Source organism: Triturus cristatus, chromosome 12 (assembly GCF_964204655.1).
Source record: "Triturus cristatus chromosome 12, aTriCri1.1, whole genome shotgun sequence".
Taxonomy (NCBI): Eukaryota; Metazoa; Chordata; class Amphibia; order Caudata; family Salamandridae; genus Triturus; species Triturus cristatus.
In genome coordinates, this window is record NC_140595.1 from 211,642,945 (window position 1) to 211,787,123 (window position 144,179).

General features: G+C 45.5%; 1 protein-coding gene across 1 annotated transcript; it reads left to right on the forward strand.

Annotated features, from left to right (window-relative positions):
* Nucleotides 1-2,840: 2,840 nt before the first annotated feature.
* Nucleotides 2,841-95,628, forward strand: PSKH1 (protein serine kinase H1). The gene is made up of 3 exons (XM_085637312.1): nucleotides 2,841-3,003; nucleotides 17,989-19,011; nucleotides 94,536-95,628. The coding sequence occupies exons 2-3, from the start codon at nucleotides 18,073-18,075 to the stop codon at nucleotides 94,851-94,853; spliced, it is 1,257 nt and encodes a 418-aa protein (XP_085493438.1). The 5' UTR covers nucleotides 2,841-3,003; nucleotides 17,989-18,072; the 3' UTR covers nucleotides 94,854-95,628.
* The last annotated feature ends 48,551 nt before the right edge of the window (nucleotides 95,629-144,179 follow it).

Here is a 144,179-nt window from a genome sequence, read left to right on the forward strand (position 1 = left end):
ACACGAATTTTGTATGAAAATACGTTGTTTTATATAATGTAATCACATTATTTTAAATCCAGTGCATGGTGTCCCAAGTGATTGTGAAACCTATATTTCAAGGTTGTGACTTTTTGTGACATAAAAACGAGGTTTCATCAAAAATGTACAAAAGCGACCATTAAATCAATACATAATGTGTGCTCGCAGCCTACTAATACAATAATATTAGCTGACAAATGGTTTGCTTCACTTAGTCGACGACGTTTCGACCCACTTAACAATTTGGGGTCTCATCAGGACCCAGCAATGAAGGGGCACCTGGGGATGACTGTCAGATAATGTGGTGTGCACTGTGTGGGGGTGAAAAGGAAGAAGGGTACTCACATAGGGCCCAGCCCGGCAACTATAGTGGGGAGGGTACTGACAGTCAGTATGGCTCAAGGTAGAAAGCCTTAATAATTTCAAAAGGGTGATAAGCTGTTGTCCGGAATTTCCATGGTACGAGGAGAGACAGAAAGGTGCAGTCCTCTCCACGAGGCGAGCGTGATTAATGACCGCAGCTGACCTTGACGACCCAGTTCATTCTATTATCCTCTCAAAGACAGATTGTCGTCATTTTCTTTTGAGGTTAATTTAGATTTCAGCCTTTCTACCATGGAAATACCTGACAACAGCTTATCACCCTTTTTAAATTATTAAGTTGGTCAAAACGTCGTCCACAGGAACCGTTGTTTTCTGTTGAAGTGTAAAGTACCCGGGTTCCATGTAAGTAGGGTGTCCCTTGTTTTTTCATACACAAGTGTCTGTGTGGTAGCTCTGCGACAGCCCTTAACTTCTGAAAACAAATTTGTGAGGAGCCTCTCTGTTGATCTGGGCAGTGTGTGGGCTCTGCATTCACATCACGTTACGTTATGCAAGTTATTTCATAACATAGAGGCCTGCTTGGGACTTGATTAGTAGCTTGTTTCTGTGAAGTTTGGAAGGGGTGTAGGTTCCCGCTTTGGGGAGATTAAACAGTGCATCTTTATTTTTCTTGTTTGTCTTTATGTGCGCAGGCAACACCCCTGATAGTTCATTTTTAGGTCTCGCCTGACCCAGCGCATGCGCTGGTCTGGCGAGACTTTTTGAAAGGGACCCAAAAAGTGCTACCAGGCCAGCCTAGAGCTACAGAGCATTTGCGCGGGCACCGCGCTTGACCGCGATTACTTTCGCGGCCGCATGGCATAGCCAATAGGTCACGCTTTTGGGACCTTGTAAGTATTTAGTTATGCAACTGTTGCATGGCTAAACACTTATAAGGTCCCAAAGGCGAGACCTATTGGCTATGCCAATGCTTGTTTTTCTTGTGCCACAGTCATGATCAGGCGCGCAACACCCATTGGACTCAAAGGGCTTCAGCCCCCCCCCCACCCCCCCCCCCCCGTCGTGTGTGGCAGCCCGGGATGTGACAGCTTCCCGGGCACCCACACAGCCGCACCATTTGCATGTTAATGAGGCCTTGCTGTTGTTTCACCCCTTCTAAGAGCCCCTGCAGCGCTCCACTCTGCCTATTGCTTAAAGATTCAGCCCCCCCACGCCCCCCCCCGAAATCAGCTCCACTCTGCCAATTGCTTAAAGATTCAGCGCCCCCACCCCCCGAAATTTTTTCTTAGGCCCCCCCCCCCCCCCGAAATTTGCCTCTAGTTGCGCCTCTGGTCATGATCATCTTCTGAGCTGCCGCCTGCCAGCCCTATTACAGCGAGAACTATGCATCACACAGCAGTCTTTCTGCTCACTGACAGTAAGATGTGTTAGTAGTCGCTTGTACTAACTCGTTTTGGATCGGGTGACTGTACGAGCCACTGTGATGCGAAACAACTTAATCTCTCGGAGCGCCGTGCGTCACTAAGTCAGCAGAGCCTGTTGTGTAGTGGCGTGCGACAGGCTGAGACTGGTGTGATGATGCCACCAGCAGGGCTGGGCAGGCATGGCCATGGCGGACTGCTTAGTCAACTAATGATTTTTATTCATGAGCTTATTTCTTTTTTTAAATAATACAGCTTGTGACCGATGATGCGACTCTTCTCAAGAGTTCTTCGTTGCTCAAATGGGTGTTATTTCTGATATTTATAGGTTTGTCTCGTCTTCATTGCTTGATTTTGGTCGCGTGAAAGTGTCACTCATAGTCGTTGAAATTTCACTCATAATTACTCTGAAAATATCACACATTGCAACATGAAACTGTCACCAGTCTTTACACAAATGTTTGACATGCAGCTGTCTCCCATTCGCTGGCAACGCTGCAGCAAGGTTAGAATCTAACCAGTGTCCCATAACAAACAGATAATCCAGCGTCAGAAAATTGAAGGAATGTCAGAAAAGTCTTGCAAAACCTCTACTCCATTTCCTACCGAACCAAGCACCATCCTTGGAAGTTGCCAGGAACCTTCTGAATCCAAGGAACTTAGGCGGTAGTAAAAAGGTCGCTCCTGGGTGCCAGTCGTGAACAGACCGTGACATGGGCAAACCAATATCCACTCTATTACCACCAGACACCCTACTCCGCCCTGCGCCCACTCTCCCTACATCTTTTCCTCCCGTCGAGAACAGCCAGCGCCAGCTACTTAGCCTAACATTTAAAACCCGGGACAGAAAGTGACCTACCGATCCCGGACCCTAACTGACCTCAAAAGTACCTCCGCCCAGGGCAAACTAGCCAGTAGTACCCGCCGGCGCCCACCAAAGGATGGCAGACGACTCGGACAAATGCGTGTGCGGAGTCTATAGCCAATCAGCATTTGGAAAATCTCTGAGGCACACTAGGATTGGCTGAGGTACTCCCACTGTTCCAATCGTAGCTGACCATCCACATTAGAAGCACCTCCCTCTCGCCGACGAATCACGGAATATGTTCAGCCGTGGTATTGGTGGTTATGCGACCCGGAAGAGCTAAAATTACGGACAAATGGACATCCGTTAAATGATCAACAGCGGACGATGGACATTATGCTGGACTCACGGGCTCCTTGTGTTACCAAAAGGGTAAAGTCACATAATTAATTACCCTATTGAAGTCAGTGAGATAAACCATTCTGTAGGGGTTAAGGACTGGGGTTTGTGGTGTTGCAAGAAAGTTTCAAGATGAGTGACCACTTTGAAGTAAAGTGCATATAAACGTTTTGGTTTGGAGATGAGGTACATATGATTTCGAGGGGGCACTTCTCAGAGTCGGGATGAGTTGAAAGATATCCGCACTAATATTATCTTATTTCTTCTAGTTTCATATCGTCTTTTCAGTCGGCTCTTTACATCCACACCGTCCTTTCATTTCAGTTGCTACAAGCTCTAATTTATTCTTAAAGAGCATTTTCTTTCGTACAGCTTCTCTTCTTCTCTCTCGTTTTTCCTCATATCTTCCCTTTCCTCCAAATATAGTATTAGTGGTACAAGCCGATGTTTAATGGTGGTTATATACTCTTCAATATTTCCTGCATTTTGAGACCCATGATGAGACATGTACTTTGACTTCCCTGCTTCTTTCGCTCTGTGAGACCGTCCACTCGCTCTCCCACTCATGTGAGACTCGCCCTTCTCGCTCTGAAAGTGGCGCCTCTCTTAGAGCGAGCGAGCGAGAGTGTGTGTGTGTATATATATATATATATATATATATATATATATATATATATACTCCCACGCTCTACGAGACTGGCCTATTTCTCACTCTTAGACAACAATCTCTCTATGGGAACGGCTCTCGATTTTTCACTCTGAGACTGCCCCCCTCCCTTTTTTGAGAAATCATATAATGTTGCCAGACCTAAAACTGGTTTCAAATTTTGTGATCCTATACAAATATTTAGTTTCACCAAGTCGCCTTTTTCTTCATTATTGACTATGACTGCACCTTCAAATTTGTGACTTCAGCATGCCAGTTGTACATAAACTATTTTGGTTGATTTAGTGGACTAAACATTTGCTCTTTGTATGACAAGAATCTACCCCACACGTTGGGTACTCATGACCCCTGACTTGCTTCTTTTGTTCACTAACAGCATTGTCGTCAGCCCGGGGCCAGGAATGTTTCACAGTTCATTTTTAAAATTGTCAGTTTTAATAAATATATTACTAAAGCATGGTGTCGTAGCGCACCTTCATTTACAGACAATACATTTTCCATTGAAATTGTAATTTCACACTGAGGTGCAATTTAAATAATAAGGCTATATATACAGCATGCAAACGATAATGTGTGAATTCAGCAAGTATTTATCCGTTGCACATCTCTAAGTAAACTGTTCTGAATTGTTTTGATCCTTTTATAAGTTTTGTTTCCATCCCACTGGAAAAGATGATCTTGCCATCAGTTTTCCTAATTGAACCTATTACGGTTATGTGATTGACATCTTGCTCCAATTAAATAAAGCAATTGGAAGCTTTTTTGAGTGCCGGTCTCTTTCTGGAAGTGGGCAGAGTGAATGTATTTATTTGAATGGGTGTGGCAGCCACGTTGTTTACCAAGCAATATAGTGGTTTGGTGCCCGCCAGCATACCGCCATATTTGTCTGTTCACAAGCTGTTTGAATGTTGTGTGTTAGAAAAAAAACTGTTCTCCTACAGCCTTTCGTTTCACAATCCCTGTACCCCAGTTCAGCTGTCAGACAGTCCACTTTACAAAATCCTGTAACTTTGCAACAGAGGAAGAAAAGTAAACACCAAGCTCTAGGATAAAATAAGCAACAATTTCTAAGAAGAAATAAGCTAACATTTGACCTCTGTCTTTGAAGGCACAACAAATGTGACCAGGTAAAAAGTAAAAACAAAGGTATCTTTATGGCTCATTCTATTACGCCTGGATATTCTCCCATTAACAACATTTACAGCTAGATGGTATGGCACAAATAACTCTAAATGCATATGTGATCTGTTTAAAGGTGGACAACAAGATTTGCATCATGTTTTATTGATTTGTCCTAACCAGAGATTGGTAGAGGCCCGACGACGATATATATTACCAATTCGCTTGGGACATAATGCTATTTTATTTCAAGATTTAATCATGTTGTGTATCTCTCCGGCTAATGAATTTGTTTGTCATAACTTGTATATGGTTTTAAAAAGTTTCTTGAAGTTATTTTAAAGGAAAAGCATACAATCTCAACATTTTTAATAAGTGTATGTTGTACATGTGGATCAGGTAAAATTACTACTTGTTCATCTTATAAAGCGTTTTAAAACTTTTATTATAATCTAACAATACTAATTTTATTCATCTGTATTTGTTGACCTCAGGCGACGTTTGAATGCAATAAATAGTTGTAATGAAATTATGGCTCATTCACTTTTTGGATGAGCATTACACTGGTCCTTTGCCAGCTCTAGCTCTCAACAGAACCGACTAGTAGTCCCTAAAAATAGCTCACATTAATAACATCTGACTCTCCATAGTGAGCAGGCGAGTAGATTTTTTTAGGTTTGTCTGTCTCTCTCTCTGTTTGAGAGACTGCCCTCTCTCCCTCTGTATTGTATTGCAGAATTTATAAAGCAATTGCCACTCCTTTGTGGAGCGCTAAATCGCATGTCTACATGAGTAGCATGCTACATAGTGTGTGGTTGGTATACTGTTGTCTTTATTTTTGTCCTATATGTGAAGTGTTCCAATGTCATGGGTGATTACCACGAGGTCCGGTTATCATTTTATGGGACGCAGCACGCGACAGTAGGTTGGATAATGAAGTTTGAGAGACAGACATACAGTTGTATGGTTTTCAGGGTACTGGTAGCCTTGCACAGCTCTGTGGGACTCCCTATGGTATTTCATATTATATAGCCTGCTTAGTTGATTACTGCACTAGGTTGTCCAATCTGAGATTTTGTGTATAGTTGTTGTTCTGAGATGACATGGTTGTAGGGAGAGAGAAGCTTAATAATTTGTTGGGATGAGCATTTGTATGATCATCCCATATCTGAATGTCTTTGTGAGATGTAAAGAAGAGGGCAGAAGGTATAGATATTTGGGGTCCATAGTGGTGGGCTAAATTCAGAGTACTTTAATAATCCAGCAATGTGCGACATCTCTCTTAAATTTTTCCATTCCTGTTCATTTGGTGATGACTTTTTTTTTTTTAGTTGTATAGTGCTAGTAAAGGACAACCCTTGTGGCAAATATATCTTATGTGAATTTAAGAGGTATAAGCTAAAATTTGTTGCTAACCACTGCATATTATGGTTTTAGTATTATTGTGGGCCATACGTGGTATATATGCAAGTACATAACTATATAATTCCAAGGCATGACATAGGCAAGCCCTTCTTTGCTTACTTGCCTACTGAAAGCAGTTTGCTAGTTGATTTGTTTGCACTTGTTTACTTATAAGGTTAGGGTTGCATTTGACAGTGCAACTGTTTCCTTGGCTCAGTTGCTGGTATGTGGGTGGTGCAGTTATCTAAGAAATGGCTATGCTTTCAACTGTTTTTGGAACAGCTCCTGGTTGCTTCTAATGCAGGCTAGAAGTGTGTTTCAGAGCTTAGTGGCTTGTACTGAAAAAGCAGTGCCTCCTACGTATTTCTTATGGTAAGGTGGTATAAAAGTTATTCAAGCCTGGAGCACAGTGTCCTGTTTGGTTTGTATTGTTTTAATTTAACTTGTAAGTATAGCGTTTCTTTTCCTTGGGAGTCTCTGTGGACAATGCTGTGTGTCTTGAACATTTCCTTTGTAGCTATAAGTAGCCAGTCCGGTCTCGAAAAATCATAACAATTTTACTAGACCTGCATGTCTAGTTACTTGAATAATCTACTCCAATAATGTGCTTGACCCGTGAACTGGTCTCAAATTGTGCTATCCTAGGCAAACATTTTGCTTTATGGAGCTGCCTTTCTCTTCATTATCACATAAGAGAGCACCTTCAAATAAGGAAGTTCACTATTTCTGCTGTACAAACTCTTTATTTACTAGACTAAATATTTGCTCCATTTATAAGAATTGAGCCCACATATAGGGTACACACGATCCCTGACTTGCCTCTTAGTTCACTAATAGTATTGTCATCTGGGCAGGAGCAGGAATATTTCCCAGTTTGTTTAAAAACTCACTTTTCATAAATATTTTACTAAAGCGTGATGTGGCAGTGCTCTGCCATTTACAGATAGCACATTTTCCATTGAAGTGGCCACACAACTTTCCCACTAACGTGGTTTTACTGTTAAAACTATATAGCCATAAACCATGTTTGGAAATTGGGTTCAGCAAAAATATTTAAAATTTGCACATCCCCAATTAGTGTTCGGACTTGTTTTGATCCTATAAGTCTTTTTTTCACCACAAAATTATAAAAATGTCTTCATAACTAGTGAAATATATTTGAAATGTTTGAACAGTTCACTTATTAGCTATTTCAGTGTTGTGTTAGAAAAAAGCCTGAAATCTTACAGCCTTTCATTTCACATGCTTTGCACAGCGTGCTTGTCACACAGTTCACTTTACAATAGCCTCTAACTTCAGTCACAGAAAAAAAGTACATGTAGGAATACAAACTGACTTTTGACCTCTAACTCTGAAGCCAAGCAAATGTGACAAGATAACATTTTAAAGCCATTTTTATGTCATTCACTCAGTGAGCAAGCAGAACACATGTCTGCTTGCCAGAACGGGCGAGTAGGCTCTAAAAATAGCTTGTCCTGATCAAATCTGGCTTGCCATTGCGAGTGGATTTTCCAAGCCTTCCAGTGGAGCGATTGAAGGACTGCAGTCATACCTTCTCTTGGGTGAAGTTGGAGGAAAAGCATTACAGCAGCTTTTTGGATGAGTTGTATTTTACTTACGATGAATGTGGGTGCCCCAAGGTATTGGCTGTTGGCATAGTCTAGCTTGGAGATTACGATGTAGGGGTTTTATTGTGTAGAAGGCACTCAGTGACGTTGTTAGCATGCGGTTTCAAGGATTGGTCTGAACTGCGGTTACGTCTAGGTTTCTAACTTCTCTTGTTGTTGGATAGGCTTGACGTTCCTTAGACCATATGGCAGTGGGCTGGTACTTTTGCCACTGTCCGTAGGCTATAATCTGTCTTTGTGGTATTGAGCTTTACATGGTAATTCAACATCCATGTGTTTATGGCACAAAGGCAGTTATAGATTGGGATCTCTCTCGTGCGCACTCCTCGGAGACTGGGCTCTCGCGCTCGCTCTCCTCGGAGACTGGGCTCTCGCGCTCGCTCTCCTCGGAGACTGGGCTCTCGCGCTCGCTCTCCTCGGAGACTGGGCTCTCGCGCTCGCTCTCCTCGGAGACTGGGCTCTCGCGCTCGCTCTCCTCGGAGACTGGGCTCTCGCGCTCGCTTTCCTCGGAGACTGGGCTCTCGCGCTCGCTCTCCTCGGAGACTGGGCTCTCGCGCTCGCTCTCCTCGGAGACTGGGCTCTCGCGCTCGCTCTCCTCGGAGACTGGGCTCTCGCGCTCGCTCTCCTCGGAGACTGGGCTCTCGCGCTCGCTCTCCTCGGAGACTGGGCTCTCGCGCTCGCTCTCCTCGGAGACTGGGCTCTCGCGCTCGCTCTCCTCGGAGACTGGGCTCTCGCGCTCGCTCTCCTCGGAGACTGGGCTCTCGCGCTCGCTCTCCTCGGAGACTGGGCTCTCGCGCTCGCTCTCCTCGGAGACTGGGCTCTCGCGCTCGCTCTCCTCGGAGACTGGGCTCTCGCGCTCGCTCTCCTCGGAGACTGGGCTCTCGCGCTCGCTCTCCTCGGAGACTGGGCTCTCGCGCTCGCTCTCCTCGGAGACTGGGCTCTCGCGCTCGCTCTCCTCGGAGACTGGGCTCTCGCGCTCGCTCTCCTCGGAGACTGGGCTCTCGCGCTCGCTCTCCTCGGAGACTGGGCTCTCGCGCTCGCTCTCCTCGGAGACTGGGCTCTCGCGCTCGCTCTCCTCGGAGACTGGGCTCTCGCGCTCGCTCTCCGCGGAGACTGGGCGCTTGCTCTCCGCGGAGACTGGGCGCTTGCTCTCCGCGGAGACTGGGCGCTCGCTCTCCGCGGAGACTGGGCGCTCGCGCTCGCTCTCCGCGGAGACTGGGCTCTGGCTCTCTCCCTCTTTCTCTCCCCCCCTCGGAGGGGAAGCAGCGTTTACATCGCATGCGGTACAACGCGGTCGCTACACGACCACGTTGTTACAACGCAAATCGTTTCTACGACTTGCTGTAGTGGGCACTCTAAACTAAGGAACAGTATAATTTACTATTCCAACACCTTCCCTACTGTTGCGCAGGCAGGAGTTGGAATAGTAAATTATACCATTCCGAAGTCCAGTGTGCCCCCTACAGCAAGTAGTAGAAACATGCGATGTAATGGTATGCGTTGTAATAACGAGGTCGTTGTAACGGGCATGTTGTACCATCGTATATTCTCCTCCTCTGAGACTGCTCTCCCTCTCCCTCTAGCTTGTTTCCGGTCCATGGAAGGCATGGCTTGGCAGTTCGGGCTGGACTGTTCCCATGAGGCACAGGGTCAGACTGATTTGCATATGGCCATGTCTGAACTGGGGTGGCAGAGTGGGCTAAAGAACGGTGATGGATCAAACCCAGATCTGTTGACTGGGTGTGAGTGTTTGATTGGTTCTGATGCTCCGTCCATCGCCACCCCCTTTTGTACCGATTTCTCACATCTGGCATAGAACTGCACCGATATTTGATATCTAGTGTGCTGTGATACCTATGCCGCTTTACAACCACCCACTTTCAGGCCTAAAAACATATGGCAACCCCTGGAATACTACTTATTGCTCTTTCTGCCTGAAGCTGGGGGGCCTGACCCTGATTGAGGTGCACTTCGTCCCAGTACAATTACCTGCAATCATGCAATGTAAGTACATGTTGTCATTACTGAATATACAGCTGGAGCCCCTATTATAAGTGTCCCCTGGACTAGGTGTGCTTCCTGGATATGTCTTTTCTTTTACTATCCTTCATGCTCTCCTTTCCAATTTTACCCATTGTTTGCTCACCTACTCTCACTCTCTCCTTACCGGCATCATTTATTTATTTTACATACTTATTATTGTGGTGTGTTTTTCAGGAATGCACAAGCAGATAGTAAATTATTATTATTAAGGCTTCTGGTTTTACGTTGTTAATGATTTTTACAGATAAATACAGACAGAAAACAATGTGTTTCCAGTCTGTATTTATTTTTAAAAGCGGAAAAAATCCTGAAAACTGTGCTGTTTGTGAGAAACACTCTATGCTGCCTTTCATGAATTCTAGTGTAACTGAAACAAAAGATGGACGGAATGCTGAATGATACAAACATTCTCCCCCATTTAAGAAATCTGGGTTGAATCCATCGTTCTTTTGCCCACTACGCCACCCCAGTTTGGACCCAGCAATATGCAAATCAGTCTTGACCGTGTGCCTCATGGGAACAGTCCAGACGGAACTGCCAAGCCAGGGCCTCCCGGGACCGGAAACAAGCATTCTGGGACCAGTTTGGGGGTAGATCACCCTTCATCAGCCAGGCTAGCTTGAAACCAGTGGCACAGTGAGCAAGGTACCCACGTCTGGGTTCTTTAGGTCTCGCCTACGCAGCACGCAAGCACTGCTTTGGAGTGACCTCTTGGAAAAACTCCGGACGTTTTCGGAAACTCGTGCATGTACTGCACTGTTTCCAGTGAGCACTCGTGCATGTACGGCGTTTACCTTGCGGGAGCGAGCAGCGGCGCCATATGTTTGCAATTATCGTGCCTGTGCTTTGGAAACGGATGGCGCCGCTGCTCGCTCCCGCAAGATAAATGCTGTACAGGAGCATAAAAAGCATCTGGAACCATGAATACGCCCATTAGACACTTTATTAGCTGCACCTTCAGCTTTCCCCATCCAGAACTAGGGATGTGCTGCCACCTTGTGGCCGTTAACAGCAACATGTCTGTGAAAACCAGCCTGAATGAACTAATTGGCTCTTCCTTGTTCCTCTCTCTGTCTTACGCTCTTTCGTTGTCACCCCTCAATCTCTCAACGTCTGTGTGTTTCTCTCTCTCTCTTTCCGCATCTTTCGCTCTCAACTCTCTCGCACACACACCATACTTAGCGCTCTTTTCCCTGTCCCCCTCGTTTCTTCTCCTGTGCCCTTTCTGTTTGTGCCTCTCCCTGTATCTTACTCTTTCTCTCTTCCGTTGTCACACACACTGTCTCTTAACCTCTCTCTATCTCTCCCATACCGCTCTCATTGACCTACTCACTCTAGTCTCTATTGCTCACACACCACCAATGTGACTGCTGAGCATCAGCGAGACATGTCGGATTCCCACCAACAATGTCAAGGTAACACACAAACTGAATTTACATCACATCATTATCAGAAGTTTTTCTTGGAATCATTTGAGTTGCGAGTGGGTGGTTGATCTCTGGGGACTGCAAGTTGAAACCTTTTGACTCAATCGTACACAAAGCGCTCATGATTCCCAGGTCCATGCGCGAGTAGCCCTTTCAGTCCAAGTTTCTGTTCTGCACTCTGGAGCTTGTAATCCTGATTTTATAAAGTGCTAATCAGGACTACAAGTCCCAGAATGCAAAGCCATAAAAATAGACTGGATGGCTTACTTGCGTATTAACTTAGGAAACGTGATATCTGGAGCTCCGCCTTCACTGTGTATTCCCGTTGCTTGCCATAGCGCCTAGGTTGGTTTGAAAAGCTACACAAACTGCTGTCACAAAATGAAAATCCCAATTGTCAAAATGTATCTCGGCGTCCATTTTACGATAGGCGCTCTCAAAACACAGACGGACCTCAAGTGTTAGTAAGTCCCCTTCTCTGGTGGAAAGGTCACGTTATGCAGATTGGCAGATACATGGCAAGTTTGAAAACTGAACTGTGTGGCATGCAATTAATCTCCATTCATGCCCTGCTGTGCCTGTCAGCAAACAAAGAGTCATCTTCAGAGAGATCTGCAGCCCTCCACTTAGGGCAGTCAGCTAACAAGACTATGATCTGAGCTAAAGGAAGATGGTAGGCTCAGAAATGAGCTGTCTATAGAGGAGTCCACGTCAACGATGTGGAGAAAGAGAGCTGCTCATCAGAAGGTACTAGGGCTGTTATTTGCAGTACCACGATGATGGGGGCAGGGTTCCAACACAGCTGGAATGCGTCAGAGGACTGATGCGAGGGGGTAGATATGCTACAGGGAGCTCGCCACGGGCATTGCCATCAACAGTGCAGCAGGTGCAGTGCCACCGGGGCCTAAGGGTGTGAGGGGCCACTACACTCGGTGGCGGCTAGCTTCTATGACAAGTATTGGCAAAGCCAATAGGTCTCTCCTTTGGGACCTTATAAGTGTTGTTACCCAGCACAATATCCTTGGTGCAACAACATCTACTGTTGCATGGCTAAACATTTATAAGGTTCCAAAGGCGAGACCTATTGGCTATACCAATGCTTGTTTTTCATTTGTCACCCCGAGTGTGACGGGTATGCCCAGATGTGGGTCCCCTGCTCTCCATGCCACTGGAGTCAAGCTATCCTGGCTGATGAGGGGTGAAACCCCGAAACCGGTCCTATGATGCTTGGTTCCAGTCCAGGGAGTACCTGGCCTCGCAGTTTGGGCTGGACTGTTCCAATTGGGCGCAGGGTCAGGACTTATTTGCATATGGCTAGGTTCAAACTGGAATGGCATGGTGAGCAAAGAAAGATAGATTTAGGCCCAGATCCCTGTACTGGGGTGAATGTATGACATTGTTCTGCATCCTGTCCATCAATTTTTGCATTTTTCATGAATGCTAGGCAACAGCTGAGCAGGCAGACAGACAGCATGGAGGGTTAAAATACAGGATGAGATTTCCTTAAATACAGGCATATGTTAACATATATTTGTTGTATGATGTTAATATGTACCTGTGAGTGTAGTCTTTTTTGTTATACGTGGCTGCTTAGTTTGCTAAAGCGTGGCAGGCATCCATGTTGAGTGCATGTTGAAGAGTTATATAAACGCAGAGATATACCATTTTACAGCTACATTTATTCTTGAAACACAAAATAAATATGGATAAATACCAATAAGATGACCAAAAAATAAATATGGATAAATACAAACGGAAATGTTAAAAAAAAAAATACATAAAACCGGGAGCCCTAATTATTATTAGCTCTAGATTCCCCCTATGCATTTATATTTGCTTAGGTTATTGATTTGTATTGTTTGTTCTTCCCAAAAAGTCAATAAAGAAATATTTTAAAAAAGAAAGAAGAAACAAATGTTTTTCATAATACTATCTAGTTTCTCAAAATCTTGTCTGAAAAAGAAGGATGTGTACTTTCTATCACTGAATAATAAGCTATTGCTGTGCCCTTCTGAATTCTTAACCTTTTCTTCTAGAATTGGAGCAAGGCTGACGACATTTCTGCAGAAGTGCTTTTTAGAAGTGTTTGTGTTTGAAGGCCATTAATAAACCTATGATTGTCTAGTTGCTAAGTGTCCATTGTGACTTCGGTGGAGGAGTCACCAACCTGCTTGGGTGGCAGAGGACCCGCCTTCACCAGGCCCGTGACATTATGTCCACTGTATCTGGAACTCCTTGCCACTCTGAGGCATTTTACCGAAAATGGTCCAGTTGATAATACAAATGTGATGCAGGCGGTCCTACACAGAATTATTTTTGTAGGAAAACCGTGTGGGCTTGTGTATAGTAAAGAGTATGTCACTGATGCAGAGGACGTTTTCTCCTTTCGCGTCGGTGTCATTTATCAATTTCTCTCAGCATTGCTATGCCTGTCTTAGCGTAAATAGGGGAAAACAAATCGGTGCCCAAAGGCACGCACTGAATACGGCAGGACTTCAGTCCCATAGAAGGCAGTGACTGTGGCAGATTGGCCACCACCTAAAAGTTACATTGACATGAGGATCTGCGATCAGAAACCAGCCCTTGTCAGGTGGGGGAACTTGGGTATGTATGGTAGAAAGGGTAACCAACCATCCGTAAATTTCACGGACCGCCAGTTATTTGGGCCTCATGTCCGTTGTCCATCAGGATTTCTTTCACGGACGCCTTTTGTCCGTAATTCTGCACATTGCAGTGAGCTGTCCCCCTGCAAGCAGCCTGAGTTCCGTAACTCTCACTGCAGGGCCCAGCTTGCGCTCCTGTTGTGCTCAATGACCTGCAGCAGCCCCTCCCCGACCTTGCGAAGACTATCGACCCATTATTATTCTGTATGTCGGCCTAATTATCACAATCAGAATGATAATGGGCCTCTATGCACTAACAGAATGACCTCTCTTTCACTAGTAAGTTTCACGTGATGCCATGTGCTAACTCCAGTATGCAGGAAGTATTTGGTGCTTGATTTTCTCCCCACAAAAAAAAAAACAAAAAAACAATCAGAATATTTTAAATGAGTCAATCTCTGACTGTGAGTCAGAGAGTGACCTCTCAAAACAATGTTCAATAATTACAGACAGTATTTGCCCTGCTTGGCTCTCGTTCCTTGAGATGGGACAGACAACCCAGTGCAGTAACCATATAAATAAATTATGATGAAGTGAAATACCACAAAAATACCTGCACAGTTGCTCAAGGATGTGCGTATACCAACAAAACGCGGTCAACGATTGTCACAACCTAATATAAACTTATTTTAATTTGTACCATATGTTGGTTGTCTATTTACATACTCGTATACTATTGTGTGACCGCCTCTGATGTGTCTGTAAAACATACTTTTTGTCCCTCATTTTTGTCCTGAAGTTTGACCTTCTGTCTTGTACTTTTGTCTTGAATTTTGACCCTTTGTCCTGCATTTTCACACTCCCCATCCTGAATTTGCACCCATGCCAGTTGGTCACCCTAATGGTAGAGCAAGATATCTGCTGTGCCCTGCTTCTGAAAAACCCTAAACAAGACCCTTTCCCCCCCCCCCAAAGATGCAAATTGCAGAATTAACAAACATTGGCACAACCAAAAGTGCTTCTTTTTTGCAAGTTCAAGTCATTTTCCATTGCTTGTCAAGTTAGTGTGGAAGGGTAAGAGATGAAATGTCAGACCAGCGGTGATTGTATGAGGGAGAACGAATTGGTGATTGAGTGTATGGATTCATGAATCACTCATGCACTCGGTCACTTATTCATCCAGCCACACAGCCGTTATTCCAAGCTTGTACCTTGTCCATACATGCATCTGTTTATGCAGTTATCTACCCATACACTCACACATTAATTAATTAGCCCACTCACTCATCCCTACACTCGCTCACACTTCAATGCACTCAGTTGTCTGTTGTATTCCTGCAACTTTACATTCATTCTCACTTCAACAACGCACACTTTAAAGCTTGGCCGTCTACGTAGAAGCTATAAACTTTTTATAAAAGTCACACCTACTGGCTTTGTTAGTGCTTACAGTTTGAGTTGTGTAGTGAATTATATTTTTTGATCATGCATTACAAGTATTTTCTGTTAAATGTCACTCAGATAATAGAAACTATAATCCGTACATTTGTGGTGCTTGAACATTATCCGGTGCACACCATTCCATAAAAACGCTTCAAAGAACTATTATGTTATTGAAGGTCCTACTTTCAGATTTCAGTGTTCTATAAATTGTTCATGTGGGGCCTCCATTGTAAAATCTTGGCATAATACCTCGTAGGCTAGATTATTTTTTAACAAGTACTGTGACTTTATAGAGTTTATCTGCTGTGAGCGATGGCACCTGGTTCAAATAAAAGGAGCGGACCAATAAATGCAAGGAAACCTGGACAATAAGTATCGTAATCATCATCATCAATGTTTCATTGAAGAACACTGTTATACGTTTTAATACAGATTGTAGGTAATGAGAAGTCACCACTGAAAGCAATTAAGACATCAGGCTGTACCAAATAAAGCTTGGCATATTATTAGTTATATCACTATTTGGACAGTAAATACAAGGTTAAAGTATGTCAAAGGGGCAGGGCTGTAGGGCAGCTCTACTTGGAGGTGAATGGGACACTTAACGCATGGTGCGCAAGAGAAGGCCTTAAAGGCAAAGTAACGTTGAATAAAAGCTGTACAAGCTATTGAAATGCATCTGCTTCACTTCTGCCTGTTCCAACAACAGACCACTAGTCACCATGTTTCCATGGCATCATACATTTTGAAACTCATGATTTAAGGAAATGTCTTCCTAATAGACCTCTTCTGCAACCGAGGTTTGGCAGGAACTCTACTTGCCAGTATGCTCCCTGGCGCCCCCTGCAGTACACGATGGGTGCCCCTGAGGGACTCTGTGAAATAGATTTGCAGACAAGGTCCTGACGTTTCAGAAGCTTTGGGTTTTTAAGTTTAATCTCCCGACAGTGGCGCCACTCACCCGGGAAGAAGTCGTACCAGTGGGCAAGGTTCAACGTAGTTGCTAGAACAGGCTTTACACATGCTGCGAATGTCAGTGTTCAAGGTAGCCGCAGACTCTTCACCTGTGGGTTCTTGGCCCTTCTGTGTATTATTTTTCTTCATTAGGTAAGTGGGGCAGGCAAGTAAAGCTGCCACCAGGCCAGAACGTTATATAGAAAGTTAAGGTCACTGCTTCTACTGTGATTAGCCTGACATCACTGTAAGCACAGCACGACACTTACATTTTCTGTTTCACCTTTCATTCATATTTAACTCTCAGTACCCGTGGAATACTACTGTAGTAGTTGTTCCAGACACAGCTTGAACTCGTATAGTTGCTATTGGATTTGAGGCCGTTGTTGACTGCCATGAAACATTTGCTTTCCTATTATTCCCCTCAGCTGCTTCCCAGAAAAGCATCAGTTAGCCTGGCATTACATTTGTTAAGTGGACTTGACCAAGCAGTTCAGGATCGAAGACTTGCTAAGCGGGCTGGCTAAAAATTATTTGAATTCTGTTGGTCTGTGTTTGCAGTGAGACAGACGAGCCAAAAAGTATGCAGTAGTATGGAAACTAGAGTATGTCCTAGTGATTTTCATTGATTACTTTTTTGCTATTTATGTGGGATGTGCGTTTTTTAACCCCTTCCATGCGGGGCGGATTCCCCCGCTGTGCTGACTGCTGCTTGCGCGGGCGTGGTCATGACGGAACGGTTCCGTCATGAGCACAGCTCAACCGACGCTCATGACGGAACCGTTCCGTCATGAGCGTCGAAGGGGTTAAGGCATATATTCCAGGCTGCAGTGATTGAGAAAAGAATAGTATATTGAAAACAGCTGGTTATCATGAAGCCATTTTGTTCAATATAATCAAGTAATATGCTGCATTTAATCTGACGCTTTAATGATAGACTGACAAAACCTTACATAAATGTTATCTGCCTACTCCTAGCGTGCTCCCAAGGAAAATTAGATTGTCTTTAATTAAGTTGGGTTTACTTGCGACTTTTATGACTTCTTACAGTTTTAGGATATACATTGTAAATAAATGATGAATTATGACTTCTTACAGTTTTAGGATATACATTGTAAATAAATGATGAATTATGTGACTTATTACATAAATCTAATTATTCCTCAATCATTATTTTTCTGCAGTGCTGCTAAATAAGCAAGCTATGCACAGTCTTGATGGCACGTCTATCTGAATTATCTATATTGTGTTATTTATTGACTGATGCTTTAATCATGTTCTTCTTTATTAGACCACTAAATTTATTACTGCTGTGGCCTAGATTTCCAAGCTTTGGAGAGTAAGGTGGTCGATACATGGCCATGTCCGTTTAGTCTGATGTACTTCTTGTTGTGAATGCTGTTGCACATGGCAGTGGTGTTTTTCTGGTTTTGAATGCACACATGCAATCTACAGTGATTTCGCTGCATCATTTAGCAACAATGCTGTTTCAGGTTACTTTTGTGCCTGCTACTTTGTACCTTTTATACCTAGTGAGCGCTTCCTGACCATTAACTCTTGCCAAAGTCTTCTGAGGTGTTCGCGTAGAGTTCTGTGGCTTTCTCCAACATGTTTCCTATATATTGTTGTATCTAAAGATCTTCATGTGGGATTAATTCATTCATCTCTTGCCCCGCATTAACTCTTTAGCATCTACCTCAAGTAATTCTAATTGTGTTTCTTTTTCATAGGTATCGAAGCAGCTTTCCCAGAACCAGTGTCATGTTGGTGTTGCCTGAGAGAAGGCTTTCATGGATGATTAGCATCCATCAGCGATGGGCTGTGGGACGAGCAAAATACTTCCTGAGTCACCGGAAGATGTTCAGCTGGATCTCGTCAAAAAGGTTGAGTCCCATAAAAATGACATATACAAACACTTCATCACAGATAAGGGCAGTACCCCCCTCAAAAGTGGGTCACCCTCGCCTCCCCATCACACCAGCCCTTACCACAGTGGGCATCCACCAAGCCAAATAGAACATGTTGATCCCCGCAGGAACAAGGTGGCTAAATATCGTGCCAAATTTGATCCTCGTGTGACTGCAAAGTATGACATTAAGGCCCTTATTGGCAGGGGCAGTTTCAGTCGGGTTGTGCGTGTGGAGCACAAAGCCTCTAAACAGCCATATGCCATTAAAATGATTGAGACTAAATACAGGGAAGGACGAGAAGTGTGTGAATCTGAGCTTAACGTCCTACGTCGGGTCCGTCACACCAACATTATCCAGCTCATTGAAGTGTTTGAAACGCAGGAGAGGGTGTACATGGTGATGGAACTGGCCACTGGTGGAGAGTTGTTTGACCGGATTATTGCCAAAGGATCATTCACCGAGAGAGATGCTACACGGGTGCTCCAGATGGTCTTGGAGGGTGTGAAGTACTTGCACACACTGGGAATCACGCACAGGGACTTAAAACCTGAGAACCTCTTGTATTATCATCCTGGGACGGATTCCAAAATCATGATCACAGATTTTGGTCTGGCGAGCGCTCGGAAGAAGGGCGATGACTGTTTGATGAAAACCACCTGTGGGACCCCAGAGTACATTGCCCCTGAGATCTTAGTCCGAAAACCTTACACCAACTCTGTGGACATGTGGGCTCTGGGAGTTATCTCTTACATTCTCCTCAGTGGAACTATGCCATTTGAGGATGATAACCGGACCAGGCTATACCGGCAAATCCTGAAAGGGAAGTACAGCTACTCTGGGGAGGTAAGTGTGTGGATTCAAAATAGAGGGAATAGCTGCTTGAGCGTGAACTTGCTCCATGTTGTTCTATTTTAAATAATGGATCATTATTATGTTAAGGTTGGTGTATTGGGACTGCTTCCCCAGTCATTTGCTAAGGGCAGTTAAGAAACTGTACATCATGGGCCACATGTAGGACCGTTTTTAGCTGTTGCTAACGGCCAATCGGGCCGTTTGCGACTGCTAAATAGGTCTGTGGCATGTACAAACACTATTTTGTGAGTGGGTAACCTATTACTAACTCGCAAAATATTGTTTGTGACTCGCTATTAGGAAGGGGCGGGCCACGGGCATCCCTTCCTAAAAGCGACTCTCTGTGTCATACGAATGTTTTGCGATCGAAATGCAGTCGGAAAACATTCTCATTTTACCGCCTATGAAAAGTTGGTGGTAGACCAATCGCAAATGGGAAGGGATCCCCAAGGACCCCTTCCCCATTGCGAATGTGGGCGCAAATATGTTTCCTCTTAACGAAAACTGAAACGTTTCATTTTTCTTTTTGAAACTCATCCTGTTTTCCTTTAAGGAAACTGGCTGCATTTAAAAAAAAAAAAAAAAAAACATTAGCATAGCCAATAGGTCTCGCCTTTGGGACCTTATAAGTATTTAGTTATGCAGCACAATATCCTTGGTGCAACAACATTAACTGTTGCATGGTTGAACACTTATAAGGTCCCAAAGGCGAGACCTATTGGCTATGCCAATGCTTGTTCAATCTGGTGAGCGCCATTACTTTGAACATTTATACTATGTCACTATCATAGACATAGAAAACAGATCTTGGTTCCAACTTTTTGAAAACAGATACACACGGATTAAAACTGAGAGAAAGTGCACGCAAAATACATACACGTGAAATACATTCGGTAAAATAAGTGGTCATAAACAAAAAATTATAAAAACACATAGTGCATTTAACATAAATCCATTAACTGCAAAGTGCATCATCGGACCACTGAAATATACATGCAATGTACAGAATTGACAATTGTAGTGGAAATGTATCTATTTCATTATATAAGAACATCTGCTGTCGTTGTCATATATCTTAAAAAATAGCGCAAACCCCTTTCGTATAACATTTAAAAATGAAGCGTGCTGCGTAAACATGAGGCCTCAGGGAGATAGGATTAAGTACAGCTGATCCCTCAATTAGCATAGAAACCGCTCCAAGGCTAAGCCCGTAAAACACACTAGTAATTGAAATAAAATGCATGGCTGCTCAATGCCGAGTTAAATATAAACAAGAAGGCGCGATTGAAGCTTAAGGTCAATAGAACATATGCCAGACTTTCGAAATGTGACACATAATGTGTGTTTATGATCTCAAGTGCCGATCCATGAATAGCATGTTGAAACAAGCAGGACTGCAAGTCCCATACTGCCTCATTGTAATCACATGCAAAATGTAGAACAGGCAAGGAAAAGTCCAAAGGCATCTATAGTATGAATAGCGTCCAGACTCAACAACCAAAGCGTAGCCTAAAAAGTTATGCTAGTGTTCAGAAAAGTCACGTGCCATGCAACACACTATAAGTGAATGCGCAGCTTCACCACTGAACTCCGGACACGGGCGCTGAGTGGATTCCAGATGGCAAGGAATGTAAATTAAAAAACATCCTAATAGGGTGAATGTCAAGTGTTCTCTGCTGTAGACGCAGCACGCAGTCTATGCAAATTCATTAAAGTGTAGGGTCGGGGGAGATCTTTGCGTAAAGATTTACGAGCCAAGCAAACCTCACCATTGCCATTTCTAGTCAGGGGGAACACAAAGACGTTCTCGTGTAAAACACACACACACACCACACCCCATCCCCGCGAGGGACCTCAGACGAAGAGCATTCAAAGTATTGGCAGCTACTCACTCGCTGGCATTGCTTGTGTTCACAGCAATGCTACACGTTTCTTTCTGCTCACTGAGGCATTTGCCTCTCCGTGCAGGATCCAACGTCTCTTCGGCATGCAGATGTAGCCGAGAGCCCTGGGTAAATTCCAGCGCTTCTGTGTAAAATGGCAGACTGTTGTGAGTTTACACCTCTGAAAGGTCTATTGTGCCTGCCACACACCACAACAAGCGGTTAAAGGTAAAACAAGCAAATGGTGCGCGCGAAAGTGATCGCGAGCAAGATGTGCGACCCGGAGTAGTGTGCGCGCAAAAAGGAAATTAAAAAAAAAAAACACGCAGGCTGGCGAGTGGTGTGCTCGCACCAAGACGAGAGAGGAAAGCCAACTGGCGCCTCTGCTCGTCATTTTGCGCGTAACCGCGTGCTCTATGCCAGCCAAAAGCATGTGGTAGGACTTTTAAAAGCCCACACACTAAATGTCTCGCAGAGGAGCGCATGCGTTGGCTCAGCGAGACCTAACAAAACTGCTTCATTGAAAAAGCAGTCACAGTCATGGTGGTCTGCTGACCTCAGCAGGCCACCATTCCTGTGAGTGCAGGCCATTCCCAAAGGGTTGGAAATTGCGACCTGCCTCATGACTATTAATGAGGCAGGTCCCTTGCGGCCCATTTGGTAATCGGAAAGTGTATCAGACACTGTTGTACATTACATTTTGCTAGTCGCAAATTGTGAGCTGCAAAAAATCGCAATGTACGACTGACAAAATGGAATGGTCGCACATCCTGGCTCGATATGCTTTTTTTCCCCTACGTTTTAAACATCAAGAACTGCTGCCACCACCTCAAGGCAGGATTTTACTTCTGAAAGTTGTTTGGTGTGTGAGGTGCATTTCAACCAATATTTATTGTGCATGTCCTTTCCACAGAACCATCTGTTGTCTACAAGTGTCTCTCTTGGTTCTATTTTCCAAAGACTGGTGTTGGCTGGAATCTACTTTGTGGGGTCATTGCCAGTTCCAGGCATAGAACCTGAACCATTGACTATTTCCCCCCCTGTTAAAAGTGGGCTTTGTCTTCAAGACCAACCTTGAGTTTGAAGAACAAAATAAATTTGCACATTTCAAATGGGTTCTCGAATCGACTGTGAAATGTTATTTTTGTTTTTCAATTTGACTGTGGAAATGCTTCGCTCCTCGAATGCACCCTGTCTAGTCTGAAGTTTGTGTTTCATTGCCAGTGATGCTCCTATCGGTGTCACTCCACTGTTATCACTGACCTGGTTGCCACTTGAAGCTCGAACAATCTCAAGATAGCTTGCATAGTAGATAAATCCTTACCTCAGTAGCATGGTTCTTCGGCAGAGAAGCAGGTGTTTTCTTGGCTCATTGGTGTAATTTAATATAAGTAGGCCGAACGATACAAAGACTCACTTAGTGTCCTCGTAGCTCATTGTTTTAATGAGAAAATTCTAATTATCTGATTACTCTCCACGGCCCAAAAAAGGACACACTAGAAAGGTAGAGATGTAGTAGCCCATGGTCTGTTACTTTAGCCCTCACTCTGTAGTGATGTTGTCCTCAGTTACAACCCTCACATTGCCCACAATAATCGCCCCACCTCAACTCGACACAAGCACACACATAACCAAAATATCCACGTGTCTAACAGTTTTAGTACAGCCCCAGTTATTTGACTCCCTTTACTATTACTAAGGTGATCGTGTGTATGTAGCTTTAGCTATTATACTCCTATCCACAGTGTCCAGCCCAGCTTCCCCGGGCACAGTTTTTTGCTGGAGTCCGTGGCCTCACAAAAGACTTATAAAAAACTGGGATAGGTGATCCAGGGCTTTGTATGTGAAGGAAGAGCGTAAGCGACACGTTCACCATTAATAATACTATTTAGGCACGTCACCAATGTATTGTAATTATTCCAGTGTAAGACATTGCCTCTGCCCTCTTTACCTAATGGCAGCGTCAGCTCTAGGCCCTTTGAAGACATGAAGGGCAGCATTAATACAGAAGCCCTTCACAATGTTGGAGCAGCATTAACCATTAGCTTCATTTTCAAAATGGTGCATTTTAATTTTCCCATGACCTGTTCATCAAACTCTGCTAATTTAATCAGTGCTATATTTAGCAAGTGCTTGGTCAGAAAGTGTGCGTGAAAGGTCCACCTGCTTAGTTATACTACAAACACTATTTATTTTTAGTTGCATTTGTTAAGGCATATTTGATTTTATGATCCGTCCCTGTATGCTGGACTCATCAAAGAGGACATATTAATCAATCTTTTGTCTAATATCATTAGGATGAGGTTTACATTTTCAAGGCATCATAAAATGGACTTTTTTGTTTTTTTTGTGCCAGTCTTTAAAGATGTGCTTCTGCTAGTGCAACGCTTACACTGTACAGATAAGAATTGGCTATTACCTTTTTTTTTAACACTGACTTGGATATGAGATTACTTCACCAACAGATGATAGGAAAATTCAATATTGTATATTTTTTCAAAACCATTTACTGGCAATCAAATATTGTAACATGGTGTATTGACTGCTCGTAGAAATGTCTAGCTCCTAATCTGCTTTTGGGCAACTTTGCTGGAATGAGCACAAAGTGGAGATGTGACACTTTCCCTTTTAACCTTTCTTTATTTATTTGACAGTGCATCTCTGGCATCTACTGAGGCAAAACATGCAGATAGTGTTCCTAAGACTGAGATGAACCTTTCAAGTCATTCTCTGCTCTATCCTTCATCAAAATCCTAATATCCACAGTCGGCCCCTGGCTTGCTGACGTCAGACGAGTGGAAGACAATTGCAGTCCTAGAGCTTGACAGAATGGTTCTTTCCGTTCTTTTTTTATTGTAGCTATTTTAGGTACAAGATAAAATGGCTGTCTCCTGACCTTGTGGTAAAAGCCACCAATAAATTAAAACGTAATCAAATGTCAAGCTCCTATAAATCATCTTGTTGGCACTACCAAGAAGCCAAATGACCACACTGAATTTGTAGACCTGTGCTGTGAAGGATCCGCTTTGTCTCAAGTCTGGTCCTTAAGTAGGATGTGCCCATTTGCACACAATGCCCCTACTCTCAACACCCGCATAACAAGTGGTTCAATCATCGCTGGTGGTCATTGGGTGACATTATCAGATTGTGCCCAAGTAAGCCCTCACTCAAGGGCTCACTGTTCATGTTCCGCGGTCGGGCCTAGCTTTGAGTGCTGGCCATTGAATGAACCCCAGTGCACAACAACCTCCACCACCCACCTCCAAAACCACAGCTTATTATGCTCTATCCCTTTTATCATAGTTAGTGTAGAAGTACCTTTTTAGGTGTTGCCAGCCGGTGGCTTTAGCTACATGTCATTGGAACTCCTATTGCATACAATAGCAGTTTTGGGTTAACTCATTACCTTACTGGTTGGCTTTCCTGCCAATCTCATTTGCTTGCTTGCTTGCTTATTCTTTTTTTTTTTAACTTTCCTCCTCTGGTCCTCCCTGTCCATTGCTGTTTGTGAGAGGAATGTACTTGCGCTATTTGTTCTGAGAGTTTTAGAAGTTTTCAGAAGTGAAAAACTATAGGCCCATTTGAAGCGTATCACTTCCGGCTAATATACTAGAGAAAGATGGAGCCTGCTTGCGCACTATTTTTATTTGTATTTTAGACATAGCCCATCTCAAAAGGTATCTCGTTCTTCAGCTGAACTGCACATCTGCACATTTTTAGCTAAATTCCTCTTTGGTGAGTCCATTTAATTTGTGAAACTGCCTTTTTAGGAACCAAGTACAAACCCGTATTTCAATCTCATCAGTATAACATATGGATGCGGGTGCTGATCTAGATGAGGACTCCACGGCTGGAGACCTGGCTGTTTTGCTCTTATGAATGTATGCTCGTAAGCTCAATGACTCATGGGAGTGCTTTTAAACAGGAACAGGGGTGGGAGCACACCGCTTCACCTCCCAGCAAGGTTCGCCCCTGGCATTATGGTAAATGCAGTCTCATGTTGCTTGCTTTGCTAAAATATTTACTCCTGTGAGTCATTGAGCTGACGAGCTCGTGGAAGAAGCACCCGCGCGCCAATGAGAGGTACCTGACTTGATGTGATGTTTGGCAGCCTACTCAGCAAACCCCAAATTTGAAGCCTGTAATCTCTACTGATGACGGTTAATGAACCAGAAACACGTGTCTAGAGATCAGCACCAACTGCGCCAACTCTGGCGAAACACTCGTAAATATTTTAGCAAAGCAAGCAACATGAGACTGCATTTACCATAATGCCAGGGGCGAACCTTGCTGGGAGGTGAAGCGGTGTGCTCCCACCCCTGTTCCTATATCTATTGCATCTTTGATTGCAATTCTCTTTGTTGCTGCAGAACTTCCTGGTATACACTGCATGATATCTGTATTGTGGACTGTTGAGCTACACCCTGATGTTCTCGTACAATTTAGCTCTGTGTGACACGCCGGGGAGGGGTAAGAGGGTGGGGGGGTTAGGTTTGTTTTCTTTTCTTACAGTGTGCGGCTCAGGTATCGCTCCTGTGTCCCTCATTGCTAACTGGCCGTTCTTATTCTGTTTATTTCTCAGCAATTTGGGTCCCACTTGGTGCTATTATCTTGTGGAACGGAATACAAAAACTGTTGGCTACGGATGTGTAATTTGTATTTCGGTGCGACCAGTGTATGTTGCTGACAGATGAGCACCTGTGAGACTTTGTATCCTGATTATGTCTGAATATGTTTGTTTTGGAACTAATAAGAATATATAAAAAAAAAAAAAATCAGTATAACATATGGTGATCTTGGGCAATTTACACAGTTTACGGCCCATTCATTGTCCAGCACAGGATATGATATTTTCAGAGGAATGAACCAGCCACCTTGTAACTCAATTTAACAATGTTAGGTTTCAACTTTGATGTATGAGACATGTGCTTTATTTATGACCTCTGTGGCAACTCGTTTTTGAGATTTAGATGAGTTTAAAGTTACTTCATGTAAGCTTTTGTGTTTGTTTAGCTACACAATCGTTATGTATTCCGTCTGCAACAATGCCTTCTTCAGAATATCTATTACTGGATATAAACTATTTCCTTATGTGCCCTTGCAGGCACTAGGGTTATTATTTCAGTGGTGCTGCAGGCCCAGTTGCACATGGGCCAGATGATTTAGCAAACCCTCTGAGCACTGATTATTGCGATATTTTACTACTAAAGAAGCAGTTACAAGTCCAATTACCTTGTGAGGCACCAGGGTCATGATTTGAATGGTGCAGCATGTGCAGTGGCACAGGGGCCGAAAGCTCTCGGCAACCCACTGAACACTGATTATTACTATATTTTGCTTCTAAACAAGCAGATCAACAAGTGCAGTTACCTTGCAGGAACTAGGCTCAGGATTTGAATGGTGCAGCAGGTGCAGTGGCACATGAGTCAAAAGGTCTAGGAAACTCACTAAACAAGCAGCCAGGAGTGCTTTTGTGATTCTTTTGTAACCATTGCACCCCAAGTAACACACAACCTAATGCATCACTTTAATAAAAGCTGTAACCTTTTGGACTTTTTTGTCTACCTACAACTTATGTTACATTCAGTGCATTTATATGGTACCTTTTCACAGTTTTTGTATGGTCCTAAAATGCTTACGAATCTGGGCACACTAACACCTTGGCAAGGACATTCTCCGTTCTATAATATTGGCACTTCAGCCATTGTAAACACTCTATAAATACTTATAATTTACCATATGGCATTCCATACCAAGCATTGGCAAAACCAATAGGTCTTGTCTATGCGAGATGTATTGGCTTTTTCAGTATTTTTTAGCCAAATTATACAGCAGCGCTAGCTTCAGCGCAGCATAACTGAAAATAAAAAACAACAAAGGTCTATAACGCAGACAACCCTGGCTGTGCATACAGCTGTTTACAATACTTTTAGCCATTTGCAAAAAAGCTAAAAACTATTCGCAAAGCCAATAAATCTCACATTGATAAATCCTATTCGCTTTGCTAATGCTTGTTTGAGTAGTAAACAAAGAGTAACTATTTATAGATTCCAAGCCTAAACAGAGGCGGGTGGGCGAAGGAACATGCATGTTATGCCATAAGGGCCCTTGGTATGCCAGCATTGGCACTATTAACGTGCCCCGTGCATACTTGGATAACTCACTCCATCTATTCCAAACTCCCTTGGGTATATATTTTACAAAAGTAAATGCACTTCATTGAATAGTCAATAGTGATTTGAGTTGATAAAGTATTGTCAGATCTAAAAGCTAAATGTAGTGGGGAATAGGTTGCTACCCTTGGTGAATGTGTTTCCCTTCCCATATATGCTATACGTTTTGTATTGATGTTTTGCACTATTTTAGTGTGTCTTTGCACAAACGTTATCAAACATCTGTCTTATCCATTCTAAAGACTTATATTAGCTTCTTATTGAAAAAGGACTTTTGTTTCACAGACCACCACTCCCCAGAATCAGCATTGTCATGACTAAGTCGCTGTCCCTCAGATTTGGCTTCCTTCCTCTCAAAATCTTATCTGCCAAATGGTTGCCAAGTCAAACAGCATACATTTTTTTACACATGATGCAAATCTGTCTATGAACCCATAGCCCATGTTATATTTGCCTGCTCTGCATATTCTGGTCCGCGTTCAAGGTGGATCAAGACAGTCTGCAGGCAACTGGGTATGCAAAATTATTTAACTGCATTTTGGATAGTTAAAACTGTTCCCAGACCAATATATGCATGCTCTTGTCACCAAATTTCTAGGGAGCATGTGGATTTTCAGAAAGAATGTCACTAGGAATTGAAACCTTAGCTCTAATTTTATCTGTAATTGTTTCAAACTAAATGTACATGTTGGCACCGCTTAGATCAATTCACTTGGAGCTTTTTTTTTTACCACTGTACTTTATGCCTTATGTATCCAGTTTTTTAATTTCTTTCTTAAATCCCCACACATACTTGGATAGGAAATATGGTGTTGGCCCAGGCTATCCTTTAAGGTATTCGCCAAGGTCAACACAGCTCGTTTTAGTCGATTACGAACGTAGTCTTGGTTGGGCTCGCTCAACTATGATAGGAACATACAAAGAATGCTTCAAGATGTCTGTGGGTGGTTGTGTAGCAAGCAGGCTCCTATATTTGAGTATGTATTCTGCTGTGTCTTACTTGTGCCCATCTTTTTTTATACTTGAGTGAACAAGAGAATGTACGGGTTTATTGTACACACTGGCTCACCTCAACAGGCATCTTTCCTGAAAATGGTGCTTTGATCCTTTTGTAGCAAGCATCCTCTTTGTAACCACGACTTTGACCACGAATATTGAATGTATTGTATTTGTTTGATCGCATGCAGTATCTTTCTTTTTATGTTTTTATTTTTTCATCGGTGTGTATTTTGCACACTTTTATGGCACGGGCTGCAGACTAAAGTATTTCTGATTTGAAAATGTATTGATAATTTATACTAAGGAGTAATTGATTTTTATTGAATAGTTTTAGGTGCACAGAATGTATTGAATTTATTTATTTTCATATACCTAGAGTTGTAGTTATTGTTATGGCACAATTGCTAAAAAAAAAATGAATTCGATTTATCAGGTGACTCAAAGTCACTGCAATTCGATTTCCAGCTTTCAGGATTCCCTTGTACAAATCATTGTTTTGAGGTGTGTTGGTTAACTTGGTTCAATTGATCTGGCCCAAGACATTGCATTGTTTTGTTGTTTGAAGAACAAGGCTGCAAACTAGGTGTGCTTGTGATATATTATCATGTGGGGAGAAAGAAAAACTATACCCAATTCTCATGCTTGTCTCATTAGAATTCCCATTGTTATAAGACACAGTTGGACCACTAAGCTATCCTTGAGTTTAGTACTTAACTATTAACGTAAACCGAACTCTTGATCTAGGCCCAACTCTCAAGTTCAGCTCTAAGCATTACTATGTCTTTCTCTGTTCGTAAATCTAAATGTAACATCACTTTTTAACCTATCCTTTTAATACTTCGCCCAAACTTTTCACATTGCTGATGTAGTGGTATTTTTCTATTCAACTGCTTCTATGTAAATGTGCATTGGGGTGTATTAGATGCTTTCGAGTGTTTGGAGGCGCATTCTTGCACTGCTTCTGTGCTCTTAGAGAATGTTGCCTGGGGAAGTAGTTCAGTTTCCCACCCGATTCTAGAAAAGTGCACAGGCCTACAGTAGAACTGTGATTATGTTGAACTTGCTTCATACGTGAAGTCTAGTAAAATCTTTAGGATGGGGATCGAAGATGAGTTCAAGGGGGCAAACCGAATCTCTTGCACATTGGAAAGCAGACCTGACTTTAAAATTGTCCTTTCTGTTGACAAGCATCTCTGTCGGCCTTTTCTATTTGCGTGTTAATGGATTGCCTACCGGCAGCAGTAGTTCTTGACACTAAGAACTTGTTCTGTACTTGTATTTTTTTTTTGCATGAAACTGTGATTTCGCAGATTAAAAAGACATGTTTTATGAGGGAAATGCAAGATGCTTTTAGTGTCCTCTGGCTTCATGTAGAAGTGGCTGCTTTTGTCTCCCTTTTGTTACCCAGGAGGCAGAGAATTTAGAGTGCAGCAGTCGTAGAGTGCGAAAGGTCAGAATGACCTCCTCTTCCCTTTGAAGAAACTCTAGAAAGTCTCAAATGGCACTTTTTTTTTTATTATTTATTTTTTATAGAATGGCATTTTTTATCCAGCATACTGAACCTAGAGTCTGATTTCGAGATGCTTTTGTGTATAATGTGGGGGTCTACATCTGTGATGGGTCTACTCACCCTGCAGTTTTGAAAACACTAATTGAAATTGCAAAAGAACATGCAATTCAAACTGAGCAATTTTGCAAAAAATACAAATGGTACCTTCAGTGCAAACTAATCTGTTTCTCCGGTGACATATAGAATACTATTTCCATCAAGAAGAAATCCTAATAAAGCGTAGGGAACACAAAAAAAGAAATTAGTGCGAAATACAATTTGAAAAGGAAAGTTGATGTTAAAATGTTGAGAACTGCTGTGGTTAAGTTTGTGGCACGACCCGCTCTTGAATCAAAAATTGGCAAGGCTTGTACACGAGTTAAAGTACACCATCTTGTGTCTTCCACATACTAAATGAAGAGAAGAAGGCCGACATCACTAAATAAAGTGTGTGTTCAAACAATGTATTCAGGTCACAGCAATTCAGAGCAGGTACTGCCTTTTCGTTATACCAATACATTTTTTTCCTGTGATGTATGTTAAAACTAAAAAGGAGTGTTATCGTTTTTGGTCTTGTCTACACAGCACATGTGGTGTGCTGCAAGATTTATTGTTTACAATTCAGTGAGCTTTCAACGTGCTCCAGCATATCATTAGTGTTCACTCATTTACAATCTTTTGATTGTTTAGCTCTGGTTGGCTTCCCTTCCTTTCTTGTGTTTGCTTGTCCTTTGAGCATGGAGCCAAGTATGTGTTCCTCTTCGTCATTTTGCTACACACTTTTTAAATTTTTTTTATCAGCCTTTCATTATTATTCTTGGAAGTACATTGTGCTTTCCTGCTTTTAACAGGCCTATGGTTTCTTATTTATTTTGCTTTCACCCTATCTGCCATCTCTATAAACTCTTGTTAGAAATTGGGTTTCTGGTTGATAGAGGTATGCACCCCGTCCAAGCAGGAACCACAATCCTAGTCCGGGTAAGTCAGATGCACGCTAAAAGACAACCTGTGCTCATCCTCTGGAAGCTAGTATTGGATGTATTCTACTAAGGTTGTAAAGATTTGGTTGAATACGTAAGTGTTGTCTTATTGGTCTTTGTATTTGCTTGCTTTGTACTGCATTCTTTGAATTACATGTATTGTAATTTGAATAACTTAATATAACAATAACTGTAAAAACAGGGTGCTTTCAATGGAATATTTTTGTGTAATATTTATTGTTCACAGCTGGATCATTGCATTGACTAATATATTGTTGATTAGAGTATAAATAAGTCCCCTGGGAACACTTTATTTTTACATTTCCTAAAAGTGGCATTTCTAAAATAGTAATGTCAAATCCAACTTTGCCAGTAAAGAGGAGCTGTCATTACTGTTACAAAGATATAACACATGATACAGCTACTCCTTTATAATCCGGAAATACAGCTTAGAAGTGTATTAAGGAATTGCCAATGTTAACCTTTGAGAGGAGTAGGCCTCACAGTAGTGAACAACAAATTTAGGTGTTCTTCACTACTAAGACATGCAAAATTTAAAAGTACATGTCCTACCTTTTACTCGCACAACAACTTGCTGTATAGGCTACCTAGGGCCTACCTTAGGGGTGACTTATGTGTAATAAAAGTGGAATTTAAGGCTGGGCAAAGGGCTTTAAATGGCAAATCGAAGTGGCGGTAAAACTGCACACAAAGGCTCGGAGATGCTTTGAAAGGGCTTCTTGAGTGGGTGGCAAAATCAGTGTTGCAGGCCCACTAGTGTAATTAACTTTACAGGCCCTAGGTATATGGTACACCACTTTACAAAGGGCTTACAAGTAAATTATGTATGCCAATTGTGTATACACCAATGTTAACATGTTTAGAGGAGAAGCCCCTGTCACTTTAACATTAGTTAGTAGCAGTAAAGTGCTCACAGTCCTAAGGCCACCGAAAAGAATCCGCAAAAAAGAGGAGTTAAGTGGGCAAAAAGTTTGGGTGGAGGACCACTCCAAGGATGACCGATCTAACAACTCTTTAGTTACTTACACCCTCAACTGTACTATTCTGCGTCGCTGCTCTCCTCTGCAAACCATTAACTTTTAGCCATGCTGAACTTCAATCCTGTTGCTGTACATCATGGCTTGCAGACTTTGCCGAGCCAGTAGCTCTCTCAAAGGCGAGACCGGTTAACTGTGCCAATCCTGGTTTCTAAGTACACCTGCTAGAAAGCACCCGTATTGCTCTATAAAATTAAGCAGACTGGTTCATATTTCTTAAAATTAGAAAGTTTTTACTGCAAGCACATTGCAGCACATTTAAGGGGCAGCATGTTTTCTTTTTTCAGTTTTTGTTTTGGCTGATGGTTTCACCACAAAAAAATATGATCGCAACAGCTTGCCAAGGCAAGACTTAATCACTTTACCAGTGCTTGTTTTTCAGAGAAAAGACAGAGTAAAAGCAAAATAAGATGTTACATGAAATTGCGGATCACATTAATTTACTTCTTTAACCTTCTTTATTTCTTTTTTTAAATTGACAACTTTCTACATTTGTATATTTACGTACAGCTTTATTTTATGGGGTAGTGAAAACCTGGGAGTTTCGGAAATGAAGTGAAAGACACTTTCCTGTCCATAAAAGGGTTTTTGTTTTCCCTGCATAGTGTTTTTTGTTTTTCTGATATAGGACTGGACTAGCATATGGTCCTCCTGTGTTATCAGCTATTGAGATTGTTGGCCTGATTCCATAAAGACCACATTTCTATGAATTGCTTATTGGACCCTGCAAAACACCTAGAAAATAACCATTTCCATCCATATCCTCCATTTCAACACTGAATAGTGTCCTTCCTCTCCAGCGCTCCAACAAACCAATGTAACAAAGGGGCCTGAAAGAGACAACAGTCCTGCTGTTCCTTACCAAATAATGCTGAGGTTTGACCACAAATGATGTGCTGGTCTACAAGAGTCATTTAAAGGCCACTTCTACTTTTAACATCCTGTTTGATGATTACTTGAAAAAGAGACATACAGTTGAAGAAATGAAACTTCCCGTTGGTATCTATTAAACAAATCCACACTCTTTCAGTTGAAGAAAACTTCCATTGACTGAAAGGGTTTTACTGCGGTATTGCCTCAAGTATCTGGAACACACTCCCCCCCCCCCCTGAAATCAGATATACCCCTCAACTGCTTCATTAAAAAAAGATATCAAAAGGATACTGATGAGGAGATTTCTGCTGTAGAATGATTGAGCTGTACTTGAGGACATGATTTCTTCCTTAGCATGCATGCGTGCATGCTTATTTCTCGCAGACTGTTCTTATTCTGTTTTTCTGGGTTGTTGTCTGCCTGGGACATTATGTTTTCTCTCTAGGGAATTCTCCCATACCATGTCCCTCCTTGATGATGTTATTTTTATACATGTTGCCTTGATCATTGTAAAGTGCTCTGATAACCCACAAGGCTCTTGTTCGCACTATATAAAACTTTATAGATAAATAATAAAAGAAAATTTAATAGTCTGAGTCCCAGTCAATCCTGTTGAGGGAAGCTCTATGAGACGTTGTAGGAAATCTGCCTTATCTACGTGGTCCTATACAAACTAACCCCCTTTGTGATCCAAGCCACCCTGGCTACTGCATTATAGTATCGTATCCCATAATTCCAATCCCTAAAATGGTGGTACTACATATAGAAAACTGAAAATACAGTTTAATCACCAACATTGCTGGGGGCTATCTTCCTAGATATTATTTTCATGCAGTTTGATGGGTTTATACATACATTTTAAAACAACACTCCAAATACAATTTCAGAGCATCGGAGCAGGTGTGAATTTCATATTCTCTGAGCAGTGAAAATAGAAAACAGTGTTTCAAATGCAGATTCCTGGGCAAATTGTAGTAACACGCTTTAAGGACTCTATATTAATTGCACAAAGCCTACTTGCTAATGCTACTATACCTTGAGCCTACATAACTTCCTAGGTAAGTTTGCTAAAACTGTAGGTCATGCGCTTGGAAGGATTTAAACTATTAAAAAATAGCATTGAGGAGTAAGCGAACTGCAAGGGTCTCTTAAAACTGCTCCTGATTTAATTTGATCTAATGTGTTTTAGGTCATGGTTATACCTTTTCAGATACATTTTGTGGCACTCCCTTCCCTTGAGTTTAAATGAACACTTGCACACATCAAAGCCCCAAAGGCCTGAGCAGAGTTCTTTTCAAATTAAAGTGGCATAGGAGTTTTGGGTGGGCTCCATTTTAGTTTGTGGTCCTACATAATTAACGTTTTATCACTTCATTTACATATCTCCAGAGTGCCCAATTTGATAATCAGAATACTTTATGGGCAGTATAATATATTTTAGCTTGTATAGATTAATACACTCTCTTATAAAACATGTTTGGAGGTAATTTAGCAGGAACATTGCTACAGAACAATACAATTGACACCATTCTAGACTCTTAAGCTTTCAACAAAGTTAAAACAGCGAACCAGCTATATTGAATGTTAAAGCGAGAGACTCCAGAGGAAATCCTCATCGTAAAAACCTCCATATTTTTTAAGCGAACTTTCCAGTTTAGTCTGTCATTGAGAATAATACAAAGGTGTCTCTCCGTAGATACTGTTTCTAATTTTACGAAGCTCCAACCAGGAATAGTGAACTTTTGTTTTCCCAAAATTAAGAACTTTAGTCTTTGATTATTCATGATCATAAGATGTTGAATTATTCTCTACTAATGCGTACACTAGTGTTCGTGAACCAACAAATGTCTGATCTATGATAATTAAATCCTCAGACTAGTAAAGCAATGGACAGTTGAGAGATGGAAAATAAAATCAGATCTAGAAAGATTAAATAGGCAGGGTTCTAAGATGCCGCTTTGTTTAAAACCATTTTGAGTTGGAGTTTTCTTAGTCCCCTTCCTTTCCAACTGTACTTTTCAGAGAGCAAGACACAAATTAATTGAAAGAAGGATCTTTTTTGAGTCTGCTCGGGTTGTGCCATCACATGACTGTCAACCCAATCGAAAGCTGCACCTTAGTCCACAATGCCGCGGTTGAGCGTTTGTCAGGCAGACTGTAGATTATACTACTAAGGAAACAACTGCGATGTTGGCACTTGAGGCACATATCAAAACCCATTTTGAATAAGTGTTATCAATTTTTTCTCCTTAGTCCAATATTCCCAGTCGTGCAATAGTGCCCCTGCAGTTAGAGTGGAATGGAGTGATTGCACTCTATCAGTGGGGAGTTTCAGAAGGTAAATTATCTTGGCTAGTTGTATCACTGAATATATGAAATATACAACTATAGTGTTGTTTTCTCCTCCCACTGCTGACTAGGTAGTGATACTGTGTTTTAGAGAAACCCACTTTGTCTAAAACTCTAGGAAATTGCTGTTTGTGAACTCAAGCATTTACAAACAAAGGGATGCCATCACATTCCAAGAATTCACCCCTTTAAAGTAATGAAAGCACTATGTATTTGGTTGTGGCACAGCTGATCCCAATAAATTACTCTGGTGATATCACACCATACCGAATTGTTTAGAAATTTAATAAGTTAATAATGCTGGGACTTTTGACTTCTTTGTCTTTTTTCTTTGGTTTCTTCAAAGGCCTTTTGTTCTTGGAGTTCATAACTTTACAGTATTCGTTAAAGATAGTGTTTTTTATCTTATCAAGTTGAAACAGTGGCTTCTTTTCTAGAGTCTTATTTGTGTGATTCAAATGATATTGAAGTAGCTATTCCTTCTTTTTCCCCAAGGGATCACAAGATATGATTTTCCAGTCCTCATACATAGCATTCAATTACACCATAGTGTTGAGGCACGTTTCACAAAATTGCCAAACATAAAGTATAACTGGTATTGGCAAAAGCAACGGGTCTCGCCTGGTTTTAGGCCTGCGGCACAGCATCTCTGACCCTGTGCCGATTGGCAATTTTTCTTTTTTAAATAAAGCCTTTTGACTCTTTTTAGTTACTGATCCAACATAGGCCTGTAACTAAAAAGAGAGTCAAACGCAGCAAAGATTTTTTATTTTATTTAGTTAAAGGGTTGGGACCAAAGCCACCTAGGGGAAGGGCAACGCTGGGCTTGTGGGCGGGCGGGAGGGGGGGGGGGGCAGAAGCAACTTGGGGAGGGGGGATGAGAGACGTAAGCAACATGGTTGGGCGGGTCGGGGGTGAAAGCAAAACAGAGGGTGTAAATAAAGGCAGCAACGTGGAGCTGGTGGAAGAAACTACATGGGGGAGAAGGCAACGTGACGGAGAAGCACACGGACGAGCACGGTTGGAGGAGCAGAGACAGTTGGAAAATGTATGCAATCTCAAAGAGTGCTCAAATGAAAGTAAAAAGTAGCGCCTGAAAAAATCAGTGGAAGGGCACAATAATGCACCCTTGATCCAGGGTATAGACTAACACAAGAAGAGGAAGGAAAGTCCACATGCTAATAAATAAGCAAGCAAATAAGTGACAATGAAACTCAAGTGATAAGCAATGAGCGGGCACTAAGCACACTGTAAGGTAACAATGTATCTGGCAACTGACAGCTCTTGGTCTTTCTTAATTGAGACTTAAAAGTAAGTTTGCAGTTTTCCATCCTTCTCATGCTTCACACAAGTAATTCATTTATCTAGTTGAGTAAGAAAGTACTCCTATGCTTTACATAGAGGCTTGCTTTATTCACGTTTAAAAATAGAGCAATATATAGTGTTTGAAATTAGGCATCGTTTTCAGAACAAATAAATCGTTCAATGTCTGGCTCAAATAATCCCCTGTACCCCTGAGATTTTACCGCCTGATCTATATATGGTTTTGACGAAGTTGTTCAACTGTAATTTTACATTCTCCTGTAATGAAAGCAGTTGCATGCAGACAAAAACACTCCTTTAAACTGCAGTCTTTAGTTCTCCGGGACATTTCAAATTACTTCCTCGTGAATTTTAATATTTTTGAAGTATAGCTTTACTCTCTTGTGGTACTGTCTTTCCTCGAGGAATGCCAGAGGAGGACAGTTTCACAAATCATGAAGTCAAATATAAACCTCTCTTCCTGCAAAAGCTCTTGGCAAACCTTTGAGAAAAAAAAACTAGCTACCTTTCTTTTGAATAGATTCTGCTTTCCATCGACGACATTGTTCACACCTCAGGGTGCTAATAGATCCGATTTCTTTTTGGTCGCAGGAGAAACTTGCTCAGTCTATCGAGCATGCCATGAGCTTTCCTTTTGAATCCCTTCCCTGATGCCAGCTTTGCTCACACCCTGTCTGTTAATGAAAATATGATTGTGTCCAAAGGGCTTCAATGTTTAGTGTAGCACATGATCAGTCTGTGTGACTGCTCTTAACAGCGTTGAGCAGCATCACACGAGATAATAGCATTCGTATGCCAAATTTAAATCCGGGAAATCCCAATTGTAACCCTCTCAAAAGAAAGACTCTCATGATCTGTTTTAAATATCACAGCAAGCATAATCTTTCCTCGCTGATTTTTTTTTTTTCCCCCTTTCTTTTTCTAAAAACTTTAGGTATGTTTATCCAATAGTATTTATTTATGTATGTGAACCACAGCGGGGCTTCTAATTCTGTGGCTCCCTTCATATTTTGAAAAAGTTAAAACTTTACCTGCCCCATGTAGTCTCTGCTGCCAGTGATCCTAAAAATGATTACCCTGAAACCAAAAGTTTAGAGCTGTTGTCCTTCTTATAAGTGATGAATAGGTAATTTTGTTTCTTGCTGGTGTGGGGGCCATTTTTGGCTGACATTCTCACAACCGGATATAGGAGGATATTAACTAAGTCTATCCTAGTTGATCTCTCCCCTTTGTCTCTCTTTAATCCATGCATGATTAGGACCATAAACCTTAAACAAAATATTTACAAATCAACAACCCTATTCAGTAAGCCTCTAAGACTTTGAACATAAAGACCATAAAGGACCTGTAGAGCTGCTCAAAGCTACTAGGTTACAAAAAACTATAAACTGTGCTCCTGTCTCTCGCGCTCCTTTTAATCCTCCCTCCACTATGAGCTCTAGTCATTCATGTGTTAAGAACAAGGTCATTACTGTCTATGGCCCGGGATCATACAGGAACAGTATAGACAGTGTCGGAAAAAGCTGGGAAACAATTCTGTTAATTTGGTACTACAAAGTAAAGAAAAGAACGCAATTTAACCATGGTCTGTAGGTGTTTTTCCAATGTCCAAGGACAAACACAAAATCCACGCTGCATGTCTGATAAAGTAAACAAAGACTAGACATGTACCTTCTCAATAATATTTTAAAGGTTGAGATGAGCCAATGCAATAGGTAAACAGGATAATTGCCTGGTACTATTACCCTTGTAAGCACTGGTCACCGACCCAGTGCATTTTGTTTTCTTTAAACGATTCCATCAAAAGGTTCAAGAGGTGTAAAAACAGGACTACTTTGATTCTTGATCTCTTGTAAAACCTTTTTTCTTTTTTTTAAAGTCCTCTTTATTAATATGGCCCAACAGACTTCATCTTGATTTTTCACAAATTTCAAATTAATACGGTTTTTTGTTACATAAAAAACACCCAACATGTGTTTTCGAATATATTGCTGCTTCAGGGCTGATCAAACTGCCCTTACATTCTTGTCCATGTTGGATCGATGAAAAATAAATGTCTCCTTAATACATTTTTATGATCCATCAAATGAAAGGTCTGATTACCTACAAAGAGTTGCAGTAAAGATTTTCATCACCATGATAAGGCTATCTTAAAGAATGCTGACATTTTTTTTAAGAATGCAAATGCTTGGTTATCTCTGGATTCATTTTTGATTTTTTTTAAATCCCCATAATAAGGGTATACTTCAGTTTTGAAGGAGCTGATGGACCTGATTCATGCGCTGGGTTCTGATACCCTGACTGAAAACTTTCCTAGCTATTGTAAGGGAAAGTTTGAATTCTATTAAGGACGCGGAGGCAAAGGATTATGCTATCCTTTCTTCACTCTATTGAATAGCAGCCATTTCACAAAACCTCAAACAACAACTACCATTCTCATGAAACCTTGGGAATGCCATTAGAAAACAGCAATATCCAGTGGGAGAACTGTCCCCAAGCTGCAGCCAATCAGAGCGTCCCAGTCCAGCCCATAGTCCATCATTTGTGTCCCCTCTGCCTCTTTCGACACACAAGTCTACCCGCCTTATCTTTTTCACGTCTCCTGTTTACTCACATCCATTCCTATAATCAGAGGACAGAGATTAGTCACAGCCCATAGTTAAGATTTAATCTGTAAGCAAAAAATGATCTTGCATATCCAGAAGCAAAGGCAAACTTCAAACGGGTAAGGAACATTATATCCAAATGCCATTGCTGAAACATGAAGATCTATTACTTAAGAGTCACTGGGAGGGTTATTCAGATTCAGAATCCCTAGGTGGGATAATCTTAGCCTCAGCATCCTTATTAGAATTGAAACTTTACGTTACGATAGCTAGGACATTTTCCATTCTATATCCCGAGGCGAGGATTATGCCTAGTTCAAAGCTTACTTACCACCAAGGGAGCCATATCGGACACCAGTTTCAAATGGAACCTTTTTAAAGGTAGAATTGGAGGACCAATCTACGGCATTGAGGATATCCTCCAACCGAGCACCTAACATAAAAGCCTTGGAGGCCATAGCTCCGCGTGCTGAATTTGCACCAAAAATTCTCAGGTCAATACCTTCTTCCTGAATTACCCACCCTACCAAACAGGCAATAGTGGGAGACGGCGCCGCCTTATGAGGTTTTCTCAAAGCGATGAGGAGTTGGCACTCCCCAGGAGGACGGAAATCTGCGGACTTCTCCTCATGCGCCTTAAGGCACCCCATGACTCACAATTCTGATGGATACATCTGCCAGTGGATTCCTCACCTTGTGAATATCCCCTGCACCAGCAACGTTCGGAAACTTTTGAAGCAGTCCATGCCGATGGGGTCGAAGACGACGCCACAGAGACATGGCTCCGCTCGCGACTCCATAAGAAGACCTCAACGGCGTGTTGACGTCAGTTCCCTTTTTTCCGCGCCGTCGACGCCAACGGATTTCGGGAATCGTTGCTAGTAGCTTTACTGATACTTTGTGTATTCTTCTGAGTTTCTCTTCGAGAAGATGTCGACAAAGAAGTCTCGTTTCAAGCCCTGTCGGGAATGTGGCAAACACATGTCGATTACAGATCCTTATGAAGACTGTGTTTGGTGTCTCTCATCCGACCACGATGTGGAGGGCTGCTCATGCTGCCGCAAGATGAGCTCCAAAGCTCTAAAAGAAAGGGAGGCGAAGCTTTTCATCGCTAGGATGAAAAAAGATAAGAGAGGAAGAAGAAAGTCCAGGTCGAGGTCGGCATCCAAGTCGACTTCGGGGCATGCTTCGCGAAGCAAGATGGTTAGGAAGAAGAGGAGGCATTCTTCTCATCATCACGCCGATAAGAGTTCGGCTCCGAAGTCGCCGGCTCGACGTCGGAGGGAATCTGTGTCTCCTTCTCCAGTCCCGACATCACCTCCAGTTCCTTCTTCTCCAGTGGCTTCGCTGGCTCCGGCTTCATCTCCGGTTCCGAGACCATCCCCGACTCCGGCTCCGTCTTCATCTCCGGCCCCGGTTGAGGATCTTCAAGTCCCGGGTGAGCCTGCGATGCCGTTTGTTCCACCGTCTGCGCCGGTTGGCCCGAGTCCGGTGATGCCTGAGCAGTACCCTGCATTCCCTGGTCCAGGTCAGGACCCCTCGCATTACCTAAATGCCATGTACGGGGTGCTTTCGAGGGCCATGTATACCACTGGTGCACCTGCGGGTCCGATGGGTCCAATGGCTTTTAATTTGGGAGTGCCGCAGGTCTATCCTCAAGCTCCATTCATGCCGTTCTTTCCGGCGGCGCCGTCTTGGCATCTACCGGCGCCGAGGACGTCGACGCCGCTTCCCTCGGCGCCGGCTCGACCTCGTTCGACGCCGGCTGCTCCTGCGGATCCACGTTCGGCGCCGTCGGATTCGATCACGGCGCCGCCGACGCCGCTGGTGCGGATTCGATCTAGATGAGAAGCTCAGAGTGGTGGATGAAAGGAGGTTCCTGTTGGAAGAAGCTGAAGAGGGAGAGCTGGTTGAGTCTGATGAGGTGTTTGAGGAGCTTAAGGAGGCTAGTGGACTGGATTTGTCTCCTGAGTGGGAAATCACTCCACCTTATGATGAACCCTCAAAGGATGCAGCACCGTATCATGCGGTCATGAGGAAGGCTGCGGAGCTGCTAGACCTTCAGTTACCAACCACGGAATTCAGGTCTAATATTCTTACTGAAGTGCTGCATTCGCTTACTGCAGTCTCGGAGCCTTTGTTGCCCTTTAATGAGGCCATTATTGACCCTGTATTGGAGGTATGGCGTAAACCTTTTTCTGCTCCCGCAGTCTCTAAGACAGTCGCAAGGAGGTATAGGGCGGCTCCAGGGGATCCTGAGTTTTTAACGTCGCACCCATCACCTGAGAGCCTGGTGGTTCAGGCGCCTTGCTCGGGTAAATCCAAGGGTGCCTTCCCTCAGGTTCCAGGGGACAGAGAGGCTAAAAAGATAGACCAGTCGGCCAAAAAGGTCTTTTCATCGGCTAGCATGGCCTTGAAGTCGACGAATGCAACTTGTCTGTTGGGACGCTATATCCATGCGCTCATGGACTCGGCGAAAAAATTGGCACCAAAGTTATCTGAGGAGGATAGGGTCGGCTTCAATGAAGTTTTGACTGATGCCCAGGTGGCAGCACGCCAAGTCATTCAAAGTGGACTGGACACGGCAGACTCAGTAGCCAGAGTCATGGGGTCTTCTGTTGCCACTAGGAGAGGTGCGTGGCTAAAGTCCTCTGAGTTCTCCTCGGATGTACAGTCAACTTTGTTGGACCTGCCGTTTGATGGGTCTGGTTTGTTCGGTAAGAAGGCGGATGCTGCTCTCGAGCGCTTTAAGGAAAGCAAGGCTACGGCTAGGTCGTTTGGCCTTCAATACCAGCCAAGGGGGTCGTTTAAGAGATATAGAGGCTTCGGAAGGGCAAACTTTCGTACCTACAGACAGACCCAGCAGCAGCAAAGCTCTTTGTCCAAAGGATACAGAGGCAGAATCAGGGGTCGCTCACGTGGCCGTCAACTCTCCTCCTCCTCTTCCTCCTCCTCAGCCCCTCCCACCACCGCAAAGCAGCCCTAGATCCGCCATTCGGGATCATGCTGGTCCTGTGGGGGGCCAGCTTACCCATTTTCTACAAGATTGGGAATCTGTAACTACAGATCTCTGGGTTCTGGATCTTGTAGAAAATGGGTACGCCCTTCCCTTTTGGGAATTCCCTCCAAATTACCCTCCTTGTCAAGGGGCTTGCTCGGAGGACCACCGTCTTCTCCTGCAGGAAGAAGTCCTGAAGTTGTTTCAAAAAGGTGCGATAGAGGTGGTTCCAGAGCAGGAGAGGGGGCAGGGAGGCTACTCCCGGTATTTCCTGATTCCGAAAAAGGACGGCAGATTGCGTCCGATATTGGACCTCAGAATCTTGAATCTTTTTCTAAAGCAAGAGAAGTTCAAGATGCTCACCCTTGCTCAGGTTCTTCAAGCGCTGAATCAGGAGGACTGGATGGTGTCGATCGACTTGCAGGATGCGTACTTTCACATCGCCATCCTGAAGTCGCACAGGAAGTATCTCCGGTTTACGGTAGGGTCGCACTATTATCAGTTTGCGGTCCTTCCGTTTGGTCTTACTACTGCACCCCGAGTCTTCACGAAGGCGATGGCAGTGGTGGCAGCCCATCTCAGGAGGTCGGGGATCTTGGTTTTCCCCTATCTGGATGACTGGCTGATAAAAGCGGAGTCGCCAGAGAAGGTGCTACATCATCTGCAGGATACAACTCAGCTGTTGTACAAATTGGGTTATTCGATAAACGTGCCCAAATCTCACCTGGTGCCCTCTCAGCGCAACCTGTTCATAGGTGCGGTACTGGACACTACTGTGTGTCGAGCATTCCCTCCTCCTCAAAGGATTTTCGACATACAGGAAATGATTCCTTTGTTTTACAATGGAGCGGTTGTTCCAGTTCTGAAAGTCCTTCGCCTGCTCGGTCTGTTTGCTTCCTGCATTCTGTTGGTCAACCATGCACGCTAGCACATGAGGGCTCTCCAGTAGTGCCTCCGCAGGCAGTGGTATCAGCACAAAGGAGATCTCAGGGAGTCTGTGAGGATCTCCAGAGAAGCTGCAGCGGATCTTTCTTGGTGGAGCGTGGAGGGAAATCTGTCTCAAGGAAAGCCTTTTCATCTACCTCAATCGGTGGCCACAGTAATAACGGATGCATCCACTTTAGGGTGGGGTGCGCATCTGGGGGATCTGGAGTTCAAAGGTCTTTGGTCTCCAGAGGAAAGGTTGCTTCACATCAACCTTCTGGAGTTACGGGCGATTTGTTTGGCACTCAAGGCCTTCCTCCCTTCCCTTCGCGGTCAGTCTGTTCAAGTCCTGACGGACAACACGACCGCCATGTGGTATGTCAACAAACAGGGAGGAGTGGGGTCTCTTTGTCTCTGCAGAGAGGCCCTGCGTCTATGGTCCTGGACTCAGGACCATCAGATTTGTCTGATGGCAAATGATCTGGCCGGGGTGCTGAACGTGCGTGCAGATAGTCTCAGCCGACCACGAGTGGAGGCTTCATCCGGAGGTGGTTCGTCTTTCGAATGTGGGGAACCCCTCGGGTGGACCTGTTCGCCACTCACGAGAACGCCCACTGCCCGTCATTCTGCGGTCTCCAGTATCCGATGCAGGGAGCGTTGGGGGACGCGTTTCAGTTGAGTTGGAGCTCTTGACTCTTTAACGCGTTTCCTCCCATACCCTTGATTCCTCGGGTTCTGAGGAAAATTGGCCAAGACCGGGCCCAAGTCATATTGATTGCCCCGGACTGGCCAAGAAGGGTGTGGTACACAGATCTTCTCCACCTCTCCTCGTGCCCTCCGCTCCGTCTCCGTCTGAGGGCAGACCTCATCTCGCAATCGGAGGGGCAGGTTCTACACCCCCCACCTCCAGAGCTTACACCTTCATGCCTGGAGATTGAACGGGGCAACCTGAATTCTTTTTCTCTCCCACCTGATGTGGTAGATGTAATTTTGTCTGCCAGACGTCATTCCACCAAATCTATATGTTCCTATAGGTCAGGGGTACTCACAAACTTTCTCTCGGGGGCCAAATTTACAGTGTGGTTTGTGGCCGAGGGCCGCACCTGTGGGGGCGGGGTCAGTGGTGGAGGGGGCGGGGCTATAGCAACTAAAAAAAACTGACCATGAGGTTGAACACAGACCCCTGCAGCGGACGCATTCGTCCACTGAGCCACCAGACCCAGCATACACACACGCATATGTATACAGTTCATTGGGGATTTGTCCATCAGAAGAACCGCACTTGAACACAAGCTGCTTTCCCCCACAAGCTTTTATGTTATGTTATGTTATGTTATAGAGACTTATATAGCGCACGGCTGCCCCAGCCAAGGGGCGTCCCGGCGCTGCGAAAAAACCTAATGCAGAGAGAAAGGAACGCAAAGAGAGAGAAGCAATTATTGAAAAAGGTGAGTTTTGATAGCCTTTCTAAAGGTCAAAAGGTCCTGCATGCCACGGATGGTTTCCGGAAGACTATTCCATAACTTGGCAGCTAGGAAGCTAAAGGATCGGCCGCCTACTCTGGTCAGTCTGATGCGAGGAATGGTCGCAAGATGTTGTCCCTCTGATCGAAGCGACCTCCTAGGAGTGTACTCCGACAGGAGGGGGCACAGCATTGGGGGAGAGGCGGTTTTAAGGATTTTAAAGGCTAAACATAGTGCCTTAAATTGGATCCTTTTGCCCACCGGGAGCCAGTGTAATTTTTTCAAGGCTCCGGTCGTCGAGGATTGGCGAGGAAGACCTACCAGCACCCTGGCAGCCGCGTTCTGGACTCTCTGTAGTCTGGAGATTTCGGCAAGGTTCGCCCCTAATAAAAGAGAACTGGCATAATCCAGTCCCGAAAGGATGGTCGCCTGAACAATTATCTGGCGGGTGTGGCAGTCGAAGAACCTCAAAATAGGTCTGAGGTTACGTAGAATGCCGAAGCAGGTGGCCGCCACCTTTGTAGTATGGTGCGTAAACCTTAGTGCCGAGTCCACCCAGACTCCCCGATTTTTAACGCATTCCTTAGGCTTAGGAGGTTCGCCAAAGACATCAGGCCACCAGCTATCACCCCAGGACGCGGTATTCTTCCCCAGGAGCAGTATCTCTGTTTTCCCCGCGTTGAGTTGGAGAAAATTCGCCGTCATCCAGTTGGTGATGTCAGTGAGTGTCTGTTTAAAGCGATAAGCCTCCAGACCACTGTTATCATTGAGAGCCACCACCAGCTGGGTATCGTCAGCGTAGGATACCAATGCCAGTCCGCTCCTTCTAGCCACCTCTGCAAGGGGGCGGACATAGACATTGAACAGGGTAGGGCTCAGGGAAGAACCCTGCGGCACTCCCTGTCCGATGTTATGCTCCTTCGAGATGTAAGGGGGGGTGGAGACTCTGAAAGACCTGTTGGAGAGAAAGTCTCTGAACCATCCTAAGGCTATCCCTGTAATACCAATTTCCTCCAATCTCGTCAGAAGGACCTCGTGCGACACCGTGTCGAAGGCAGCACTGAGGTCCAGCAGGACCAGTGCTGCCGTTCCGCCGCTGTCGAGGATGGTACGGAGGTCCTCTGTAACACTGAGCAAGGCTGTCTCAGTGCTGTGGCCAGCTCTAAATCCGTGTTGGGAGTCATCCAGAATGTTGTTGGATAGGAGGAAATTGGTCAGAATGTTATTGACGTGAGCCTCGATGATTTTGGCTGGCCAGGGAAGCAGGGAGATGGGCCTGAAATTTTCAGGAAGCATGGGATCTAAAGTGGGTTTTTTTAAGATGGGGGAAACCCATGCCTGCTTCCATTTAGAAGGAATGCTGGCAGTAGAAAGAGACAGGTTAATAGTGCCTCGAATATGTTCAGTAATGAGTTCATGGGCTTCGCAGAAAGTCTCCGGTTTTAAGGGATCCGCCGGGGAACCAGATTTAATTTTCCTACAAATTTTTTGAAAGCTCTCTTGCTCAAGAATAGGAAAAGAGGAAAGAGAAGGTCTGGTAGGATCCAGAGTCACCGAAAGTTGCGGACATTTAGGGAAAGTATCATAAATTTTCCTAATCTTATTGGTGAAGAAATTAGCCATATTATTGCAAAGGTCAGGGGAGACAGTGGTAGTGATTGCAATTTTTTTCGCCGTAAGATCTTTCAGAATTTTAAAAACAGATTTAGAGGTGTTGGAGCTACTGTTGATTTCATCGGCGTAATATGCCGCTCTTGTTCTGCACACCTTTCGGTGATAGGTTTTCTGGAGAAGGGCATAATTCTGTTTGAGGTTGGCATCGTAGTTTTTTCTCCAGCCCCTCTCCGCCTTTTTGCATTCCTTTTTCAGAATGGTTAGTTCAGAGTTGTACCAGGGACTAGCCGTATGGGTACGGGCCTTGATCCACCTGGCAGGGATCAGGGTGTCTAGTGCCTGGGTGATCCAGAGGCAAAACTGGTCATACCTTACGTCAAGGTCCTCACTTAAGGGAGGGGGATTTAGCTCCAGAAGTTTATGCAGATCTTCTAAGCGGAGTTTTCTCCAAGGACGTTTTTGGACTGACGGAGTAGGCACCAGAACAGGGCTAGAGTTGCAGGGAATAGACAGTGTAACCAGATGGTGGTCCGTCCAAGTCATAGGAATAGGCGGGTATGCGGATCCACTCGTAATATTAGTAAGAATGGGATCAAGGAGGTGACCCGCTCTATGGGTAGGACCACTTACGAGTTGAGTGAGCTGAAAAGCAGCGAGATCTGCAAGAAAGGTGGCAACTTTAGGCTCGGTGACTCTGTCTAGATGTATGTTGAGGTCGCCTATGATCGTAAAATTAGCCGTTTTGGTGATGTTGGTGCCCAGATATTGTAGAAGAGCATTAATGAAGGGTGCGTCGGCGCCAGGGGGTCTATAAATCACGAGGCCAGTAGCGCAGAACTGTGAGTTGGCTTTAATAGAAAAGCGTGCGCTTTCGCTACCCTTAATGTCCACTTTAGTTAGTTGGCAGGCAAGGTGGGATTTGACTATAAGTGCTAGCCCGCCCCCTCTTGAGCTCCTGTTCACCGTGTGAGTGGTATAGCCCACAGGAGTAGCTAAATTGCAATCCGAGTCCATATCATCTTGGAGCCACGTCTCGGTCATAAACAGGGCATCAAGGGAGTGATCTATTAAAAGATCATGGATTTCTAGATAGTGTTTTTGCATAGATCTAACATTTAGGTGTCCTAGCCTGAGTGCCTTGGGCGATTTAGGTTTCGATTTAGTGTTGGAGCAAAGTTTGGAGGGGTGTAGCAAGGGGTTTAGAATATGGGCAGGGTTCCTCCTTGTACAAGAACAAGTGGGGTGCTGAAGACTCAGCAACTCGATCTTAGAGTAGCACATCTTACCGTGAAGGATGTAAGAGGGGGAGCAATAAATCTAGCGCCTGGCGCTGCCTTAGCGCGGACGGGCGCAGACGGGCAGCTCTTTGGCGGGTCTTCGGCGGGGCTGCGCGCGATCGCTGCGCGCTCGTGGTTCTACGAGGGCTAAATAGCCCCGAGGAAGTCGAGCACTAGAGCGCTAACCGCTCTTCGTGCCGGCCGACCGGAAGTGCCTGGAGGTCCCCACAAAGATTAGCAGGGAGGCGGCTCCGTCAGATCAGGCAAGTCAGTGATGGCGTGTGGTGCGGGGGAATTTTGATTTAGATTATGATTTTAAAAAATACACAGTAAAAAAATCACACAGTTTCCAACATAAAACCCCAATGCACATAGAACAGAAGCGCTAACAGACTCTTACTGCCAAGGTTTAAATCGCAAAGCGGGTCGGGGACACTGCCACCGTCTCCTTCCCGCAGCGAGCCACTGTCTCCTGCAGCCTAAATAGCCCCGAGGAAGTCGAGCACTAGAGCGCTAACCGCTCTTCGTGCCGGCCGACCGGAAGTGCCTGGAGGTCCCCACAAAGATTAGCAGGGAGGCGGCTCCGTCAGATCAGGCAAGTCAGTGATGGCGTGTGGTGCGGGGGAATTTTGATTTAGATTATGATTTTAAAAAATACACAGTAAAAAAATCACACAGTTTCCAACATAAAACCCCAATGCACATAGAACAGAAGCGCTAACAGACTCTTACTGCCAAGGTTTAAATCACAAAGCGGGTCGGGGACACTGCCACCGTCTCCTTCCCGCAGCGAGCCACTGTCTCCTGCAGCCTAAATAGCCCCGAGGAAGTCGAGCACTAGAGCGCTAACCGCTCTTCGTGCCGGCCGACCGGAAGTGCCTGGAGGTCCCCACAAAGATTAGCAGGGAGGCGGCTCCGTCAGATCAGGCAAGTCAGTGATGGCGTGTGGTGCGGGGGAATTTTGATTTAGATTATGATTTTAAAAAATACACAGTAAAAAAATCACACAGTTTCCAACATAAAACCCCAATGCACATAGAACAGAAGCGCTAACAGACTCTTACTGCCAAGGTTTAAATCGCAAAGCGGGTCGGGGACACTGCCACCGTCTCCTTCCCGCAGCGAGCCACTGTCTCCTGCAGCCTAAATAGCCCCGAGGAAGTCGAGCACTAGAGCGCTAACCGCTCTTCGTGCCGGCCGACCGGAAGTGCCTGGAGGTCCCCACAAAGATTAGCAGGGAGGCGGCTCCGTCAGATCAGGCAAGTCAGTGATGGCGTGTGGTGCGGGGGAATTTTGATTTAGATTATGATTTTAAAAAATACACAGTAAAAAAATCACACAGTTTCCAACATAAAACCCCAATGCACATAGAACAGAAGCGCTAACAGACTCTTACTGCCAAGGTTTAAATCGCAAAGCGGGTCGGGGACACTGCCACCGACGCTTGCCTGTAATTATTCACACCTGACTGAGCCCGACGCGTTTCGATGACTCTCTTCCTCAGAGGCTCACACAGTCAGTAGTATGCGAATGAAAGTTCCCCGAGTCCTTGTTTGGCAGTATATCGTACGCAACGTGCTGTCTCATATAGAGCAGCCCATTTGGTCATACGACATACTGCCAAACAGGGACTCTCTCTCTCCCTGTCTCCCTCTGTCTCCCTCTGTCTCCCTCTGTCTCCCTCTGTCTCCCTCTGTCTCCCTCTGTCTCCCTCTGTCTCCCTCTGTCTCCCTCTGTCTCCCTCTGTCTCCCTCTGTCTCCCTCTGTCTCCCTCTGTCTCCCTCTGTCTCCCTCTGTCTCCCTCTGTCTCCCTCTGTCTCCCTCTGTCTCCCTCTGTCTCCCTCTGTCTCCCTCTGTCTCCCTCTGTCTCCCTCTGTCTCCCTCTGTCTCCCTCTGTCTCCCTCTGTCTCCCTCTGTCTCCCTCTGTCTCCCTCTGTCTCCCTCTCTCTCCCTCTCTCTCCCTCTGTCTCCCTCTGTCTCCCTCTCTCCTCCCTCTGTCTCCCTCTCTCTCCCTCTCTCTCCCTCTCTCTCCCTCTCTCTCCCTCTCTCTCCCTCTCTCTCCCTCTGTCTCCCTCTGTCTCCCTCTGTCTCCCTCTGTCTCCCTCTGTCTCCCTCTGTCTCCTCTCTCTCCCTCTGTCTCCCTCTGTCTCCCTCTCTCTCCCTCTCTCTCCCTCTCTCTCCCTCTCTCTCCCTCTCTCTCCCTCTCTCTCCCTCTCTCTCCCTCTCTCTCCCTCTCTCTCCCTCTCTCTCCCTCTCTCTCCCTCTCTCTCCCTCTCTCTCCCTCTCTCTCCCTCTCTCTCCCTCTCTCTCCCTCTCTCTCCCTCTCTCTCCCTCTCTCTCCCTCTCTCTCCCTCTCTCTCCCTCTCTCTCCCTCTCTCTCCCTCTCTCTCCCTCTCTCTCCCTCTCTCTCCCTCTCTCTCCCTCTCTCTCCCTCTCTCTCCCTCTCTCTCCCTCTCTCTCCCTCTCTCTCCCTCTCTCTCCCTCTCTCTCCCTCTCTCTCCCTCTCTCTCCCTCTCTCTCCCTCTCTCTCCCTCTCTCTCCCTCTCTCTCCCTCTCTCTCCCTCTCTCTCCCTCTCTCCCTCTCTCTGTCTCCCTCCCTCTTTCTGTCTCCCTCCCTCTTTCTGTCTCCCTCCCTCTTTCTGTCTCCCTCCCTTTCGCTGTCTCTCTCCCTCTCTCCCTCTCTCTGTCTCCCTCCCTCTTTCTGTCTCCCTCCCTCTTTCTGTCTCCCTCCCTCTTTCTGTCTCCCTCCCTCTTTCTGTCTCCCTCCCTTTCGCTGTCTCCCTCCCTTTCGCTGTCTCCCTCCCTTTCGCTGTCTCCCTCCCTTTCGCTGTCTCCCTCCCTTTCGCTGTCTCCCTCCCTCTCGCTGTCTCCCTCCCTCTCGCTGTCTCCCTCCCTCTCGCTGTCTCCCTCCCTCTCGCTGTCTCCCTCCCTCTCGCTGTCTCCCTCCCTCTCGCTGTCTCCCTCCCTCTCGCTGTCTCCCTCCCTCTCGCTGTCTCCCTCCCTCTCGCTGTCTCCCTCCCTCTCGCTGTCTCCCTCCCTCTCGCTGTCTCCCTCCCTCTCGCTGTCTCCCTCCCTCTCGCTGTCTCCCTCCCTCTCGCTGTCTCCCTCCCTCTCGCTGTCTCCCTCCCTCTCGCTGTCTCCCTCCCTCTCGCTGTCTCCCTCCCTCTCGCTGTCTCCCTCCCTCTCGCTGTCTCCCTCCCTCTCGCTGTCTCCCTCCCTCTCGCTGTCTCCCTCCCTCTCGCTGTCTCCCTCCCTCTCGCTGTCTCCCTCCCTCTCGCTGTCTCCCTCCCTCTCGCTGTCTCCCTCCCTCTCGCTGTCTCCCTCCCTCTCGCTGTCTCCCTCCCTCTCGCTGTCTCCCTCCCTCTCGCTGTCTCCCTCCCTCTCGCTGTCTCCCTCCCTCTCGCTGTCTCCCTCCCTCTCTCTCCGTCTTCTACATCTCTCTGCCGCTCTGTCTGAGATCTCATTGTCCTTGTGACGAAAATTAAACATGCACCCTTTCTAAAACCCGCCAAGTTCTACAGGCCATGCTGACCTGTAAGTGGTAACTGGTTGAAGATTAGATTCTGTGTGCTGATTTTTGGCATCATCGGTGATCTTTGGCAGTTGGCAGCCCACAAATACAAGCCCCCTGAATATGGGCCAAACGTACTTTAAAAATATTTTACTGTCATTTATTTTGTAAAATGGAAAACAAGCACAGTCCAGCAACATCAGTGGACAATTAAACTATGCTTCATTTCTCATGTTTATTCACATCTTTGCTTGGAGCAGTATGTGGCAAGAAGGAATATCTATTTACAATCATTTAACCACCTGTGTGGCAGCTCGGGATGAGACCGCTTCCCGGGCCACAGCCGCACCCGAGCACTTCACAGGTCTTTAAAAGACCATTTGCATGTTAATGAGGCCTCGCTGTTTCACCCCTTCTAAGAGGCCCTGCACCGCCACTCTGCCTATTGCTTAAAGATTCAAGCCCCCCCCCCCCCCCCCCCTCCGCCGAAATTTGGCTCTAGTTGCGCCTCTGCTTGCGAGGCACTGGTTTTGCGGATGCTTCTTTACCCAGTGAATGCGGCCCCCGAGGAATAACAGGCGGAATTGCAGTTGATTGCCAACTGTCTGTTGTTTTACACGAGGGCCGCATGGAAAGGGCTGGCGGGCCGCAACTGGCCCGCGGGCCGTACTTTGAGTACCGCTGCTATAGGTGGTCTAAATTTGTACTTTGGTGTGGAGAAAGGTCAATTGATCCTTTAAAGGCTCGTTTATCTGACATTCTACAGTTTGCCCTTTCGCTTGCCCAGCAAGGCTTTGCTGTGGCTACTGTAAAGGGATACTTCTCGGCTTTGTCGGCTTTCCTTTGCATGCCGGATCAGCCGTCATTGTTCAAATCACCTATTGTGCTTAGATTTCTCAAGGGCCTCACAAACAGGTTTCCTCCTACTCCCTTTATTGTGCCTCAATGGGACTTAAACCTTGTCTTGACTTATCTTATGGGTTCTCCCTTCGAACCCTTACACAAGTGTCCCTTGAGACTGCTGTCTTTTAAGACGGTTTTCCTCATTGCAATCACCTCGGCAAGGAGGGTAAGTGAGCTTCAAGCTCTAAGTTCAAAACCCCCGTTTTTGACCATTCATGCTGAAAGAATGATACTCCGCACCAGGGCTGCATTTTTGCCTAAGGTGATAACTCCCTTCCATTTGGGGCAATCCATTACCCTTCCTTCCTTTTATCCTCCCCCACACCCTTCCAAGGAGGGGGAGAGACTTCACCGTTTGGACCCTAGGAGGGCGGTGAGCTTCTACCTGGACAGAACAAAGGACTTCAGAGTTGATGACCAGCTCTTCGTGGGCTTTGTTGGCTGCAGGAAAGGTCGAGCAGTGCAGAAGCGCACCCTTTCCAGGTGGATTGTCTTGTGCATCAAGATATGCTACTCCCTGGCTGATAAGGAACCTCCAGAGGGTTTAAGGGCTCATTCCACTAGAGCAAAGTCTTCCACTTCTGCTTTGTCTAGGGGCGTTCCTGTGGAGGACATTTGTAGGGCGGCAACTTGGGCCTCCCTTCACACCTTTGCAAAACATTATTGTTTGGACACTGAGGTGAGGAGGGACTGACACTTAGCTCGTTCTGTCCTTCAGGACTTTCTGGTATAAAAGGGTGGACACCCTCCTCCGGGAGTGGGACTGCTGTGGGAATCTATTCACAAGGTGAGGAATCCACTGGCAGATGTATCCATCAGAAGAACAAGTTACTTACCTTTGGTAACGCTTTTTCTGGTGGATACAGTATCTGCCTGTGGATTCCTCACTGACCCACCCGCCTCCCTGTTGTCCACCCTTGTATACCCTTAGTATATGATGGTGTTTCTTGTACATTTATTACTGTCAGAGGCATTGTGTGTTTTTTTTTGCCTTTCTGCTTCTTCTCCACACTGTGTGTGTTGCTTTGCATATTGTGTACTGTGTATGCTATGTATATATTGCTGTCAGTCCGTCCATGTGCCTCGAAGGCACGGAAAAAAGGGGCGGAACTGACGTCATCACGCCGATGAGGGCTTCTTATGGAGCCGGTGACGTCAGCGGAGTTGCGAGTGGAGCCGTGTCTCTGTGACGTAGTCTTCGACCCCCATCGGCGTGGACTGCTACAAAAGTTTCCGAACGTTGCTGGCGCAGGGGATATTTACAAGGTGAGGAATACACAGGCAGATACTGTATCCACCAGAAAAAGCGTTACCGAAGGTAAGTAACTTGTTCTTTAGGAGAATCAGGAAAAGCTTGATAGGAGACCACTCTCGTACCACATTTCGTCTGTCTGCGGACTGTGACTGTTACTCCAGATGGTGAAAAGATGTGTCCCGTGATAGCCAGGGCTTGCACTTCTGAGACCCTTCTATAATAAATCAGACCAGGCAACATGGCCAGCTTTGTTGAGAGTTTCTTCCTGAACAAAAAGTGGTTGGGTTGCCATTACAAAAAGGTTAAACACCTGGTTGACATCAGAGTGCTGAATACCTAGGTTCCTGGGGAAGAGACCATCTAATTCCCCTCAAAAGGCGACGGACAAAAGGGTGCTCGCTTTTCTGTGAACCATCCACCGGGACATGCCCCCCGAAACCAGCAGACCTGAAGAAATTGACTGATCTATATGCCAGGCCCTCCTCTGCCTAACAGGCCAAAAAAATCAAGGACATGTATTACTTCTGCTGCCACTTGAGACTTCCACGCTGGAGTGATCATCACAAATTCCGCGCTCTGGTGCCTGACCTGAACCGAGGCTCTCATGATCATCGCAAACTTGGGAAAAGCGTAACCCCTGTCCAGTCTCTAATCCTGGAGAAATGCATCCATGACTACTGCCAATGGGTCTGTCCTCCAACTCAAAAATCTTTGGGTGTGAGGATCTAACCGGGGCGCAAAGAGGTACATTAAGAATGCCCCCCCACCTCTCCTGGAGGTTGGAAAACACTCCTGAGTGGAGTTTCTAAAGCCTTGAGTCCTGGATGTTGCGGGACTGGTAGTCCGCCACGTGGTTGACTTGACCTGGCAGGTATTCTGCCTAGTCTGAAATCAGATGTCCAGGCAATACTGCCAGAAATTGACGGCAATGTCGGAGAGAGCCTTCGACTGGGTACCCCCCAGATAGTTGATGCACAAAACCCCCCGATACATTGTCTATCTTGAGAAGCACAGAAACCTGTACGTAATCCTTGCACCAGCATCAGACTGCAAAGGACCCCACCAGCAGCTCCAGACAGTTGATATGTAACCACAGTTTGTGAGGTGACCGCAACCCTCCGGTGGAAATGTCGCCACAACTGGCGCCCCAGCCTGATCTGCTGGCGTTGGACTCCGACGATGCCCGGGGCTGATCTGAAGATTGCCCTTCCATTCCAAGCCTCCATGTTGGCTAACAACCAATCTCATCTCCTGCCACAGTAAGACAGTTCCTTGTGCAGGTGTGCGTCTTTTAGCTGCTGCAAAGCACAATAGTGGAGAGGACCCAGGAAGATGGCCTGGATGGAAGAAGAGAGAAGGCCCACTAGACTGGCCAGCTGCCTTAGCGAGATCCATTGTCTGGTCAGAGTACACTGCAGCTCGTGCCGAATCTTCGTCACCCTCTGAGACTGTAGACTGAGTGTAGCAATCAAGAAACCCAGAAAAATCACCTGAGAAGGGACCAACAGGGACTTGACCTCGTTGACCACAAAGCCCAGGCTCTCAAACAGGTCGATCGCGATCTGAAGAGCAAACCTACCTGGGCATTGTTCCATTATCAGGATATCGTCGAGGTAGGCGATTAGTCATATTCCCTGCACCCATAGGTGTTCCACAACCCACCTGAGAACCTTCATGAAGCACCATTGGGTGGGAGAGAGCACGAAAGGCAGAGTGGTGAACTCTTAGTTCTGGCCCTGCCACAGAAATTGTAGGAACCTCCGATGAGGAGGAAAAATAGTAATCGACAGATTAACGTCCATGAGATTGAGATGCACTATCCAATCCAGAGGTCTTAAAACGTCTCGTAAAAGGTGACTCCCCTCCATCTTGAAGTGGCGGCAAACAAGCCACTTATTGAACTTGCGGAGGTTGACAACTGGCCACTGACCTCCATCAGCCTTGTCCACCAGAAAAATGTTGCTGATGATCCCTCGGGGGTGTGGAGTCGAAAGGGATATAGTCCCTTGGGCCAATGGAAAGGCCACCTCCTCGTCCACCAGAGCGGTCTCACCCTCCAAAAACTGAAGTGGATGCAGAACGTCCACCTGCTTGGGGGTGCTCTATTAGAAAACCCCTCACTCTCTGTTCGAGCCACGTGTCCCATGTGATGGAAGTCCAAGCGGGTAACAAATTTGCCAGTCATCCCCCTACTTTTAGAACGGGAGAACACTCACCGGAATAGCTAGAGGCTTCCGCACCTCTTGCGCCTCTGCCACGTTGCCCTCTGATGGGTTAAAAATTGGAGAATCTTGCCTGGTCTTGGTCAGGGTGGGAGCCTTGCCCTCTGGGAGTGTATTGAACATTGGGGAAGCTGGTCGAGTGGCCCCAACCTATACCAACCCCATGGAAAACCCGGGAAGGAAATACCTTTTTGATTGAGGACTAAACCTAGTACAGGGAGGTTAATGTATTAAAACATTTACGTAGTTCTTTAATCAAGGTCTCCCCAAAAAACCCTCCCTGAGCTATGGCTCTCTTCAGAGTCAGCCAAGTCCCCTAGCATGGGGTCAACTTGTATCAGCAGGGAGCCGTTGCTCTCTGTAGCTATAGCACAGTTGGTGTTACCCACAAATATCATCGCCCGGTGTGCCCAAGCAGAAAGTGTTTCTGGGGAGATTAAGGAACCTGAGGATTTGGCCTCCTCGGCTATGTCTAAGATCTTAGTCTGAGGGCCCAAGGTGTCCAGGAATTTGTCCTGGCATGCCTGCCTGGACCTATCTATCCACTTCTTTGGGTCCTTAACAAACTTTTGCAGGAAGGTGGCCAATCGGGGATCTACATCTGATGTAAGAGCCACTTTCCCTTCCAGATAGGGACGGGGGCACTCTGCTCTAAGACAATAATGGGATTCCTTCTCTTGGGACTTCAAAATGCGGCCCATTTTCTCCGACATGGTCCACTCAGAAGACCTTGGATGGAGGCTCTCATTGGGATCCAGCATATCTGAACAGGTGCCCTTGGTATCGGGGATGGATTGGAGGAGGGCAGCCAGGGGCGGGAAGGAACCTCATCAGTGTCCCTATGGCTGTCGTCTGCCGGAGTAACCTGGGTTTAGGGTATGGGGGTTCTGTGAACAAACCAGCGGGATCCCAAGAGGGGTGAGTTTGGGCCGGGGCAATACTGGCTAGAAAGGCTTGCTTTAGCCTGTCAAAAGACATCCAGCTCAACACCAGCTTCGCGACTACACTTTGCTGGTACCGGGCTCGGCTCAGGGGGGTGGGAACTCCCATCCAGTGCCTGGGGAACAATGGGTCCTAGTGAAGCACCTGAAATATGCATAGGCTTTCCTGTTTTCAGTTTCTATTTTTGGTGAATTCTGGTGGTGTTTTTTCAGTGTTTTCCAGTGATTTCAAAACCTCAAAAAACAGTGCTTTTCAGTGGTTACTCATTTGCGCGCCATAAAAAACAGAAACGGTGTTTTACCGGTGTTTATGGAACGCTTTGCGTTTATTATTGCTTGCTTTCTTCATTGATGCATGGTATATAGAGAGTGTACGTACAGTGTAGATGAGGTCCAAATACACTTTTACAACTCGAAGGTTAAGTCAGCACTTTCTGAAATTTGCCTGAAAAGGGTGGCTCTGTGCAAGGCACACCTCTTGAACTGCGGGATACAGAAAGAACGTTTTGGAAATGAGAGATTTCTGGGGGTGTTGGGCGTTGTAGGCAAGGCAGGCAGTTCTCATAGTTCATTTAGAATCAATGTGTTGTCATTTGAAGAAAGTGAGAGCTTGGTGAAATGTTCATGGTTTTGGGCACTCCTCACAAATCATGTAGCATGATGGCACGGCTCTGAGTAAAGCTAGGCTGGTTTTCACTGCTGTTTTTTTTCCACTCTGAGATTTATATAGTGCTAACTCGACCTGAAGGTATTTAAGCGCTTCACATGAGCACCTGTTGCGTTACACAAGGGCACATTCATTTTTGTTAGGGACGGGTAGATTACATGATTTGCCCAGAATCACAGGATGTTGAGCGTCATTGCCGAGACTCTGACCACCGTTCGCCAGATTAGCTTGGTAATTGTGCTCAATGCATTGCAATGCAAAAGTGAGTTGGAACCCTCAGTCAAATTTCAAATGATACAGTAGAAGCTCTGCAAAATAAGTGTCGAACTTTGAAAACAATTTTCGTCCCGTGTCACGTATCAATCCTGATATATTTCTATTTGCCTCTTATAAATCCACGTGGTGGGCACAGGAAATGCATTTACATCTTTCGATAGGACCTGTACAGTGAGGAGAGGTCAGCATTTCCTTAAGCTTCACACCTAGGAAGTCTTTCTGTCGCCAAGCTAATTTTATTGAAACAATGAACACACTTTGATGTGGCTGCAATCTGCGCTTGTTGTGATCTTCATTATCCTAAGGAACAAGGTCGGCCGTTTGAACTTGAGCACTTGAGGAAAAGCTGTGAATAGGTTAGTCTGCGCCCTGCTGCTACGTATACACTGCCCGATGCCACGCATTCCTCCAGGGGCATCCATTGCTAATCCCTTTCAAGCGTGTATTCCGAACACCTCATGGCTGTTGGTGCGTGGTGGTTGGTCTTTCCGACCGCCAGGTAATCACCCGCCATTGTAATATGGCGGGCTGTGATGCAGTCACCAATGGCGGTGGGACCGCCACCAACGGGGTGACGTGGCAGTCCCACTGCCATTATAATCACCCCCTAAGTTTGGTGTGCATGCAAATCCTAAATTGCCAACCCCAGGCAAGTTGCACTGCTAGTGCTGGAAAAAGGCCAATGGAGGTACCAATGGGTGAGGTGGACTGGCCTCAAGGGTCTTCTGACCTCAGTGACAGATTCACTGTCGATCTAGGATGTGCTTCTTCATATGCCTGCCCGTAAAACTGGAAGTGAACTGCAGTATGGATTGTGGTGGACAGGTCCACCTGCGGGTGCTAAGACACCTGGGCTTCTAAGGTCCATCGGGCCTTCTAAGGTGTAGCATCGGAATAAGCTCTGTCAGGAGTGTGGTATGGTGAACTGGTCATGAAGGTCTGAACATGGTTCTCCAGTTCCAAATTCAGCAGCTCTGGCCAGAGTGCCACATTCTCTCCCACACTGAACACCATACTGCCCCACTGAGAGAAACTCGCACTGCCTTCAGCACAACTCAATTGTGCTGCGACTAAATTCAAATTATGCACTAGACAACAGTAAAATGCTGCCTGAAACAAAATGAATAACACCCTGGAAAAAGCAAACGCTCATAGGGAATGCAAGAATATTCAAAGCATGTGAACTGTAATCAGAAAAAAACATGGTTACCTTAACGGTTTTAAACTCATTATTCAGAAATCAGTAAGTGATTTTGCCTGAAAAGTTCAAGACATGGCTACAGGACCAGGAAGGGACCCCTTTCAATGTCCATTGCTTATATCCTTTCAAAATGTATGCAGTTTGGTTTAAAAAAGACCACATCCCCAAACACAGAGCCGCATTTTATAAGCTAAAATAATAAAAAAGTTGAAAACGATCACATTAAACGTTTCCACTACACCCATCAACCAGGTATTGCAGTCCCTTTAGGAATGGCGCACTTACCCACCCTGGGAAAACAATGTTGTTCAAAGAAAGAAGATAAAAAGAAAGTAGCGCTTTCACTGGCAAACTCTGTAAAGTGGCGCTAATGTGTGTGGGTGTAAATAACAGTCTGGTCTGTCTGCTGTCCACTCTGTATTGCTTTATTTAGGTATTTAACTATTTTTTCTCTCCATTCCGAGGTTTTTCTTTTCAATAGAAAACGGTCAGAAAACGAGGACATTTACAGCCAAAGTGTTCAGCCTTTTTTGGATCAATTTCACATGGGAACAAATAAAGAAAAGGAGAGGCAAGAGAGAGTACCTTAAGAGCTGCCTCTTGAAATCAGCACTAAGCAGGAGCGAGACAGAGACAGAAAGAGGTGGAGGAATAAAGAGAGGAGGGCAGCCGGCAGAGGCAGATCAGGAGTAGTGGACACGGTCCTTGCCATGAAGGAAAAGAGACAGCGTTTATTTTTTCTCTGTTCTCTGCCCTTCCCAGAATGGCTGAGCCTTCCTGCAGCATAACAAAAGGCAGAGGGCGGGTGGCCTCTGACTCCAGGCAGGTCAAGTGCAGGGCCATTAGGTAGCGCTTTCGCGTGCTAATGGCCCTGCGATAACAGAAGGGAGAGGGGAAATTCCTTTGTCCCCTCGTCCCCCCCCCACCCTTGTCCCCCGTGTCCCCCACTCCAAAATCTGGGGGGATATATCCCCCGCGTCCCCCACACTTCCTACGCCCATGGCTACAAGCAGACACGCGTTTGTTACCAGTGGCTTAAAGACCCACGTCACGACTCACGCGCCGTAGTTCCGGCAAGGGAATCCCCGGTCCCTGACTGCCGTTCGGACAGCGAAAGGCAGGAACCATCTAGGCCTCGGTGCCACTGCTCCTGCTGCATTAGTTATCGCCACGCCCCTGCTTATTACCGCTGGAATAGATTACTTTAAGGAGGCGGCCTAAAGGAAACTTGTCAATGGATAAATACATTTTGAAACCCCCTTGAAGGGCAGGGCATATGCAGATCGACTGTTAAGTCAAACGAAGAGGCATAAAGGGATTTGATGAAATAAATACAATTTAAGTGTTTTATCTCATGAAGAATGACATTTGAGGAGGTTGTTATCTGAACAGGTATTTCAGGCAAACAGCACCGTGGACACAAATCCGTTTCTTATCAGTAAACAGGAAACGTGGCTATAAATTAGTTGTAACTAATGTGACTGGTCTTTCTGGTATTGTTTAGTTCTGACACATTTAGACACCGAACTGTGGAAAATGACAGCCCAGTAGGCGATGTGGAAATGTCAGAGATAGTTTGGTTCTAGGCACCATCCTTGCTAATTAGCAAGCAACGAAGACTGTTTCTGCGCTCAGCCCCAGCCCCCAGGGGCTCTGAGAAGGGGCGAAAGAAGAACAAAGCCTCGTTATGTAAATGGTCTTTTTAAAGACCTGTGAAGTACTCGGGTGCGGCCGCAGTCAGACAGACGGCAGACCACAACAGCTCCTCTCCCCCGTCAACTATGAAAATCAGTGACACTCGGTTTAAACCGGGGGTCACTGATTTTCATCCGGTAGTGTACTGTCGGTGAGAGTCGGTTTAAACCGAAATCCGGACAGCCTAAATATGCATCAACTGCATCATAGAAATCCCACTTCCAAGGGTGTACAGCCAGGGCATCGTCCTCCCTCTGGTCATCCTCAAAGGGTTCCATCGCTTGGGAGAAACTATGTAGGTGTCCCCACAAAAAACACCCAAAGCTATGGACAAACAGGGCACTGTGATTCTATGCGGGTGCAAAGCACCTGACTCGGAGCCTCCATGTGCTGGGGAGCTACCACAATGCAGCGTAAGTGCTGTAATATAGGAGGCTGGGTGTCTGCCTGAAATCATACGTGGGCAAAGCCTCGCAGTCAGTGGGTCAAGCCCGGGGACACCACTAATTCAAAGGAGGTCCTCGCCTGGGAGCATGTACCCACAGGTCAATGACATGTCACCAAATTACAGACCCCCGCGGGATGGGCGTAAGGCACAACTGCGTCGGTTACAGACCCTGCGAGTATGGCATCAAGAAAAGAAACAAAGCGGCCCGATTGGGCAGTACAGACCCTCTCTGGGGCGTAACTCTTCAGGCGACAAGATTCCAACACCAGCCACGCGAAGCTTTGATTATGCTGGAATTACAGGAATTTTGAGTTCAGGCCATGGCCAGCAGTCTCACTGTCGGGCGCCACCTAGGTGCGAGAGGACCGCACCGCGGAGCCTCACCTCGGAGCGAGCAGCCACGATGGAGCGCAAAGTGTTTCTGCGGCCGTAGAGAAAAACGCTCACGAAGCGGATATAAAGCACACAATGCGCTCAAAGCGAACTATGTTTAACAATCGCATAAACCAAGCACAACAATAGCATGACAAAAACATTTGTAAGGGAAAGAAGGGAAAAAGCCACTTATCTCTGGCTGTGAGGAACATAGAAAGTGGCAGAGAGGACACAAACAATGGACTATGGGCTGGACTGAGACACCCTGATTGGCTGCAGTTAGGGACTGTTCTCCCACTGGATTTTGCTGTTTACTTACGGCATTCCCAAGGTTTCAAGGAAATGGTAGTTGTTTGAAGTTTTGTGAAATGGCTGCTATTTAATAAAGTAAAAAAAGGATCGCATAATCCTCATCTCTGGTCCTGACATAGATTGATACTTGCAAAGTCCTAAGTCCTATAAATTAGTGTCTTGAGGAGCACACAGGGGAGGCTTCTTCTCTTAGCTAAAGTAATCTTATTTGATGGTAGCAAGGCCCATTGACTATGATGCCTTAAGGCCTTCACCCACAATCCCCACTCTAATCCTCAAATCCAGAAATTAGATTTAACAGGTTATAGGAGAATAACGCTAAATGGTTGCAGACTTGAGACTGGCCTGTTAAGTATAACTTCATAGTTTTAGTCAGTGAGTCTCATTTTTTGACAAGCATATCTGTTACTCGCCATGGGCAGCTGCAATGCTTTTGATGTGAAGGTTATCAAATTCCAGTTTTTGCTTTCTGCACCACAACATTCCATTCATAGCAGTAATGCCCAAAAGTGTGCTGTCTTTAGGGTTCAAATCTGTTTTTATTGATTTTATAATATAAACATAAACTCTCACCTACATCCAACGGCCAATGAGGTAGACGTTGGGGGTGGGGCAGCTTGACTGTGAGAGATGAGGGGGAGAGTTTGGAATGGTACGGGTGGTTGGGTGGGTGTAATTCGTAAACGGCTAAGAGTTTCTGTTTACGGGATACTCCTTGTCAGAGACAGTTTGGTGGATCAAGCTGTGGGGTGCTACCTATGCGCGGCTCTCGGGTTAAGTGAGCGGTGTTTAATCACGTACGGTTGCTGGCACTTGTTAATCGAGGAGCACGTAGGTATGCCGGGTAGGTGAGTTCACTGAGTTCTTGCCCCAGAAACTGGATGCATTGGACCCAGATTCAGATTTTGTGGAAGAGTGGGAGTTTGTCATCAATGACCGCATAATTGCACCAGACCAACTTCTGGATTCGGGCGCCTAATCCTGCCTCCTCCAATACCAGGAGGAGGAAAGGTCAATGGACCTTATCAAATGCCTTTTTGTCATCAATCGATATAAGTATGGCTTGTGTCTAGGAGCGCCCAGTTTTATTCATGAGAGGCAAGAGCTGCTTCATGTTGTCACTACAGCCCCTCTTCGGTATGATCTCGGCTTGATCGGGATCTATCAGGACCTGCATATACAGATTAAGGCGAGTAGTCAGTATGCCTGCAAAGATTTTGGTAAATACATTCAGTAAGGATATAGGGCAATAAGATGCACATTTGGTAGGATGTTTTCTTGGTTTGGGGATCACGCTGATGACTGCTGCTTTCATGGTGTCAGTAAGCGTGCCCGTGCAACTGAATAAATTGTAGAGGCTGGTCGGGATCGGGCCAGTTGGGTGGTGAACAGCTTGTAGAAAGTGGCTGTAAAGCAGTCTTGCCCTGGAGCTTTGCCTGGCTGGAGTTTAGCAATAGCCACCTGGAATTCAACCTCCCAGATGTCTTCCTCCTTGAGGAGTGTGTTCTGCATAGGCAGGCGTACAGTTGGCGCTTTAGAGAGAGATGTTGCAGCTTCGCCTGCGTCTAGAGTCTCTACGGCATAAAAATCTGCATAGAAGCTCTCAAATGCTGCATCTGTGTGCAGTATCTGTCCCGAGGTTCATGTGTCTTCTGAATTCTACTTCTCTATGTGCTGTCTTTATACCTGATTTCACCCTTAGCTCCACCGTATAGATGAGTTTTTAAATGACCTATGATTGCCTTTTATGAAGATACTATGTAAAGTCTAAGGTGCTGTCAGCCAAGTCAAGGTCTCAAAATCGGGTGCAACATTATTTTATTGTTACTTTTGTTTTCTCATGACCTTGGTCATTTGCTCTTTGGGATTCTGGATCACTAAACGCAGCCTAGTGAAAACTCTGATGGGTCACAGAAAAGGAACCATTTTCTTCAGTTTCATACTTTAGCCTCAGCAAAGTAGTTCATTCCTCCTGTCTAGTGAAATTTAACTTGTTTAGTTTGCTCACAATTATTAAAGTGGTCACCACAGGTATGCTCCTGAATCTGGCTCTCATCCCAAGCATCTCGTCAGCAGACTCTTTGAAAGAATGCTACGTGTTTACTGTGGTGGGTCACGATTTTGTTCTGGCTTGTTGCCTCTATCTTACCTGATGTTTCTCACATGGGAGAACCTTCCTAGAAGCTATCATTTCAGCCAGCTGATCTATTTAGCTGTTCACCTTTTCAGTATTTGAACCATACACAAATACCACAAGTCCCCGCCCCCCCCCCCACCCGACCATCCTTGAATTTGTTGTTTCTAAGTTACTAAGTCAATGTCATCCATTTTGCTTTGTCTTCTTTCCCAGGCTTCATATTTCTATGGTTAAAGAAACTAAACCTAGCAGACAGTATCTTGCTTCTGTATCCTTTTACAGAGACCTACACCTGGATTTATTCCCCCTGGATTTTCTTGTGAGCTATAGTGGGGATGGCCCGGTTTGTCATTTTGCAAGATGTCATTTGTTCAAGGCATGTGTGCTGTAGATACACATGCTTTGCATACTCCTGCCATCTAGTGTCTGGTCTGGATGTTTGCAAGTTGTTTTTCTTCGAAGAAGTCTATTCCAGTCGCAGGGTAAGGTGACTCCTCCTTTCGATGATTTGCGCATGGGCATCGACTCCATTGTTAGATTGTTTTCTTTCCCCCATTGGGTTCGGACATGGTTTGCGGTGCTCCAATTCGAAACTGTCCTTCAGGTTCCCCTCGGTGCACAATCCACTGTAACCTTGACGGTATAGTTATCGTACGCGTTTCATTATTCTCTGTGTATCGAATCTCCCCATCAACAGTCGAAAACATCATGGGCGGCCTTCGGGCCTTGCCGCGTCGTTAATTTCTACTTCGTACTGTACTAGCTAGCCTTCTGCCAATGGAACGGACTTTGTTTCAATTTGGTCCTCGGTGCCACTCCAAGCACCCTCACACCGACCTGCATAAAGTTGTCAACTTGTGCCTCTCACCGAGCGCTAAGAAGATGATTGTGAGGCTTGTCGGTCATTCCGATCAAAAAAAGACTCTATGGGATCGTCTGGCTCAACAAAGAAAATTGCATCGACAAAGCATCCAACATTCTCCGGTTATCTTTGGGGAAGAATCCGAACATGAAGAGGTCGAAGCGTCGGCAGCGGAAGAGGCAACCTTCTCTATCCCAGAATCAGAATTTGTACTGGAAATCGAGTTGAAGTCCGAAGACGTTCCACCGGGACAGGGTGCCGTGAGTACTAAAGCCCCTTTACCCCAGACTCTCTTTGACCAAACAAAGAATTCAGCACTACCTCTGCCTTTGGGCCATGGTTGGCACCGAGACGATGTTTCTAACGCCCGGCCCTGAAACAACTAGTCAAGCCTGCCAGTTCAGGATCAAGCCAAGAAAAGTCGACTTCGGAACCGAAACCTTCCGCTCCAAAGGACAAAAGAGACAAACCCGATTCTGTACCGAATCCTTTGCCACCGGCATCGAAAGAGGGCCTTCCAAAGTCTCCGGAACTCATCCTGGACATTATGAAAGAAAAGCTAGACCCTAAGCAGAAGAATATCTACATCAATTCAGATACTGGACATATTTTGGCTAAAACACCTTCCAAAAAGAAAGTTAGTTCAGAGGACACTAGTTAAAAAATTCCTCTCAAGAAAAAGGAGGACATGGCTACTAGCCCTGTTTACCCAAATCCTCAATCCCCCTCCATCTTCACCACTGCCAGAATTGCCAGGCTCAGATCCTTTACGCATAGCACCTCAGGGGTCTCCACCATCACAGCCTGATATAGGGGATGATGATGATGAAGACAATACTCCTTTACCAGCAGACCCATGACTATAATATTGACCCACCCATGGATAAGGATCCAGACTTGTATCCTGCAAAGCCATCACCTCCAGATGATAATGTGGCTTATCAAGATCACATTTCAAGAGCAGCAGCCTACCATGGAGTTACATTACACGAAGAGTCTTTAAAAAAAATAATAATGCTGTTTATTTGAGACACTAGGTTCTACACCAAGAACAAGTCAGAGTCTACCTATGTTAACAGGCATGATGAGACATGCCGATAATCTTTAAGCACCCTGTTCGTGCCCATATTTTAACTCTTAGGGTTAACAACAAATACAAGCCTCCACCATCTGATCTTATTTTTATTAAAGGCTTGTTGCCTTTAGAATTACTAGTAGTCTCTAATGCTCATAAGAGGCAAATTCACAGACCTCTGCAGACGCACCTCCCTCAGACAAAGAGTCTAAATTGATACATGCATCCAGTAAAAGAGTGGCTACTTAAGCCGCTAACCACTGGCGTATTGACAATACGCAGAGCCTATTAGCCAGAATGATAGAACCCCCAGGGATGAGATGGAAGATCTACTTCAATACCTCCTAGAGGAGCATAAGAAAAAGCACAGGAATTAGTACAAGAAGGCAAACTCGTATCTAATTTCTCCATTTGATGTGCTTTAAATCCTGCTGACATGGCAGCAAGGAGAATTAACACCCATTCTCGTACGGCGACATGCATGGCTTAGAATTCCAGGCTTTAAACCGGAGCTTCAGCACTCTATTTTGAATACCCCATTTAATTAACATCTATCTGAAGTAAACACGTTAGTTATAGATTCCTTACCTTTGAATTACCCCCAGGCGTCCGACTGGATCCGGAAAGTTTTCGGCAGCAGTACCTCTGCGCGTCGGAAGGTGGCATTGGTCGGCTCCACGTCTGTCGTCGTGGTCGCTGGGATGACCTCGCAACAGCTAATTAGACGCCGCCGCCACGCGCTGACATCAGTTCTTTCTTTTTCCACGCCAGCCAGCGCAGATCCGGGAAGAGCGGTACCTCAGTCATTTTTTGACTAAGTTTTTCTCGACTTTTGTCGACTTCTTGTTTCGAGTCTTGGACTCCGAACAGGTGCACGAGGTATGCCCGGTTTCAAGGCCTGCGGTTCCTGTAACCGACTGATGTCGGTGACTGATCCGCACCGTGTGTGCCTCTTTTGCCTGGAGCACGACCATGACCCCAAGTTGTGCTCCGACTGTTGGTCGATGGCGCTGAAGGCTTTACGGGAGCGGTCCCGAAAGCTGTTTGAACGCCGACAGCTCCGTGCCGTTCGAGGTTCCGGTCAAGAGGGAGGCAGAGGGAATCATCGAAGACTTCGCACTCGGGTTTGGGTAAGTCGAAGAATAAAAGTCGAAGAAGCATTGTCGCTCTTCTACTTCTCCTCGTCGGTTGGCCGATCCGACAAGGCGCGCGGGTGGTGCCACTCCCACAGCTCCGCATGCAGAGCCTGAATGGTTGACTCTGAGCTTCCCTTCATTTCCGGGACCCGGAACGACCCCCATCCAGCTTCGTACGTTCTACGAGGCAATGCATGCCATCTTTGGGCGGACCGACCCCGCCGGCGCACCTTTGGGCCCCACGGACTCTGTTGGGGGCCCTAGGTCTGCGCTGCCGGCGGCTCCGGTGCCACAGGCACCCCTTGGATCCAGGCCTGGATTCGGATTGGTGTCGGTTGACCTCTTTAAACCTCCACCGGCGCTGCTTCCTACCGCACCACTACCGCAGTCGGCACCGGTCCAGCTCCCCTGCCAGCGTCGACCCCGACCTCCATCCTGACGTGGACACGGAGCCAGACCAGCGTCGGCTGACGCCGGATCCGGCGCCAATGGGTACTTTTGTCCCTGTGTTCCACCCTGGCCATTTTCAGCCAGATTGACAGCCAGAGGAGAGTGAGGAGGACTGGGAGTGGTCAGGTGACCCTTTAACTGACCAGTTGGCTACAGAGCAGTACTGGAGAGAGGAACTGGGGGATGCCAGTGGTCTTGACACTTCTCCTAGCCTTGGCATGTTTTCTCCTCCTACCGTGGCTTCGGAGGAGGGAGCGTCATACGCAGTGGTGTTGCGTAGGGCGGCCGAGGCTCTCAACCTCGTGCTTCCTACGGTGGCGGTCAGGACTAACCTCCTGTCTGAGGTGCTTCAACCGGCGGTGAGCTCTTCGGATCCCCTGCTGCCGTTTAATGAGGCCCTCACAGACGCCCTATTGGGCACGTGGTCCAGGCCCAACACGGGAGCTCCCGTGGACAGGATGATCGCCCAATGCCTCCGCCCGGCTCCGGGCTACCCCACTTTCCTCTCCGAACACCCCACCACGGAGAGCTTGGTGGTCCAAGCCTCCATCCCCAAAAGCGCCTTCACTACCGCTCCTCTGGCAAGGGAATCCAAGAAGCTGGACCACCGTGGCAAGAACATTTTCTCTTCCGCCAGCTTAGGACCGCGGTCCGTAAACCCTGCATGTCTCTTGGGCCGTTATTCGCACTCCGTGTGGGATATGGTGGCACAAGTGCTGCCTCAGTGTCCGAGGAGGCCAGGGCAGTGCTCTCCCAGGCTTTTGCCGCCGGGAGAGAGGCAGCAAAGTTTACGATCCGTTGTGGACTGGACCCTGCCGACTCTCTGGGCAGGACCATTTCAACGTCGGTAGCACTTCGGCGCTACGCCTGGATGAGGCCCACTGGCTTTTCAGGGGATGTCCAGAACACCTTGACGGTCATGCCCTTTGAAGGCCGTTGCCGTAGAGCGCTTTAAGGACTCACGGGCTACGGCCAAGTCCTTGGGCTTCTCCTCCCATCCTGCGCAGTCTGCTTTTCGCCCCTTTCGTGGCTACGGAAGTGGTGCCCTGCTACGTACCACCCAGGGCCACAGGCCGCAGCAAGTTACCCAACCTTAGCGCGGGCGGGGACATGGAAATAACCGGCGAGGTTCCGGGGGCCAGCGGGCCTGACAGTCCACCAACCCCACCTCAGCAGCCTCCAAACCCTCTAGCCGTCCTTTCAGGCCAATCAAACACCAGTGTGCGGCAGGATTCGCCATCATCTCCCCCACTGGCGCACCATCACTTCGGACAGGTGGTTGTTGCAGATAGTTCGAAGGGGCTACTCCCTCCCCTTCAAGACTACCCCTCCAGCCATGCCACCGCGATCCCACCACATGTCGGAGGATCATCAGACCCTTCTCCAGCGGGAAGTTATGGCACTCTTGGCCAAGGGAGCCATTGAGCGTCTTCCTGTCCCAAAAGTAGGTTGTGGTTGTTAGTCCCACTACTTTCTGGTTCCCCAAGAAGGGCAAGGGCCTGCGTCCTATCTTGGACCTCAGGGACGTCAATCGCTTCCTCCAGAATGAGAAGTTCAATATGTTGACGCTTGGTCAGGTCTTGTCTGCCCTCGACGCGCCAGACTGGATGGTAGCGTTGGACTTGCAGGACGCTTATTTCCACATCCCCATTTTGCCAGCCCACCGGCGTTACCTATGGTTCACGGTAGGCCATGAGCACTTTCAGTATACCGTGCTCCCTTTTGGGCTTACCGGCGCCCCTCGGGTGTTCGCGAAAGTGATGGTGGTGGTCGCAGCACATCTGCGCAGATCAGGGGTTTCAGTCTTTCCCTATCTCGACGACTGGCTGTTGAAGGTGGGCTCGCCCCAGGCAGTCGTCTCCCACCTCCAGACTACGGCCGACCACCTGCATTTTCTGGGGTTCTCCATCAATGTGCCGAAGTCGCACCCGATTCCCTCTCAGAAGCTCCTCTTCATCGGAGCTGTTCTGGACACAACGCGGTTTCGGGTCTATCATCTCGAACAGCGAATCCGGGATATTCGGGCTATAATTCCGATCTTTCAGCCTGTGTCTCGGGTTTTGGTCATGATGACCCTGAGGCTGCTCCGCCTCATGGCCTTCTGCATCCTGCTGATCGATCATGCCAGGTGGCATATGCGGGCTCTGCAGTGGGTCCTGAAGTTCCAGTGGGCGCAGCATCTGGGGAATCTGTTCGATTGCATCCAGATCTCGGAGGGCACTGCTCAACAACTACAGTGGTGGCTTACGAACCAGGATTGGGTCAATGGCAGATCCCTCTCCCTTCCCCAACCAGTCCACACTGTGGTGACGGATGCCTCCCTTCTGGGATGGAGCAGCCACATAGAAAGGCGGAAATCGGAGGCCTCTGGTCTCCGGCAGAGTCTGAGCTTCACATCAACCTTCTGGAGCTCCGGGCGATTCGTCTTGCACTGAAGGCATTCCTTCCCTCTGTCCAGGGAAGAGTAGTGCAGGTGTTCATGCACAACACCACCGCCATTTGGTATTGCAACAAACAGGGCGGGGTGGGGTCGTGGACCCTATGCAAGAAGGCCCTACTCCTCTGGACATGGTTGGAACGTCAAGGCATTATCCTTGGTGGTTCAACACCTGGCAGGTTCTCTGAACGCCAGGGCGGACGAACTCCGCCGCAGGTTCATGATGGATCACGAATGGTGTCTTCACTTGGAGGTGGCGCAAGTTCTCTTTCAACAGTGGGGAGAGCCTTGGTTAGATATATACGACACCGAAGAGAATGCGCAATGTCAGCAATTCTGCACGTTGGAATTTCCAAGGCGGCACTTGCTTGGCGACACTTTTTGTCACAATTGGAGTTGCAGTCTGTTGTACGCCTTTCCGCCTATACCACTTCTGTCCAGGGTGCTGAAGAAGATCAGGCGCGACCGGGCCCAAGTCATTCTTGTGGCTCTGGATTGGGCACGAAGAGTCTGGTATCCCGAGCTGCTCAACATGGCCATCGATCCTCCGATCTGACTGCCTCTTCGGGAGGATTTTCTGTCGCAGCAGCAGGGGACGGTCCTCCCGAACTTTTCCAGTCTCCACCTCCTTGTATGGAGATTGAGCTGCGGCAGTTGACGTCTTTCGACCTGCCTCCTGAAGTTTGTGATGTAATCTTGGCAGCCAGGCGGCCCTCCACAAAGACGGTATACACCTGCAGGTGGAACAAATTTGTGGCATGGTGCACAGCAAAGGCTGTGGATCCCCTTTCTGCCCCCCTCTCTGAAGTACTCTTGTTCCTTCTCTTTAGCCCAGCAGGGCACTGCTCTGGGCACTATCAAGGGCTACCTTTCTGCCACCTCTGCTTTCCTTTGGCTGCCAGATCAGCCTTTTCTTTTCAAGTCCCCGGTAAATAACCGGTTCTTGAAAGGCTTAACGCATCTTTTTCCTCCAATCCCATTCGTTATGCCTCAGTGTGACTTGAATCTTGCACCAACTTATTTAATGTGCGCTCCCTTTGAGCCGCTTCATAACTGTTCTTTACGTCTCTTAACTCTTAAAACTGCTTACCTGGTAGCCATCACTTCTGCTAGACGAGTAAGTGAGCTCCAGGCTCTTTCTTCCAAACCTCCTTTCTTGTCTGTTCATCTGGATAAGGTGGTTCTCAGGACCCGTCCATCCTTTCTTCCTAAGGTGGTCACTGCCTTCCACATCCTGCAGACCATTACGTTGCCCACCTTCTTTATGCCTCCGCATCCTTCAAAGGAGGAAGAGAGGCTCTACCGTCTGAACCAAAAGCGTGCTCTCTCCTATCTGGATCGCACAAAACAGTTGAAGGTGGATGATCAACTTTTTGTTGGCTACGTTGGTGCAAAGAAGGGTCGGGCCGTACACAAACGCACCATTTCTCGATGGGTTGGGTTGGGTTGTGTTGTGTAATCAGGCTTGTTGCTCTCTGGCTAAAAATGAGCCTCCAGTCGGGCTACGCGCTCACTCCACCAGGGCGACTGCAGCCACTACTGCCTTGGGTAGAGGAGTGCCTCAAAATGACATCTGTCAGGCGGCTACGTGGGCATCGCTGCACACGTTCACAGAACACTACTACCTGGACAACCAAGTCCGGAGAGACTGCTTCTTTGGCCGTTCTGTTCTCCAGGACTTTCTGGTGTGATCTTGGTTCGCAGACTCACCACCTGGGTTGGTATTGCTGGGGTATCTATTCTAAGCTAAGGAATCTATAACTGACTTGTTTCTTTCAGATGAACAAGTTACTTACCTTCGGTAACAATATATCTTTGAGAAACATTAGTTAGTTATAGATTCCTTACCGCCCCACCCATCCTCCCCATTCTGCAAACTGATTTCTAGGGTTGAGGGCATCCTTTCAGGGCCCTAGTTGTGTGCACCAATGGTCAGTGTCTTGCATGACTCTGCGTTTCTGGCGCAGAAAGTCGTGTACAGAACTGACGTCAGCACGCGAGGGTGGCGTCATCCCGGCGACCACGATGCCGACTACTAACGCGGAGCCGACCGACGCCACCTTCCGACGCTCAGAGGTACTGCTGACGAAAAATCTTTCCGAATCAAGTCTGACTCCTGGGGGTAATTCTAAGGTAAGTAATCTATAACTAACTAACCTTTCTTACAGATACATCGTTACCGAAGGTAAGTAACTTGTGCCTCTGAGCCATACATGAAGCAGCCACAACAAGCAGCAGCTTTTGGAGAGGGTGACTCCTACTGTATACGGTGTTAGTTTTTGGCCATTTTTGTAGTGGCCAGAAACAGACACTGTCAAATGATTGCCTCTCATGGCAGGAGCCTCAGAGGAGTGCAACTGTCTTGCGGCGTGCCAGCTATCTGGCATCTCATGAGCAATTAAGTCTTTCTTTTTACCGGTTTAGAGTACCATGCACGCAACCTCGGCATCATCCTCTGCTCCTCTCTCTCTCTATGAAGCCCCAAATCCATGCTGTATCGTCATTCTGTTTTCGCACGCTCAGCCTTCTCCGACAGATCTTTTAATGGATCCCCACCGAGTCCAGGAGAACGGTCACCCAGGCGCTCCTCCGATGCAAGCTGGACTTTGGCAACGCACTCTGACAGCACGACCCGAAAACTCCAAAAGAAATTGCAGCACATCTAGAACGCCTCCGTCAGACTTATCCTGGACATTCCCCCCCCCGCCGAAACCACAACTCCAGTCACCTATGAGACCATCACTGGCTTCCAGTCAACAAAAAAAAAAATATCTCCTTCAAGCTCCTCACGCACGCCTACAAAGCAATGCATAACTCCGGACCCAAATACCTCAACCACTGCCTCACCTTCTATACACCAACCAGACATCTTCACTCCGCCCATCTTGCCTTGGCCACTATCCCACGGATCCGAAAAACATCGGCTGGAGGAAGATCCTTCTCCTACCTCGCAGTGAAGACCTGAAACTCCCTACCTCTACACCTCAGGCAATCACCGTCACTGCTTCAATTTTGAAAGGACCTCAAGATCTGGCTCTGCAACTAAACTACCAATCCTCTTACACACACTCGCACTCACACTCTCCAGGGGGTCCTGTTGCATAATCAATTGTCATGCACATATGCAGAAACTAAAGAATAAAACATGAGCTATAGTTTCTACTACACCCTCGGTGCACATACTGTAGAATTGCTGTGCTCAATAAATGTGTCCCACTTGAGAAACTCCTCCTTTTAAAGTGCCAAACCAAAACTTCATAAAGCGTTTTGCCCTGAATCGGATAGATTTCATCAATATATGGTTCATATGAAGGAAATGATTTCACTTCCAGATACTGCGCCTTCATGCCATTTGTTTGACTAAGGTACCCAATGTAATTCCAAAAACATTGCTTCAATTTAGGTTTAGAAGCCCTGGTAGTTGTGCCTAGATCCAGCTGCAAGGATTCCAGTCCCCAACTTGTTGGCCAACCTTTTAAATTACGTAATCATAACAATGTATATCTGAATATATTGTAATGCTTGTACGGGTACCTTCCCTGTCCGATTCGCACACTGTGACATATGTCTTTTCATAGAAAGAAGCATAAAGTCATATACATACTCTCTTGTAGCTATATGTTCTGGAAATAACGTATTTATTTTATGTTCAGATATATAGCCAAATGCATATATATATTGTCATGTATTCATTTTAATTTTTCCTTTTTTGCTATCACTAAAATAAAGTGCATACATGTATTCAGTTCAAAGTTCAAAAAGTACTTTTTATTTACACCATGGTCGTTAAACAACAATAAAACCCAATTGTGAATATTAAAACAATACAACCTCTAGTATTGCATGTAAGTCTGCTAGGAATATGATGAAAAGCAAGGGGGCCAAGACGCAGCCTTGTCTTAGGCCGTTTTCTATTGCTATTTTCGGTGTCAGGAACCCCCCCTTATCCTTAATCTGTGCCCAGTTTCCTTTATGTAGCTCTTTTACTATAGCCAGTAAGCCTTCCGGAATATTATAATTTTCCAAGGACTCACAAAGGCATTTATGGTCCACAGAGTCAAATGCGGCCCGAAAGTCCATGAGCCAACAGTATAACTTCCCTTTTTGCTCTATTGACTTTCGTGCCACTGCCCATAGGGCAAAGCAGTGGTCGACAGTAGAATGACCTTGCTTGAAGCCCCCCTGTTCTACCGGCACAATTGAACATTGCTCCACCCAATCCTTAAGTCTACTCAATATTATTTTTGCGAAGACTTTTTCCCCAATATCCAATAAATTAATTAATCTATAGTTTTTCGGAGCTTTCATGTCACCATTCTTATGCACCGGTCTAATTACTGCTCCCTTACAATTTTTAGGGATTTTTCCTGTATCCAAGATAACTAAAAACATGTGGGACAAACATTCTGCCCACCAGTTCAGCTCGGACTTTATTATTGAAGCTGGGAGATTATCGGCTCCTGCTGCCCTGGTTAGCTTTAATTTGGTTAGCGTATTTTTCACTTTCAATACTGAGAAATCTGGTTTTAGATCTTCTACTAACCCACTCCAGTTTTGCATCAATCCTTCCTCATATGTACATGTTTACTGACATAACCACATAACCACACACACACACACACACACACACATAGATGTGTGGTTATGTGTGTGTGTGTGTGTGTGTGTGTGTGTGTGTATGTATCTGTGTGTGTGTATATATATATATATATATATATATATATGTGTGTGTATATATATATATATATATATATACGCACATACATACATATATAAAAATATTATCTACTGGCGGTCGCCAGTAGATCGTTATAGTTAGGACCGTGTTTCCATAGGAATATATATATATATATATATATATATATATATATATATATATATATATATATATATATATATATATATATATTATACATTAGACTTCTTAATATTGATGTACAAGGGATACATCCCTATATACCTGCGTCCAGTCTTTATTTTTAGGCATGTAATAATAGTTACACGTTCAGACCTACCCATGCATGTTGTGCATATACATACACTGTATAGACATGAATTTCTTTTATTATAATTTTTTTTAAATTAAAATATATATTGGTATACACTTTTATTTTATAGTTACTTTTCCTTCTTATGTTTACGTACTCTATTCTGACACATATGTATTATCCTAGAACGGAGTAGAAACCTATATGCAGACACTCATCTACATATATATTTTCTTTATACAACGAGCTACGGAAGGATGTAATGTATAAACTTTAAGGTATTGTGGTATATGATGTTATTATTTATTCATTACTTTATAAATATATGTAGACCTAGAATCTTATATACATGTGTTCACTTACGCATACAATAAGTGCCATCTCTATACGAAGTGTTAGACCCATATATCTCCATGTATGTACATATGCATAATTAGGTCTCTATAGAATAAATATTTATATATGCGCCCAAGAGTGTAAACTTTATTGTACCACATATATACATATTTACACACACTCAAATGCACATATATATATTCACTGAAAAAAACAAATGTTACAGTGACGTTCTAGTTAGATTGATGTTTTACCCACACAAAACCACAGAAATTCAGCAGTTTATAGTTATGTTAAGGTATAAGTCGTGGCCTAAAGTTACTTAACAGCGCAAGTTATCATTTCCTGAGATAATTGTAACTTGAAGTATGACTGTAACTGCTGAATGTCTATGGTTCTGTGTGGTTAAAAAGTCAACCTAACTTTTACGTCCCTGTAACTTTTGTTTATCTCAGTGAATTATGTTTTTTAATGTTAAGTAATGTATAATTACCGTACATTAATACAACCCCCCCGCTGCGCATGGCCTTTGGCTGTGTGCGGTGGGGGTTGGCTGCAGGGCCTGGACTGTTGCCATGTCCCATGGCCAACCTCCTCCCCTCATTCATCCAACCCTGTGCAGGACACGACCTTTGGCCATGCATGGCGGGGGTATGGTGTGTAAGGAATTTTTTCCCCCAATGGTCTTCAGTTACACAGGTACCCTCGGATCTTCGATTTGTGCCCCAGAGATTTTTTTGGGGCAATTTTTTGCCAATGAGGGTTCCCTCAGGGACCCTTCCATGTGGCCTATGGGGTCAGGATACCTGTATCCTGACCCTTTATGTGTTTTGATACTTTATTTCTCCCTACCCGGGCCAAGCAACAAGCAAAATGGCGGCTGCAACTTTCGTTTCATGTTTTGGCCAGCCAATCAGGGCTTTGCTTTTCCACCGGATCAGTAGGTAGTCGTAAATCCCTCACGGGTGGATCTGCAAACGATTAGTTTGCCTATGAATGTCTTTCTATAATAAATCCCAAACTACTGAACGGATTTACATCAGATTACAAACAAGCATTTGCAATGCAATAGGTCTCGCATTTATACGAGTTTGAGCTATTGGCATTGTAAATGACAATGCCTTTTATTTATGTTTTAAAAACCCACACATAAATAAAAGGCATTGCCATTTACAGTGCCAATAGCTCAAACTCTTAACAACTGCGAGACCTATTGCATTGCAAATGCTTGTTCATCATAGGATTCGCGAAATCTGTGCACGTGTGGCTATCCCCTGGCGGGAGCGAGCAAGGACACCATATGTTTGTAATTAACTTGCAAACATATGGTGCCCCTGCTCGTTCCCACAAGGGAAACATGCGCAGGCTTCATCCCGTTTAGGCAGCTGCTTCTGCGCCTCTAAGCGCTAAGGGTTACAATGCTAGAGAGGCACGTAGCAAGGGTCACATTGAAACATCAGAAACCCAAAACGTGGGATACTTAAAATTCGATATAAGTTCATATGCAGACTTCAATTCCACAGAATACAGGCAGGTGATTCGTGTTGAGAGGGAAATGAAAAAAGATGCGCCCAGAAAATGAATGACTGCGGCCTGGCTCGTTACGGTCACATAACCATGGCCGGGCACCCAGTTCCGTGCGCTCGTCATGTATCCCCGTTGCACGAGAGTGCTTTCATACAGCACAAGAGCAAATCAAACAACAAAATCTGAAACACATAACAAAATACACGGCCCTGAAAGGGTACACTTCTTAAATTACAAAAACGTTGACACCTTTTATGTATGTTTTTTTGTGGGCTTGATGTAGAATAAACTGTAAGAGGGCGAGAAAATGAGGGGGGAATAGGGAATCCGTCAATTGTAAATGTTACTACCTACTTTAGAGGAGCAGTATCGTTACAGAAGTGGACGCACAACCCCCCCCCCCCCCCCCCCCCCCCCCCTCCCCCCAAATGCGCGAGGATTCAGCTACTCAAGGCTTCCAAGCACACCAACAGCCACTGTACGGAGCGCCCTTCCCAGGAACGCAGCAGAGCTCGGATGGACACAGAGCCAAGTGCAGGGATAGGAAGCGCACCGCGCAGCCAATTAAGAAAAGTCCCCGCTTTGCTGAATATGGCCACCACCCAACGACCTTAGTCAAGAAACTGAGCGTCCCCGTTTGTGTATTTTAGTGTGTCTTCAAGCTGCTGACAGTGAATATGTACGATTGGTTCAGGCACGCACTGAATATGGGTAAACTGATTGCGCTGCATCTCGCTGCTCGTAAACATGTAAATATAAAACTAAAATGTATTAATAAGGAAAAACCTACTTGGTCAAGCCGACGCTATACAAATACACACCAGTCAGGTGGGCAATGCAATGACATTCTATAGTCTAACTATAGTCATTCTATAGTGTGGTCTAACAAGCGCGCACTGAAGCTGACGGAGTGGGAGGGGGAGTGGGGGCGGGCACGCAGGCTGCCAAATGGTGCGATGAATAGTGAAAGCGAAGCTGACGGAGTGGGAGGGGGAGTGGGGGCGGGCACGCAGGCTGCCAAATGGTGCGATGAATAGTGAAAGCAAACAAGTGGTTGCAGGACTCCAAATGGTGCGCGCGCCCGGACGGGTCACATGCACTGTAGTTGGAGGCCTGCAAAGCCACTGTTTGCACTTCCAAAACGCGCTTACTATAAGTCTCGCCAGAGCCAGCGCTAAAGCGCTGGTCAGGCGAGACCTAAAAAGTAGCTTCCTGTACCAAGATCTACCTTTCTGCCAAATATGGTGTAATTCTGTTCAGCAGTTCAGACCGTAGTCTTGTTCTCAAACTTCAAAATCCTGATAGACATTGCATGAGGGGAAAAGCGTTTTTGGACCCCAATTTTTCTCGCCCCCGCCTGACAAATCACCCCAAAACTTTCCGCACAGCAGCTAAAGTAACAGACACTAGTTTTGACAATTTTCTGAAGATTCGTCAAACGGCGCCAAAGTTATGAGAAAACAAAAAATGCTTTGTCTATGGGAAAAGTTGGTTCTAACAATAATTATGGACTGGCTATCGCCAATTGGTAAAACACATATAAAAATATCCATCTACAAGAGGTTTTAATGTATACTGTTGTGGTACACTGTTGTGAGTATAGTAGTCTTGTAGGGAAATGCCTGCTCTTGACTAATCTTCTGAAGCTTCAAACGTTATCAATGTATCTTATGTTTGTGGGTAACAAATTGCATAGTTTTGATGCTTTAGCAGAGAAAGAGGTTCCAACCTTGCGGGCAGTGCTATGAAAATAAAAAATACATTGGCCAAGCCAATACATCTTGCATAGGCTAAACGTACTGACTTTGCCAATGTGTGTTTTAATAATGTGTTCCAGCAAGTACCACGTGCACACAATGACTGGGACAGTGCACCTGATAAGTAATATGGTTCCAGGTTGGCTGATTAACTTTGGTTCAGTATTCACTCATTTTGGATGTTCCAGATAGTTGGTTGTTTGACCCTTGCAAGCGGTCTTCTTTTGTGTAACTGATTCCTCTGAATCTGTAGGGCAAGATCTCTGGTTAACGCTGCACTTTTCTCTCATGAGTGTAACTAGGCAGTCTGGGTAGGCCTTTTCTTCAGAACTTTTTCCAATAAGCTATAAAAGTATGCAGCATTTCATGAAACAGTTAATTTTGCTACGCCTTCAAGATAAGTTTGGGACCAAATACTGATATTTACCTCTCATGATTTATTTTTACTTCTGCATTGGCAAGAAAGAACGAAACGAAAACATACATTGCTCCAAAAGTATATGGAATGCTTGTATAGCTGAAGACAGAATTGCTTACATGCTGTCTCTGGGTAAAGACAATATTAACTCGTTTATTTTAATCCACATTCTACTTTGCAATCCTTCCTCAGCGAGTTTATCTTCTATACTGTTTTTGTGTGGGTGGTCTCTAGGTCAGAACTGTATACATTTTATGAGTGGTGATGGACATTTTCTTAAATCTTAGTCATAAAAACTGTAAGCAAACCATTCTTCATATTGAATATTTGTGGTTTAATGTTTCGTTGGCTGTTTGTGCTGTTGGGATTCTCTTGATTCTGTTTTTCATTGTTTTCCCGTGATCTTTGATTTTTGTTTTCTTTAGCAAAATATTAAGGAGATTTACTTCCACACTACATTCTACCTATACAGAAAATTAAGAACATAATTCTAGGGCTGCATGTTTGTTTCATTTGATGCTGACGTTGTTTCTGTATTTTCCAGAGCTCCTTTTGTGTTTGTTTTTCGTTGCCTTACAAAGTAGTAATATGCTTTTGTGAGTTTTTCTAAACCCCTGCTTCTGCAGAACCAGTAAGCAACATATAAAATCTATTAATGGAAAGTCCACTGGGTATTCAGACCAACTGGCCATCTTACTAAACTTATTAATATATTAGGACCACCTTTCCATAGGAAATTACTTTTTCGCTTGCTTAGAACTTTGGTGCTGTTTGACTAAACGTCCTGAAACTTTTTTAAAAAAAGGGCTTTTTTTGCTTAGCACCTTCCTGGAAAGTTTCAGAGTGATCCATAAAGTTAGGGCTGAGAAAAAAAGGAGGCGTGGGGGGTGGGGGCAAAACTTAATTTACCCGTGCAATTTTCATAGGGATTTTAAGAATGCACTACAGCTAAAACGGCTGAACGGAATTAAACCAAATTTGGCATGAAGCTAGGTCTTGATCTGAAAAGTGTACATCAGTTCAGTAACTTGTTAGAAATTAAGGTTCAAAAATATTTGTATATCTGGACAGTTGGGCTTGCAGAACTCTCTCAAGGGTTCCACAAGCACAACTTCGATACTAGTGTGTTCTGATAGGTCGAGGTCCCCCCCCCCCCACACATTTTGGCCACCTTGCTCCGACTGTATTGAGCTCTCTGATTGGCTTGCCTCCACATGTAAAAGAATGTTGCAGCTGTCATTACAGAACACTTGGACTTAGTCCCCTGTCCTGAAAATGTTTTTTTTTAAAGAACATAAGGGGGCAGGGTAGGGATACCCTACCCCCCAGCCCTTGTGAGGGGGAGGTCTAATAGGGACCGCCCACGGGCCAAATAAAAGAGGTTTGGACTACAGCAAATGTAGTCCAAATATGTGGTTAATTAGGAGGGGTGTGTGTGGGGCATGCCCCCTTAGTCAATTCCAGCCCTGGGGACCCCATCCCCCAGGGCCCACCATGTTAAAAAGGGAGGTGGTGCAAAGACCTCCGCCACAATCCTTTCCAGGGACCCCATCTCCCAAAGGTACTATTTCAAAAGGGTAGGGGGCGCTCGGTCTTTCTCCCTTCCCAAGCCTGCAAAGGCCACTAGGACCCCATAACCCAGGGCGACTATTTCTTTTTTGTTTAAATAGAAGGAATGAGCTTGACTCTCTTCCCCCCCCCCCCCCCCCCCCAAGCCTAGAAAGACCTAGGGGGTCTCACATCCAGTAATGTGTCTCAGGAAACCCACCCACAGTTTCCCTGCACGCAAGAGCACAGCCAGGGAAAAAATGTACACACATCTGGTGGGAGCTGCAAAAATGTTGGCTTACATTTTTGTCCCTGTCCACTCTTTTGCAGGCAGGGAAACCGTGTCTGTGAGTGGGTTTGGAGAAAAAAAAACCTGCTCCTCCCAGGCGGTAGCAATGCTGGCTCCCACATGCCCCACTTCCCTATAAAAAAGAAAGTAAAACCTCCTCAGTGGGAACCTGTAAGGGCTCTGGAAGAAAAAAAATGCTGTCACCCAGGGTGGGTGCTAGAAGGGCAGCCGGCGGGGCCTCGTGGACCCTGGGGTCCTAACGCAACTGCCAAAAAAAGATTATCTAATTGTCCCGGCTGGGCACTGGGACACCTGAAATATTAAAAAATGAGCGGCAGCAGCTGTTAATTTATTATGCATTGCTCCTGACAAGGAGCACCCCATAATGTTCTGCGGCATTTTAACAATATATTTTCATGCTTGTGATGCCCCTAGAAGAGGCAGAAGCTCCTCCCCTTTTTTATTTTAATGCTGTGGGGGGCTACAGAGAGTGCAGCAGCCCCCTGTAACAGAAAAAAACTGAGTCTCCTGGGTCATTCATTCCATGATCCCCCAAGAGAGCTTGCCATATTTTTAAAGCACTTTTAGCTGGAGCGCTATGCTACTTTGTAGCTTGAATAATATAAAAAAGAAGTAATAAAAAAAGACTGACTTTTTTAAATAAAGCTTTATTACATTTGTTTGATGGCAATCGCATTTATTAAGCATTGAACTGTGTGGATTGATGAAATATACATTTCATTATAATTATTAGTCATTTTCTGAGAAAGACCATTCATGTGCTTTATATATGTTGATATTCTGGCCCTTTCATAAAGCCAAAAGGCCCACTTAGAAATATTTTGCTGTCAGTAGGTCTGCCTTGCTTAAAATGACATCCCGTATATTCAGCCTTGTGCGCCAGAGGGAGTTTGTGCTCTGGAAGGCCAACCCCACACTACACATGGCTGAATGTCTTGCGCAGCGTGGGGTTGGCTGCCCACGAGCAGTTGGTCAAAGGGCCTGAGCCTGCGGCCGACTCCCCTGCGCACACAGCCGAAGTGCCGGGAGGTTTGGCTTCATGTATAAAAACAGAGAAAACCTCTTAGCTGGTCTATCTAATTTTTACCTAGGTAATAACTCAAACCAAACATTACCCCTTATCATGAAATCTCACTGCACACATTGTTTTTCTTTTATTTATTTATCAAAAATATATATATATATTTTTTGTTGTATCATAAACTTTTTAGATATACAATTTATATAAAATTCACAAAAACATTTACACATATGACAGTCATAATGTCATTTCAGTTTACAAAAAGGCTATTAATGGCTTCTATTAATTTAGAGGCAAGTGTAGTATCCCCCCCAAAGAAATTGTATAGAACACCATCAACCTTCCAATCTCACCTTTCATTCTACTCATGCAAACCATCAATCATACCAGCACAAACAAAAAGTCACAATAAAGAACACTTCTAAAAGAGGAGTCCTGCTCATAAATTCTGTTTGTCACACTTGTCAAAGAGCACAGTTTTGATATTTCACAAATCCGTCAAATTTATTCTTAGTTGGATATTCTTTTCACTTAGTTCTTGGGTAGGACTCCTAGAAGTGTGATGAATGGTCTACGCACGTTTCGGTGACAACCTATAAATTTATATCACCTTCTTCAGGACAAAAAGAGAAGTCAACTTTTCATCTGTAGAGTGGTCGGGGGGTCTATATGTATTTATGAGCATGGAAGTATCTCTTATTAAAACGTCTGGATCATGGTCGACAGACGAATGTATTCTTGCAGAAGCAAATTCCCTAATGTAATGTTGCTCCCAACCCAAGAGAGAGGGTTAGTACAATCCGACCTGTATTTTTGCAGTCTGGGTATGTTTTCCATGTTATATTGTATATAATAGCGCCATCTAATTTTAAAGATGTCTATCGATGTCTTAAGGTGACATAATATTTCTGGTCTTTCGTTCTAGTAGGGTTATATTTCCTAGGTTGATTGTTCCCAAAATAACCCTTTCTGGACTTTCTTTCTCATCTCCTCCCTTGCATCATCTTAAAGCTTTTATTATTCAGCGCTCTCACTACCTTGCCTTTCTAAACCCTTCCCTTTGACTCTTCCCTCCCCTTCTACTCGTCCCAAACCTGCCCCTAGGATCTTCAAATAAACTCCTTCTAGACCCTTCCCTCGTCTATCCCTCCACTATCCTTTTCGATCCAACTAACAGACTCACATGTCCACCGCTCAAATTTATTTTGAATTTCCCTTTACTAATGCATCACTAATCCTATTTGGATTCTGGAGTAGCGTGCTACTCCTCAAAGTGCTTTTGATACCTCATCAGTGGTACCAAGCACTACATAAATGCAAACCCATACCTCTTCTATCCCTCCACTATCCTTTTCAACCCAAATAAGAGTTGCATGTCCACCGCTCCAAATTAATTTCATATTTGCCTATACTAATTCACCAGTAATCCTTTTTGGGATCCAAAGTAGAATGCTACTCTCATAAAAGCACTTCGACACCTCGCCAGCGGTATCAAGCGCTATATAAATGTAATTAGAGTGGTACTGTAGTAGAATGTGTATGTATATATTTAATCACAGTTGTGTTTGCCACTGTGTAGTTCTAGTTATGACCTAGTTATCACCATGGCAAGAATCTTTTTTGGTTTGCTGATAACTTTGGCGTTGTTTGACTAATCTTCATGAAACTTTCCAAAAAATAGTTCACCCAGCTACCTTCTCTCCTTTCTGGAAACTTTAGAGGTGATCCGTCAAGTGGCGGCCAAGAAATAAGATGGGTCCCAAAATGCAATTTTTCATATGAGTGGGGTGGGGTCCTGGACCCAACCGTGCACGTAAGTGCATATGAATATAAGGTGCCTGAAAGAGCTTTTGGTGGAATACATATGCGAATGAGGAGCTAGGCACAGGTTTTAAGGAGAAAGGGAGTAGTTGCTGTGCCTCACAAACTGAAGCACATTAAACAGATGCATTCTTTGTATGCGCTGATAAGAGGTGGAATATATACGAGACTGAGGACACATGTTTTAAGGAGAAATAGATTAACGGCAGTGCTGCCCAAAATAGAGGCACTACAGTTAGTGTTTGAAAAGGCACAGATGGTCCAAAATGTTTGTTGCTTAATGGCAGTCTGGCTGAAACATGTGACTGGACTGATTGTCTGGAAAGTCTGAGAGTCCGGTTTCAGACTAGTTGTACGCTTTAAACAGACACAGTTTACAGTTTATTTCATTTGCATAGTTAATTAAAACCGTTGCAATACAAAAATAGTTCCAATTTGAAACCCAAATATACATATAAAAGAATTCACAATTCTTATATAATTTTTGTAATCTATGTTGTAATCAAAAAGTGTAAAACCAGTTTCCCAACCAAGTTATTTTTGGATTTGCACAAATCGTTTGAAGGTACTTAGTTCCAGTACATGCCTCCCTTCACTACTTGTATCTGAAATCAGTAAAAGTTCAAAGGGGTGCTAAAAATGTCAATACAGAGAAGAGGTACCGCCTACAAATATATGCAGGCACACAGACTGCTTTTGTATTCGTGACATTTGTTTTGAGCTATAAATGGAAGTACTGAACTGTAAAAGTTACAAACTGCTTTAATAGTTTGTGCCATTTGTTTAGTGCTGTAAAAGGAAGCAACAAATTCCAAAACAATTTAAGGCAAGAACAAATAAACCTTTAGGATAGAAGTTAAGAGCAATCCAGAGGTGTAGCATAGAAGTGGATATGAGGGACCAAAAAATGGTGGGGGGGGGGGAGTACCCTAAATCACAGTGCGAGCAACAGAAGGACCCTCATCAAGCCAATTAGTACTTGGTCCATGCTCTGGAGAAATAAAAAGAAGGTGAAGTGAGGCATATGGTGACCAATTAGGAGGCAGCTAAAATGAATGACAAGCCAGCAAGTGGTAAGTAATGGGTGGGCTCCAAGCCTGTTACTGTATACAGTACCCATCGCAGAAACCGCACATACATGCGGTTAGTCGAGACCTTAAAACTTTGTATACCAGACAGTTTGGTTCGCGGGAGGCCATCAGGAGTCCTGCAATCACGCAACTTGAAATAATAGAGCAATCTGGTTGGCAGAGGGGAGATTTTATCCATAGGCCGCTTCGTTCCTGAGGGAGCTTGCACTCTGATTGGCTGACCGCAACATGAAGAGAAATTCTGCAGCCGCCATTTCAGGACATGGAACTCTGTCCCCATTTTTTTGCAAGTGTGAAAGTAGATAAATTCCACAGCTGGTGACTCCCGAAAATGGTAAAACAAGCTCACTTGCCTGTGTGTAACTCAATGTGAATTTGTAAGCTCTCTTTATTGACTGACCAGATTTGCTTAATTTTCCCAGCCCCAGATACCATTTTCTCAGAGTGCTTTGTGAAGAGGCGACGGGAGGGACAAATCTAGGACAACTGAAATATAGTTTGGGGAATAGCACCTGCGCGGGAAGTTCTCACCACTTTGCATTGTTTGACAGTTTGCAAGGGACGCTCAGTCATTCCTCTCCCGCCACGGCCCTTTCTGTGTATTTATTTCCTAGTTAAGAAAAGGAGTTTAATTGAATAAATCCCTGTACCAGCATATAGTGCAGCAGGTAAACGTTCGCCTGCATAAACAGATCAATAGACTGATTTGTGTTTGCTGACCAGAAGAGATTTCTAATTACAAGGACAGCTAACAATCCTCCTGATGGAGCTACAGTAATTGCTAAGAGAAGAAATCCAATTTGTCTGCATTTGTTTGTTTAGTTTTTTTCCTGCTTTGGTTTTTACAGTGCTGGCTAGAAAAAGTGACTTTGGTTTTGTTTGAAATGTTGTTTCTTGTTTTTTTTCTTTTTTATTTTATACCATTGTTGCGCACAGAAGTGCGATTTAGAATATAGGAAGATCCTGATGTATCATGTCCTCCTAACAATGTCTCCTTCCTCTGCCATGCTCCTTGTTGAGATGCCCAACCTTTCTCACGTCTAGTAAATAAGACCATTACGTTGTTTCATAATCCAGTGCAGCTGATCGTTGTCCGCTTCACTGCAAGATTATCAATTAAGAGAGGTGTTTAGAACGGAATCTGAAACTTCTAATCCTAAATTCCAGCTGTGGAGTTTGAGGAATCTGTGCTTCAATTACGTAGTGTGCAGCATCTCCGCTTAGTGTTATTGTCCCAGTTGGATTGTTGTTTTGGCTTGTATAGCAGTGTTCTAATACTTTTTTTTTTTTTTTTTTTTTTTTTTTTAATATACTATCCCTTCCTATTTTAAGACGTTTTTGCTTATACTCTGGGTAAAATAAAGTACCAGAATATATCCATCACTCTCCCATATTTCATGGGTACGTCTTTAAACTGTGATACCCAAGTTGTCACAGCTAAGACTGTACACTTTTACCGACCTGTTGTCTTTAGTGTTTGTTTAACGGTTCTGTCAAAGTTTCCAAATGTGTTTGTTCAAAAAACACAAAAAAATACCTGCCAACTTGAAGAACAATCTCACCGTGTGAGGGGCGGTGGAGCCTTGAAGGGGGCCTCATGCTGAGAAGTACCTACGAGCCACTTTTGAACCCCAACCCCCCCCAAATAAACCCTGCTGAGGCTGGTGCCGATGCCCTGGGGTATTTTCACAACCCTTGATGGACGTCTGCAGTTCAAAGCCTCAGAAACCGAGCTGGAAAACCACTATTTACAGTATTTTTCAGCTCGTTTTGCTTGCCACCTGTGAAATCTGCTCGTCTCCAGGAGACCGTGTGATGGGAGCCGATATTGTGTGTGCAAAACCTAACTTTGTTCAAGGTGGTGTATTAAATTGAGGCAGCCAAACAATGTCCAATTGTTGCAAGTTGTCCAGTTCAAAAAGGATTGTGTGCCTCTGTTTTTTTTTTAATTCTCATTATAAAGCATGTGCCAAATTGGCCATATCACAGCGATCAAGTGAGCTGCTAGATACCTGTTAAGGAAAGGAGAAAATTATTACAGAGCAGTGGTAATATCTCCGGCTGAGTTAGATCCAATTTCTAACATTTGTCATTCACTCCCACTCCAATAGCAAGAAGCAATATCCAGATTATGAGTTAACATAGTCTCTGCTGGGAATGTATCTACTTATCCATACTTAAGCATAAGGCAGATAAGTCCCCAACTATCTTCTTGAGAAGGCAGGTTCAACTAAAATGCATTAAAGAAGGACGCTCAGAAGGATCTTGACCTACTGTTTGATATCTTTTTAGGTCTCGCCTAGGCAGCGCTTTCACTTTCTCTTCGAGACATACTGTATTCAGAATATGAGTGTAAAGCTCCGCCCATCATTACAATTGGCTCCTCTTCCTGTCCTTTCGTAAATGATGGCTTTTGATTTGTGAATAGGCTTAGTGTCCCTCCTTAGTACCTCCCTCTCTCCTGTTGTTACCTCCCACAAGGACAGCCCCTCTTACATGTGTCCTTATTCTGTAGCTTTCATTAGCAGTTAGGGAGAACCACTTACTTATGAATGTCTTGCAGAAGAAGGCACAACATTCTGTGCAAGCGTTCAGCTATGGCGGCTGCTTTAAATCCAGCCTGACACAGCACTGCCTCTAAAGCAGGCTTTAGGGTGTCATCCAGCTTCCTCCCTTCCTCCCTGGATTTTAAATAATCATGTGTTTTTTTCCAAGCAGCCTGGCACCCTGGGCTTTAGCAGTGGCGGCCGCCCACACCACTCGCGGGACACTGCCCTTGAGCAATAAAAGTGCTGCTTCTTGTTTTTATTTTCAGCACGCCATGTGTGCTTACAGTTTCACAATGGCGGCTGCCGTCGCACACACCACTTGTGGGGCGCTGTCCTTGACTACTGTGTCTCTTGTGCTCTAGCTCCATCGACGTCCGTGACATCACGTGTCTCGGATATAGGCAGAGTAGGATTTGACAAATACTGCGTGCCCTGTCTCCGGGAAGGAGCAAGTTAAGAGAACCAAAGCCTAGAAGATTGTGCCGGTGCATAGTGAGTGTTGTGTACCAAATAGTCACCGGAAGTGGCGATCCGTAGCCAGCAAGTTTAAATCAGGACAGAGCAAGATGATGTAGCCAGCATAAGTGAAGACATTGCTCTTCTGTGATCGCTCTCCGATTGTATTTCTTTTCCTGTTCTCATTGTGGCTGTCTCTGAATTCCCCATTTCCTTCTGACTGCACCTTCCTTTTATAGCTACTTTTCTTTGCTTAGCCCCATGTTCTCATTCACTGATTGATTGTTACCTTCTCTCTGAGTTCTCGTTCTACTCTTACCTCGCCCTCGTTTCCATCCTCTGTCTATGGTAAAGATAGTAGAATTTGTTAATTTTGAACTTAAATATAAGGACTAGTGATTTCTTTTCAAATTTACATCCTTCATCGTGATGAGCCTAAAGATGTAAATGAATGCAATTAGAAGACCCCAGCAGTTTTGTTAAGAAGAACTTTGTGATAAAGTATAAACATTTTATGGAAACCTGCTTACACTTTGAACCCGTACAGTATTGTGATACTAGGTTCATTTTGGAATACCTAATCATGTTATTCAAATATATGTAGATGCTATTGCAGACCTAATTCTTTTGTTTAACCATTACCCCTGTTGATGTTTCTTACAGATAAATGTGATGAGGATTGTTGATAAGCTACAGCGGGCGGGCATTTGGAAACCTCTAGTTTCACCCATGATTTATCAATCATCGGGCTGTATTGCACAATGATTGTAGTTGTTAAATCATTTTTGTCTTTAATCAGTCAAGCCCATTGCATAAGTGCTTCATTGCATGTTACAGTAGGTAATTTCAGGTGGTAAAATTCTATTTTCCAACCCTTATTTGTCAATTATGAGCTCTTATTTGTGAGCTCTGTTCACTCTGGCGGCTAAACACTTCTCTTTTAAGCATCTCTCGACTTGGTACAAGGACTTAAATCATCCGCAGCAGCAGTGCCTCAGGTTTCTGATTAACTCTTCTGAAATTACATATGAATGACTAAGCAAATATGCATAAACTCCACCTCTTTACTCTGTTTAATAGAGTATTGCTAGTTGGTAGTATTCCTGCTGCTTGAAAGGGTTGTAAGGATAACCTGTTTAATTTCTGTGTTGGAAGATCCTGGTCAATTATTTGCATAAACACCTATGTATCTTCTACTAAAAAGAGTTGACCCATCAACCCTTTGACTGCACATGTAAGATCCTTTGATGGAAGCGATCTCCAGGAATCTACATTCGGTGTGTCATCCTTGAGCCATTCTGGTTTTCAATATGCTTTAAATAATGGGTGTGAATTGAAGTACAGATCCACATAATACAGCATATTTCCAGTATACCAGAAGCAGAATATATCACTTATTTTAGTTAGTCATGTATATACATCAATGACGATGATGGGTATAACCAATAGGTAGCGTAATCCGGAAGAGAAAGGTCATCAAGGTCCAATGGCAATTTTGGTGGCGAATGTACAGTGGGCAGAGAAAGGACCGTAGGGATGGTGGGGAGATGGGAGTTGGGTAGTTAAGTAGATGATGGTATGTTATCTATTGTATACCTTATTACTTAATATATTTGGATCCAATCGCATCTTATATGGTGGGTATGAAGCTGCAATCAACACAAATAAGAGGATTTAGGGATCAAGATATAAAGGAAATATGTTATACATTAGTACTAAGGTACTATATAGTAAGGAGCACACTTTTTATTTTTTTTTAAACAAAAAAAACCATTGATTTTATGTCTCATTCGTATTGACCTGTACATAAAAAATATTTTATTAACATATTTAATAGTATGTTCACTATGTAATATGACCTTTCCATCCCTAGTACAAGCTGAACTTTATCTCTTACTTCTCAACTCAGTATGTAGACAAGAAGTACTCGAGGTCTGCAAGATCCAGATTTTCAAGAGCTACAACAATGGTCATTGCCTATGAATAAAGAACAGCCTCTTACAGATATTTTTAAGGCGATTCACAATGTCCTAAAAAGTGATCTGGCCCTTCGTTTATAAGTAATCCCCTGCCAAAATGTGGTGTTCAAATATAAAATGCCTTGGCAAAAAAAAATCTAGTGTACTGGTTAAAATTTGTTCAGGGGAGTAATGCCCAGCCTCTCCTCTAGCTCCCCCTTTGTCCCAAGTTTCTCTGTAAATTACACTACCAGTCCTACACTGCGGAAATATCTCTTGTTGATAACACTCCCACCCCGGTTACCAGGAGGCACTGTTGTCGCAGAGAGAGACTGGTCATCCAAAGACTATCTAGATGATGCCTGTGCACCTGAGTCCTGACAACAAGAGCACACAGACCCTGAGACAAACACCCTTTGTGGCTAAACGCGCAACTTGGATGTGGTTCTGTTGGCAGCACGGCCTATGAGAGGCTCCGCACAGTCCGTGGGCAGCGTAAAGGGCCTCAAGGCAATTTCCCTGTGATGGAGCCCTGACACGAGAGAAGTCTGAAGCTGCTCCAACAACGGGAAGCATCAAGGCCTTTGAAGAAGATTCCTAGCCATCGCACTGTCGTTCTCTGTCTTTGAGGGTTCACCCTCTGCTGAGCCCAATAATGCAAAGGGCCTGGGAAAATGGCCCGAATAGAAGAGGACAATAGGCAAGTCATTCTTGCCAAGTTTCTTAAAGTCAAATTTTTTTCTAAGCACATGTCTTATTTCCTTCTTTATCAAAGTTACTTTCTTTGCTGGCAACAACAGCTTTGACTGAACCTTGTGTATCTGAAAACCCAGACACTGCATCACCTTTCAAGGCACTACCACAGGCTTCTCTGAGTTTATGTAAAACCCCAAACCTTCCAAAACACTCCTCACGACCCCTAACTGAGACTCCACAAACCCCTTGTCCTGGGACATCAAAAGAATATCATCCAAATAAATTATGAGGCTAATTCCTTTCTCCCTCATGAAAGCCACAACGGGATTAAGCATCTTGGTGAAACACCAAGGGGCTGAAGATTGATCGAAAGGAAACACCTGAAACTGATAAAGACGTTGCTTCCATCAGAAATCTCGGACTTCCCTAACTCATAGGTCGTAAAATACATGTCCTTCAAAACCAGCTTTACCACCAAATTCTTCTCCTGCAAAATATGCCTCGGCGAATGAATGCTCTCCATCTTGGAATGTCTGAACGCAACAGATCGGTTCAGCTCTCTTAAATTTATCACTAGACACCAGCCCTTGTCTTTCGCTACCAAAAAAATGTTGCTCATAAAACCTCTGCAACACTCCTCTACTTCCACTATGGCACCCTTCTCCTGCAACTGCTTCATTGTGCAGTCCACCACCTCTGTTAGTTCCTTCTTCAAATTCAACTCTTTGCCCTTCCTTCTGGAAAGGATTCTCTGTGAACTCCAAATTGTATCCCCGTTCAGTCTCTAATATCCACAAATCTCTTTTAATCTTTGCCAAGAATCCATAAAATACCTCAATTGTCTCCATACCCTTGCTGGGAAAAAACCCAGAAACGATCTTCATACTCACCTTGCATTCCCCTGGACCTGATCCTCTGCGTCTTCTAATCCTGCCTCTCTAAACCTTCCTATGCTTGCAACAAATCCAGTTGACACCTCAAATTCTCTACTGTTCTCTCGTGTCTGATTATTATAGTGGGACTTTGACCATCCTATGCCGACAGTAAGTCCCCGTCTGCCAGCCCTGGCAAACACTTCACCTCCAAATACTCTTCTCGTATTCCTGTGTGCCTCATCAAGGGCAGTGAAAGTGGAGAAAACCTTTCCCTCATTCTTCATCTAAACCCTCTCCAAAAAGTAATCCTTTAGCATCCTCACTCAACTCTTTCCCTGCAATGCCCCCTAACTTTGGAATTATCTTTATCAAAATGGCTTTTTGCCTCTAAACAATAAGGCCTGCATTAACGTTTCCTAAAAAACAAATCCCTCTGACTCCAGCCTCTCAAACTCTAGATCACAGGTACTCCTAGTACGGCCCGCGGCCCGGCAAGCCTTTCTTGGCGGCCCGCAGAACTTGCAGACATCGTACCTGTGTTTTTTTTTTTTTAAACAGTGACAGCACACACCGCTGGTTGCAGCAGGGCAGACTCCTCGACACTCTGCTTTATGCGGGCTGGGCGATTCCAGCGATAGGCAGAGTGCAGATGCAGGGGCGCTAAGTAGAGGTGAAAAACAACAAAGCCTCATTAACATGTAAATGGTCTTTTAAAGACCTGTGAAGTACTCGGGGGGGGGGGGGGCAGACTGTGTGTGTGCCCGGGAAGCTGTCTCAGCCTGGGGTGCCGAACACAGGGGGGGGTGTACGCGTGGCTCCGTCACGAGATGGCCTCAAACTAGAAATTAATGTTGCTGAACACTTGGTACGATCACACACAGCCCTACTAAGTATTTTCAATTAGTACACGACGTTTCAATTTGTGTGATATGCTAATCGTACGTGCAAAGTATATATTTTTTTTTTTATTGAGCCAAATTACGATTTTGACAGCATCGTTTTCACATGCATATGCCCATAACGTCCATAGATACTGAAGGGGAATCATAAATATCCCTGTACTTTTATGGTTCACAACTAAGCATGCCTCTCCCCAAGACTGTTGCGTTTGAGTCCGGACATCCTGGTAAAAATCACCAGTGTTAAGTGATAATAGACAGGTCTACATGGGTTGGATTGGCAGACGGGGTGGATTATATTACACAAGTTTTGTGGGTCCCAGCCACTAATAAGTGGACGGTGACAAGAGGCAGGTTTAATAACCATGTGGAACTTTGCCTGCCCAAAATGGCACTTATGATTTCATTGCATCGCTTTAAGATTTGCAACACTAGATCGGTTTGTGATATGAGATCCATAATCTTTGTCGACCTTTAAGGATATTGAATATAGGCGGATTTTTTTAAATAAGTATTTTTATACATACTACATTTGGGAGGAAAAGTTTTCCATGTGACCGTATTGCCCTTCTCCTTATACATGTCTCTATGTATCATTTTCTTCAGCGAGTGTTCAATTACTTTCACTGCCTCCTTCCATCAGATGTACGATATTTTATTTGGAATTTCCTCTACTGACAGCTTCTTAAAGTAAAGTACTTTTAAAATACGAACACTGGTTGACACTGACAACCAAGCAATTCGTTTCACAATGAATAACGTGGATCGTAGCCCCCTTCGTAATTGTGAAATCCTTTTTAGAGCGTTACTCTGTCGGTTCCCAGCAGGCTTTAAAATCGAGATCTCTGATCCCAGAACCATAGAGGGCCATGGGAGAGATCTTATGAGCAAAGGCAGTGAGCAGGTGTAGCAATGAATACCCTGTATAAATATTAACTTTTAATGTAATTCTACCTTGCCCAATTTGAGGTGTGTCATTGACTAAGTGCCAATTGGGCCAAATGATATTACCCAGGTGAATATTTTTTTCTTCCACTGAAGACCCCTGGCCACCCTCTGTAATGCTGTGTGAAAGTCTACAAAGCAACAACAATTTTTGGTTTATTTCAATACACTTTCGACCAATGACCTAAAGAGCAAAACGATGGTCGACTGTAGAATGCCCTTCTCAAAATGCTCCCTGTTCTAAAGGCATTAAGTTGTTCCCAACAGTCCACTCTATTGGTGTGCCGAGTAATTTAGCAAATATTTTGGAGCCATCTGCTAAACCCGTGGTACTCATAGTGCAGCCCGGCAGGCCTTCCTTGGCGGCCCGCGGACCTTGCAGGTAATGTACCCATGGCCCCCCAGAAACCCAATTTTACCAGTGACAGAAGAGAGTGGAGAGGGAGAATAGAGAGAGAGTGGCGAGAGAGCGAGAGAGTGGCGAGAGAGCGAGAGAGTGGCGAGAGTGGCGAGAGAGTGGCGAGAGTGGCGAGAGAGTGGCGAGAGAGTGGCGAGAGAGTGGCGAGAGAGTGGCGAGAGAGTGGCGAGAGAGTGGCGAGAGAGTGGCGAGAGAGTGGCGAGAGAGCGAGAGAGTGGCGAGAGAGCGAGAGAGTGGCGAGAGAGCGAGCGAGAGAGTGGCGAGAGAGAGAGAGAGAGAGAGAGTGGCGAGAGAGAGAGAGAGAGAGAGAGTGGCGAGAGAGAGAGAGAGAGTGGCGAGAGAGAGAGAGAGAGAGAGAGAGTGGCGAGAGAGAGAGTGGCGAGAGAGAGAGTGGCGAGAGAGAGAGTGGCAAGAGAGAGAGTGGCGAGAGAGAGAGTGGCGAGAGAGAGAGAGAGTGGCGAGAGAGTGGCGAGAGAGAGAGAGAGAGTGGCGAGAGAGAGGCGAGAGAGAGAGAGACTGGTCTCAGCAGTCATGGAGTTTGCTCCAGGAATAAAAAGTAAACCTTTGGGAGTCCTCTTGACGTTTTTCAGTTTTTGTTCTTTGCCTTTCCGCCATTGCGTTTGAAAGAAATTGCAGGCTATCGTGGGGGTTAAGGGTGGGCCAAAAGTAACCCTGTGATGGAATTGGGGTCAAAGTGTGTATGAAGCCATGCAATACCTCTTAAGATTGCTATTGCCTGCTAATAAAAATGTATTCTCAAAATGTGCTCTTCGTAGTCCCATCTGGTTTTGAAATACAGCATTGTGGCATTGTCTAATTTTTTAAATAGGTTTGATTTATTTTTTGGTCTGGTCCCGCCCCCCCCACTGACCCTGCCCCCCACTGACACCACCCCTACCAGTGCGGCCCTCGGCCACAAACTACACTGCAATTTTGGTCCCCGACAGAAAGTTTGTGAGTACCCATGCTCTAGATCTACTGGAACCTTCCTAAGATGTGCCTCCTCTGCTGTATTAATAATTCTAGCTTATGGCCCGAGGATATCCAATAACTTGTCTTGACATGGTTTCAAAGACCTCTCCAGAACCTTTCTTGGGTTTCTCCCCAACGTAAACAGAAAAGAAATCAATTCTGGATTCAAGTTGGTGTATAACATATCATCATTCTTGTCACGTGCCTTGAAAATCCAGCCCTCATGACCGCCCGCACTTTCTTATCCAAACTTCTCCTAATACATTCCTTAATATACCTTCCCACATGTTCCAAAAGTCTCCAATGTGCTGTACGTGGATGTAATAAGTTGAGAACATGTTCTCACCTACTGTTGTGTAAACTGAGTCTCTGGCTCGGCTCTAGAAGATTTGTATTTGCACCCACAGGTGACACTAGTGAACTTAGTCCAATGCACCAGGGCTGAATGTGAAAGACAGGTTATTGTAGTCCCCCAGAACCCCCAACCAATATATGGGTGTGCAAAAAACGAAGCAGTACATGTGATTTAACAACCTATATATAGCTGGTTTTTATTAAGAAAATTCAGACACTGTGGTGCATTAACACCCCAACAGAAACATGGTTAATAGAGCACTCCTGAAAGTGCTGGTGAAGTTCTGTAGTGAAATGAGTACACCACAAGGCCTTGTTTGAGTGTTCAAGGAGCTTTAGTTAGAATTGATTTTAATAGGAATGCCTCTATAAATGAGATACTTTAAAACGTTCTATCGATTTGAGAGGTAACTTGAGGCATTCACTTGGTCATTGGCTTGGTTATGTGGTGTTTTCTTTGCCTTGCTGTGTTTGAATTCGCTAGTTATATTGCATGCATTTTTGTAGCCATAATGATGTCATCTGTCTTTGGGTTCGTTTATGGTGATGTTTTAAAAAGTAACAAGGTTTAATTGTTTATCACTTTGTTTGTTCTCTTTCTTAGCCCTGGCCTAGCGTCTCGAACCTTGCCAAGGATTTCATTGACCGACTGCTCACAGTGGACCCTGGGGAGCGGATGTCAGCTAGCCATGCCCTGAAGCATCCCTGGGTAGTCAGCATGGCTGCCTCCTCAACCATGAAGAACCTGCACCGCTCCATCTCACAGAACCTTCTGAAGCGGGCTTCCTCCCGATGCCAAAGCACTAAATCTGCCCAGTCCACACGCTCCAGCCGTTCCACCAAATCGAACAAGTCGCGGCGGGTGCGTGAACGAGAACTGCGTGAGCTCAACTTGCGGTACCAACAACAGTATAACGGTTGAGATCAGAGTGAAGGAGACCATTAGTGATCTGTTCCTGTGTGTGCGCTTCCTCATGCTTGCCTAGGTGCATCTTCACCATGAATCACTTTGCTGGTGTCAGAGGAGACACCAGTAGTTCTTTCCTGCTGTCATGGATCAAAATGTCCGTAATTGGAAAAGTGGTTACCTGTGGCTGTAGGAGAAAAGATGAAGGTGGGGCCTATATCATGGAACTTCTCCCGTCATTGTGATGAATGCCTCCAGCTGCTGCAATACATGAAAAGTGGCATAGATCTGCTTTTGTGGCTGCTTCGTGGTTTTCAAATATTTAACCCGTTCGCCTTTTTTTCACTCTCTGCTTAACTTGTTCAGACCAAATTAGAGCATGCACTCCTCAGTTCAGGGATGGCAGGGAAATTAAGGCGGCGTTTGTGCATCACTGCCCCTGACCTCCATTTCTGTACTTTATTTGCCCAACCACATTTGTCAAGTGATTTCTGTCAGAAAACCATTGAAAATATGCACCGCCATCCCTTGGACATTTTGCATATTTCCAAGCTGTGACCAGTGTTGCCCTCTAGCATCAGTTCCTACCAAGTGTAATTTAAGTGGTATCAAGCATCGCCTAGTAGACTTGGGTTATACAACAAAACTAGAAAATGTCTTCTATGTAAACTTTTTTAATATGGGTTCCCACAAAATACACGTGTCAAAACATCAGAGGCAACTATAGAAGAAAGTGTTTTTGGTTTTTGTTAGTTGTCTTTTTTTAAATACACAAATGCCATGACTTTGAGTAGATACTGTGATACATGCTTATATCTTGAGGGAAACTGCATTGAATTAGATGTACCTACAAAACATTTATCACAAAATAATTCCGGAACATACCTTTTAGGTCACACAAGTTTGACTTTAGGAATGTAAAACTGTATGTTTTACATTTAATTCTAGCAGCGTGTGGAATTCACTTCTGATTTCAGCTCCACGTTTAGCAGAGCCAGGCTGATGCCTGAATTTCCGGATATCCATAGAAAATGAATTTACATGGAATATGTCTGAGTTAAGCTAATTTACTAAGTGGGTATCCTTAAAATCTGCTATGGATCCAGCTTTTATGGATAAATGTTGGAGAACTCTGCGTTCAGGCATCATTTAGAGTCTGTTTGGCCATGCCCACCCTCAGTATCTGAAAGCCCATACAAGCCTGAGCTTGACCACCTTGCCTGACATGGGTGGCAAGTGGTATCCCATGCCACAGTGAAACAAGGGATGTGCCTGCCACTGTTCAATTACGTCACAGGCTGCCTACTTTGAGAGATGCTATTGAGGTTACTGTAGAGAAGTGCTCCGCTCTTCAGGGTGGCATTCGTGTGTGCGCTTCTGGTGAGTGTTTTCCGTGAAAATCTAGAAGGTGCAGGTACTCTTTCTTTAGAGTACCTGTTTGCTCCTTAGAAGTGCTGGTGCTCTCCAATTAAATGTATTACGGTAATGCTGAGATGTGTCGGTACTCTCGTTTTCAAATTTAAGAAGTACTGGTACTTCGTACCAGAGAGTGCCTGCCCATTTAAAGCACTGCTCAAACCTGGAATTCACTTTCCTAAACGTGTACCTGGTGTTTCCGCCTGAACAGAAGTTCGCTCGTCCAAGCGCCTCCACTCACATGTGAAGTAGTATTTGTGGAACTGCCATGCACCCGCCTATCGGTGACCAGTTAATAGCGCGCATGCGCGAGCACGTACACTGCCATCTTCTTTAAGCAGTTTGTATCTCTCACAAACAACGGTGCCAGTTTTTAATCCCACTGAGGCGGTGTCCGGGGCGCGTTTCATGTAGGAAGTAATACAAACTGCCTTCTGGGTGTGAAGGGAGCCCGGCGAGCAGACGTGTATTTGCGCATCGCCATGCAGCTAATCTTCCGGCCGTTCGTGCCGGGGCCGGCCGCCCAGGAGGAGGTGTTGATTGGCGCCGCGTGACTCAGCCTCCCTTCCAGCTCGTCCCTGTCCGGGGCTGGAGGGTGGGTGCGAGGGAAGTGATCGACAGTCTTCTGCAATCGTTAAACAGTTATTTCCTCCCACCTGGCAGTTGTAGGAACAGTGTCGTGAGACAGGGAATGTATCGACTTGCGCACGGAAGCTTTTAAGCAGCTTTCAGGCGGATTTGCTGAGAGTGAGGATTGGAGTTCGCCCCCACCAACACTGATAGCGGCCAGAAGGCCCCTGCACACCCCAGCCTGCAGGCTGGCACTATTTATGACGTGATAATGCCAGCGCTTTGACCGTTACCTCACCCCTTTGTCCTTTTACTCCCATGATATCATTGTCCACAAACAGGCTCGTGCGCTAGTGTGACGTGCATGGGATCGATGCAATAAGTCGCGTGCTCTGTTGCTGCAGTCGAAGCAGCAGTAACTCGGGGGTAATGGCAGAAATCTTGCAATACCGATCTCAGTGCCACTTAAACAATGCAGAAGACATCTGGGGGGACGGGCACGTATAGTTGGAGAACGGCTGCTCTCGATACAGATAGGTATTTTGGAGCAACAATGGCGTGCTTGCCCTTTTTAAAATGCCCATTTGCCCCAACTTCTCTCACTACTCATTCTTTTTAGTTGGCCTAATCCAAATGCTCTGCAGCCTTTGCTTAATCCTACAAATTTGTCATTCAGCAGGCGTATTCCCTTTTACTATTGAAATCCGGAGTTACGCAAAGATGTTCTATAATTTCCAGGTTCTGTTATCACAGTACATGGGGCACACGGGCATTTATGAATTATGTAGCAGTAGCCGACTTTGCTTCTTTTCCTCTCTGTTGCTTCATTTTCTTACCCATTTGTTGTGCCTTTTTTAAGAGCGTGGTGCACTGGGTTGAGGGATCTTCAGTTGAAACCTGCCCCCTTCACCTAATCCCGATATGGTTTTGATACATGCAGGGTGTGCCGTCTTTCCACATATACTCCTCATGCTGTAGGTTTGGCCGTTGATCGCGTCTTTCAGCATAGATTTTGGGGCATTAATTTCCCTATGATGAAGTTGTCTTTGAAGGTTGGGACTGGGGTTGAAGGGCATTATTAGCGTGCCACTATCTAGTTCTCTGGCCGCTATAACTGATGGGCACAGCTTTGGTCCCAAGAGTTGTAATTTAGAAACGGTTAAAACAGCTAGGCCCAGGAAGGACATTTGGTGTCATTTTAGACCTGGGGTTTGACCGTGCATGTGTTGGCTAACAATATACAAAGACTAGATTTAAGATCCGCCCTTTCAACTTCTGTCTTTGTGTGACCAGCCTCGTTCAGCCATTGGTTTTAGACTTTGTCAAGCACATCCTGGTTCAGTCCAATTGAGTATTTGTCTCTCCCCTAATATTAGTTTGTTTGGGTGTATCTTGTCGCGTTATCTTGAGTGCCTGCATTAAACTGTGAGGGACTACTTTACAACATAGCCCTCTGTGCCCTCTCTTACTGGCTCTCTCCCTTGTCTTGTTCTAGTGTGCTAATGCATCCAGTGTTACTACATTAGTCCAGATCATTGGCCTGTGCCAATGCTTGTTTCCTAGGATATGACGCCATATCTTATAACCTAGAATAGTTTCTGCTGGTCTCCCTTTGTTTGCACTATTCTCAGAACGCCGTTCTCACAATACATTTTTAACACACTTACCCATCCACAATTTCCGCAGTGGACGTTTGGGGCTTTCTCTTTCCAATTCCCATGAAACTTTTGTCCACGAGAAGATATATATATTTTTTGTTTGTGGAGAAATCCCTTCCCCTGCACTCCTACCAATTATCAGGTTGTGCCCTTGTCTTTCGCACCCTGGAAAGTGATTTAAATCTGCTCTTCGCAGAGATAACTTTCCAACATGAGAAAGGACCTCAAAAAGTTTTATGAATGCCTATAAAGGTAAGGTTTGTCGGTGTTCACCAATTTTTTACTAGACATCCATGCTTGAATGCCTGTTTTGCCTTCCCTGGTTGGAGATTCATTCCAGCAATCAGCAAAACTGGTTAGTTGGCCGCAAGAATATATCTCAGCTGTGCGTGGGATACCCCCTAACTCTGGGAATCCCGCCCTGGGCATAACTTCCACATATCTGTTTTTTTCCAGAATTTCTACATGTGAGTTCAAAAACAACTTGAATCAGCTCTTCATTGAGGGAAATGAGGTGGCGCAATAAACAGAGCCAAGTGTTGCCTTAAAGAACCGGTCGTCTTTGTAGCAGACCGGCTTCACTGCATTTACTCCATGTGAAGATTTTGGCTCCAGTGCCTGAAAACCAATTTGCACTGGCGGAGCAGCTGTGAACGCCAGTGCCACGGAGCACGTGCATATGCAGACTGGTGCATCAGTGCAGTTAATGACTGAGCGGCGGTGCACTGGGGCATCCCATAGGGCAGCAGCAGTACCCCTGCTGTCACAAAGCAAAAGTGCTCAGACGCAGCCACGCAGTAACGTTGCACACTGTTCTGCTGAGGAAGTCCTTGACCAGCATTGCGCGACAGCAGTCCATGGCCACGACTGAGCCCCAGTGCTCCCAAGCAGACATGGCGCAGCTCTCCAAGGCCACTACTGAGCACCAGTGCTCACAAGCAGACAAGGCGCAGCTGTCCATGGCCACTACTGAGCACCAGAGCTCACAAGCAGTTATGGCGCAGCTCTCCATGGCCACTACTGAGCACCAGTGCTCACAAGCAAACAAGGCGCGGCCCTCCATGGCCACTACTGAGCACCATTGCTCACAACCAGTTATGGAGCAGCTCTCCATGGCCACTACTGAGCACCATTGCTCACAACCATTTATGGAGCAGCTCTCCATGGCCACTACTGAGCACCATTGCTCACAACCAGTTATGGAGCAGCTCTCCATGGCCACTACTGAGCACCAGTGCTGACAAGCAGTTATGGCGCAGCTCTCCATGGCCTTCTGAGCACCTGTGCTCACAAGCAGACATGACGCAGCTCTCCATGGCCACTACTGAGCACCAGTGCTCACAAGTAGTTATGACGCAGCTCTCCATGGCCACTACTGAGCACCAGTGCTCACAAGCAGACAAGGCGCAGCTCTCCATGGCCACTACTGAGCACCAGTGCTCACAAGCAGACAAGGCGCAGCTCTCCATGGCCACTACTGAGCACCAGTGCTCACAAGCAGTTATGGCGCAGCTGTCCATGGCCACTTATGAGCACCAGTGCTCACAAGCAGTTATGGCGCAGCTCTCCATGCCCACTACTGTGCATCAGTGCTCGCAAGCAGTTATGGCGCAGCTCTCCATGGCCACTACTGAGCACCAGTGCTCACAAGCAGACGTGGTGCAGCTGTCCATGGCCACTACTGAGCACCAGTGCTCACAAACATTTATGGCGCAGCTCTCCATGGCCACTACTGGGCACCAGTGCTCACAAGCAGTTGTGGCGCAGCTGTCCATGGCCACTGCTGAGCACCAGTGCTCACAAGCAGTTGTGGTGCAGCTGTCCATGGCCACTGCTGAGCACCAGTGCCCACAAGCAGTTGTGGTGCAGCTGTCCATGGCCACTGCTGAGCACCAGTGCCCACAAGCAGTTGTGGTGCAGCTGTCCATGGCCACTGCTGAGCACCAGTGCCCACAAGCAGTTGTGGTGCAGTTTTCCATGGCCTTCTGAGCACCAGTGCTCACAAGCAGTTGTGGCGCAGCTGTCCATGGCCACTACTGAGCACCAGTGCTCACAAGCAGACATTGCGCAGCTGTCCATGGCCACTACTGAGCACCAGTGCTCACAGCCAGTTATGGTGCAGCTCTCCATGGCCACTACTGAGCACCAGTGCTCACAGGCAGTTATGGCGCAGCTGTCCATGGCCACTACTGAGCACCAGTGCTCACAAGCAGACAAGGCGCAGCTCTCCATGGCCACTACTGAGCACCAGTGCTCACAAGCAGTTATGGCGCAGCTCTCCATGGCCACTACTGAGCACCAGTGCTCACAAGCCGTTCTGGCGCAGCTCTCCATGGCCACTACTGAGCACCAGTGCTCACAACCAGTTATGGTGCAGCTCTCCATGGCCACTAGTGAGCGGGCACCAGTGCTCACAAGCAAACATGGCGCAGTTCTCCATGGCCACTACTGAGCACCAGTGCTCACAAGCAGACATGGCGCAGTTCTCCATGGCCACTACTGAGCACCAGTGCTCACAAGCAGACATGGCGCAGCTCTCCATGGCCACTACTGAGCACCATTGCTCACAACCAGTTATGGAGCAGCTCTCCATGGCCACTACTGAGCACCAGTGCGCACAAGCAGTTGCGGCGCAGCTCTCCATGGCCTTCTGAGCACCAGTGCTCACAAGCAGTTGTGGTGCAGCTGTCCATGGCCACTACTGAGCACCAGTGCTCACAAGCAGACATGGTGCAGCTTTCCATGGCCACTACTGAGCACCAGTGTTCACAAGCAGACATAGCGCAGCTGTCCATGGCCACTACTGAGCACCAGTGCTCACAAGCAGTTGTGGCGCAGCTGTCCATAGCCACTGCTGAGCACCAGTGCCCACAAGCAGTTGTGGTGCAGCTCTCCATTGCCACTACTGAGCACCAGTGCTCACAAGCCGTACTGGCGCAGCTCTCCATGGCCACTACTGAGCGGGCACCAGTGCTCACAAGCAGACATGGCGCAGTTCTCCATGGCCACTACTGAGCACCAGTGCTCACAAGCAGTTATGGCGCAGCTGTCCATAGCCACTACTGAGCACCAGTGCTCACAAGCAGTTGCGGCTCAGCTCTCCATGGCCTTCTGAGCACCAGTGCTCACAAGCAGTTGTGGCGCAGCTCTCCAAGGCCACCACTGAGCACTAGTGCTCACAACCAGTTATGGTGCAGCTGTCCATGGCCACTACTGGGCACCAGTGCTCACAAGCAGTTGTGGCGCAGCTGTCCATGGCCACTGCTGAGCACCAGTGCTCACAAGCAGTTGTGGTGCAGCTGTCCATGGCCACTGCTGAGCACCAGTGCCCACAAGCAGTTGTGGTGCAGTTTTCCATGGCCTTCTGAGCACCAGTGCTCACAAGCAGTTGTGGCACAGCTGTCCATGGCCACTACTGAGCACCAGTGCTCACAAGCAGACATGGCGCAGCTCTCCATGGCCACTACTGAGCACCAGTGCTCACAAGCAGACATGGAGCAGTTTTCTCCATGGCCACTACTGGGCACCAGTGCTCACAAGCAGTTGTGGCGCAGCTGTCCATAGCCACTGCTGAGCACCAGTGCCCACAAGCAGTTGTGGTGCAGCTCTCCATTGCCACTACTGAGCACCAGTGCTCACAAGCCGTACTGGCGCAGCTCTCCATGGCCACTACTGAGCGGGCACCAGTGCTCACAAGCAGACATGGCGCAGTTCTCCATGGCCACTACTGAGCACCAGTGCTCACAAGCAGTTATGGCGCAGCTGTCCATAGCCACTACTGAGCACCAGTGCTCACAAGCAGTTGCGGCTCAGCTCTCCATGGCCTTCTGAGCACCAGTGCTCACAAGCAGTTGTGGCGCAGCTCTCCAAGGCCACCACTGAGCACTAGTGCTCACAACCAGTTATGGTGCAGCTGTCCATGGCCACTACTGGGCACCAGTGCTCACAAGCAGTTGTGGCGCAGCTGTCCATGGCCACTGCTGAGCACCAGTGCTCACAAGCAGTTGTGGTGCAGCTGTCCATGGCCACTGCTGAGCACCAGTGCCCACAAGCAGTTGTGGTGCAGTTTTCCATGGCCTTCTGAGCACCAGTGCTCACAAGCAGTTGTGGCACAGCTGTCCATGGCCACTACTGAGCACCAGTGCTCACAAGCAGACATGGCGCAGCTCTCCATGGCCACTACTGAACACCAGTGCTCACAACCCGTTATGGTGCAGCTCTCCATGGCCACTACTGAGCACCAGTGCTCACAGGCAGTTATGGCGTAGCTGTCCATGGCCACTACTGAGCACCAGTGCTCACAAGCCGTTCTGGCGCAGCTCTCCATGGCCACTACTGAGCACCAGTGTTTACAACCAGTTATGGTGCAGCTCTCCATGGCCACTACTGAGCGGGCACCAGTGCTCACAAGCAGACATGGCGCAGTTCTACATGGCCACTACTGAGCACCAGTGCTCACAACCAGTTATGGCGCAGCTCTCCAAGGCCACTACTGAGCGGGCACCAGTGCTCACAAGCAGACATGGAGCAGTTTTCTCCATGGCCACTACTGAGCACCAGTGCTCACAAGCAGTTGCGGCGCAGCTCTCCATGGCCTTCTGAGCCCCAGTGCTCACAACCAGTTATGGTGCAGCTCTCCATGGCCACTACTGAGCGGGCACCAGTGCTCACAAGCAGACATGGCGCAGTTCTCCATGGCCACTACTGGGCACCAGTGCTCACAAGCAGTTGTGGCGCAGCTGTCCATAGCCACTGCTGAGCACCAGTGCCCACAAGCAGTTGTGGTGCAGCTCTCCATTGCCACTACTGAGCACCAGTGCTCACAAGCCGTACTGGCGCAGCTCTCCATGGCCACTACTGAGCGGGCGCCAGTGCTCACAAGCAGACATGGCGTAGTTCTCCATGGCCACTACTGAGCACCAGTGCTCACAAGCAGTTATGGCGCAGCTGTCCATAGCCACTACTGAGCACCAGTGCTCACAAGCAGTTGCGGCTCAGCTCTCCATGGCCTTCTGAGCACCAGTGCTCACAAGCAGTTGTGGCGCAGCTCTCCAAGGCCACCACTGAGCACTAGTGCTCACAACCAGTTATGGTGCAGCTGTCCATGGCCACTACTGGGCACCAGTGCTCACAAGCAGTTGTGGCGCAGCTGTCCATGGCCACTGCTGAGCACCAGTGCTCACAAGCAGTTGTGGCGCAGCTGTCCATGGCCACTGCTGAGCACCAGTGCTCACAAGCAATTGTGGTGCAGCTGTCCATGGCCACTGCTGAGCACCAGTGCCCACAAGCAGTTGTGGTGCAGTTTTCCATGGCCTTCTGAGCACCAGTGCTCACAAGCAGTTGTGGCACAGCTGTCCATGGCCACTACTGAGCACCAGTGCTCACAAGCAGACATGGCGCAGCTCTCCATGGCCACTACTGAACACCAGTGCTCACAACCCGTTATGGTGCAGCTCTCCATGGCCACTACTGAGCACCAGTGCTCACAGGCAGTTATGGCGTAGCTGTCCATGGCCACTACTGAGCACCAGTGCTCACAAGCCGTTCTGGCGCAGCTCTCCATGGCCACTACTGAGCACCAGTGTTTACAACCAGTTATGGTGCAGCTCTCCATGGCCACTACTGAGCGGGCACCAGTGCTCACAAGCAGACATGGCGCAGTTCTACATGGCCACTACTGAGCACCAGTGCTCACAACCAGTTATGGCGCAGCTCTCCAAGGCCACTACTGAGCGGGCACCAGTGCTCACAAGCAGACATGGAGCAGTTTTCTCCATGGCCACTACTGAGCACCAGTGCTCACAAGCAGTTGCGGCGCAGCTCTCCATGGCCTTCTGAGCCCCAGTGCTCACAACCAGTTATGGTGCAGCTCTCCATGGCCACTACTGAGCGGGCACCAGTGCTCACAAGCAGACATGGCGCAGTTCTCCATGGCCACTACTGGGCACCAGTGCTCACAAGCAGTTGTGGCGCAGCTGTCCATAGCCACTGCTGAGCACCAGTGCCCACAAGCAGTTGTGGTGCAGCTCTCCATTGCCACTACTGAGCACCAGTGCTCACAAGCCGTACTGGCGCAGCTCTCCATGGCCACTACTGAGCGGGCGCCAGTGCTCACAAGCAGACATGGCGTAGTTCTCCATGGCCACTACTGAGCACCAGTGCTCACAAGCAGTTATGGCGCAGCTGTCCATAGCCACTACTGAGCACCAGTGCTCACAAGCAGTTGCGGCTCAGCTCTCCATGGCCTTCTGAGCACCAGTGCTCACAAGCAGTTGTGGCGCAGCTCTCCAAGGCCACCACTGAGCACTAGTGCTCACAACCAGTTATGGTGCAGCTGTCCATGGCCACTACTGGGCACCAGTGCTCACAAGCAGTTGTGGCGCAGCTGTCCATGGCCACTGCTGAGCACCAGTGCTCACAAGCAGTTGTGGTGCAGCTGTCCATGGCCACTGCTGAGCACCAGTGCCCACAAGCAGTTGTGGTGCAGTTTTCCATGGCCTTCTGAGCACCAGTGCTCACAAGCAGTTGTGGCACAGCTGTCCATGGCCACTACTGAGCACCAGTGCTCACAAGCAGACATGGCGCAGCTCTCCATGGCCACTACTGAGCACCAGTGCTCACAACCAGTTATGGTGCAGCTCTCCATGGCCACTACTGAGCACCAGTGCTCACAGGCAGTTATGGCGTAGCTGTCCATGGCCACTACTGAGCACCAGTGCTCACAAGCAGACAAGGCGCAGCTCTCCATGGCCACTACTGAGCACCAGTGCTCACAAGCAGTTATGGCACAGCTCTCCATGGCCACTACTGAGCACCAGTGCTCACAAGCCGTTCTGGCGCAGCTCTCCATGGCCACTACTGAGCACCAGTGTTTACAACCAGTTATGGTGCAGCTCTCCAAGGCCACTACTGAGCACCAGTGCTCACAACCAGTTATGGCGCAGCTCTCCATGGCCACTACTGAGCGGGCACCAGTGCTCACAAGCAGACATGGCGCAGTTCTACATGGCCACTACTGAGCACCAGTGCTCACAAGCAGAAATGGCGCAGCTCTCCATGGCCACTACTGAGCACCAGTGCTCACAACCAGTTATGGTGCAGCTCTCCATGGCCACTACTGAGCACCAGTGCTCACAACCAGTTATGGCGCAGCTCTCCAAGGCCACTACTGAGCGGGCACCAGTGCTCACAAGCAGACATGGAGCAGTTTTCTCCATGGCCACTACTGAGCACCAGTGCTCACAAGCAGTTGCGGCGCAGCTCTCCATGGCCTTCTGAGCCCCAGTGCTCACAACCAGTTATGGTGCAGCTCTCCATGGCCACTACTGAGCGGGCACCAGTGCTCACAAGCAGACATGGCGCAGTTCTCCATGGCCACTACTGAGCACCAGTGCTCACAAGCAGTTATGGCGCAGCTGTCCATAGCCACTGCTGAGCACCAGTGCTCACAAGCAGACATGGAGCAGTTTTCTCCATGGCCACTACTGAGCACCAGTGCTCCCAAGCAGACATGGCGCAGCAGAACATGCTAGCCATCATTGAGCAGGTGAGCAGAAACAGTCACTTGAGAGTTCTGCACTCCCTGTCACTCGGCAGCAGCTTCAACAGGAAGCTACTCCATTGTTCGCGGAGGCAGTCACTGTGCGCCCGGGCTCATCTTTGTACACAGGCAGTCACTTAGCAGCTCTGCACTAGGAGTCCCTAGCGGACTCTGCAGGACGCACAGCCCGGCAAACTGCGAACTTCAACGACTTCTTCAACATTTTTTAAAGCTGACACCCCGTCGGAGGGCACTGCAGAGCGCTCACCTTCGTGGCTTCCGGCCTCCCACCCACCCCACTGGAAACTCCCATCCTCTTCTTGCAGGGTCGTCGAGTGCGTTTGGACGAAGGAATTAAGCGGTTGCTTTCTTCACAGGCAATTGAGTTATCGAAGGTGCTGGGGAGGAAAAGTGCCTTTGAGACGTCACATCTGACGGACTCATCGAGCCCATGTTTGAGATTGAAGGATTCTGGAGAGCAGTTTCATGCGTTGGCGGGAACTCTATTCTTATGTATTCTGAGTCACAGCTTTAAAATCAATAGACGTCGTGAAGGGGGTGGGGGTGTAAGGTACAAGAACTGTGAAGCTTTTCGCCGTGTCATAGCGCATCAAGAGGCCCACCTGGGGGGAGGGGTGGCTGCGTCTGCCTCTGGGCCCTGTTCTCTCCAGTATTCATTAGAAACTGAAGAAAGCCAGGCTACGGGCCATCCTTCAGAGCTTAAACCCCGTCCTTCTTTGCTTTTCTGGCCGTAGGCTGAACACATTACCTCTAACTGCTTCCCTGCCCCAGTTGTTTCCTCGTGTGCCTGGCAGAGATGTCGGGTCCTAAGATGCGGCGGTGCTCAGTCTCCTTGCACTGACTTTGCCTTTTCTATAATTAATGCTGTTCATTTTAGCTGTTGGACGGAGCAATCATTCTTGTAGATGGAGAAGCCTCACACGCGGCCAGGAAACTCCTCTTAACAAAGGAAACCATATAATGGGAGCTGTTTTTTAAATTGTATTTAAATAATCGTATTTACATTTTCTCAATTGTTTTTTCAGTGTTGAGCAGAGACCTATCCAGTCACCCTTGGGCAAGGAATTGATGACATCTTATAAGTAGCTCTTCATTCCTTTCCTGTCGCCCCCTTTTATTCCATCTTCTGTTACCCCTTTTTACCCCACACACACAGCGGGGGCTATTTAGAGTACCCAGATAGGGGTCTTAATCGGGCCAATGACACCGGATGAAGTACATTTTCTTTTATCAGCCAGTCCTTGTGAGACAAGACTGTGCTCAATCTCTCCTAGAAGAAAAAGATGGCCGCTTCCAACCAGAACATCAGCAGGGGATTGTTCCAAAGGGTCCGTTTGCAACAGTATCCGCCTCCTTTCCTTGGGTTTCCTAATATTGTCCCCCAGTACCGTAAGGCCCATTAGCGCCCACATGTATGGCTTAAATCCCCCAGAGTGAATGTTATGTTATTTGAAGCACTTGAATTGCGTACCACAAAACTGTGGCACTCTGACATAGGTTCCATATCCGGTGCATCTTCCATCACTCAAACTACAAAACCATAGAGCTATGAATCTGGCACAGGTGCTCATGGGTGCATCCTACACCACTCCAACTACAAAATGGTGGAGCCTTGGTTCTGGCATAGGTTTCGTGTCTAGTGCATTTGCCATCATTCAACTATGAAGCCGTGGAGCTATGGATCTGCCCAAGTACTCAGATACTCCTTTCAAACTACGAAACAGTGGAGTCATGCCTCTTTCATAAGTTCGCATTAGTTGCATAGTGCGCCATTCAAACTATGAAGCAGTGGAGCCATGATATAGCACAAATATACCGAATGGCCTATTCCTCCAATTATGCTAAAAGAGAGTGGATCCATTAATCTGTCAACGTTCTGCTCACATGTTTTTTTCCTACCAGTTTACCCTAAAAAAACAATACAACTGGAACTTTTTACCTTGTTTTATTAGCTTTTTCCCTTAAAAGTACACACATTCACAATACGGAAAATTTTTGCAGATTCCTCTTCCAGGGTGGGTATTTACTTTTTACACATCTCCATCTTTGCCCTACATTGCCTGTGGTTTAAGTCTGACATTAGTAGAGTTGATGTAATATTAGCAAGTTCATTGGCATTTGGATACAAAGTACTATAGGGACCACTTGTATTCTTTTCAGTCCTTAAGTTGGCATCTTGCCTGCCCAAAAATCAGTTTAAGTTTCCCAACTTATTTTTAAGTATTGACAACTTTTTTCCAATTGGCGGCTGCTGTAAACGACGAGGAAAGCGTGCCTAATCTACCTGCTGCTTTTTTCATTAGGAACAAATTTAATTTAACACCTGTTGCCTAGATACACAGCATTTAACAGCACTTATAGAGGCACAATGACTTATCACAATCGGGACTACATGGATCAAGCGAGCCATAACCGCCCCCCTTCCCCCAATCTGCTTTGGGAATCCTTTTTTTTCCATCGGCCTGCACCTAGGCACACATGATGTGGATATCGGACATTGAGTGCTTAATTTAATAAATGCAATTGGAAAATGCTTGAATTTCCTTGTCCTGCTCCAAAAGCCCCCCACCCGACCTGCAAGATGTTCACCATATACTACTGGGTACATCAGGCCGGAGAATTTAGATAATACATTGAATATTAGTGGAGAGAGCTGCCAATGCCTCTGATGCCATGGAAGACCACTACGGATAGCATCTATGTTGCACATGAACTTTGGATTTGAAACCTATGAGAAGCTTGGGCGTGCCCTTTTTTTGACACATTTATTACTTTCATGCACAGGAAGCTGTTCTAACCTGACCTACTTAAGTAGCCCTACGTTTTTCAATCAGTCCTCCATAGTTTAAATTAGTAATATCATTTTCTACCTTTTTCGATTTAAAGTTGATGCGTGTCCTTCTCAAGGCCATGACGGATGACTGCAGCGCTCTGGCACCCCAGCCAGTGTAGGCCTTTGTTGCCACTAGCACGCTAAGCATGGTTTGGCCTATACAACGGGAGTGCTGTACAACACTGGGTGTTGTGGTGATCCGCAATAGTGTACATCACAGGGTTGTAGAAACTGGATAGGGCACATTTGTTTTTAATTTGACCATCACATTACACATCCCTCATTTGAGATTGTGATTTGCCCAGACTTGCACTACTTTATTTTGATCCTATGCTGAAGATGTGTTCTGAGTCCTCTGTTCTTCATAGAACATTGGAAGTACCCCGCATTCTGCGATTAAAATGCTAAATTAAGACCATCGAGTTACTCACGAAAGCAGTAACATTTGATACTCTGTTGCAATCGTTTGTAGGAGTGTATAGCTAGCTGCTTGAAGGTCTTGCTCCAGAGTGGTTGTAAGTAAGCGTATTGTAGACACTTGTTGGTAGTGACAATATTTGATATAACAAGTTACGTATATAGTAGATTGACCAAACAGTGTTATAGCCTTTAAAGCTACAGAGGACCATATTCAAATAATTGCTGCAGTCAGGTGTTCTCAAGCAGTGAAGGCGGGCGTGGTGGTCACTGGAAGGTCAAATGTACTATTCTAACTCCAGTCCTAGAATATTTAGAGAGTGAGCAATTTCCACCAAAATATTCCAGGAGGCCTATTTACTATCCTAACTCCAGTCCTAAAATATTTGGGGACATTTTAATTTCCCCAACAATTTTTAGGAAGGGTTGAAAGCTAGCAGTTTTAAATGAGGGGGGGGGGGGGGAGTGCTGCCTTGGGGGCGCAGCTCAAGGCAAAAAAACTAGGAATACCGCGTGTGGTGGGTGTGAAACATTTCACAACCTAATGGTGACCTCCAGTGGCCAACTGGAATACTGCACATGGTCTGTACTGAACGGGAATGAAACATAAGTAAATTAAGTAAAACTCGCTTTTTGGTCCCTTGCACCACTTCAACCACTTTCTTTGCGAGAAATCGGTAGTAATTGGGAGTTTTAAAATATATATAATTAATATTGTTAGACGACGCACACAAGCTAGAGATACATCGAAAGTGAGCCTTTAGGATCAGGCGTTGTCAAAGCCTCGAAGTGGCATCCATCCGCCCTCGGCAGTTCAGCTTTGAGCACGTGACGGAGGTGCTCGCCAATCCGAAATACGAATATGCCTTTCAGTGCAGACACTTATTTGCCCAAGATTGAGCCCCTTTTTCCAAGTTTCAACTTCTTAAGTATTAGTGAACTAAAATTAGTATCAATTCATCGAGGACCCAAAATCCGTACATCACGAAATCCAAGTTATTTATAAACGCTGCACTACAATACGCTACCCTGTCACTTGCTACTGCGCGTCAACTTGTAGTGGGAACATATAGCCTCGGCTGTTGATCAGTTGAACTCAGTGTGTTTTCGTGTCTTCAGACTCCAGAAAAAAACAGAAACAAAAGGCACACCTTATTTCAGGTAACATTGTATTATTATCCTACATACTGGCCCCACTTGTTCCCAAACGTGGAGTTCTCTGCCACACACAGATGGCACTGTAAATCGCGGACAGAAGTTACCTGCAAGTATTATTTTGCAAAAGCCCTCTTCGCCATCACAAGCATACACTCTCAAAGTCCTTTTTATTTATTTTAATCCGTAAACCGTAATACCCATTTCCCTCTTTTCTGCCCATGTTGATGAAACTATAAAAGAAGACGACTTCTCCGCATAGTTGTTTCTCTCATTGTCTCTTATTAGCTTGATGCTCAGTCTGGGGACTGGTACTCTCAGTATTTGCCTAAACACACCACGTAAGTGGTGGCTCACCATGGGTTGGTTAGATAATCTTCAGGTCTTCTAGTTGACTAGACCCATTAGTGACCGTCCTCCATTAAGTTGATCTGTTTGCCTCTTTGTTGTCAGTAGCCTCATTTATTGGGGAGGCTGCCTCATGACTGGTTCAGGGGTTTTCTTTATGCCCTCCTCTGCCCCCCTCTCTGATCCCAGTGACCCTTTAGATCAAATTCGCTCCTTGGTGCTCAGACATCCTGGTGACTCCAACCTACCCGGGTCAATTTTTTTCTTGGATTTAAAACTCCTCCATCAGCACTGCCCTCCAGGTTCCCTCTGGGAGGGGTGGAACATCCTTCTTTATGACGTTGTGCCCCGGGCGTCAAGTGGGCTGGGTCTTGCGGTTGCTGAGCACCGGCAATTCTAAAAAGCAGATGCCGAGACTGGTCCATATCAGACTCTGCATTTTTGCTTGCACTCTCAGGACGAAAAAATAAATCTTAACTCTGCAGCAGTGTCACCCTTCACTGCTTTTGAGGTAACTTAAAACTGACTCGTTATAGTTCTTTCACTCATAATTTCACAACTGAAGCATTCAATATGCTATACAACAAAGGCATAGTTGTTGCTTATTTATCCCATGCAACTAACAAACATTGACAAAGCCAATAGCTCTGGCTTGTTGTATGTGTAAAGTTACTTGTTGTATTATCTATCTGGATGCAGTGACAGAAGCAGAAAAATACCAGTCAGGCGTCACACTATAGAAAACACAGATTTTAAATTGACGTGTTTTTAAGCCCTGCCCTTAATTATATCGACCACGCCCCTTTGAGAGACACCACTACCCAGTTTTTTCATCCCACTTAAACCCCTGATTGTGCCTCAGTTGCTCAGTTTGATGACGCGGCCCTGAAGACTTCGCTCATTTTTGCATTTTCTCTAAAAAACTGGATGTGCCTAAAAGGGCAAGGAAATCCACGACTAGTTTAGTAGGACAGGAGCAGAGGCGGATTCCTGTAAACAGCTGCAAAATCTATTTGGAATCCATAGACGCCTGGAAGGACCAGACCAAGGGAAATATTCCATCCAAACAAGGCCATCACATTTCACTTTAGTCATATGAGCATCGTGCTCCACCACAGCATGAAGAGTCATTTGAGTCATTGTCTTCTGCCCTCGAAACTGCTTTCATATAAAGGTGAAGAGACATGCTTTTTTCTCTATTACGTCTGATATGGCGCTCCAGGCCCTCTGTATCTCAGGCCGTGCATTTCGTTTCTTCAGGACTAGGTGGTTTATCCACCATAGCAGTCACTTGACCGAAAGGTGTTGAGAATCCCCGCAGAGGACATTTATCTGAAGTAGATTTATCTCCTGTTCTTCTTTCTATGCCCTCAAGGTTCCTCCGCTGAGTAAGTTCGGCGTAACCTCGAAATCCTAGATGGGCCAAAGGAGTTTGATTCTTCTGAGCAGATCTTTGCGTCACATGGTGTTGGTGACACAAAGCAGCCTCCAGTCTGATTATTGCTTAGTGCCTAACCTCCTGCGTCAGATGTCATTCATTACAGGGAATGTCTCTTCCATTGAATGTGGATTCATTAATTCCATACGTTCTCTTAAAAAAATTGATCTGCCTGTTTGCCATTGGTCTAAACCACCACACGTATAGTCTCTTTACCAATGATCAACCTGATGAAGGTGTGCACCCAAGTGGGGAAAGGGCTGCGACTGTGTGCCAGTGTTTCGTTAGTACCTGATATACAGGATTTTGATTTGAACAGCCCGAGAAGGAGTTTCTGGCCACAAACTAGTTGGCAGGATACCTCCAAGTGTTGATAATGGGAGAAAGGTTATGGACTAAGAATAACAGAGTGAGTATAAAAGTAACACTCTTTGTACTGCTATTAAAAGTTGAAGAGTTGACACTGACATGCTCCACATATACAGACAGATTGGGATGTGACAGCAATACTCTTCCCCACTACCCTTTGCAGTGTCTTAACCCTGTTCCATCTCCATTACATGATCTGTTTGTCCTTGGACCAGGCATAATTTTTTTGCAGACACAAGAGGCCTTTCCTCGTGAACATTAATTCCTCTAATTGGTTCTGGTGACTTGAGTTTCAGCGCGGAAAAGTCCACAAACTCATGATGTTTGAACTTGGGAGTGCACTGTGTTTGATCATTTGGCTATTTGGGTTGCATCCTTAAAGGTCGCATGATAATCCTTTTTGTGCTAATTCCTTAACTGCTCTGCTAAAATAGCCAATAATTCTGACATTTGGAGCCAATCAAAACTTAGGTCTCCTAATCAACAACAAGGAGAAACTTCCTGTATGTGTTTTCTCAGGTCATCAGCATTCGCGTGGCGATACAGGGAGGTTTGGTTGTTGTTAAATTGGACTCTTAACTTTTTGCTTCTATGAGCCATTATGTGCAAAGCAACTACTGCTTAAGAGAGGCATGGTCACCCAACGCATTCAATTTAATGTTCACTCATGAGCTAGCTTCTCATTTTAGGCTGGGTTTCATTTAGTTTTTAAGACTGTTTGTTCCTAGATGTGTGCCTTCAAGTCTAAATAGAGGTGTATGGTTCTCACTTCTGATATAAACACAGCTTTTAAAAACATCTTCTTCAAAATTCCTATGGTGCTTCTGACAATTTTTATTAGATATTTCAGTGCTTGTGACATTTTTTGTTGGCTATTTCAGTCTGAGGATTAGGACAGATTTTCCGGGTAAGGACGAAAGTGACACTGTGTCCTAACAATAGAAATGTTTCATTGGAAAGGATTACTAGTACCTTTCACCATGAAGGTGTGGTTTAAAAAAAAAAAAAAGTTACGCTGACTTTTGTGATTGCACCATTTTTCAATTACACACAAATCTAGCATGTATCCAAATGTGCACAATGCAACAATGCTATTTATTGTTCTAGTTGAGACTGGAGGAGTTATGACTTGTGAAAGGTGAAGCCTCAAGTGGGTCATACTGCCTCTCCACTCCCATCTGCATATGTGGTTTATGCCATGCTGTTGGTTCATGTGCAGTAAGGCTAAAGCAGATTAGAAGAACCGGGACACAATCTTATTGCGTGGGCCCATAGTGGGATCGGTGAAGATCCACAGGATGATCCGGAAGAAGCACCTTTACTGTAGTGATAACTTGACTTTGGCTATACACGTGAGAACAAAAAATTGAGAAAAGTAGCACTGTGAAAGTAAACGTTGAATATGGGCCAATGCTTCCAGTACATCAGGTTTCAGTAGTTTACTACATCCATGTGTTTGCGATATGTACTTGCTAGTACGACTACACGCTACGCAAGACTGGAATTTGTCAGTAGGTGGCAACAGGTAACTAGCATGTACTAGTTTCAGAGACTGTCTACTGTAAGAAAATACAAAATAAATACTGGTCAGCCTAACGGGCACGTTTATGATCTGGGGCAATTGGGGACAAAAGCTAATTGCCCTCCGAGCTACCAACGGTGTGTTTCGAAGAGCTGTGCTTCCAGTAGCTGTTAGCGCGCTCCTTATGTCCCTGTTCTCTACTCACAGGCATCCAGTCAAAGACCAGTCACTTGAGCTTTCTCTGTCCTGGTTCTCTCGGTCTGTAAGTTTAGATCTTAGATGTCATATGTAGCCTTTATGATGATAATACACACTTATTTACAGTGTTCGGCACACTTTGTGCTTTTAGGCCTTGTTGTTCAGTCCCATTTTTTTGTTTCAGCACCAACTTTGGATCATGCAGGCGTTTCTGGAATTTGTGTGTTTTGGAACCATTTCCCTCCTAACCCTTTCACAAGGTCAAGCAACTTCTTTGCACAAACAATTTGTAGAGCCCTGGGTGTTGTAATGGTGTCTCACCTGATGGTCCTTGAAAAATGTTTTAGGTTTGCCGGAGTGCCTTCTCTACTGGTCTTGTCTGGGCTGTAGATGCTTTCTATGGGTAACATTTGACCAGTGCTCCTGAGTATTCAAGTTTCTACAGTCTGTCCTAGACTCCCCTCACCTTTTCCCTTTCCCTTCATGGATGATGATCACAGTCCTCTTCAGCTATTCGTGCAGCACATAATTATTTGAAGAAATATGCTTTCCATATGGATTACATTTGATCCCAGACCACAGCTCATGTATGGTGCACACTCGCTGAATCCAGTGGTTTCAACAACTCTAGGATCAACCAGAGAACCTATGTGGCAGTGCAGCTGGTTTTCTTTACAGGCGGTGAGATCTAGAATCACGGGGTTTTCCTATTCCCATTGGAGGGAGATTTAATAGATTTACAAACCTATTTCAGAAATCCAAGTCTAATGGATAACAGCCTCCTGACAGTTATTGTTCATCTCCTTTAATGTTTTTGCTTTGTAAGGGTTTTGTTTTTTATTCCAAAAACGTTTCATGACTTAAGATGAAGTAAAAACTGTCTTAACCTAAGGAACATTGACATGATTCTTAAAGTTTTTTTAGTGGTTTGAGACCATTCTAAGCCAGGAAAGACCACTAAATATCTGACAAATGTTTGTGAATCAGGCCTTAGTGTCAAAGCTTAAGATAATGTTAAGGCTTTCTTAAGCCACGACAGTCCTTCATTAATCAATAGTACAGAGCACCTTCTCTTTTGTAATGACAGAGAAGTTAAGTAGGGAAATGAGACTCATTCAATATTTGAGTTTAGGCACATGTCATCAAATTCTCTTCATGCCACTCTCTGCACTTCAGAAATAGATTGCTTGGGTAGTTTACTATTCTTAGCCCGGGCACGGACAGTGGAGAAGAGCTAGAGTTTTACTTCGCAGCTAAATATAGATTGTAGATGACATTGATGCTTTTATTGGCCTTTATCATTATCAGACTGGTCAGGTGACTTTGTGATTATCCTACAAATGGTACAGGGCACTTTTTGTCCGTGGTAGTGCGGTCTGTTGAAGCAGCTTATAGGGAGTTATACCTTCCTTGTTGGCCAGGACTGCTGATCCTCTATTGTGTTCACTTGGGAGGTGGTTGTGCCCTTTCTTTCCGTTTGAGTGTCAGTGTGCAATTGCATCCTATGAATCTCTGTCTTGTATTTGTGCCTTGAATTTTTCCATACAATCTCAACTGTATCAGGCAGCATACTGGATATTTTCCCTTGCGCCCGCTCACGGCGACAAAATCTGAAGAGCAAAAAAACATGCTTGCAGCAAAGTGTCAAACCCAGGTCAATAATTAAGTAAATTAAAAAATCAGTGGCAGTCACCAATGTGAATTGCGCAGCCACAAGGACAGTTTGCGCACAGTGATAATGGCGCGGAGTTGGTTAATGCTTATTGGCAAACCGTCCCTCGTGCACACAAAGGACTTGCACTTATATCGTCTCATAATGTCTTAAGGGTCTAACAAATTCAGTTCTGTACAGTCATTTCTTTTATTAAGTATTGTTTCATGCAGAAGTCCTTTCCTTACATGCACAGTGGAACTGTATGTGCCTTTGGACATCATGTACATATTGGCCTTAAAATATGAAGATAATTTTGTTTTATGAAAAGAATCCATAGCTGTGATTTTCATTTTTCTACTCGGATCACTGTTATTTTTACTGCAGAATATTTTGTAGACAGTATTTTGATAACGCAATAAAATGTATGAATTAGTTTGTATAGAATTATTTATTTTATGTATCCACGTTTGTAAATGTATCTTATGTATTCATTAAAAGAGTTGTGAACTGGTCACTGGCTGATGTGTAGTGCTTCAAAAAACAAAACAAGTGCCCCCACTGATCTCAAAGAGACACCTATGGCACACAGCTTCACAGGCCAAGGAAAATTGTGTCCCAATGCACATGTAATATGTTGGCCTATTGATGGACATGCTTTACGTAATGGGTACGAGATACGAGTTCATATTTAAACAGGAATGTGTATATTGCCCTTGGTGTTTGGTCTTTTTTTCCGTGGTAGTCATATAGGATAGTTCACATTTTTTAGTTTACATCTACGAATCTCTCATCCAAATATGACCTACGTTTGAGCACATAGCAGAGGCCAGGATTCTAAGACTGTTCAGGACTGTGTGGAGGTCGGGAGAGGACAGTGTTGGACACTGGCTCACTGCACTTTATTCCGCAGCCTTTCAACTGTTTTTGTTTTGCTATGTTAAAATGATTTGTAGAGCACCCGATCACCCTAGGGTCTCTCGGAGCTGGCGATTGGGTTGAAAGCAGACTGGAAAGTGAAATGTGACTATTCATGGGCCTTCTAGAAGTTGGTTGTGAGTTCGACAAAGGATCTTATTGTCACAGATGAAGCAATCCAGAAAGAATGGGCAAGTACATGAATCAGAGCAACATCCAAGCCATGCAATACCTAGAGCAGGAGTTCAGTAGACCGGAGAGGCCTATTAGAGTACCAGGCCAGACTGGAGCAATGAAGCCAGAATAGGAACAGTCAAGGGAACTATGCAAACTTTATAAGATTGCTAAGACAGAAATCCTTGCCTGAAGTGGCAGCCAGTGCAGGGAGTTTCAGAATGGGACGTGAGCGACTAAAACGAGGAGCTTGAGAAACCCAAAGAGCTGCCCGATTCTGAATGAGTGCAGATGGTGTAACCAGTCAGCATTAATTCCCAAACACGCAGATCTGGATAATCTAATATGCTGCTACCCAAGCCATGAGGGGGTCTGGAATGCATCAAAATAGGGAAAGAAGGAGAGGACATACATTTTTCCAAACCAAAGTCCACGAGGAACTGCCCATGCATTTGGAGTGTTTTTTGTTCTGCCACTCGAGCACATCTGAGAGGGGGCAGGCTGGTCAGCCAGAGAGAAAGTGCCAAAATGTACACCAGTCCGTCTGTAACCAGAATTTTTTTTGGGGGGGGGGAGAGAAGAGTTTAACCAGTGGTGGCCGATCTACAAACGAACTTTGAAGTACACTGCTGAAGGCAACAGTTGTCAGCAGACAGACCACTCGCTCTGCACAGGATTTGAATGTCGACTGTGTAATAAGTTGATTGAATGATGAAGTAGCGAATATTCGTGGCCAAATGCCACACAGACCATGCGCAACAGAGCAGATCCCCGGGCGACTATGCAGGAGCTTGAGGAAAGATGACAAAAATGAGTCCACAGCAACCATCTGCGTTCAGCCAGAAAGGACCAAAGCCACCGAAGAACTGATCCTCCTGTCGCAGCGGGAGAGTGTGGTGAATGGTGACAAAAGCCGCTGAAAGTTATCTATATCACGACGTTGACACTGTTGACATCTGCTGCTAAGAACAGGTAGTCTAGAACTCCAATGACTAATTCAGTGCCTCTAATAGGTTGGAAGTCAGCTTAAGCATCGCATAAAACGTTAAGAAATTAAAGAAATTTCGAAAATTAGGCAACAAAATCTTCTAAAATTTTAGCTGCAGCACAGCAGAGGGATATCGGTTGGTAACATAAGGTAACAAGCATTGGCATAGGCAATAGGTCTCGCCTTTGGAACCTTAGAAGTGTTTTGGCAGATCTATTGGCTTTGCCAATGTTTTTAAGCTGTGTTGTAGAGAAGGTAAGTTTTAAAATGGCTGGCACTTAATTCCAAGATTTCTTTGGCGACAGGAGAAATAATGTAACTGCATCGCAGGGATACATGGTTGTGGAAACAACACACAATTAAGGAAATGTATACATAATTGGCAACAATAAACGGACCTGCTCAGAGAATATGCTTTGCGTCCCCAACACCAGCCATACTGCCACAACCCCCCCCCCCCCCCCAAACCGCTCCCTTCATGATCGCTTCGTGCTAGCATTAATGCGGCCCTCAGTCACATCACAGACCAAAATTTGTGGCCCCTGTGGAAATAATTGCGAGTACCCATGCAGAGAACCTACTCCTGGTCTTTCTTCGTTTTGGGAATATCCTTATATTATATTTAGAGAGGCAAAATAGATACTGCAGCAGATAGAGCCTTCCAGGCAACAACGTGTAAATTATTTTGTCCTCACAGCTGTTTGCTTTTACACTCCGAGTAAGTTCGGCATATACATAAATATAGAGTAGCAGGGATACTCGGAAATAGCTACCAATTTCTACACTCAGAATAGGTCCAATGCCCTTTTTGCCACACAAAACAGAGGACCTAGTCACCAGACAACGTTCTTATCAACGCGATAATGCTTTAAAAAAATACATAATCCAAACTGCTGGTCTTACTTGCTACTGAGACTGTCAGTAAAATAATGATGCATACCATATGAAACATTCACTGCCCTCACGTCATTGAAGACTCGCTTGACGCCGAACCCGCTACTGCCTGCTAATTAAAACGCATGCAAACAGACAAAAGATGATCATGAATTCCGATTTGCTTTAACGGACTCAAGGCAGCCTAATAAACAATTTTTATGTCAACAGTAGATATTTCAGAGGCAATTCAATTGAGCTAATGTGGACTGCGGGCCTCGCCTTATCTCTTGGACTGCGGGAGCTGCTTGACAGCGAGGCTGGCAGGAGGACTGCCAATCCCAGTTGACAGGTTGTGATAATTGTATTGGCTGTCAGCTGTGCCTCCTTCCGACCAGGCAGTGAACGGGTGCGCTCTAGTACCCAGGGGAAGCCTGTGGATCCTCTGCTGCTTGTACACACACCGCATTGCCATTAGTGCAGATTGAATGGCTGGCTCTAGTGCTCTGGGGCATAAACCTCTGTGCGTATACATCGAAAACTCCCCTTCAATTGAGCAAAGTCGTGCCAGTGATTGTTCCGTAAGTAATACGGCTGTGGAGGAATTGTGCACTTGTCCTAACCCCTCTGATAATAAACACTACCGACTAATGGAAGTTTGCTGGTAAAAGAGAAATTGATTTCCATCTCGGGATAACAAAAACACTAAATGAAAATGCAAGTGTTTTTCATTAGCGAGGCCAACATAAAGTAATGACCACATTCCAGGTCAATCAGAAACATAAACAAGCTGCTAATTAAAACAAGCAGCCGAACCAGCTGTGTGGGAGAGCTCAGTGGGAGAGGGTGCAAAAATGGAGCATTTGTTTATGTAAGGCAAATGAAGCGCGTCCGCAATGCGCTAAAGACAAATGGGGTGGGCATAGGAATGCAGAAGCCTCCCTGCACGCGCCGCTACTTGCTCCCGAGACTCCTAGGCCATGGAAGTCTCTTGGAAGTCTGCAGTGATTCCAAGAGGCCCTCTCCTAGTGCCGAACCAGCTGTGTGGGAGAGCTCAGTGGGAGAGGGTGCAAAAATGGAGCATTTGTTTATGTAAGGCAAATGAAGCGCGTCCGCAATGCGCTAAAGACAAATGGGGTGGGCATAGGAATGCAGAAGCCTCCCTGCACGCGCCGCTGCTTGCTCCCGAGACTCCTAGGCCTTGGAAGTCTCTTGGAAGTCTGTAGTGATTCCAAGAGGCCCTCTCCTAGTGCAGCGCATGCGAGATGCGCTAGGCGAGACCTAAAAAGGGATCTAATGAAGGATTTTTCAGCAGCTGCAGCACTGTAGCAGCCTTTGAGGTTGAGGCATCACCGAACTGGAAAGATGATTTCATAATGTTTAACACACCTGATTACAAAATATATTGTAAGGAAGACCATTTTTTTAAAAACTGGAATGGGGTCAGAGCCCGACTTGCAGGAGCTGAGTAAGACATGAAGTGCTTTAGAGCTCATTCAGTTAAAACTCTCCATATAGAAATCCTTTAAGTAAAATGAGAGAAGGCACTATGGTTGATACCAAATTCAAGCTGTGGCATCTCCAGTAGCACTAATTTGTGTCGGGAAGAAATGGGCTAATTGTTCTAAAAAAAAAAAAAAAAAAATGAAATTTTGGTGGAACCAATAGCTGCAGTGCCAGACAATTTTTTTTAGTGATTCCAAACAGTTTTTGTTTATTTGCAGTTAGGGTTCTACTATAATAACCTTGAAGGTGGGCTTGTGTTATACCCATATTATAGTTAAATAAGGCTGTATTCAAATTACTTAGACGTATCATAATTACACAATATGCGCTCAGCACGTTTTACATTGTTTAAGACAATGTGTATTACATTGAATCAAGGAGCGTATTTAAATTTAGCCATGTTGGGTTTGTTAGAATAAGGCACTAACCTATTTAAAGCAAGAGAGACGGAAAGGTTGTGGGTCAGAACCCTTGTCAGAGGGGGTTGAGCCAAGCAAGAGTTACTGAGCCCAGCTGTGGCGACTGAGGCCTTTTACTCCTGATGTCCCTGGGTCCGACTTACTATAGATCCTGAACAGCTGGGCCAAGTACTTCTTCAGCACTTGATTCTTAATAGTAGCATAGGTCGAGTAGTCCAAGGATTCTCTGAGGGGAAGGAAATGCAGGGGGTAAACACAGGCTCACAACTCAAAATACGTTCAGCAGCGGCAATAAATTATTGTCGAGTCAAATTCTTGTTTTTATGAAAAAAGGAGTATTTATATATGAACACAGAGTAAAATACGGCCCTCACAATATGTGGGGGTAGTAGATGCAGGGGGTGAACACAAGCTCACAACTCAAAATACGTTCAGTAGCTGAAATAAATGTTTGTCCAGTCAAATTCTAGCTTTCATGAAAAAAGGAGTATTTATATACGAACACATAGTAAAATAAATCATACACAAACAATAAGTGGGTAAGTTAGATGTAGGGGGTAACACAAGCTCACAACTCAAAATATGTTCAGTACCAGCAATAAATGATTGTCCAGTCAAATTCTTGCTTTTATGAAAAAAGCAGTGTTTATATATGAACACAAAGTAAAATACGATACATGCAAACAATACACACCGTCCCCTGAGGTCAGGGTTCTAGTGTTCCATAGGTAGGTCCTGAGTCCCACTTCCCTCTCCCTAATGGTAGTGGTAATTCTCCAGTCACTATAGGTGACATTCCGGTTAAGCTCCCCTAGTACTCAGGAGTACCACTTTGACTCTTCCAAAGTCAAAAGTTTTCCTGCATGTTGAGCGCTATGTGGCAAACCATTCCACCTGGGCCTTCTTGCCCTGCAATCAGTCTTACCTGTTCCTACAGGGCCTGTGCTACCAGAGCTCTCGATCTTGCTCTCGGACGTCCTGTAGGGTCTGCAGTGGCTCCCGATTGTGAGTAACACTCACAGCTCTGTAGGGGCTGCGACTTGGTGTCCATGGGGTTCCTCCGATGAGAAGTTCCTCTAGTCCTTCTCACAGGTGAGGGGGAGTGAGCACTCTGGTTTCTATGTTCAGATGGGGTTCGGACACGCACAGGTCCCTGGGGCATACTCTTGACGACCGCAGAACCAAGCAACATTCTCCTTTTTCTTCACAGTGGCCCCCTCTGGCATACAGGGGTCACTGACCTTACTCCACATAGGGGCTATGGCCCAATTGATGCAGCAGTCTTCTATTCTTCAATTCAGCCCTCTCTGACATACAGGGTCGCTAACTTCCCTTTGCACATGGGCTACGGTCCAATTAATACAGCGGTCATTCCTGAGATGTGCCCACCCCCTTTTCAGTAACCTCTCCCTGGATCAAAGAGCACCCGTTCAAGTGTACAAAAGAGCCTGCTCTCCTGCCTCCAGAGAGTGTCCCACCAAGCTCTCAGGAATGCAGCAATCAACACATCTCTCTGGGCATTCCTCAACCTCCTCATGCTCTTTCATCACCCCTTGGTCTCCTAAGATGAAATCCAAAGTCTTTCATGCATTGTACCCTTCACAGGTACACATGCACACAGCTCACACAAGCAACTACATGTGTACTGTGCAGCACTACATACTAACGTGATGTAGGCCAAGGATGAGTTAAGCACACAGCAGTGGAACTTTACATGAGTGAGCTCGTCACTCCAGTGACGCAAGTAAAAAAAAAAAAGCCTGTTCACTCATACTGATCACTACACGTATGCTTCCACCACAGCGCTCATGCTGTTTAACTTCTGGCAAAGGCTGTAGCCATTCACCAGTATGACTGTGGCAATTTGAGTGCCCCTCCTGGTCCAACACAACAGCAATCCATGAGACAGGCCTGTGTCATTGTGTGCACACGTGGTCAGTTTTCACCCATGACAAGAAAAATCAGCACCAGGGGTCCAGACATGTTGCAGCTCGAGCACTCATGGCAGGGGTGCACGTCCATTACCGTTGGAGGGATTTTCCAATCGCAACACAGTGTGTGGCATTTTTGCAGTAACTGAGACAGCTGGATTGTTAAGAGTGGTGAAGGCGAGGGACTCCTCATGAAGTCCTATTCTTCCCATAGGTAAAGGTCCCTTGAAAAAAGCGCTGGTATTTAGGCAAAGGGAAAACCACTGGAAAGTGATCAAGTCCTGCTAAAAGGTAGCTGGAAATAATGGCGGTTGTATTTTCTGGGGCTCGAATTAGGTCCAATATTTAACCCGAAGTGAGTAGCCGAGGAGCAAAGTTATAAGAGAACAAGAATGTAGCTTCTGAGAGTTTTCGTGCCGTTGGCCATCCTGTTTGTCTACATGAATATTTATGTCACCCAAAAAACTGGGGTGAGAGTGGGTAGCATTAAAATTAATGGTAGTATCATTAAAGTAAATGATAAATGCTAGCCGGTTGGCCGGGTGGATGGTAAATAAGCATAATAGTAGAAGTAGCAGATGTATTGGAAGCTAAGTTATCGACCAGAAACTCTGAATCAGCCAGGTTAGGTGCGGAGAGAACGCATACTCGGGAGGAGGGTCTAAAACCAGTGCCTCTTAACCCCCCCCCCCCCCCCCCCCCCACACACACACACACTTTCGCCGCCTGAGCACTTAACATTCACCAGTTTTTAACCTGCAGGAGTGGCCTCATTATTAATTGCTGGGCCAGACCAGTCCTTAATCCGAGTTTGTGTAGTAAAGAAGATAGTGAGATCTTTTTTTTTCTACAAGCGGGAGGTGTGTAGGATGTATGTAACCATTCGCAGTACTGTAGCTGTATTCTGCTTTGAGCTGGAGAAGATGATGGTGGATAGAGTGAGGCATTCACTTACTGGTCATCCAGAAGAGGAGGGAAGCTAGTAGCTTAAAGTAAACCACCAGAGCTCCCAGAGTGCCTTAGCGTAGTTTATTCATTAGTTTACCGAGGTCTCTGAGCTGCCCTTGGCCCACCTCTCTGCGTAGCTTGGACAAATTCAAACAAGACATTGATTGAAAATAAAATAAAAATAGCCTGAAAACCGAATATTATGAATGTTTTATACAAGTATTGTCAAGGCCAATGGGCCTCGCCTATGAGAGAGCCATTGGCTTTGTGAATGTGTTTTAGCGTGTTGTACAGCAGGACAGCTGCTGTGCTGCATGGCTGAAAGCCAGTAAAGGGGGAAAAAAGGGCTATGCCATGGCCAACGCTAATCCCATCCTAGCGTTTTTTTGTTTTTTACTCTCAGCCATGCTGCGCAGTAGCTACGCTGCTATACAACGTGGCTGAAAATAACATTGACAAAGCCAATAGATCTTGCCATAGGCGAGATCTTTGTTTTAGCAGTGTTTGATAGTTCAAGGACTCTTAATACGAAGATTGTAACAATACATGTTATGGCCCTAAGCCCTACATTTAAGGCATCCAGCAGGAGCAGTGTCTACAGGGTCAAGTGTGGCAGAAAAATAGGCCACTGGTCTTCGGGCATTCCCGTCTATCTGAGTAGGCGCTGAAGGAGCTAGTCATTTGTTTATTTGCAACTCCTAGAACTTGGATTCTATGTCCCGAGAGGGCTAGGTTGGGAACCTCTACTGTTATCACAGTAGAGCGGGTACCACCAGTGTCTACCAGAATGAGACAATTCCCATTCACTTCACCATCCACGTATGGACTACTCTGGTCTACCTCTACGGTTGCGCCAAATAGGCAATCCTCGTCTCCTCTCAGGCCCCGTCATTGCGACAGGTGTGAGCGGAAATCATCTGTTTGGATCATGGAATATTGTTGTGATATTCTGATTTACAAAAGGATGTGTTTACTTTGGGGAGCGGATTCGCATTGCATCTTTGAACACTTGTGACATGACATTGGCATTTTGTTGTGGCATCGGGGCTTGTGGAACTTGGATCATCTGAGCGGGTACTTTGGGATTCTGAACTCTTTGTCTCTGTCCTTGCTGTGCCTGACCCATGGGAATCACCTTGGGACTGCATAGATCCACCATTCTGAACCTGATTTCCATTAACCATGTTACCAGTATTAAATTGACATTTGCGTTTCCAATGCTCCAACCTGCCGCAAACGTGGCAGGTGTTCTCTTCAAAGTTTGCACATTAAAACCTGTTCTCGGGTCAATCAGGACACCTTTCTCCCTGCCTTGCTGTGTAAACCCTTGCTGTTGAAACCTATTAACACCTTGCATTATAGGGAGTCCCTGCTGATACCCTCCTTCTACAGGTACAGTATTTTTAATGAATTGCTGATCCTGATCTCTCTTTGCAACTTTCATTTGTGCAATCATTAGTTTCTCTTTAAGTTTCTTATGTTTCACTTCCAATTCATTGGTACAGTACTTTGCTTTGCGCAAAATATCACCAATGGGCTTACTCTGCCAACAAATTAAATGCTGCTGAATCATAGAACTAACCTCAAGCTTCAATCCATATACAAATCTGTAAACACAATGTCCCATATCGTTTGCCTCAATAGTCTCTGTCCCACTGAGCTGTTTAAATGCCTGCAACTATCTCTCATAGTAAGCATGAATACACTCTTTGGTTTCTTGGGTCGTTCTGTCAATCTTGACCCAATCGATCTCTTTAGGAGAGATTTTCGATTTCAAAAATTTAATCACCTTATTGTATTTCTTCAAGACCAGTGGTGACGGAGTATGTGATTCAGGATTTCTCTTCGGCTCTACGTTAGGCCAATCCACAGAAACCTTGCATTCAACCCACATATCACCCAGAACCACAATTTCAAATGAGGTATCTAAAGATTTTCACAAATCGATCAACCTGTCTGTCCACTCCACTGGATTTTCTCTGAACTTTGGGAAATCATTTGTGAAGGATGCAAGATCAGATCGACTCCATGGTATGTATACATACCCTCCACCAGGCCCTTCTCTCATGGGAAGCATATTTATAGCCTCATCACCCTGTGTCTCAGATGGAGGCATTTGTAACCTGACTTTCTTTAGCTCATTTTTCTTTGACCAGCTATCTTCTCATTTATCCAGCTCACTCCATTTTCAGACATAAAGTAATTCTGTAATCTGTAATTTCATTCCAGGTGGGTACATGTTTGCAAATCTTGGTTACTGAAACTCAATCTGTAGCTTCTCTGTAGTACCTTGGACCTCTAAATATCAATACTATGCTTCTGAGCTAATTCTGATAATCTGTCATGGGCCTGTCCCGCATGCCTATGTCTTTACACAGGAATAACAGTACGTCATCCTGATAAGCATCCAGTTGAGACAGACCGAGAGTTCTGATTATCATTTTTTCAAATTCTACTTTCAATTTAGCCACATCCATAACCTTTTCACTCTCTGGGATTTGAGTGGATACCCCACTCGTCCCAGGATGTGCACTGTTTTCTGGAGTCTCTATGCCTCTGAGCCAATCATCAAATTCTCGAGATGTCAGACCTGGTTGTTTAGCTGGGGTATGAAGAATAATTTCTCTGCTATAGGTACCATTGCTTGGACCAGGCAGTGAATTCAAAAGAGGCGTGTCAGAAGCTGGCGTTCCCATAGGCACCGCTATCCTAGGGATACTGTAATTCACATTTGGAGGTGTATTCTGGTGCGGCTGGGTGGGTGGGTGGGTGGGGGGGTATAGTAAAAAATAAAATAACCTTGCCGCCGGGTTCTGTGTCGCTGCTCCTGCTCTCCTCGAACTCAAGGAACAGGAAGCAGGCCCCACTGACCAATCCCAGTGCTGCAATGCAGCGTTGTGATTGATAAGCACCCAGGCTCCCTGACCAATCACAACTCTGCAGTGCGGCGTTGTGATTGGGCTGAGCGTCCCGGTTGAACGCTCCGCCAGAGAATGGGGGCCTGGACATGCTCTCCATGCAAGCGGTAATGCAGCCTGCCCGGAGAATGGGGGAAAATGCACATGACTAGTTTGGGCGGCCCGACAGGGCCGACCAAACAGTCATTGTGCACTTTGGAGTGGGCAAACCACTCCTCCCCTGCCCTGCTCCGTAAGCAGAGCAGCACCACCCACCCGCACACCCATCCGCGAAGAGGCAGGAAACCTAAAATGATAATAAAGTTATTATCATTTTATGTTTCTGCTTCTTGCATTTCTTCAAAGCAGTTGGTCGACGCTTCTTCGCCATAGCGGAGGAGCTGCCCTTGGGTATATTTGTGTTAGGCAGAAAAAAAGGCGATGAACTCAGAAAATCTCCTTGACCATTCAATCCCAGTCTGATTAATGGTAGGGGTTGCACTCGAAACAACTGGGGTATTCCCTCGTGTCGGAACCATAGGAGTCTGAGGGATCGGTCTCATCATTGAACCTGTTGAAATGTCAGCTACAGCATTTGTCCTAGTAGGAACATCCAAAGTATGTGCAGTATTTTCCGTTGCTCCAGCCCTAGGCAAAGGAACTACAGGACCAATTGTGACAGGAACAGTCAGTGCATCTGGTGCATTTAGAGCGTGTCAATTGGAAAGGGCAGTCATTGCTGAATTTTCTCCGATTGAACTTGGACTCATATTTACTGGTGCAGAAGGCACATCAAAAGTCCCACTCCTGTGTGAATTACTCGCTCCACCAGTCTGTGTTTCATTATATAGAAGTGGACGGTATAGCAATAATTCAGTCACAAAATCCTCATCTAGTTCACTGTCACTTTTGTCAACTCTATTCTCTGTGTTCTCTCGTTCTTTATTCTTTTTCTTTTCCGTGCATTTACCGTTCTCTTCTCCTTCACTTGTCAATGCAGAATATAATCTAGCTCCCGCTATCATATCAGTTCTCCAGGCTTTCTGTTTTGCATCCCACCTAGCATCCGCACAGGCTTGGCCAAGCCAGCCAAGATGGCAGCAGCTCCTTAGTGCTCCGGCAGGTTGCCCAACAATCGCTCTCTATCCTGGCCAGTGAGACGACAGGGGGGGGGGGGGGGCTGCTGCGGCACACGGACAACTCCTTGCCCTTTGCTCATCAGCGCACTGAGCCCAGTTCAGGAGATGACTGGTGGCGAAAGGCAACAAGTCTTGTGATGGCTGGCAACATGGCGACGAGCTGTGGCCGCTAGCGCGGTCCGTGGCTGGGAGATGAGCAGGCGGCAGGAAACTCGGGACTGCAGTCAGGGCCCACTGTCCAGACACCAAGGTGAGCCTTTCCCGGAGAAGAGGTGAGAGACATGGGGGCTCGCACTGAGCAGCCACGGGAGGAGGGGGCCCCCGCATCTTGGCTCCAAGGAGGATCGTCTCACCCACCTAATTGCCATAATTGAGTCATGCACAGACGTGCTGCCTCTCGGATGCCGGCTGCAACGACTGGGAGCACAGAGCCCATCACATAGGGACAACACTTGACCCGTGGCTGCTGAATCAGGACTGCATCTGGACCCACACTGCAATAGCAGGTGAGAAGCTGCATGATGCATGGGGGCATCCAGCGGTTGGGTCCTCCCCATGTTGCGCCAACACTGAGGTGCCTGAAGGAAGACTGTGACCAAAACCCCCAAGGGGGCCCAGCTCTACACTGCATCTCTCCTCTACTGAGCGGGTTGTAAATTCTGGACGACACGCAACATTGTGGGGCCCCTGGATTGCCACCGGGCCTAGTGCAGACGGTGCATTGGTGCCATAAATAAGGCACATGTTTCACAAGGCAGGGAGCGGCACTGGCGTGGGTAACGACAGATGACTGGAGCTTTACCCTTCCCTGTCAGCGTTGTCCCCAATCAGTGCCATGTTCGAGTCACACGGAGGGCTTGACTGAAATTAGTGGATTTGGGAGGGGCGCTCCCTCCCGCATGGTGCCCTTTCCTCTCGGCGCCCAACACCACTGCTGGGTTCATTGGATTGCTCTGAGGGAGGCCTCAGGAGATTTCTGGCCGTGGATGATCGGAGGCTGTGACTCAAGGCCCATGGCTGGAAACGCAGGCTTCCTCCAAGAGCAGCGGCACACTCACTACCGGAGTCGATAAATTACTTGACATGCTGCCCGACGCAAAGATGACACCAGGCATCAGGGGGCATAGGCGAGCATTGACACCTCACTCCTCCAGCGACACCCCAAGACGTGGTGGTGGGGATACCCAAAACACATGAAGGGTGAGGCAGAAGCAGGAGGTATCAGGTGGGTAATTACCTCGACATAAGACTGTGTACCACCCTCACCGAGGCCTCCCCGGCCGGGCACTCCAGTGCACACCGCAGGGGGCAAAAGAGACTACATTCCACCCACACATCCTTTGCTTCAACCCCAGGGGGCTACCTCAATACTCTCTGGAGTCTCCACTTGCAAACTCCTCCAAAAACACTCCCACCCATCGGATAGGACTCTTCAGCCATGGAAGGTTATGCTGCCGTCGACCACCACAAATCCACCTTCTACAGTCTCGGACACCCCACACCCCACAGCTGGGGGACAAGCAGCCCTCATCATCCGACAAGCTAGACAAGGTCCTAGCAGCTATAGAGCCAGAGTCTCCATGGAGGCCAGATTCGGCTCCCTAGCTGCAGACTTTAAATTTCTACGGGTTAACCACCATCCCAGATGGTGAGAAGACCCTGTCCGGCCTGCAGCCGCTCACAAAGGGCAACCAATCGGTGATCCGCGGCCTGCAAGGCCGGGTCACACATCTTGAGAACAGAGAAGAGGACTTGGAGGAGTGCTCCCATGGGAGCAATATCTGTATCTTGGGCTCCCAGAAAGAATTGAAGGAACGGACCTGCTCGCTTATCTGGAGACCTGGTTCAAGATCTTCACTTTGGCGTTTGATCTTACCTCCCTGGAGCATGCACCACATCGTGTCCCGGCAAGGCGTCAGCCGTTGGACCCCCCCCTATGTGCCGGTGAAACGACTGCACTTCAAAGACTGCAACGCTATACTCCGGGCGGCCGATTGGCAGGCCCCCTTTGGGTGGAAGACAAAAACATTATGCTGTTTCCTGACTATACCCAAGCTATTCAGTGACAGCGCTCCTCTTTCCTAGAAATCAAGTGGCGCCACCGCAAGCAGGGGGTTCAGTACTGACTGCTGTTACCCGCCAGACTCAAGATGATAACCGGCGACACCACTGTTTTCTTCATCGACCCTAAGGAGGCTTGGGACTGGGCTGCTCAACATCAGGGGCCACCTCCAGCACAGCATGCCAAACCTACACTGGGCCTCTGTGGGGCACGGATCAGATGGCGGGGTAAACCACGAGCGAGGGCCCCGTCTCAGACGTCCCCAGCCAGCTCCTCCAACTTAGAACAAATCATTGCAGATTGTAAGCAGGCCATGGAGGCTGCGGCAAACCTAGAACACAGGCCGCAGCAAACCCAGGGACCGATGAGGACTCTCCCCAGTGTGATGACTTCCGAACTGGATCACACACCCCACGCTGGTGACACAGCAGACAGCCGATCACCTCATTTGACTATCTTCTCGTAGACTCTTCTGGCTGATTGTCTCCGAACACTATTATGTCTTTCGATGCTTACATAACACGAAGTCGAAGATGGTACTACTCCTTCGATGTATCCACAACACCGAGTAGCTCCCATACAGGGATTTCACTCGCAGGATCGCTGGACTTGTATGTCCTACTTTTTACAGCCGCCAATATCCCTTTGAGAGCTTTGAGAGGACCCCCCGTCAACACTAGCATACTACATTATCTGGCACTCAAAGGGCACCACGGCTGCACTAGATGTAGGTGAGCTTCTGCACTCACTTTAAGAGTCTTTCAGTTTCCATTCCTAAACCGGGCAGGGAGCCCTCACTACTAGCTTCTTACTGGCCCATAGCCATCATCTGGGCCGATTACATAATCCTGGGCAGAATCCTGGCTGATCAGTATGCCCAGATCCTTCCAGAACTAGTGCACACTGATCAAAATAGCTTTGTTCCTGGACGTAGCACTTCACAGAATATTCATCACCTCTTTCATGTTCAGGACCAGGTACAAGAGTGGTTCCCACAGTCGGCTTGCCTGATTCTTGATCTGGAGATGGCGTTTCACACACTGACGTGGCACTGCTTGTTCGTGGTGCTCCCCCACATGAAGATTGGGCCCAGGCTACTAGCATACACCAGGTTACTATTTTCGAGACCAATCTCCCGGGTCTGCCTAAGCCGCATCATCTCGCCTCCTTCCCGATCGGTCTAGGGAAGAGACCGGGTCCGACACACTCCCTTGCTGTTCCCGCTTGACATGGAGCCCCTCGTGGTGCGACGGCACGAGGAGGGTCGCAAGTGGAGCATCCTGCTCACAGGTAGGACACATGCAGTGTCCTTATACCTGGTTGAAGTACTCCTCCTTTACTCGAGACATTGCCACCGGCCTCACTCCGATCCGTGCTACTCTGGTAGAGTATGCCACCTTTTCGGGTCTTCATGACAAATGGTCAAAATCAGCCATCTATCCACTCTGCCCTGGCCATCAATCTGAAAAGCTTCAGGATTATGAAATACATGAGATACTTGAATGAAATAATGTGATGATACAACATTATATGTCTTTGAAGAAAATGCTGCTCATTGATAAATAAATAAGAATCATAACACTGAAGGTTTGAGAGAACTGTGATTACATATTGGATTAATAATTGGATGATCAGAGCTACCCAGAAACTCTAAGATTAATTTATCCAAGGGAGTGCACTGAAGGGACATTACTCCCTAACTGGGGAATGCATCCCTTATCCAAATGTATATATGCCTCACTGCTTCGACTTATTTGAAACGTACAGAAATAACAGGCAGTAAGATGTCGCGCAGTGCTGTAGTTTATGTTGCAAAACTCAATAAAGATGTTTTGTATTTTTAAATCTAGCATCCGCACAAGTGCGTATATCTTTCTTGACTCTCCTTTGAAATCTCTCTCTCTCTCTGCCTAAGATGAACCACATGTTCCCAAGAATTAAGTGCTTCGTATAGTTTAGGCCTGGGAGACGGCTTTATTTCATACAGTGTCTTTCTTAAATAATCAATGATTCTCAAATTAAATGTCCCATAATGAGGAAATGCTAAAGGACCATAATTTTCCGTGATCATGTGCCACTGTGCAAGCCAAACACGTGTGGAAACCCTAGTCTACTGCCATAATTCGACCTGACATACATTCAGGTAGTAGCTCTACTCTTTTTTTTATCAGGCATAGTTGCATCTCCCTTCACTAGGCTTTGTAATGCTTTAAAGAATTTCATTTTCAATCAAAATATGCAGTATTCACAAATGTCTTTTCGTTAGAAGCTGGAACAACTTTTCACCCACAATTCTCTATTCAGCAATGGCAAGCAATCCCAGCGTGGGTCTCTATGACTTATTCAACCATTAGCAGCACAGCTCTACAGCACCGACCTATACCAGAGCAGCAAACTGTGACGTCCATCTCGCTCTCCTTTTCTTTTTGAGTGCGTTATCTTGCGCAATTCGCATAAAACAATGCAAGCAACTTCAACAACTATCTTTGTATGCTCCAATAAAGAAATGAAAGATTATTCATAAACACAAGGCAATTCGGAACACTTCTTTCTAATCTATTCTAACATTCAATTCAAGTGAAACCTAAACCAGTGGGATCTCACTTGGATTGATCCTATTTCCCTGTGCACTGAGATCAACTATACCACCCACACCTCACGACCACACAAAGATTAAGTCCCTGTCTCAAAGATGCTGTCGATCACGTCTCATACAAGCACCACAACACAGCAGAAACTTCACCCAATGTCTTTTACACTGTAATTTGACTTTAAGTCTCTTAACCCAGGATCTTAGGCCCCAATGGACCCGATAACCACATTCATACAACAACTTTAATCAACTCTGCATGACACCACACAGCCATTACAAAACACCGCAATCTAAGCACAAGCAATTATAATGCGCCACCCTATTAATGCTCACACTCCTCCGCTGCTACAAGTCATTTCTGAACCGGTAATACTCTATCAATCCTCTGACTGAACCATAGGCATTTGGGGTTTGTACTGGGCTTGGGCAATTTCTAGATAGGACACCCTAACTCTCTCATGTCAGTGGACAAACCATCCGACGTGCTACCCGATTTGATCCAGCGTTTCTGGGCCCACAACTTTACTTTTTCTTCTCTCTACTTACTCTTGGTCCTCCAGTGGACTTTTCTTGTCACACTGAGGGGAAAAGTAGTTAGTATTTTATGTCCTATCCAATCAAATACATTTAACAGTGCAACCCATTTGGCTAAATAATGAGGACCAGGAATCAGTAGCCAAGTTTAAGAATGTTTATTACAAATTAGTAATCAGATTCAAATAGATCACTCTCAAGACCATGCTATAAAGATACAAAATGACAACTGGAAGTCCAAGCCTCCCAAAGAAATTGAGGCGGACCAATATTAAACAGATATTCAGTGACTGCAATGCTGAAAAATAACATTTGTATCCGATGCTCAGAAAAGAAACTTAGGTTCTCTCTTCTATACATTAGTAATCGAAATCTTCAAAGAATGGTCCAAAGCAAAAGGATGGTTTGATTATCTAAAGAGTCTCGGAAATCAAAGAGTTCCTTGAAAGGGATCGGAACAAGGCAAGGAAGCTTACGTATGACAAGTGTTAGCTGCTCAAAAGCCTAGTCACAAGTATTCAGTAGATCAGGACTAAGTGTTGGTCTAAGCCACACTTAGGACAGGATTCAAAGGAAACCTAGAGGTCTAAACCTCTGAAGGTCCATTCAAGGGGAAGTTGGTATTCATGTAAGGGGTCAGCAAGGAGTCCAGGGAAGGTTTTGCATGGAGTCTTCAGAAAGGGGTTCAGCAAAGAAGTCCAAAAGAAGTCTGGAACAAAATAGTGGAGTTAGTCTCATCGAAGGAGACGAGGGCATCTCTCTTCTCCAACAAGGCTGTCGGTATATTATGATCCATAAAGTCCGTAAGTGACACCCCTTAGGTCACATTATCATCAAATGTCCATTGTCTTTGTTCCATTTTCCACGATGCAGACTGTAACATCCATAAAAAGTCCCCCACTAGACTTGAGAACAACATTTCTTTCTCACACCCAAGTCCGTAAGTAATAGTTCATTCATTTGCCTTCTGGTTTCCCATGTACTTACTTCAAGTTCTGTTTCTCAGGCTATGTATCTATCTCTAGTACAGAAATGTATGCATTCTAAACTAACAATGCGTGTGTATACCTGCAAGAAAGCCACGTTAGCAGAACCTGGAACATAGTATTTTCTGAAATGCAACATGCTGAAAGACCGGCCTAACTATAAAGGGAAGTTAACCATTAAACGTTATGGTGCAGATTTTAATATGCATGTGCACAATTTAACATAAACGAATATAAATGCATGAATACATTTTAGTTCATATTGTATAAGACATACTGTAAATAATCAAATTGCTCAAAGGTAAGTATGACTGAGAACATATATGTAACATTAATGCGTACATTACATATGAATTATTGTTACAATTGCAGTAGTATTCTACACAAGTGAGGATGGTTTCAAGCAATTATATGTTATACAGACAATATAGCACACATTTAGAAAAGTCAGATTTCTTCCTTTGTGAAAGTAAATTATTAGACGAGGATGGTTTTTCCATTACACACTTGTGAGTAGATTCTCTAATTCTACAATAAATGCACTCTTTAATAGTAATGTGAAGCGTAACGTTGTCATCAATCATTGAATCAATTAAGAAACGTGCTATGTGCAATTTCATGTCACACCTCTGTGGATGCTTTCTGTCATATTTTGAGACAGATGAAGAGTGGACAGTTTTGCGCTGCACCAGGCCAACTCATCCGACTCCATTTTGAGTAGGCCCAGTCGCCATCTTTAGACAATGTAGGTTGCCATTTTTAAGCAATGTAGGTGGACCATCTTTTTCAATTTATGCAGAATAATTGTGATGTCTGCCATTTGATCAAATATAATCTGATCTTATCTTTCTAAGAACTGTAAAAACGACAGGTAATTCGACTAATGACATAGATATAACACCTGATGAGACAGGCTGGGACAGGTGTCTACTTATCACTATGTCAAGATCAAATGAGAACAAGGTCAGACATATAGCCAAAATAGTGTAGTATGAGTTGACGTCCTTTCTCATTATATGTTAATAAGGAAATGTATGGGATGCCCATAATCTAAGACAGACGTTCCTAAACTTATGTGAGATATTCCAATCTCTGATAAGATTAAGTATGTAAGGACTGCCATTTGATCATTTGTCAGGAGAGGTCCTTCGCCCAGATTATCGCATGAGAGTCTGCCAGAAGATGATCTCCCCTATTGCCAGGGCACTTCGAAGATGCTGCATCTCGCCCAGTTCTGATAAAACCAAATCCTGGAGAAAGGCTGCTACCACAATGCATGTTTGCCCTTCGCAGGGAACACTGTCTTCACGTGTCCACTGATAAGGACAACTCTTGCTGTCAATAAGGTATGTGGTGTATCTCTTCTCCGCAAGAAATTGTAGAATATAAGTTGTTCCGCTTTCCAAACCCTCTCAGTGTAGCCCATCGAAGTAGGTTTTAGGATGTTAGGTTTTAGATGACATTCTAAACATGTTAGAAATGTTCTTTTTATTTTTGTTGTTTGCAACGTGCCTTCTTGCTGTTTTTATAATATCCTGTGTAGTTGTTTTAGACATACTGAGAAATAGATTAGTCCTGTCAAAATAAATGCTTTTATTTAAAAGTGCCTATTTCTTAGTGCAGTGTGCGTGTGATATTGTGAATAACGAAATAGGTTTGTTTCTGTTGCCACGTTGCACCTGATCCCCTTATAGGGATTGTTAGTAACCCAAAAGCAATGATTCTACTTCAACAATGTATTAGGTAGGGTTTTACTGGACTGCAATAACCTGTCTTTCACATCCAGTGCTGGTGCACTGTACCAAGTTCACTTGTGGAACCCTTGGTTGGAAAAGCAAACCTTGTTAGAACTACACCAAATTCGTAGTTTACGCAGCAGTTGGTGCCCTACGTGGGTCTCGCATCTTACTGTTACATCTCGAGTAGTTTTTCAATATTCACATACACAAACCAACCCTTGAGAATAAGGTGGACTGACTCTCCCTGGAGGAGAAAAAGCTTGAACTTGAGAAGAGACGACTAGCCCTTGAGGAAAGAAGGGTTAAGTTGGGCCTATGCCCAAAGATGGTGGCAACAACAATAGTACCAGGGAGATGGAAGAATCCTTTGATCCTAATATCCCCAAAGAGATTGTCCCCAAGTTTAGTGATTGCGATGATGCAAACAAATGGTTTGCAGCCTTTGAGCAGGCATGCAAAATTAAGAGGATAGCACACCAGCACTGGGGCTCTCTACTGTGGGAGTTATTCTCAGTGAAGGGCAGAGATATACTTCTGGCCCTTAAGAGTCCTACAAGCATATGAAGGAAATACTCATAGAAGAGTTTGGTCTCATCACAGAATAGTATAGGTTGAAGCTCAGGGACACCCATAAATGTCAAAAATAGAGATGTGAAATTGTACCACAGAGAAATTGCATAAGCATTTGGTCGGATTCCTTGTTGTCTTCTCCCAGAGAATTGAGGAGGATAGCTGAGAAATGGGTCAGTACAAGGGTGTCCAGAAAGACCCCTGGTGGGAGTGACCAGAAACAGGGTGCTCAGATTTCCCTGTAAGGGAAGGAGATGAGCAAAAACAAGGGTAAAAAGGAGTTCTCCAAAGTTATTCTCAGGAGGGTGGGCCCTGAGACTTCTTCCACACCAAAGACGAAGGGTTTCAGGTTAAGAACTGGCACTCGGCAAAAGCTTATGAGTTATGTCATGACTGTCATCAGGCAGGACATATGAAAGGAGATGCAGAATATTCCAAAAAGTCCCTCAGAGGTGGACAATCCAAGGGATTGGCTAGCGTGGGAGTGGAAGTCTACTATGGAGAGGTCAGAGGATACACTGAGGCTACTTTAGTTTCCGGGGGTGGGTTAGATATTGAAACCCTGGATGTTTTACCTCCAAGCCTGGAGAAGTACACACAAATGCCTAAAATCAATGGGACTGAAGTAGTGGCTCTGAGGGATATAGATGCCAGTATCACTATGGTGGCTGCTAGACTGGTTTTCCCAGACCAAATGATACCTGGTGTTAGTCACCTGGTTACCAATGCTGACAATGAGACTAAGCTCCAAACAATGGCCATGGTAAGCTTAGCGTAGGAAGGGGTTACTAGCCCAAAGAAGGTGGCTGTGTTCCCTGCCATCCCAATAGAGTGTATCTTGGAGAATGATCTGTAGACTTCTGCTTGGGTAGAAATTGAAAGGAAGGCTCATGCAGAAATAATAGGTCTTCCTGAGTTGGTTTTTGTTACCACAAGAGTGCAAGCAGCACACCAGGGAAATCATGGGAACTTGGATCCTGAAATAGTGGACCAAGGCACCCAAAGTATACAGAGAGTTTATTCTGACCTTAGCACATGCCATTCCCCTAGCTGGACACCTGGGACAAACCAAAACCTTGCACAGGTTATTTGCCTATTTCTATTGGCCACAAATGTCTGAAAAAGTGAAGGAGGTCTGTTGCTCCTGTGTCACCTTTCAAGCCAGGGGCAAAACAGAGGCACAACCAAAGGCTTTCATAATTCCACTTGCAGTGGTTCGGAGTCCCTTTGAGAGAATAGAGATTGACATTGTTGGTCCCCTTGACCCTCAAACTGCATCTGGGAATAGATTCATTCTAGTGGTAGTGCACCATGCCAGTAGGTGCCCAGAGGCAATACCCCTTAGGACTGTCACCGCCCCTGCAGTGGCAAAGGCCCTCCTTGGCATCTTTACCAGGGTAGGATTTCCTAAAAAGCTGTGTGGAGTGAGCTACAAGTTCACCTCCCCCTATCATCCTCTGACAAATGGTTTAGATGAAAAGTTCAACAAAACTATGAAAGGCATAATAACGGGCTTCCCTGAAAAACTCAGAAGATGGGTTGTTCTATTACCTTGCCTCTTTTTTGCCTACAGAGAGGAGTCACAAAAGGTGGTTGGATTCAGCCCTTTAGAACTTTTGTTTGGGCATCCTGTAAAGAGTCTTCTACGTCTAGTGAGGTAAGGATGGGAGAAATCTTTCAAAGAGCTCAAACAGGACTTAGTGGACTATGTACTAGGCTTGTTTTCACGCATGGCTGAGTACATGAAGAGAGCAAACAAACAATTGGAGGCCAGCCAGGAGCTTATCAAGCACTGGTATGACCAAATGTCAGCACTGGTTAAGTGGGTTTTGGAGCCTGTGACTCCCAGGGCCCTCCAGGACACGTGGACTGGGACCTTTCCCATTTTGGAGAAGAAAGGAGAAGTCACCTACTTGGTAGACTTATGCGCCCCTCGGAGTCCTCATAGAGTTCTCTTTGTAAATTGCCCAAAGCCAAACCAGGACAAAACTGACATGACCATGAGCATTCATGGTCACTGTTGGAGGCCAGGAGGAGGAAAGTGAACCCTTCCCATATCTACTGTCAAATAACATACACGATGGTTGAGTAGAGGGTGGTGTTTTATCAGACTCTTTGACTGTGCAACAGCAATCTGACTGCAGGCAAGTTTGCTGAGCTCATTTCTTTGACCCTTGGTCAGACGACATAGTGTACGCATGATGTGGACAATGGTGACAGCCTCCCTGTCAAAAACAAAATATACATACTGTCAGATCAAGTCAAATCTTGCATCACAACTGATATCAAAAGATGCTAGAGCTGGGGTGATTTACCCTCTAACAATCCCTCGACTAGCCCAGTGGTACTGGTCCCAAAACCTCACTCCAAAGGTGGAAACCAGGGATGAGGTTTTTTGTGGATTACAGGGGTTTAAATGCAGTCACTAAAACTGAAGCACACCCCATACCGAGAGCAGATAAGCTTATTGACAACATGGGTGCAGCCTAATGCTTGAGTACTTTTGATTTAAGGGAGCAAAGAAGATGTAAGCATTTTCAACCCCAGTAAGCCACTTTCAATTTAAGGTGATGCCTTTTGGTCTGAAACATGCACCTGTCACTTTCCAAAGGTTGGTGAATTGAGTTCTCTTTAGTGCAGCATATCTAGATGATATAGCTGTCTTTAGTTCTTTTCCACCTGGGAGTATCACCTGGTCCACCTAAGGGAAGTTTTTATAGGCCATGCATCAGGCAGGCCTAACTGTCAAGGCCAGTAAGTGCTAGGTTAGGCAGAGTTCTGTTATGTACTTGGGACATTTTTTAGGTGGAGGCCAAGTCCAATCTCTCCAAACCAAGATCCAGACCATTCTGGAGTGGGAGGCTCCCAAAACACAGACCCAAGCTGGGGTTTTCCTTGGCTTGATTGGGTACTACCGGAGAATTGTGCAGGGTAATGGGACCATTGTGGCCCCACTCACAGAACTTGCCTCCGAAAAGCAGCTTGAGAAGGTCATCTGGACCACAGGATGGCAAAAGCCCTGTGACACCCTGAAGGAGGCTATGTGCTCCGCAACTGTCCGGAAGGCTTCAGATGGTGGAAAGGAGCTTGTTGTCCAAACAGATGCTTCTGCACATGGGATTGGGCAGTGTTGTCAGAGAAATGATGTGCAAGTGTTAAGAGATCACACTTTAATGAGAACGAACAGTAAGGAAGTTTAAGAGACTGTGGACCACTTCTGATTTGTCATTGAATACAGCCATTGAAATGGCTAAGTCTATTAAATATTCTGAGCAGTTTGTGGAGGAAATTAGAGAGAATAAAGGGAATGAGGTTCATATTGTTTCAAAAAATGGCAGGGACAATATCAGGAAAATAGGGGGGGGGAGAAAGTTGAAACAAAGCACATGTGGCAAACATTTGAAGAACAAAAGAATGAAGGGAGACCTTTATGGCAAAGAGCAGAAGGGCAAAGAACTGGAGCAATATGTTACAGGTGTGGCAGTAAGTTACATTTGGGCAATGCTAAGTTTTGCCCAGCTTTAGATAAAAATTGTTCAATGTGTGGGAAAAGAGGACATTTAAGTGGAGCGTACAGATCATTCTTTAAGAAAGTGAATGTGATTCAACCCTGGGATAATGAAGAAAATGAGTATGATGGTTTCAAACAAGGTCCCAATACTATTCTCAACATTAGCGATGGGAAAAATGAAACAAAATTTGCAGCTTGTGAGATTGCTTTTGATGGTGTGTTAATTCCAGTGTTAGTTGACTCATGTGCATGGTACACTATTTTTACCTACAATGTTGTAAAGGAGAAATGGCCAAACAGGAAATTGGTCTCTCCTGATGTGACACCTAGAGGGTACACTGGACACAAAATAGATTAGGTAGGATATTTCTAGGGCGATTTGGATTTCACTGGGAGTGCACGTGCGGCAAGGTGTATGTCACTAGGAATGGGCAATCTTTGTTAGGTTGGTCCCACCAGGAGGAGTTGAGCATAAAACTTGACCCGAGAGCAGATCCTCCTGTTTACATTGTCAGGAACGGTAGTGAGAATGAAGGAAAGTTGAAGAGTGGTGCAGTGAGCACGTTCATTAAGGGGTTGGAAACACAATTTCCTGATGTTTTTAGCGATAAATTTGTTGATTTCAAAGTATTTAAGCATAGTATTAAGTTGTGTGATGATGCTGTCCCCATGAGGCACAGAGCAAGGAATTTACCACTTACGTACAGGGAAAAACTAAAGGTATTGCTGAAAGATTTATGCAAGAAAAACATAATTGAACTGGTGGAATCTTCTCCTTGGGTTTCTCCAGTCATTATTTCGGTTAAATCTTCAGGAGAATTGAGGCTCCGTTTGGCATTGCGCAGCCTCATTAGCACAATATGGGTGGATGCTCATCCCCTTACCAATCTTCATGAGATGGTTTCTACTTTGGCTGGAACATGTGTGTTTTCGTGTATAGATTTGGCCAATGCATATCATCAGGCTTGGCTTGATGACGATTCTAAAGATCTAACCACTTTTATTACTCCTGGGGGGCTTTTTAGGTTCTGCAAAATGCCTTTTGGGCTGGCCAGTGCTGCAACAGTTTTTCAAAGACTGATGAAAGATACCTTGGAGGGAATTGCGGGGGCAATAGGATGACATTTTGGTGTTTGGTAAAATGAAGAGGAACATGATAATAATTTGAAATGCGCTTACGAACCTGCTAGTGGCTGTTTGGTGGTCGGGCAGACTCCTGACACAACGTTGCCGTGAGGGGAACGGCTGTTCTGTTCTTTGCCGAGCCGTGAGGTGAACGGAATAATTGCACACTGAGAACTCAATTTCCCAGAAGCCCCGACATCGCCCACAGCACTCGCGTCATAGAGACGGCGCCTGGAGCCCTCAAAGGCAGGGAGGGCACATCGCAGCCCGGGCCAAGGGCGGGCCCGTCCGCGCCCGTCGGAGCCAGAAGGAGGCTGGGCTGGGCCACGTCCCTATCATCTGCAAAATGGGTAAGAGGAAGCTGGCCGGAAATCAGGTACAGGAGGATTCTAACGCTAAAGTACCCCGCAAATCCACTTCTATTATCTCCTATTTGACTACAGCTGTGGGAGTTTTGAATAATGAAATTGAGGTTGCCGAAAGGGAACTGGGTATGACTTCTAGAGAGGTTGAAGATCTGTTACCTGTTCAAGTGCCTTCTATACCCCTGGATCCTGAGGTGATTGTAATCAATGCCCCAAATATTGCCTCTGTACTCCCGGAGATTGTTGGAACTGGTATGGGGGAACGGGATCTACTATTGGAAGTCCCTGCTATTGAGGGGGTAAATATGTCCAAATGCCAGGTTGATAAGTCACAGGGGACACGGGCTTCAGCTAAAAAAAACAGTAAAAAACAAAGGGGCCCCAAAGTAAGTCTTGCAAAGACTGTCTCTGGGTTGAATGATAACTTACAATTGGCCCTACGGAATCTGGTGGAGGAGATTTTCTCGTCTCGGTTTGAGGCCATATTGGCTAACGTCGCTAAGGATGTCATTGACACTATGAACACATGTGTCGCGGACTTGAGGAGAAAATGTGATCGCCTGGATACTATGATTGACTCATTTAAATCTGATGCAAAACGTCTTTTACAGAATAGCGGACGGTTAAATTCAGAGTAGAATCCCTGTCCTAAGGTTGATCTTGTTGATATGCCCCTACAAAGGAATCGCTCTTGATCTCTGGTTAATACAAATCTAGAGACGGCAGTTAGCCATGTAGATTATAATGCCCGAGAAGTTGGTGATGGCCTTCTTTTGACTGGTGATAAGAACTGTATTGATCGTACTGTGGGTAGCAGGAATGTTTTATGTAAAAAGAATGTAGTGCAGCCGGGGAAAACATTGGCTCCTAATACATGCACAATTAATCTACCACCAGAGGCTACTCCTCTGGTTGTAGTTTTAGTTGGGGTTCCTCCTCTAACAGTGGACGATGTCGAACCCACAGCTGCCCTACTGCGAAAGACCAAGCATTGGTGTGAGGGTCATTCTTCTGGCCCTGCTGGGATCTCTGCTAATATCATCATGGCTAGACAAGTCGGATGGGTGGGTAATGGCCCCAAATGTGTTCCTGGGGACTGTATTATAGTTAATTTTAATAATTACAAAATACCCGGCAGATTGCTTGGAACGTAACGGATCATTTTAGTGGGGATATCAGAGCTGTGCCCTTGGGGTTCTTTTATCCCCCTCCTAGGAGAACGTATGCCCTTATCAACCTTCCCCAACTGGGTAGGCTTGCCCCTCATGATGGTGTCAGTAGATCATTTAATGGTAGGGATTGTAAGGCAGTAACACTACCAGTACAACAACCATCTTTATTGCCCATTCCCAGGGATAAAGGGTTGTTGATTTCTAATAGTTTTCTTCCCCTTACCCAGATGGATCAGAATGATTGACCACTGGGGTCAGGGGTGCCCAGAGTAGACTTGATTCCTATGGTCCAAGATCCAGTTGAGAACAGCGAAGATTTCAGTCGAAACTGCAAAATTATTACCTGGAATATTGCTGGCCTCAATTCAAAGAAAGACGATCCTCTATGGCTAAACACCATAAAACAATATGATATAATTGCCCTACAGGAAACATGGGATAAGGGGGACGGTTTTTGGATAGATGGGTATAGATCTTTCTCCCTACCGGCATGCCCATCTAAGGCTGGTAGAGCGAAGGGCGGATTGATGTTCCTTTTGTCCCATAACCTTAAAGGTTCACTATCAAGAGTGGAGGTCGATTCGGCCAACTTATTGGTATTAGAAGTAAGCCGTCCAAATAATCTTAAATTGTTACTGATTAATTTCTATAATTCAAGTGATAGTAATGTAACTAATCAGCACTTGAATAAATTGAATCATTTTTTAGTTGAATATAGGAGAGATCAATCCACTATTTGTCATATATTACTTTTAGGGGATTTTAACACACATTTATGTGACCATTTTTGTCATATATCTGATAATTTGGTTTATATCTACTCAGAGACTCCGCATTTTGAGCACTCCCCTCGAGGTGTTGCCCTGGAGAGTTTTTTGACTGAAATAGATCTTTTTGAACCCTCTTTTGCTAATTTCACTGATCGTTATCATACATTTAAGAAAAGTGAGACAATTATTGATTATATTTTTCTGTCTCATAATTTGCTTGATAAGGTAATTTATTACAATGCCATATCTTCCCCTTTTAGCGATCACAATCCCGTTGTATTGGAATTGGCTTGTAATTGTGGGTTATTAGAAATGGGAGGGGGAACACTTGGTCCTAACAACATGGTAACTCGCGATCAAGACAGGAGGCTTAAGTGGACCAAAGTGTTACCTACTCTATTTTTTAATGACTTATGTACGAACACCAGGGATCTCATAACATTATGTAACGACCCCTTAAATTCGGAGGTCGTTACATTGGGAGCTTTTGTGGGTATCTGTTCTCAGATTGCTGCTGATCTGATTACTAAATCCAAAGGGTATGTGCAATTGATAGAAAAATGGTTTGATGAAAATTGCTTGCAAGCGCATCGTGCTTTAATTCTAGCATTGAAAACTTCTCCACAAGATAGGCCCTTGATAGCGAGTCGAAGGAAACTTTATAAGCTTGCGATCCATAGGCGAAAATCAGAAATTAAAGCTGAAACTTGGGAAGCCCTCCTATCTCTCAATATTTTAAAAGATAGTGCCAAATTTTGGTCCATTGTTAATACTCCCCTTTTTACAGGTTTAGATAACAACTGCCAGGACAATAATGTTACGGAAGCCCAATGGTTGAACCATTTTGAAGGGATCTATGGTTCTAACGATCCCTGTGATCTAGTGTCTAATAACTCCTCGCAGCAAGGTTTACCTCCTCTTACTTTTGATGTCAAGGATATAGAAAAGGCCATAAAAGATACATCAAGTAACAAAGCACCAGGCC

What these genes read in the sequence shown, in the direction of transcription:
- PSKH1 (XM_085637312.1), top strand. Translation starts at nt 18,073, where the DNA reads ATGGGCTGTGGGACGAGCAAAATACTTCCTGAGTCACCGGAAGATGTT. An exon ending in AGTACAGCTACTCTGGGGAG is followed by an intron (nt 19,012 to 94,535) that starts GTAAGTGTGTGG and finishes TCTCTTTCTTAG; the next exon opens with CCCTGGCCTAGCGTCTCGAA.